This window comes from Rana temporaria, chromosome 1 (assembly GCF_905171775.1).
Source record: "Rana temporaria chromosome 1, aRanTem1.1, whole genome shotgun sequence".
Taxonomy (NCBI): domain Eukaryota; kingdom Metazoa; phylum Chordata; class Amphibia; order Anura; family Ranidae; genus Rana; species Rana temporaria.
This window is the reverse complement of record NC_053489.1, coordinates 433,497,411-433,641,589: the sequence shown is the minus strand read 5'-3', so window position 1 is coordinate 433,641,589 and position 144,179 is coordinate 433,497,411. Positions and strand designations below refer to the sequence as shown.

General features: G+C 44.2%; 1 protein-coding gene across 1 annotated transcript; it reads right to left on the bottom strand.

The window, feature by feature from the left end:
• Nucleotides 1–35,915: 35,915 nt before the first annotated feature.
• Nucleotides 35,916–136,939, bottom strand: MOB1B (MOB kinase activator 1B). Its single transcript, XM_040326033.1, has 6 exons — nucleotides 136,817–136,939; nucleotides 66,408–66,574; nucleotides 54,364–54,457; nucleotides 47,642–47,775; nucleotides 46,407–46,570; nucleotides 35,916–36,800 (listed from the first exon to the last, which is right to left on the bottom strand). The coding sequence occupies exons 1-6, from the start codon at nucleotides 136,828–136,830 to the stop codon at nucleotides 36,723–36,725; spliced, it is 651 nt and encodes a 216-aa protein (XP_040181967.1). The 5' UTR covers nucleotides 136,831–136,939; the 3' UTR covers nucleotides 35,916–36,722.
• Nucleotides 136,940–144,179: the final 7,240 nt, after the last annotated feature.

Here is a 144,179-nt window from a genome sequence, read left to right as displayed (position 1 = left end):
TATTATTAGGAGCCAACAGATGCCCCCCTGGTCAATATATGACATTTTTATCACCAACCATTATTCTATACCAATTGGATTGTGCCAATGCATCAAGATTTTAAATTTATTTACCATTGAGACACGCTCCAATGAATTGGCTTCTGTTTATTGCTTCTAGTATGAACTAACCATGTTATTTTATTTTGATATTATTAATCGTTGTAATTTATGGAATATCCATTTTTTTTATTATCGTACCAGGTATACTATGGAACTATTGTATTTGCTATATTTTACATGATTAAATAACTGATTGTCAATTGTTGTCATGCAATGCTTTCATGTTATGTGTTTAATTCTACTGGATCAGGTACCTGCCACATTCAATTGTCATTGTGTAATTCCCTGGGGTGCATGCATCAATTTAAAGTCCCACCTTTGTCCTTTCTTGTTCAGAATATCGGTGATGGAAGTGCTCGGCTTTATGCTCTGCGCTTCATTTAAAGTCCCAACCTCTTAGTTTGTCATATACAAGCAGTAATAAATACTATATACAGAACCTATTTTACCTGCCAAAGGATTCAGCCAACCTTGTTATTCAGCAACACCTGCCAGACAATTATAATCAATTATAAACACTAACCATACAGGTTCAGATCTACCACACTATCCTGTGCATACCTCTCAACTTTCTGAGATGGGAACCAGGGACACCTATTAGCAAAAGTATGTAGACATAGGACACACCCCCCGCCACGCCCCCTTCAAAGGAGAGTTGTACGAAAAAGAAATGCTTGGTTAAATCCACAAGTTCTTTTATTTTATTTTTTTTTACCACTATTATTCCTTTAGATTGGCTTTTGAAATTTACAAATGCAGCAATTTAGAAATTGGATGAAAGGTTTAGCACTGGGAAGCACTTTTTGATAGATAAATAGTGCATTTTATATACAATTATATAGATCAGGCCAGGGACAAATGAGGAGGAAAGAGGGACAGAGGGACATTGTTCCGAATGAGGGACAGTCCCTCAAAATCAGGGACAGTTGGGAGCTATGGCACCTAGCAGAGTTGCATAAGCTAGACTAAATTTAAAAAACAGGCCTGGTTTGCAATTTGCTAAACAGTGCCATTTAAATGGCAATACCTAAATATGTGTTTACATTTATTTTTATATTAGTCATAGAAAACTGTTTTCCTGTGATTATACGTAAGCTGACAAACGTAAGATGTATACTTTTAGTATTAAAAATGGTTTCTTGCCCAGACATGAACGCTGTTAAACATTACATTTACACTTCTTTATTACTAGGTATAAAGATGGGTTTCCTGTTACTGTAGATTTCAAAATCTAGAAATAGGACCAAGCTTCTTCAATTTTATAATATAAAAATTTTGTGGTAAAACTAAAAGTTTATTGCACTTAGAGCCCTTTCACACTGTGCCGCCCATAGCGTCAGTGGTAAAACGCCGCTATTTTTACCGCCGACGCTATGGGCGGATTTGCGGCGCATTTCGGCCGCTAGCCGGGCGCATTTACCCCCTGCTAGCGGCCGAGAAAGGGTTAAAACCACACTGTCCCATTGATTTCAAAGGGCAGCAGCGGAGGAGGAGTGGTAAACACACCGCTCCTTCTCTGCTCCAAAGATGCTGCTAGCAGGACTTTTTTTACTGTCCTGCTAGCGCACCGCTCCTTGGGCTTTCACACTGAAGTGAATTGGGGCAGATTTTTAAGGGCGTATTGCAGGCGATATTTTTAACGCTATAGCGCCTGCAATATGCTCCAGTGTGAAAGGGGTCTTACAGTGAAGAATTGCAAGATTCCACTAGACCCAAGGACCAAATGTCTGATCCTTTGTGAAATTAGCTCTACCCTGAAACAGGCAGCCACTGGTGTATATCAAATTAAAAACTATCTGTATACTGTCACTGTAAACCTGATCATAGATGATCACCTTCCTGCATACAACTGAACACTACCAGTGCATTTTAGGGTTTGCCTCTAAAGAGCAATATGCTGTACATGTGCAGGCTGATTGCACCTAGTGCATTTGTTACCTGAGGCACAATACTAAACTCATTACCTAAAAACGATTTTTATTAAAAATTCGAATTATTAAAAAAATGAAATGTGACACAAAAACAATAACGGCAGGCAACAAATAAATATTATAAGAACCTTCTACTTACTATATAAATAAATACATGATTCAGAGTCAAAATACAAAAATAGACAAAGTAAGACAATACATTCCTAAATAAGTTTTTTTTTTTTTAAATGTATGCATGGAATTGATTTTTTAATTGTTTTGAGAAAAGTTAGGGAAGCTACAAAGCAATACGTACAATATATTTTAGCTTCAGAAAACAAGAGAAGCGTTATAATAGCAAGGCACCACTAGATGGCCACCAAGTACTCTCTATTGCTATTGGAGAAGTTGAAAAACCTGAGAAAATCAATGAAGATGTACAGCTGGTGTTTCGTCAGATTAGGCAACCGGTCAGATTTTGTAACGGAAGTGATACAGTGAGAAGTCGGCAAGCTGACATGTTGTTTCACCCACCGGAGTCTTTCATTTCACACTTGTTTTTAACCACTTGACCACTGGGCACGAAAACCCCCTTAATCACCAGACCAATTTTCAGCTTTCGGTGCTCTCACAATTTGAATGACAATTACTCAGTCATACAACATTGTACCCATCTGAAATTTTTGTCCTTTTTTTCACACAAATAGAGCTTTCTTTTGGTGGTATTTGATCACCTCTGCGGTTTTTATTTTTTGCGCTATAAAAGAAAAAAGACTGAAAATTCTGTAAAAATAAAAAAAAAATTCTAGTTTCTGTCATATTAGCAGGTTATTTCTCACACACATCATATGCATACTACAAATTACACCCCAAAACACATTCTGCTATTCCTCCCGAGTATGGCGATACCACATGTGTGAGACTTTTACACAGCGTGGCCACATACGGAGGCCCAACATGCAGGGAGCACCATCAGGCGTTCTGGAGCACCCAGGCCAATTTTGACATTTCTCTCCTACATGTAAAAATCATCATTTATTTGCTAAAAAATTACATAGAACCCCAAAACATTATATATGTTTTTTTTTTCAAATACCCTAGAGAATACAATGGCGGTTGTTGCAACTTTTTATCTTGCACGGTATTTTCGCAGCAATTTTTTGAACGCGTGTTTTTTAAAAAAAAAACTGTTTTGTGCTTAAAAAAAAAAAAACAGTAAAGTTAGCCCAATGTTTTTGCATAATATGAAAGATGAAGTTACGCCGAGTAAATAGATACCCAACATGTCACCCTTCAAAATTGCACACGCTCGTGAAATTGCGCCAAACGTTGCTACTTAAAAATCCCCATAGGCGACGTATTGCAAGGTATTGGAGTATTGAGGGTATTGCGGAGTATTGGGGGGGTATTGCAGAGTATGGGGGGGTATTGCAGAGTATGGGGGGGTATTGCAGAGTATGGGGTGGTATTGCAGAGTATGGGGGGGGTGGTATTGCAGAGTATGGGGGGGGGGTATTGCAGAGTATGGGGGGGGTATTGCAGAGTTTGGGGGGGGGTATTGCAGAGTATGGGGGGGTATTGCAGAGTATGGGGGGGTATTGCAGAGTATGGGGGGGTATTGCAGAGTATTGGGGGGGTATTGCAGAGTATGGGGGGGGGGTATTGCAGAGTATGGGGTGGTATTGCAGAGTATGGGGGGGGGTATTGCAGAGTATGGGGGGGGGGGGTATTGCAGAGTATGGGGGGGGTATTGCAGAGTATGGGGGGGGTATTGCAGAGTATGGGGGGGGTATTGCAGAGTATGGGGGGTATTGCAGAGTATTGCACTTTACTTTACTTTAGCGCTTATCATTTTTTTTTTACTGCAGAGTATTGCGCAGGGATGGCTGGATCTGTGACTGCAATTGTCACAGATCCAGCCCACAGTGCGGCGGCTGCTGCTGCCGCCCGATCCCCCCCCCCTCCCTCTCCTCTCACACTGTACCGAACGGTACAGAGAGGAGAGGGAGGAACCGGCGTCATTACATGACGCCGGTTTGTTTACAAGTGATCGCGCCGTCATTGGACGGCGCGATCACGTGGTAAGGAGCCGCTTCCATTGGCTCCTTACCGCGATCCGTGTTGCTGCGGGTCCCGTGGACCCAGCGAGCGCCGGTGATCGTGTGTGCGCGCAATAAGTTTGAAATGCATGACTCCGGTGGGTGTAACAAGATGTCTGCTTGCTGCCTTCTCACTCTATCCTAACTGTGGATGAGTGCGGGGTGTAGCAAGATAGCTGCAATGAAACGTCATTTCCGCCAAAAACACCACGGCCAAAAGTTTTGAGAATGACACAAATATACAATTTTCACAAAGTCTGCTTCTTCAGTGTTTTTGTCAGATGTTACTATGGTATAGTATGGTATAGGTGGCAATAGCTTTTATTGACAATGACATGAAGTTTATGCAAAGAGTCAACGTTTGCATCTTTTTCAAGACCTCTGCAATTCACCCTGGCATGCTGTCAATCAACTTCCGGGCCACATCCTGACTGATGGCAGCCCATTCTTCCATAATCAATGCTTGGAGTTTGTCAGGATTTGTGGGGGGGTTTGGCCACCTTTTGAGGATTGACCACAAGTTATGGGGAGTTAAGATCTGGGGAGTTTCCTGCCCATGGACCCAAAATGTCAATGTTTTGTTCCCCAAGCCACTTAGTTATGACTTTTGCCTTATGGCACGGTGCTCCATCATTCTGTAAAAAACACTGGCCCAGATTCAAGAAGCAATTGCGCCTGTGTAACCATAGGTTACACAGCGCAATTGCTTACTTGCTCCGGCGTTACGAATGCTCCTGATTCAGGAACATTGTAACGCCGACTGCAGCCTAAAATCTGCGTGGCATAAGGCTCTTATGCCACGCATATCTTAGGCTGCATTCTTGCGATGGCCGCTAGGGGGCGCTCCCATTGTGCTCAGTGTATAGCATGCAAATTGCATACTAACACCGATTCACAATGTTGCGCGAGCCCTGCGTACGCAATTTACGTCGTTTCCATACGGCGTGTTTAGCGTAAGGCTGCCCCTTCTAATAGCAGGGGCAGCCAATGCTAAAGTATACCCGTCGTTCCCGCATCGCGACGTTCGAATTTTACGTAATTTGCGTAAGTGATTCGTGAATGGCGCTGGACGCCATTCACGTTCACTTTGAAGCAAATGACGTCCTTGCGACGTCATTTGCCGCAATGCACGTCGGGAAAGTTTCCCGGCGGAGCATGCGCTCTACGCTTGGCGCGGGAGCGCGCCTAATTTAAATGATTCCCGCCCCCTACGGGATCATTTACATTAGGCGCCCTTACGCAGGGCAATTTTACACAGCACACACGCAATTTACGGACCTACTGCTCTGTAAATCGCGGGTAGCGCAGTAAATTTGCGGGGGCGCAGGGCAAAAACTTGCCCTGCGCCTCCGCAAGAAAGGGGCAAATCTACCTGAATCCGGGCCACTGTTCGTCACCAAACTGTTCTTGGATGGTTGGGAGAATCTGCTCTCGGAGGATGTTTTGGTATCATTCTTTATTCATGGCTGTGTTCTTAGGCAAAATTGTGTGAGTCTACTCCCTTGGCTGAGAAGCAACCCCACACATGAATGGTTTTAGGATGTTTTACTGTTGGCTTGACACAGGACCGATAGGAGCGCTCACTTTTTCTTCTCAGGACAAGCTTTTTTCCAGATGCCCCAAACAATCAGAGGATTCATCAGAGAAAATGACTTTACCTCAGTCCTCAGCAGTCCAATCCCTGTACCTTTTAAAGAATATCAGTCCGTCCCTGATGTTTTTCCTGGAGAGAAGTGGCTTCTTTGCTGCCCTTCTTGACACCAGGACATCCTCCAAAAGTCTTCTCCTCACTGTGCATGCAGATGCGCTCACACCTTCCTGAGCAAGCTTTGCACTGGTGGTGCCCCGACCCTGCAGCTGAATCAACTGAAGAAGATGGTGATGGCACTTGATAGACTTTCTTGGGCGCTCTGAAGCCTTCTTCACAAATGCAATGGAAACAACGGCGGATCCAGGGGCGGGCAACGGGGCAATTCCCCCCCCCCCCCCGAGACAATCATGTCACATTGGCTTTAAAAAAAATATATATATATATATATATATATATATTTTTATAATTTTTTTTAAACTGCTTTGCAGTGCCTGCAGCTGCCGCTGCCGAGTCTCTCACTCTCTCTCTTTCATCACCAGGGCCGATCTGGCGCAGCCCGGTAGGCTGCCTGTCCTGAGGCTGCTTTGAGCTGTAGCTGACTGCAGCGCTCCTCCTCTCTCCTGCGTGTATGACACCGGGCATCTCTCGCTGTGTGTGAGAGCTGGGTCTGTGTTCGGCTGTGCTGCCTGTGCTAGACCTGCTCATGTGATAGTAGATGGAGATGGAACACTGATTGAATCAGTGTTTTGTCTATCACACAAGCCCGTCTAGGGGGGGACCTTGCTAGAGCACACTGCCCTGCCGAACACAGACCTACAGCTCCTGTTTGTTCCATGACACACGTCGGGAGAGGAGATACCTGCTGTGTGTGATCGAGGCAATGCCATGGTGAGGCTTCATTCATATACAAAAGTGGGGCTGTATTAATATACAAAGTGGGGCTGCATTAATATACAAAGTGGGGCTGCATTAATATACAAAATGGGGCTGCATTCATATACAAAGTGGGGCTGCATTCATATACAAAGTGGGGCTGCATTAATATACAAAGTGGGACTGCATTCATAGACAAAAGTGGGACTGCATTCATAGACAAAATGGGGCTGCATTCATAGACAAAAGTGGGACTGCATTCATATACAAAAGTGGGGCTGCATTTATATACAAAAGTGGGACTGCATTTATATACAAAAGTGGGACTGCATTTAGATACAAAAGTGGGGCTGCATTTATATACAAAAGTGGGGCTGCATTTATATACAGAAGTGGGGCTTCATTTATATACAAAAGTGGGGCTGCATTTATATACAAAAGTGGGACAGCATTCTTATACAAAAGTGGGGCTGCATTCATATACAAAAGTGGGACTGAATTTATATACAAAAGTGGGACTGCATTTATATACAAAAGTGGGACTGAATTTATATATACAGTGTGACTGAATTTGTATACAAAAGTGGGGCTGCATTTATATACAAAAGTGGGACTGAATTTATATACAAAAGTGGGGCTGCATTCAAATACAAAAGTGGGGCTGCATTTATATACAAAAGTGGGACTGCATTTATATACAACAGTGGGGCTGCATTCATATACAAAAGTGGGACTGAATTTATATACAAAAGTGGGATTGAATTTATATACAAAAGTGGGACTGCATTTATATACAAAAGTGGGGCTGCATTTATATACAAAAGTGGGACTGCATTAATATACAAAAGTGGGGCTGCGTTCATATGTACAGTGAGGCTGCAATGATGGGCACTGATGAGGCTGCATTGATCTCTTGTACCATGTCTTCAGTCTCTGACCATCTCTTGTACCATGTCTCCAGTCTCTGACCATCCCTTGTACCACGTCTGCAGTCTCTGACCCTCCCTTGTACCATGTCTGCAGTCTCTGACGATCCCTTGTACCATGTCTGTTCCATGACACACGTCGGGAGAGGAGATACCTGCTGTGTGTGATCGAGGCAATGCCATGGTGAGTGCCATGCACAGTGAGGCTTCATTCATATACAAAAGTGGGGCTGCATTAATATACAAAATGGGGCTGCATTCATAGACAAAATGGGGCTGCATTCATATACAAAGTGGGGCTGCATTCATATACAAAGTGGGGCTGCATTCATAGACAAAAGTGGGACTGCATTCATAGACAAAATGGGGCTGCATTTATATACAAAAGTGGGGCTGCATTTATATACAAAAGTGGGACTGCATTTATATACAAAAGTGGGACTGCATTTAGATACAAAAGTGGGGCTGCATTTATATACAAAAGTGGGGCTGCATTTATATACAAAAGTGGGGCTGCATTTATATACAAAAGTGGGGCTTCATTTATATACAAAAGTGGGGCTGCATTAATATACAAAAGTGGGACTGAATTTATATACAAAAGTGGGACTGCATTTATATACAAAAGTGGGGCTATATTTATATACAAAAGTGGGACTGCATTTATATACAAAAGTGGGACTGAATTTATTTACAAAAGTGGGACTGAATTTATTTACAAAAGTGGGACTGAATTTATTTACAAAAGTGGGACTGAATTCATATACAAAAGTGGGACAGCATTCTTATACAAAAGTGGGGCTGCATTCATATACAAAAGTGGGACTGAATTTATATACAAAAGTGAACCATTTGAACCATTGATTTTTTTTTACAAATAACCGTATATACTCGAGTATTATGCCGCGTACACACTACCATTTTTAATGGTCTAAAAAAAACTATGCTTGGTTCAAAATTACCACCAGAAGGAAGCTTGATCTTACTATAAAATTATATAAAATTCAATAAAAACGATTTTCAAAAACAATAGTTCTAAAATGAATTTGTATCTAGTGTTGCATGAAAAAATAATTGTGTGTCAAACTATCACAGCACATAAAACTGTATAATGGTCTGGAAATTAAGTATTACAGGCTGTATTGGAGGTTCAGGAGTTTAGAAGTTCGGTCAAACTAACCAGCAGTTCCTCCATCTATGAGACAAATTTCCATTATGCCTCCCCTATATATTTTCTTAGTTTATTGGAACAGTCCTATTGGTTGTGTTTTTGTCTTTGGCAAAGACTCTTTGCCATTGGTTAATTGGTTTCTGAGTTGTGCCTTGCGGCTTCACTTCCTGGTTCCCTACTGCGCAGGCTATAAGCGGGTTTCCTACGTGGGGACATCTGCACTGATAATCACTGCAATGAGTATCAGTGCAGCTGATTCACCATCAGCGATGCCTGTCAGTGCCCACCAGTGATGCCAATCAGTGTCTCCTCATCAGTGCTATCAGTGCTGCCTATGATTGCACATCAGTGCTACCTATCAGTGCTCATCGGTGCTGCATATAAGTGCCGCCTATCAGTGCCCATATTAGTGCCGCCTGTCAGTGCCCATCATCCCTGCTTATCAATGCTATTCAGTGCTGCATATTAGTACCTCTTCACCAGTGCCCATCAGTGCCATCTCTCAGTACCGCCTCATAAGTGCTCATCAGTGCTGCCTCATCATCGCAACCTATCAGTTCAGCCTCATTAGTGCACATCAGTTGAAGGAGAAAAACTACTTATTTACAAAATAAGAAAACTTTTTTTCTTTCCAAATTTTTGTGGTGAGTAAATACCACCAAAAGAAAGCTCTATCTGTCTCAGACAAATGATAAAAATGTCATATGTCCCACTATGCTCGATGTCATCATGTACAAAGCAGGGCTATGGACCCTTTTCTCCAATCATCCACACTTGAAACATGGACATGAGACTCAAAAGGCACTTAAACTTTTATGTATTTTCCATTTGTTTCAATAAGGCGGTGAGTTACTAGTACGCTGTTTTAACCGCTTAAGCCTCGGACCATTTGACTGTGTAAAAACCAGGCCACTTTTTGCGATTCGGCACTGCGTTACTTTACCTGACAATTACGCGGTCGTGCGACGTGGCTCACCAACAAAATGTATGTCCTTTTTTTCCCACAAATAGAGCTTTCTTTTGGTGGTATTTGATCACCTCTGCGGTTTTTATTTTTTTGCGCTATAAACAAAAATAGAGCGAAACAATTTTGAAAAAAAAGCAAGATTTTGTACTTTTTGCTATAATAAATAACCCCAATTAAAAAAAAAATAATAATAATTTCCTCAGTTTAGGCCAATACGTATTCTTCTACATATTTTTAGTAAAAAAAAAATCACAATAAGCATATATTGACTGGTTTACGCAAAAGTTATAGCGTCTACAAAATAGGGGATAGTTTTATGGCATTTTTATTATTATTATTTTTTTACTACTAATGGCGGTGATCTGCGATTTTTATCGTGACTCCGACATTATGGCGGACACATCGGACACTTTTGACAAATTTTTGGGACCATTGTCATTTTTACAGCGATTAGTGCTATAAAAATGCACTATATACTGTAAAAATGACACTGGCAGTGAAGGGGTTAACCACTAGGTGGTGCTAAAGGGGTTAAGTGTGCCCTAGGGAGTGATTATTACTGTTAGGGGGAGGAGCTACCGATCACGGGAAACAGTAGATCATAGACATGTCGCTAGGCAGAACAGGGGAAGTGGTTAACATGCAACAAAAATGCAGCGTGTGGGATGCACCTCCCCACAGCGCCTTGTTGTGAAGAGTTTGACAGGAATAAAGGCCAGTTCATACCATGAATCGCACAGGAAAGCGCCATGCATACCTAAGCGATTCACATGTGATCCGGGTGCAGTGTGATTTCAGCCCATTTATTTGAATGATAAAAAGTCATGCATACAATACTTTAGGGTTAGATGTTAGGGTTAGAGTTGAATGTTAGGGCTAGCCCCTAGCATCTAACCTAACATTTAAACATAGCCCTCCACCCTAACATTTAACCCTAATGCTAGCCCTCAACCCTAGCATGTAACCCTAACCTCTAACCCTAGTCCTTAACTCTAACATTTAACCCTAGCCCCTAATCCTAACTTGTAACCCTAATCCTAGCCCTTAACTCTAACCCTAACATGTAACTTTGAACTGCCTGCTCTACTTTGATGCGACTTCGATGCGACTTGAGTGCCAGACAGTGTAAAGTTACACAAAGTCGCACTACACGAGCAGAACTTTCCTATTAGCCAAAAAAACACTGCAAATGTTTAGGGGTGTGGGGTCATTGAAGCCTATTACACGCAAAGCAATCTATCATGGAAAATAAAAGTCCTTCACCCTTTCCAACAAACGCATTGTTTTAAAATGCATAGATGTGAACTAGATCCATAGGACCCCATGTTAAATGAACTGTGCAAAGCGCACTAAAAAAACGCATTGGTGTGAACCAAGGGTACTGGTCTGTAAAGTTTGTTAATCACTTGCCGACCGCCCCACGCACTTTTACGTCGACAGAATGGCACGGCTAGGTATATATACATCCCCTTTAAATTGCCGTGTGGTTGCGCGCGCCGCCGGTGGCGTGCTCGCGAATCTGTTGCGAGCTCTGTGACCGTGCCCGAGGGACCCGATGTCCACCATTGTCCTGAGATCCTGTCACGGAGCTGAAGAACAGGGAGATGTTAGTGTAAACACAACATCTCCCCGTTCTGCCTAGTGACATGTCACTGATCGAATGATCCCTCTCATCGGGAACAGCGATCAGTGACGTGTCACAGCAGGCCACACCCCCTAACAGTTTGAAGCACTCCCTAGGTCACACTTAACCCCTTCAGCGCCTCCTACAGGTAAACCCCTTCACTGCCAGTGTCATTTTTACAGTAATCAGTGCATTTTTATAGCACTGATCGCTGTAAAAATGACATTGGTCCCAAAATGGTGTCAAAAGTGTCCGCCATAATGTCGCAGTCATGGCGCTGATCGCCGCCATTACTAGTAAAAAAAAAAAGATTAATAAAAATACCATAAAACAACCCCCTACTTTGTAGACGCTATACATTTTGCACAAACCAATAAATATACGCTTATTGCGATTGTTTTTACCAAAAATATGTAGAAGAATACGTATTGGCCTAAAATGAGGAAAACACATTTTTTTTTTATATTTTTGGAGGCTATTGCATTTTTTTCAACATTTTTGGTTATAGCGCAAAAAATAAAGCGCCAAAAATAAAAACCGCAGAGGTGATCAAATACTACCAAAAGAAAGCTCTGCTTGTGGGAAAAAAAGAACATCAATTTTGTTATGGAGACAAGTCGCACGACCGCGCAATTGTCAGTTAAAGCGACGCAGTGTCGAATGGCAAAAAGTAGCCTGGTCTTTGGCCAGCGAAATGGTCCGGGGCTGAAGTGGTTAACTAATGTCAAGAAAAATTACTGGTAGACATTTAATTATTTAAGTTGTAGAAGAGAAAACTAAAACGGGCTTTAAACACATTAATTGGTCACAAGTGGGCATGCGTTCATTTATTTATTATTTAGTTAATTCATTTATTTCGTAGTCTTGGCTTTCCAGGAATTACTTCATTTTTTATTATTTCGCTAGTATTCTCTAGCATAGGTTTAGAGAAGGTTCCTATAACAGGATGGGATGTGGAATTTTGAATGTTGCAAAATGGATGTATATAACAAATATATATTTAAACCTGGTCAAACCCCAAACAAATGGAATATACAAGCACAATTGATTAAGTAAAAAAGATTTATTACAAACACATAGAAAGAATATAGAAACTTTGACATATGTTTTAAATATTCAGACAAGAAAATAGAAAAAGTACTAGTAGTGCAGAAAACTGCACATAGTCTTCTTCGGACCCCACGTAGAGAGGTTCTACTAGTTTCGCCGTTACGGCTTCATCAGGAACCCGTGGAGGGTGATAGTCTATAATAATTAAATGACATATTACAATATAATTGAGGAAAGAAAGAAATAACATCACAAAAATCTGTTGCAAGATAGAATAATCAATAATAAATATACAAACAGAGTGGGTATGCTGTATTGCGTACAGATAGATTAAGATAGCCATATTGGGCTACAATATATCAAACATTAAAAACCATATGATGAAAGTGGACTAAGATGCCGCCCCTACCTGATAAGAATGAGATGAGGTCACAGAAGACAGCAATCGCGACAAACCCTTTAACTGGATGCAGACACCCCCTATTGATGGAAGGTAACCCTGTATCACAGAGATGTACCTGAGAAATACTGCAGAACCATGAATAAACCTATTAAGAGGAAAGGAAGATAGAAATTGTCCAAAGACAAAGTAGGGTAAAGTGCATAAGATTAGCAATTGAAAAGCATAGCAACAAAGTGCGCTAAAAATTGCTACATTGAAGAATACCACATCTGGATAGATAATAGCAAATAACTTACTGCTATAGCCTACTGAATATTTCAGAGGTAGATTAAACAAAGGGAGTTATGGATGTCAGGGGAGTAGATGTTTTAAATGATACGTGGTTCCAAGAAGGTATGCTGGGTGGTCAGTCAAATCTGCAAAGACCCTTACTGTGAAGCAGAAATGAGCCTAGAAGCAGATTAAATCAATTAGTTCATCATAATCATTGGTTCAGAATAAATAAATAAAGAAAAAATAATAATAAAGAAAAGGGATTTTCTAGAGAAGTAAGTTGTAAAAGAGAAATATTCAAGTTCAATCAGAAATACCTCATCGGTGTGGCCACCTTAATTGCTTGAAGGTAACAAAGACCTCAGCGCTGAGTATACTAGAAGCTCACAAGTGTGAATACACCAGATGAGTCTGCAGAGTTAGAGATGGAAATTACAAACAAAAAATAAAAAGGAAAATTTTTTTTTTTTTTAAAAAGAGAAAGAGGTATTCGTATTGCAAAGATATACCAGAAGAAAAAAAGGGGGGAAGGAGAGTGATTGACCAACAGCATACCTGATGGGACTGGAAAGTCACGGATATTTTTTGTTACTATCTTCATAGACACAGCAAGCTCACACTGAAGCTGGTAGCTGTGTGAGCAGCATATGTAGTGTCCTCAATCAGGCTGAAACAGCACCACCTGAGTGTGGGCTGTCAGCCTGATGTGGGTGGGCGGAGAAGGGCGGCTAGCGTCACTGGGAGATTCCCCGGTGAACCCGCCCAACCTGGTCATGCAGGGAAAGCCTGTGACGCCCAAAGGGGGCGGCGCCGAGCGGGGAGCAACGGCGGGCATGGTCAGATATATGAACAGCATGCCGTATCCAATGACACGAGCCGTAAAGCGGACCTGTGCTGACATTCATGCCTCCGCATGAATTCTGCGATATATAAGATAACGCTGGCACAGGCCCCCAACCGCCCACATAGGCAGTCATATAGCACTATCATAGGGGGTGCTGCAAACCGGGAAAAGGGCTGCGATGCGAGTGCTGTATGCGGCAGCCTAATTCCCATCTTTGGGATGAAGAGTATCGAAAGAAAGAAAGTAGAGATGCAAGGGAATAGAGAAAAAAGGCATGGGAAGAAGAGAAACGAGTGTAAAAGAGGGGAAAAATAAATAAATATAAATAAAAATGAATATAAAAATAAAATTAAAAAATTAAAATAATAATAAAAATAAAATAAAATAAAATGAAAAGAGGGGGAAAAGGAAAAGAGAAAAGAGGCAAAGGAGAAGAAAAAAAAAAAGGAAAAGAAGAAGAGAAGAGACAGGAGAAAAGGAGGAAAGAGAAGAAAAAATACACTAAAAATAGGAAACATAGGAAGAATACAGACACGGATGACATAAGAGAAAATATTTTACAATATTTTACAATAGTAAGTCAAATCATAATACTGTCATGCTGAAGGCCTGCTGTCAGGGTATTGCAAGAAAATGGTTTGAGTCCAAATTCTCCCCTAGTGGCAGCACAGCAAACAGACAGGACAGAAACGATACCTAATCTCTAAGCCAAAGGGTATAGAGCACTGGAATAGCTGGGAATAAATTCCCAGCTAATTAAACATTTGGGAAGGGTACATGAAGACAGAGTGTAGGGGTATTGGGCAAAGGGTATCAGGGGCATTCAGGAGAGGGGAAAATATCAGTTAATATACACCAATCTGAAAAGTACACGCAGTGACTTATCCAAGGCCTTGGTCTCCATCGGAGTATGTAGCAAGCGTATCAATTAAAGATATCTTAAATGCTGATGGTGCAATCAAAGCCATAACGGGATCCGATAGTCAGAGCCTCACGGACCCTGCGGTGTGGTCCCTGGCAAGCCTATCCAAAATGTAGGACTAGATGGTACAGTGAGATCATTAAAGAAACGGTTTATAACTGATATTTTCGTTAAGTCCGGGGTGCTGAGTGGCCCGCAACGTGTATATCCATCTGGCTTCAGTCTGTAGCAGACACTTATCAGCATCACCGCCACGTTCATTCAGTGGTATATGTGCTAAAGCATAGAAACCTAGCATTTCACGGTTGTGATTGTGGAATAATCCTATGTGCCGGCTAATGGGTGTTTCCATTAGCTTTTTGGATACTGATAGGACGTGATCTCTAATCCTACAAAAGAAATTGCGTTTCGTCTTTCCCACATAAAAAGACCCACAATTGCACTTCATTAGATATATTATCCCCACTGTTTGACAGGTTGCACGAAATTTTGGTGACCATGTGTCTCCATTCGGAGGGGTAATGCTAGTACCCCTCAGAATGTAGCGACAAAAGTTGCATTTGCCACAGGGGAAAGTGCCCAACTGAGTAGGTTTAGGAATAGTTTAAACCGCATAGTGGCTTGAGACTGCTTTATCTTTAATTGATGACGAACGCTTAAAGGTAATTTGAGGTGTAGAATTGATATACTTGCTAATTTTCTCGTCCGAGGTGAGTAAGTACCAAAATTTGTTATAAATTTTTCGGATTGAGCCATGTTGGCGATTAAAGCGTGTAATCACTCTGGTGGTATTGGTTTTGGGTGTGTCTTTGGATTTATATATGAGGGAGTTTCTCTGTAAGGCACTTGCCTTATTGTAGGCCCTACGTAGGCAAGTTTTACTGTAGCCTCTGGTCTTTAAGCGTGAATACAGTAATGCAGCTTCCCTCTCTTGAGAGCAATTGCGTCTAAGTCGTAGGTATTGACTGTAGGGTATACTGTTGATAAGGGACTTAGGGTGTGAGCTAGTGGCGTGCAGCAAACTATTGCCAGCCGTAGGCTTCCTATATAACGTGGAAAAAGAGGATCCCACCCTCATCTATATACAATTCCACGTCCAGGAAGGTGATGTGTTCCTGGCTGAAATTGTGCGTGAATTTTAAATTGTAATGATTGATTTGAAGACCGTCCAAGAAAGCCACCAACTCCTCTCTAGACCCCACCCACACCATAAACACATCGTCAATATAGCGGTGCCATGTGAGCACGCTATCCGACGAGTTACCGTTATGTTCCTCACTGAACAAGTCACGCTCCCACCCCCCCAGGTACAAGTTAGCATAGGAGGGGGCACAGCCCGCCCCCATAGCCACACCTTGCACCTGGAGGTAGTGGGAGCGCTTGAAAAGAAAAATATTGTTAGTGAGTATGAACTCGAGCATCTCGATTATAAAATTGTTGTACTTGGACGTATTCTTATCGCGTTCATTAAGAAAACTCCTCACCACTTGAGTGCCAAAGGCATGGGGAATAGAGTTGTAAAGTGCCTCAATGTCGATGGCTACTAGCCATGCATTTGGGGGAATGTTAAGTCCATCAACAATTTTGAGGAGCTCTATCGTATCTTTGACATGAGAAAACAGACTTTGCACGTGTGGATACAGGTATTCGTCAATTATTCGACTTATATTCTCAGTCAAGGAACCACAACCCGATACAATCGGACGGCCTGGGGGTGGTAAAGTACCCTTGTGGATTTTGGGTAAGGCGTAAAATGTGGGAGTTGTAGGACTTAGAACGTTCAAGAATTGCAGTGTATTATCGTCGATAATTCCTGCACGGTGAGCCCAGTTCAAAATTGAGCGATATTTGGCGATGCTTTGTGTCAACATTGAGGCTGGTACAGGTCTATACCATTCTCTATTGCTGAGGATCCTATGACACATTTCCTCATAGCCTGCCCCATCCATCACAACGATGTTGCCTCCTTTGTCAGAAGGTTTGATGACCAAGTCATCATTGTTACGGATGGAATTGAGGGCTGTTCTGAGTTTGAAACTTAAATTGGGTGCAGTACCTATTTTCCAGTTGGTAGCCTCCATGGCCTTAGTGACCTGCAGGACAAACGCCCAGATGTTGGGGTTGCCCTGTAGGACAGGAAATTATCTGGACTTGGGCTTGTAGGATTTTGGTGGTACGTAGACAGGTTTATTAAGTCTGGACTGTACCAGACTACCCGGCTGAATACCAGGAAGCTGGTATGTCCATCCTTCCTCTTCAGGGTTGCTTTCGTCCCAGAGGGACATTAAGTCCTGTAGGGCTTGCAACTCTTGGAGAGAGGCATTGTCTAAAATAGAGTTATCATTACTGGAGGTAATTGGTAAAGCATCTGTTTTATCATATAGAACCTTATACATGAGGCGCCGGGCGAAGAGGTGCAAGTCCTTGACAAGTTCGAACTTGTCAGCCTTGCCGTCCGGGCAAAATGATAGACCAAGTTGTAATACGGTCTCTTGATCTGGAGTGAGTGGGTACGAAGAGAGGTTAATGATGTTTTTGTTGTCAATCTCTTTACTAATTTCATCCTTATTTTTCATGGCCGGGACCAGCTCTTTTACCGTCTGCTGAGTATTAGATGCAGAGGCATTAGATTTTCTCTCCATAGAAAAAATCGGTGCGGGTCTCAAATCTGTTATTGGGTTAGGGGCTAAATGATTATGTCCCTGTGGGGTAGGGGTCATGGGGGGTGCAAGGGTTGAGGTTGTCATTACACTCGGAGGAGGCGTTGGGAGCATAAGGGAGGTGTTACTCACTGAGCTGGCATTGCTGGTAGATTGCCTAGCACGTGATCTCTGAGAACGAGAGCGCTTGTCCTGGGAGCGAGAGATCTCCTGTAGACTTCGATCTAAGTCGCTTTTGCGTTTTTTATTGTCTGCAGCATTCCGCCTTTCTATTGGAATATAGGACGTCGAGGATACAGATGATGTATCTGATCCTCTTCTTGGACTAATGGCTTTTGATTGGCCTTTGTTCTCAAAATTTTTTTTTAGAAATATTGCTTTTGCGTTGGAAATTGCTAGGCCATCTATATGCCTGCGCACTGTCATAGGCCCTCTTGTCCCTTTGAAACTTGCTCTCTTTCATTTTAATTAGATTTGTGGCATATTGGGTTAGGTGAGTCTTGAGTTGGTCATCATAGAGAGCGTAACCTGTAAAGGTACGTATATTTTTATTCAAATCTTGCCAATCTTTGATCTCATTATCTATGTTGACCATGTCAAGAGCATATTGTTCACAGAGTATGTGCATCATATATCATAACTCCCTTTGTTTAATCTACCTCTGAAATATTCAGTAGGCTATAGCAGTAAGTTATTTGCTATTATCTATCCAGATGTGGTATTCTTCTATGTAGCAATTTTTAGCGCACTTTGTTGCTATGCTTTTCAATTGCTAATCTTATGCACTTTACCCTACTTTGTCTTTGGACAATTTCGATCTTCCTTTCCTCTTAATAGGTTTATTCATGGTTCTGCAGTATTTCTCAGGTACATCTCTGTGATACAGGGTTACCTTCCATCAATAGGGGGTGTCTGCATCCAGTTAAAGGGTTTGTCGCGATTGCTGTCTTCTGTGACCTCATCTCATTCTTATCAGGTAGGGGCGGCATCTTAGTCCACTTTCATCATATGGTTTTTAATGTTTGATATATTGTAGCCCAATATGGCTATCTTAATCTATCTGTACGCAATACAGCATACCCACTCTGTTTGTATATTTATTATTGATTATTCTATCTTGCAACAGATTTTTGTGATGTTATTTCTTTCTTTCCTCAATTATATTGTAATATGTCATTTAATTATTATAGACTATCACCCTCCACGGGTTCCTGATGAAGCCGTAACGGCGAAACTAGTAGAACCTATCTACGTGGGGTCCGAAGAAGACTATGTGCAGTTTTCTGCACTACTAGTACTATTTTCTTGTCTGAATATTTTAAACATATGTCAAAGTTTCTATATTCTTTCTATGAGTTTGTAATAAATCTTTTTTACTTAATCAATTGTGCTTGTATATTCCATTTGTTTGGGGTTTGACCAGGTTTAAATATATATTTGTTATATACATCCATTTTGCAACATTCAAAATTCCACATCCCATCCTGTTATAGGAACCTTCTCTAAACCATATTCTAAGTGGAATTATGTTGCAGATGGCCTTTCACCTTTAATCAGTGTGCGCTCTATAACCTAATCTATATCTATTCTCTAGCATGCCATCCCCGTTTCAGGCTGTAAGGCCCCCACCACCCCCCCCCCCAGAGGCTGTCCTGTCGCCTGCCTGAGTTTAGTGCTGTTCATGGACACGCAAAAACACTGTCCAGATACAAAAGGTGGATTTGGGATTAAATGAAAGGAAACAAAGAACTTTGTTAATTGTTGGTTTATCTTCCACATACAGAGTTTGAGTTATCAGCCTTGGGCTCAGGCAGGAGACAGGGCAGCCTCAGTGGGGGCCTTACAGCCTGAAAGGTTTACTCTAATATATATGTAAATAACAGCACACATGGTCATCCCTGAGAGGTAAAGATTCTATTATTAGAAGTTAAACAGCTAGTTTTCCTGACACCAAGAGAAAAATGGTGACAGTGAAGAGAACTCCAGCTGATTGACAACATCAGCTCTGTTCCTGTGTGCTGTGTAGAGGGGGTGTATCCTTTCCATCCAGTCAGCTCTCAGAGCTCTCCTCCCTGAGCTCTGCAGAGTTTAAAGCGGAAGTTACACCCAAAAATGGAAGTTCCTCCCCCCTCTGGTGTCACATTTGGCGCCTTTCAGGGGGGAGGGGAGAACAGATACCTGTCTAATCCAGGTATTTGCTCCAACTTCCGGAAAAAGGTCGCTGCAGAATCTTCTGCGTTCTACGCAGTGGGGAACCAGGCTGTAGGGGGGGGACTGAGCAGCCACTGAGTGAACCTGAACTTAGTGACAGTTCTCATAGTGGCTCTCCCTATTTTCCTACATCTGGACAGGGCACTACTGACTCCATGTTTACAGGCCTGACTCATCACATTGCCCCCCCCCCATCTGAGCCAAACCAATCCCCCCATAAACAATCCCCTTCAATGGCGGCATTGTGTGATAAGCTTACCGGCATAGAGAACACCGTCTCTCAGTCAGGAAGGGACCTCCAAACACATAGACAATCTCATCCACGTGATCCGCCTTCACAAAGTCTGGCCGGACTCCATCAAACAGGGACGGCGGTGCTGGTATTCATAGAAATAGACAGGAAGTCTGGAGTCTGTTCAATAAGAGATGGAGAGACAGGCCAACTTCACAAGGACAAGACTTCACAAGACTGAGGAAATGCTTCCTCCTACCTGCAGCAGACTAATCACTGGGGGAGGGGAGACTGAGGATATGCTTCCTCCTACCTGCAGCAGACTGATGACATCATTTCAGCCTAGGCAAAGTCACTGTACCAGTTACTTACATATACATATCTCAGGCCATGGGGTTTTAATTTAATCAAAGTCACCGAGTGCAACCAGGGGTGGACTGACAACCCATGGGGCCCCCCGGGCAATAGAAGATTATGGGGCCCCTGGGCTTACAGATGGCCACCACGCCAGGAGGCAGTGCAGAGGCAGGGCAGCTAAAATCTCAGGATTTTCACATCAAAAGCATGTCGGTTTAAGACATAGCAGGGACAGATGTAAAAAAAAAAAGATTTTTACATACTGTCCCTGGTTTTATTAAACCTGGCAACCCTGATGGGGCCCCCTAGTGGCATGGGGCCCTCGGGCAGTGCCCGAAAGTCCCAATGGTCAGTCCGCCCCTGAGTGTAGCCCATCATAGAAGGTTTTTTGAAGCTGACCCCATCCATGAGATAATGATCTGAATTAGTCTCACCAATCAACATTCCCCCCCTGTCTCTTCCCCGCTGTCAGTAAAAATAGAATCTCTCTGGTAGACCTCTCATTAAAATGGGAACTGTAGAAGATCTTGTAGTGAACCTGCAACACCTCCAGTCCTCGGCCTCTCTTCTCATTATTATCACTACGTTTGGTTCAGATCACACAATCTACAATGGCTCATGTGGTCCGGAACACACCCAGAGACTCCTCTGCTGCTCACTGCCCTTTTGTTACTGCAAACCGGAATGGGATTTGGAATGTTAGCCTTTCTGTCAGATTGCGAAACCAAAAATAAAAATTTGCTGTGCCAATGCTTCAATATGTGTATTTCTTAGCAGCGCTTTACCAGTGTTTTTCAGGCGCTGGCAGCGTGAAAGGGCTCTGAAAGCACTCAGGCTTTCACATTGGGATTGCATATGAGGCTTCTTTCAGGTGCTTTACAGGCTTTTTTTTTACGCCAAAGCGCCTGAAAAATGCCCCAGTGTGAAAGGGGTCTTAGAAATTTTCCATCATGCTCCTTTGATTTTTCTCATCACTGCAGTTGAAAACAAGTGTCAATTTGACCCAACTAATGATTGGAAAAGCAAACTTTCTTAGAACCTTCTTTTCCCAAGAATTTTCATTTAAAATCCCACCCATCTATGGCCAGCTTTATACGGTTCAAGTTTGAAAACTGGCAAGATAAGCTGATGGGTAGTTTTGAATAACAAGAATTTTTACTTTTAGCAAATATTTTACACATCCATCTCAAAGTGAGGCTTGATGGCTCGTGGCTGTGGTTTGTGAAGGGGTTTGCCTTCAAAAAAAGGATTCAGAACTGTCACACGTGTATGGAATACCCATTATCTGCCAGAACACTGGAAATCTATTTTTTAAACTGCCGTGGCTAGAAAAGGTGAAGAACAGTTGGTCATAATTGTTGTCAGGCAAATGGTATTAAAGAGAAGGTCATATTGTATTAGAATGTGTTACGTCATCAGAGGTGCAGCCACATTATCAGGAATTATTATATCTGGAAAAATCTGTAACTAGGGTTGTCCTGATACCGATACCAGTATCGCTATCCGGACCGATACCGAGTATTTGCGGGAGTACTTGTACTCCCGCAAATACCCCCGATGCCTAAATAGAATACTTGAAAAACATAAACCCACCCCCCCCGCCGACGCTGCCGCCGACGCCGCAACGAATGCCGCCGCCAACCCCGTCGCATACCGCAACAATGCTGCCGCCGCATGGGTTATACAGCGTGCGGGGAATATCACAGCTTTCATTTGAATAGCTGTAGTATTCCCTCTGCGCCGTGTATATAGACACTCCCCCTTGCTCGGGATCTGTCCAATCCCGAGCAAGGGGGAGTGTCTATACGCGGTGCAGCGGGAATACTACAGCTATTCAAATGAAAGCTGTGATGTTCCCCGCACGCTGTTTAACCCATGCGGCGGCGGCATCAAGGTATGGGGGGACATGGCTGCATATAGGGGGGACATGGCTGCATATAGGGGGGACATGGCTGCATATAGGGGGGACATGGCTGCATATAGGGGGGGACATGGCTACATATAGGGGGGACATGGCTGGATTTATGGGGGACATTGCTGCATATAGGGGGGACATGGCTGCATATAGGGGGGACATGGCTTCATATGTGGGGGGACATGGCTGCATATGTGGGGGGACATGGGGTGTAGCCAAAATATCTTAACCAAAAGTTTTTAAAGATGTAGCTTGATAGTAACCGGTGTCGTGGAAATTTCAAGATGTGTTTAAAATGTATTGTCATAGTGCCACCCAGTGTTAGTTCTCCTGCAACCCGCTCTAAAGAGCTGACTGGGGCAGACTGACGCTGGTTGAGATAAACGTCCCGATTTGGAGAAGGGTGTTTGCGGAGTGGGGATGTCGGCCGGCGAAAGGGCTCCTGTGTGATTGATGCACAGACGTTCGCCTGGTGGGGATGTTTCCTTTCTGCAAACGCATTATCGGTTTAGCGGATGTGTGCTCTTGTCGTCACTGTATGCCTGATCAACATTGATGTGAGTACAAAGGCATACACCTGCAGATAAGCTCCCCTCATCAGGAACTGTGTTCATTGGTTATTGTATTATTATTATTGTATCGTATCGTTTTTCTTGTTGTATTGTTTTCTATTGGTATTATATTGTATGTATCTAATTATTCCTGTTGGAAGGATTATCATGTATTGTCACATCCTGTGTTGCCAAATCCATATATGCACATTTGCTGTGTGGAGCCCACTCCCTGTGACCTCACTTCCCATGGAGGAGGTCACATGCTGTGACATCACTTCCTATGAAGGAGGTCACATGCTGCAGCCAAATCATCTTCTGTGGGTGAGATCTTTTGATATAATAAAAAGGAGCCATGAGGCTCTGGGCGGCCAGTGTTTGCTGAGCTGAGAACTTACAGGATTGTGATGTCTCTTGACTTGAATGAATGGGAATCGAATGAATGGTGAGTGAATTTTAGCTTAAGAAACATTATTGCATTAAGACAAAATCTGTGTTTATTAGCACACGCAAAATGGCTGTTTGCTCTGCATCCAACCTATTTTGCCATGTCACAGGCCTGCAGAAATGTAAGTCATAGTAATATGATCCTGAAACAAACAGCACTAACTTGATTTTATGCACAAATAGATGCACTAAACTCAGGTAATGCATGGACAAATTGTAAGAAAAGTCCAGTATGTGCTAGAACAAGAAAAATATTGTATACCCACCTAATTACTGAGCAAAGGCTCACTGCAGTGTATTAGCATGCACATGCAAACACATCAGCGTGCATGCTAGGCAGTGATTCATAGGCGCACGTGCACACTCGGCCCTGGTATTGGTGTCAAATTACCTATTTAAGCTGGATGGTGATATGAACAGATTGCTGCGTGGTCTTCCGGTAGTCCCGAATTTACCTGGGACTTTTCTCTACTACATTTGCCTTTCAGTGTAGAACACAGCTTGCCTTTGACCTGTATTTGGATTCCTGCTTCCCTTTTGTGGCCTATGGACAATCTTTTTTATGATTCATGACTTGCTGCCTGGCTGTGAACTCACCTTGGCTTCTATTCTGCATCTGCTATACATTCCCATACTTCGCTCTCTGGTTGTTGAAACCTTTGGCTTGTGTCCTGGCTTTGCTCCTGATCAATATTCCTATGGCACACATTCTTGGCAAATATGGCTCAAAAAATGGTGGGTGTTGCAGCGATTACCAGTTGGGTCTTGGAAACATCAAGCAAGCGTACAAATTGGCCAGCACATCATGACCTCTGGTCCCTGTCTGGTAGTCCACATTCATTTGTGTCCTGCAACAGGTGGCGCTGTCCACTACATCAGCCCTCTTGCCACTCTGTGTCTTCATATCTCCTGTTACCACTACCAGGGGTGTTGGACAAGTGTGCAAGAGAAGCCCCTTCTCCAATTTGATCTCTACCAGGTATGTGACACAAATATTGTAATATTGTATGGGGGTCACATATTGGCAATCATAGCACACAATAAAACAATATAGTGAAGGGCTTTTTCAAATAAAGGTACTGATCCTAATACTACTACAAAATTAACATGCTCTATGCAAACATGAGAATAGTGCACATCATTCCAAAATATGTTCCAAGCGAATCTCATATATATATATATATAAAAAAAAAAAAACTCATGCAAACTTTTTTACATAAAGCCCCATCTCCAAAGAAAAATTTCCCAGTGTAAAACTTCATAAAAATACTCCAGATCTTCACCACTGTACACCTTTTACACTTTCATGTAATCACTTAGACTTGCCCACAGTGTCCTCCACACTCTCCATGCATCGTGTTCTTTAGGTGTGCCCTCACCACCTTAGGTGGACTTCTAAGGCCTCGTACACACGGTCGGTTTTTTCCGCTGAGAATGAACCGAAGTTCAGTTTCATCGGACCAAACCGACCGTGTGTATAGGCTAGCGGTCTGGTTTCCTTCGGTCCAAAATTTCTAAACATGCTTCAAAACCGAACCGCTGGACCATCGGACCAAACCGATGGTTAGTACAGAAAAGCATCGGTTCAAAACCCACGCATGCTCAGAATCAAGTCGACGCATGCTTGGAAGCATTGAACTTCGTTTTATTCAGCACGTCGTGTGTTTTACGTCACCGCGTTCTGACCCGCTCGGATTTTGGACTGATGGTGTGTACACATATCAGGCCACTTCAGAGGTGAACCGCTGAAAACGAACCGACGGACCAGTCTCATCGGTTTGGTCCGACCGTGTGTACAAGGCCTAAGTGTGCATGAGGTCTATGAATGATTTACAGATTTCTGTAGCTTTGGGAGTCCTCCTTTCAGACATTTGATCTTCTCTTCTACTTCCCTGCAGTTTATTTGTGTTATGGATAACTAGTTCTGTCAGGTTGGGAAGTCTGGCAAAAGCATAATTGTAAAAAACAAACACAAGAGGGTGCCTCCATCTAGGTGTAGCGATTTATTAAAAAGAATAAAAATGCACTCACTAGGTAAACTTGGATCAATGATGGTCATAAACTCATATATACCTCCATAGGATCACTGTGAGGCTGCAGAGCTCTGCATGCATTTGGCTTGCTGAAGCAGAGTTCTTGGTGGAAGGATCTAAGGTATTAGGATCTCAAGACCTAATCTGAGATGAGCTGCATCCACTTCATCTGGTGTTCCCTACCACTCACCTGGTCCTCTTTTGTACCCCGGTAAATGATGGTTGGGGTTCTAATCAGTGTAGTAGCTTATTAATTTTCAAAGGCATAAATTGTGAAATCTTTCCTGTGAATCACTTTGATAGAGTGATATGCTTAAGATGTCTTGATGGAATTCTGAAACACTGCTGAAATTACTTTAAAGGAGAAAGAAGACAATGACCTGCACCATGCAGTAGAAATGAAGGTATCACTAGCAGTCCATGCAATATGTGGGTAATGCACTGACAATTGTGACAACAGGTGGCCAAAACTAGCAAACATTACAATATGTGGGTGGAAAACACGACACTACATAAGTAACAAACAGGCAATCCGGACAATAAATTGTCAAGAGACAGTCAATTATGACAAATCACAGGCAACAAATGGGTAATTGTGGTAAGACACTGGCAATAAATATGCAATTCTAATAATATGAGGTAAGCAAACAGGCAGCCGTGACAATGCAGTATGTGTGCAACAGACAACAATGGTGACAACATGTAGAAAATTAAATAGAGGAACAAATATTGAAGCCTAGTGTACTGGTGTGGCATCTCCCCTTATTACCTCTGCAGGCCTCCAAGCTGCATGTAGTAATCCTCCTTTCCTTTGGGCCACAACCTTTTTCTCTGTGGCTATGAGAAGAAACGAATGTAAAAAAAAAAAAAGAGCAACCCCCCCTCCATGCATCTACCCAGCTCTTTCCTCCTTTATCGTGTCAGCTCACTGCTCCAGCCAATGTGTAAGTTGAGTAGTCATGCGGATGTCATGAGTTCCTTCAGTCAGTTGGCATCTGGGGTAAAGGAAAATCCCAAAGGCCCCATAAGCTTATTGGTTAATTAAAACCTGCAGGCCAATTCCATAATGCCGCGTACACATGATCGGTTTGTCTGATGAAAATGGTCTGATGGACCGTTTTCATCAGACGAACCAATCGTGTGTGGGCTCCATCGGTTTTTTATCCATCGATGAAAAAACTAGGAACTTGTTTAAAAATTATCTGATAGTTAAAAAACTGATAGAAAAAAACGATCGTCTGTGGGCACGTCCATCGGTTAAATATCCATGCATGCTCAGAATCAAGTCGACGCATGCTTGGAAGCATTGAACTTCATTTTTCTCAGCACGTCGTTGTGTTTTACGTCACCGCGTTCTGACATGATCAGTTTAACTGATGGTGTGTAGGCAAGACTGATGAAAGTCAGCTTCATCGGATATCTGATGAAAAAATCCATCAGACCGTTTTCATCGGATGAACCGATCGTGTGTACAGGGCATAAGAGTACCCAAGCATGAACATTACATCTCACCTAAACTTGATCCCAGGCAGACTTCATGGTTACCAAAGACCATCACACAGTCCAAAAGCCAAATATTTTTCAGAAATGACAACACCAGTTCTGTCATTGTGTAATTTTCCAAAAATATGATTGTATCGCGTTTTATTCTGCTGGTCTGAAGTTTATTATGAATATGCAATTTTAGTTGCCAGCTAAGGGTTTTCTTTCATACTTGTTTTTACCAACATCGGACAATTAATACCAGGTTTCCTTTTAAGAACTGCATGCTACAACTGTAGCTATACACAAAGTTGTATTGTGTGCTTAGAAGCCATTTATCTTACCAGAATTATTTTGGTTTGTAAAAAATAATTGGGCTATCCAGAAGAGGGACTGATCACTAAATTTGGGGACAGCATTTTACTGAGGCTGAGCAGTGCAAAACTATACACACTATGGTGGATGCACTAATGGTTCTGCGGCAGGATGGAGCATTTGAACTAGATCCTCTGGTGGGGGGTAACCCCCCCCCCCCATTTATGCCCCAGGCCTTAGGTGACATCTGTCATAAGATTGCTCCTGCTTGTGAGTGGTCTTATGATATTTAGAGAGGACAATTTTAAGTCTTAATTCATTTCTAAAAGTGAATTTCATAACCAGGTCAACACAAGAGTTGGTCAAACAAGATATTTATTTAATTTTCATAAAAACAGCAGTTTTCACTAAAGAAAAGAGGTTTAAATACTTTAAGCCATCAAGTACAATTTGTACACATTATGTACATCAGTCTACATTTTGTAGAGTTTAAACATTCTATTTCAGTCTTTAAAATGTTGCATTAGACTTACATTTAGGTCAAGTTAAAGACTAATACCAACTATAGTTTTCAGTGGAATTAAGTGTGGTAAATTTTAAATATTAGTGTTTCTTGCCCATTATCCTTGGATTTGGCAATTTGGTGCTTGGATCAATGTTGTCAAAGACCCTCCTCTATGATGTTCATAAGAATAAAAGGTTCACAGAGAAAGGACATGCCAAGTTTAAAGAAGACCAGATCTATTGTCCATTGTGAGTGTGTATACCTCAAGTCAGCGTGGAAAACTGGAGGGCATGTTGGTCTTATAACTTAATTCCTACCAAAGTTTAGTTTAATGGAACTAGCCTTTAAGTACCTGAAACACTATTGGCACACACACACACACACACACAGCTTATTTGATACATCACTATTTGAGTTCTACCAGCTTTCAGCAAACCAAGGAAACACGTATCGTTATTGGACATAAAAAAAGAATAAAATCTGTATGGGTCAACCTATTTGCAGGACAAAAAAAATATTCAGAAGTTGATGTAGTTAAATTCGAAGCAGAGATTCTCTGATTATTTCATTGCAATGCTATCAAATACATTTGAACACGAGCATATCTATGCAACGTAATGAGCTAAGTACAGAACTGTAAAAATGTGGAAAATACATTTTAGGATAATTTGTGCCCATAAATTGTCATTACACGTTTCATAGTAAACTAGGTGTGTTGCTTGTCACTTTTCTGTGTGTATCTATTTTAAATAAACTTTTATCTCCTAGTTGTAGTGGAGCTGGATTGGTATAATCCAAAAATAATAACCAAGAAATAAACAACAAACGATTAAAAATAGTATTTGTATTCACTAAAATCCTTTTCTCCAGTAGTTCTTTGGAGGACATAGCATTCTAGTCCTTAGCATGTGAGTATACAGTCTACAGGAGGTTTGGACACTATGCAAAACTGCAGGACCTTAAAGCCTAAAATTCACACTTGAAGTGTGGCCCCTCCCTGCACTGCAAGGGTTAAAAGCTTGTCGTGTCCAGGGGTGCACACAGAGGCGTATCTAGTAAAAATAGTGCCTATGGCAAGCACTGAAACTGCGCCCCTGTCTAAACATTTAAAACCCATCTTTCAGATAACCTTAACAAAAAAAAAAACAGCTAACAAAACTAGTGATATTTATCATCCCTTGTGATATTTATCATCTTCTTTATGGAGAAATCTGGGGTTTATTAGACCCCTGATCCATCATCTGCCCTCCAAGGCCAGGTAAATGCAGAACCAATACTGGAAGTGATGAAATCTTCATCACTTAAGGCCTCAGTTTTCACAGAGGAGAGCGAGAAACTGATGTTCCTCCTTCTTTGTGCGCTGCCAATCCGACCAGATGAAATGGGAGAGCCTGGGAGAACAGGGGAGGGCTGTGGCTGAACGCAGCAGGGATAGCGCTGCCATTGTCCATTAGCAAAGGTGCTGAAAAGGAGATCCTGCCTATGCTCAGGAGGAGGGAAGAAGAGACCCTCAGACCCTGGTAAGTGCCTTGCTGCCCAGCCACTCAACAGCGCCCCCTTCATATGGCACTCGCCATGGCTGCCATACCCTAGATACGCCACTGCTATACAAACACATTAAAGAGAAGAGGGCTGCATCCTCCAATAATACTAGAGTAAAAGTGTTTATAACCTTTCCACGGTAGTGCATTTATGATTAGGATACAGAACATGTCTATTCATGCAACAAGTCTGCTCTAAAGTTATTAAGGTGTAACAGTGACCCACAACAGTATAGGAAGTGTTGCTTCTTTGTTATGTAGGAATACTTCACCTGTCAAGGCACTAAAATAAGACTTCAATAACAGAAGCTTTCCCAAGTGGCAGGGAGACATTCTGTATAGTATTAGCATGTGAAAGTTACATACATTCTACTAATAATATGGCTTATAAAGCATTAACGTGTGCCATGACCTGTAAGGGTCCTCTCTGTGTAGCTGCCTTAGCCTTAGAGAATAAGTAATGATGCCATTAGATAAAATAACAGTTACAGCTTTGGGATTCACACTTTTTATAACAGTACAATAATAATGTGTAGGAAAGTGTGCAAACGGTGTCTAATTGGACACATAATAAAATACCTAAAGCTTTAAAGATTAAGATATGTTGCCAGACACAGTATAAAAATACTGGGGTTAAGGCAGCCCTAGAATTCATAGGTCTTCAGCTTTGGGCATAAACTTTTATATTTGTGTCTTCCATGTTTATACTCAAGGTCCAAAAAAAAAAAGTTAACACCCCTGGCGTGATCATTTCATGTATAAGGCCCACCTGAGCACATCTTGTCCTAAATCATATTTGCTAAGTGCTGATGCTTTAGGTACATAGATATCACATATGCACATGACATATCTTGCATCTTTAAAGAACTGTTGATTTATAAAAGGGGAATATGCATTTGCATTGCCTTGTTGGAAATATGTGCAAATATACTATGCAAAAATATTTTTTTAATCTGTCTAAAGTACATATGGAAGTTTCCCAGTCACACCCAACAAACCAATTTGACAAATCATGACTAATGAACTGTCTCACAGCCATGCATTGCAAACAAGGGAGCAGAACTAAGTGAACTATGGCATTCCAGGACCTCGTCAATGTGTCCACCTCCTGTTTGTGCCAATTAGTTGATGCACAACCACATGCTATGTTCCTATGTTCAATGAAGGTTCACACACAGCAGATTCACACTGGAGAGGAGGTAGAGGATGCTGTACTTCATATCATTTTTGGCTAACGAAAAATTGACCAGCTATGCCATGCAGCAGATGAGGAATCGCACAATAATGCTTATTATTTGCTTATTATTTTAACTCTGCTCTATATGAAGAGGAACATTGAGGACCCCAAAATCAGTAAATATTTTCTCACTGCTATGTATCTATTTTAAATAAACTTTATTTCCTAGTTGTAGTGGAGCTGGATTCCTAAATTTTTATTGCAGTTATGTTATACTGTGTCAGTTCAGTTTTAAATTGTACTACCTTCTTTTAATTTTCACTAGCTTAAGGGTCCTTTCACACAAGTGTTCCGTGCAAAAACAGATCAGTTTATGGACACTTTTACACTGGCTGTCAAAATAAGGTCCACCTGTCAGTCTTTGAGGCAGACCTGATCGAACATCTATTCTCTCCTATAAAGGGGTACTGTAGATGTCATTCGATCCTGCCTGCAAAAAACATGGATGGTGGTCCTATTTTCCATCCATACGGCGGACAGGATGGAAATGGACCTGTCATCTGCCTGCTCAGGCGAATCGATCCCTGGCTGAGCAAGCAGAATCCACTACATGGAGGCGCCCGCGTGAAAGAGGCATACATCCGTATTTCATCAGTTTCAGGTTCTTATAAGTTTTACATCCGTTTTTTACATCCAGTACCAATGCAAAAACAGATCCATTTGTCAGTTTTTAGTCCGTTCCATTTTAAAAAAAAATGTACAGAAGAAAAATAGGGCTTTCACTTATTTAAAAAAAAAAAAAAAAAAAAAAAAGAAGTTGATGGAAGCGAATGTAGATCCACAGAGATGCATTGATGTTCATTTTTAATCCGTCAACAGATGGATGAGAAATGGACAAAACAGAATGCCCATGTAAAAGGGGTCTAAAGTGGAACTAAATCCATCGATATAACGGTTTAAAAAAACGGTTACATTCCCGGAATGTCAAAAATGCTAACTGTCACATTTGCTTGCGTCTCCAACCAAACTGTCAAACCATCAAATGACTGGTGTCATGACTGATCACATGTGCAGTGACATGGCAGTTGTAGATCAAACAGAAGTTAAGATTCCTTGGCTGAAAAGCATTGGAGGGTTTAGTTCCACGTTAAGTTCTTCAACCTTTTCCAGAGGTTGATGTGAACACACAGCATTAGCACTATGATGGATGTTGCCAGACATAGGGATATTTTAGTTTAGTTTGTGCCCCCTGAAGTGTATTACAGCACTCTGGTGTTGAAGAGAGGTTCTTCTGCATCCATGTATGTTTGACACCTGTATATACATCATTATGATGAGAATAGTGGCTGCCTAGCTTCCAGCCTCAGGTTGCTTCCTGTGGAGTACAGTAAATTATTGGACTGATCATGCTTTCCTAATGTTTTTTATTTTAATGCCCAACTCCAGGCAAGAATGAAAAATTTTCCTATTTCGCTTTCCCACCCACCTTTAATTTATCGTGTAAGGCTATTTTTTGTAGTACCTGGTGAACAAAGATATACTCACCTAAGTTTGCTGTCTGGGTCTATTGCCAGCACCACTTACTGCTGCAGGGATGACTGATCCAGATGCAAGGTTATCCCTTCGCTTTCCCAGTTCTCTAGCAATGACAGCACCCCTCTTCTGAATCGTGAGAAACCTGCTGTTGGATAGCCAATACGAAGTGTCCTCATCTTGCAGACATTGATGTTTACACCCCGAAGAACAACCACGCCGAAAGAAAATAGAGCAGTAAAGGATCAGCACCCAAAAGTCTTTGGGTTTAGGTAAATATAATAGGCATTTCGTTTTTCATTGCAGCACTCCGCTATAGGGTAGTGGGAAGGAGAGCTGGGAGGGGGTAGTTTTTATTTGCCTGAGCTTGGGCTTAAATGTAAACCTCTATAACTACTTATTAAGCTTGGTGTCCACAATGAGATTGGAAAGTGGGATATAAAGCGAGATTTTAAAAAAATATCAAAGAAATAAAGATTTAGAAATAGCCCATGTTGTAATAATAGTTTGGCACAGAGGATTGTTGGCTTCTTTATTTTTTCTGTTATGCTTTTATTTAAAAGCTGGTTGAGAAATATGGCAAAAGTGAAGGCATAGTCTGTTTGACAGTATACTGCTTGCACACATGGGACATGGCCACCAAGAAAATAAAAATAGCAGCGAAAGGACAAATCTGGTTCCTATATTTCATACCTTGATGATGTATTCTTTTTTTTAACAGACTATGGTTTGCCTTTTTTGAGTACATAAGTGTGTCCTTTGTAAATATCCTCACAACAGGGCCAGGTTGATGCAGTTGTGTCCTCCCTGTGCAATACAAGACTGATAGGTCAGTCTTGCAGGTTACACAGGAAGATTGGGGTTTTCCCTGTGTAACCAGCAACACTTTGCTCAGCTGTCATTGTGGAATCTGTCCACTACGTGTCAGGAGCCTAGTAAACAAAGCACAGCACCAGATGCCACAAAGATCTGACGATCACACAGGGAGTGCCATGTTTTCCTTGTGTAATCTCCATGACTGAGTTTTGACTGACTGCTTGGGTCTTGATCTGCATTTATTTATGAATTCAAGCTACTGTTTTACTTGGGAATCCTTGCCATAGGTGCCAGTGGACCTTGTGCCTCACCTGAACTCTATTCTTAATCAGCTTTGTAAAATAGGTCTCCACATAGTACCAATCAATTTTTTTTTTCAACTCATTTCAGAAGCAATGTATTAAGCTATACCTAAAAGGTAATTTTTTTTCTAGTTTTGGACAAAGTGGAGAGGCATTAGAACACCTGTCAGATTTTATTGCAGTCTGTGTCCCCATTAAGGAGATTGACCCTCTCTATTTGTTCTGTTTTCCATTATCATTGAAAGTGAAAGTAAAAGAAAATCACACATTTTGGGTTGTCCCCAGAAAGTAATAGAGGGGAAATCTTCCAATAGAAACACTAGTAGGAATTTCCTCTCACTTCCTGTTTGGCTATGGGACAGAAAGTGAAGGGAAATCTCCCAAATCGGACACAGATGGTGAAAAAGAATCGCTCCCCTGCCCTATCCAAAAAAAATTTAAATTTTAAAAAGTTTTTCCTATAGTTCTACTTAAAGGTATTTGGAGCATGAAGCAGATTAAAAATATTACCCATTCATACTGTTCATTTTCTCTCTTTTGCTTGTTTTGGCAATACGGGTTTTTGTTGTATTTTGTTCCCCCCTTTGTAAAGCTTTACAGTCCTCATTTACATCTTTTATGATCACCTTCCATATATTAAGGTTTGTATGCAGCAAAACTCAAATCTGAAAGGATGTAACCTTCAATACTTATAAAATCATTTTGGAAACATTTGTACGCCCGGTAATCCATTTTTGCTTTATCAGCTAAGAGGAAATTAAATAATTCAGATTTCTTATTTTTTTTAAACACTTTACATCTGGGCCCGATTTAAATGGCAGCGTACTCATGAAAATATATCTTTGTAACATTTTTAATATTTCCAATACATTTTAGTAGCAGCATCTACACCAGTGGTTCTCAACCTTTCTATTACCGTGACCCCTTGATAAAATTTCCCAAGTTGTGGGGACCCCTAACAGTAAAAAAAAAAAATCGTAGCATGGGCGGTCAGCACCTAAGCCAAGACTTTGTAGTGTCCCTCAGCATTGACACCTATGCCGAAATCCGTAGATAGGGTCTCATCCGGCCCCTCCAAATTCACATTCCTCACCAGTCAGCTTCTAAGTGGGCGGCCTCGGGCTCCAGGAACAGCCTAGCTGGGCAGCCGCAAAAAGGCTAGGGAGAGCAGAGCGGGCTTCAAGAACAGCCCAGGATTCGGGGACCCCTGGCAAATCGTCATTCGACCCCCAGGTTGAGAACCACTGATCTACACAGTTAAATAGTTTGAATTCAGTTCAAAAGTGTTTAGTGGTCACAGGGCTTCCCGTACTATATTATATATCTCATCATATACGCTGTAACCATAGAATTGAGTCTCCCCTGACCTGTGGCTGTGTATCTTTCTTTTCTACAATTCCCTTTACTGTTCTGTATCTGTTATATTCTTGTCTTTATTAAAAACAACATTAAATTAAGTATTTTTTTTAAATGGTCATGGTCTGTTCTTCTCCTGCCAAATATAAACCCCTTTTTTAAACTAGATAAGCACTGTATTAGTCATACGTTTACTGCATGTTTTTTGGAATCTGATACCATACCCATACCTATTATTCTACAATATTAAGAGTTTGGGGTCCTGCCTTAGTATTTCAAGTTTCCTTCAGTGACCTCTCCATTGATAAGCCACTTTAACAGGCTTTAAGAGACAGCTTGATGAGCCTTGGCGTTGGAGTAAAATGCAGACTATCATGTTCATGCACATTTCTAAAGTAAAACAAGAATTGTAACAATATCCAACAATGGTTGGCTGTAGTGGTTAATAATAAGCAGGAAACAACATATTGCCTGTGTAGTGGATTCAGCTGCACAAGGATTCCAAAGATCAATTGGTCCAAATAAGGCTGTCACTCAGGCCTTGTACACACGATCAGTCCAAACTGATGAAAATGGACTGAAGGCTGAAGTCTGATGGTCTGATGTGCCTACACACCATCAGTTCAAAATCCGATCGAGTCCAACGTGGTGACGTAAAACACGACGACGTGCTAAAAAAAACAAAGTTCAATGCTTCCAGCGCATTCTGAGCATGCGCTGGTTTTGAACCGATGCTTTTGCATACTAACCATCGGTTTTGACAGATCGGTCATTAGTCCATCAGTCCGATTTTAAAGCAAGTTTTAAAACTTTGGTCTGAAGGACAAAAGTCTGATGGGCCATACACACGGTAGGTTTGGACGGATGAAACTGAACTTCAGTCCGTTTTCATCAGTTTGGACTGATTGTGTGTACAGGGCCTAAGAGGTACATGTAGAAGAAGCGGGGAACACTATAGTTAGACAAGACCTTTTCTATGGCATTTAAATTCAAGTGGTACAGGAGAGGGTCTGTTGGCACTAAAAGTGGCATGGTGGGAACTGTAGGGGCATTATTGGCACATGTGGAGAGGTGGCTGGCAGAGGAAGCATAAGTAAGGTTATGAAATACACCACGCAGTACTTCAATTAAAAGGAAATACTCTGATGAAGTGTTTCTGCAAAGCCACATGGTGGAGTGTTGACGAAGGGCCACACAGCTGTTAGCAAAAGGTCCCTAAACAGTCCATGTCTGCTGCTAATCTCATTACTTTCGATGGACAGATACTATTTCCATTTCTTTGAGAATGTTACAGGATAGTTGTTAGGTTTCATGGACCTTTTATACACATGTATATTTCTGCTTGACCTTCATTTGCCATCTGAAAACAATATGCTAAGGGTATATGCACAGTCATTCACTAAAAACAATGTTTTTTTTTTTTCCCTTCCAAAAAAGATCTTTGATCTCTGTAATAAATTATAGACATTAACCAATATTAATATGTTAGAGACAGCAATGCACAAAGTAAGCATAGGGTGTAAAAGTGCATGCCATGCTCCATTCCGTGCACAAGAGAAAATGGTTTCAGTCCTTGACTATTAAAGTGTCTTATTGGTTCCTGACAAATAACCAAGTAGTGGATAGACTCATTCTTTATGCTATATTCCTAAATTCCAAATACACATGGCAGATATCTAAACTAAGTAATCGCTTATTTTTCTATACAAAATCATCCAACATATTGCTTTTTTCCATTGGTATATGTGCAATCTTTAGATTTTATTATGTTCCTATCATAGGATTTCTCCTAACAGCTACAAAGTCAATTCACAAATTATTTCAGCAGCTCATATTTAAGCTGCTCTCTAATCTGTATTAGCTAAAATACCATAAGGCAAACTATTATTAACAGCTGCTCAAGCTCTAATGTTCTTACAGAACACCGACATTCCAAGCTCTGCCTTAGTTCTGACATAAGGGTAAATGATTTCCTTTGAGCACAATTCAGAAAAATACTGAAAGCGACACAATTTTGGATCTTAAAAATATGACCTAAGTAGAGCCAATTAAAATGCTTTTGGCTTTGGAAACTTATGACCACGTTTGCTTATTATTAAACCTACTTGGCCACCACGCTCTACCCATCAGAGGTCTGTTCTCAAAGCTCATGCTCTGTTCCCTTGTTCTCTGCACCACTACATAGATAGTAAATTATCAAGAATTAAAATGTACAATAGGTTTAGTGGTTGAGTAAAAATTGAGGCATATTTAAATTAGGCACATTATACTCTTCAGTGCAGTAAAGGGTGTGCAAATTATTACAGGGGATTCACATTTCTCTTCCTTTTGCAAACAGGTTATGTAAAAATACAATCAACTGCAATCACTAGAAGGTAAGAAAATAGATACATCACGTTCCCTCTGTAAGCGCACACACACACACACACACAAAAAGAAAATCATACAGGTTTTGGCTGTTATATGAATGGGCCAGAAACGATAAAACAAAGCTTGCTTGAATGAAAGGCAACTGTGCTCATATCATTGGGATCTTATCTGTCCTTTGAGGTCAGCTTTTCAATTAGTTCCTGCAGGGGAGCTTGTTCTCTTCTGTCAATTAAGTTAAATTCCTAAAAAAAAAAAAAAAAAAAAAGAGAATAAATAAAATAGAGTGTAAAAAAAAAAAAGTGCGACATTCTTACATTCTGCATATTGTTTTGTTATCCCAATTACTGGTACACACAGTATACCTCAATTATCACATATTTCTCACACATTTTAATGTATTTATTTAGTACAATTTTTTAATAAACACCCTGTTCGGGTGAATTTCTATAACCTGTCAAATATAAAAATAAAAAATAAATAAAAAAGAGATTTTTAATACAGCTTACCTGTAAAATCTTTTTCTTGGAGTACATCACGGGACACAGAGCGGCATTCATTACTATATGGGTTATATGGAGTACCTTCAGGTGTAGACACTGGCAATCTCAAACAGGAAATGCCCCTCCCTATATAACCCCCTCCCATAGGAGGAGTACCTCAGTTTTGTAGCAAGCAGTATGCCTCCCAAAATGGTCCTCAAAAAAGAGGGGTGGGAGCTCTGTGTCCCGTGATGTACTCCAAGAAAAAGATTTTACAGGTAAGCTGTATTAAAAATCTCTTTTTCTTTATCGTACATCACGGGACACAGAGCGGCATTCATTACTATATGGGATGTCCCAAAGCAATGCTTACAATGAGGGGAGGGAGAACATCTCCAAGACAAAAGGATTTAATTTAGAGATATACTCAAATCATAATAAATCCAACTTAGTTGAGAAAAATAATTTTAAATTTTAAATTTAACTCAAACAAGAGGAGCCCCCGGAATCCGAGGGTCTCAAACTGCAGCCTGCAGCACTGCCTGCCCGAAGGCAGTATCAGTATTCCTTCTTACGTCCAACTTGTAGAATTTTGTAAACGTGTGGACAGAAGACCAGGTTGCCGCCTTGCAAACTTGAGCCATAGAGATCTGGTGGTGTGCTGCCCAGGAGGCGCCCATGGCTCTAGTAGAATGAGCCTTTAATGATACTGGAGGAGGCAACCCTTTCAAGCCGTAGGCCTGAGTGATTAATTGCTTAATCCACCTAGAAATGGTGGACTTTGCAGCTGCCTGCCCCTTCTTGGGCCCATCCGGTAGAATGAACAGCACATCTGTTTTCCGGATCTTCTTTGTAGCTTTAAGATAGGCCTTCATGGCCCTGACAATATCCAAGGTATGCAGCAACCCTTCCTTTCTGGAAGTAGGTTTAGGGAAGAAGGATGGTAATACCAAATCCTGGTTCAAATGAAAACTGGATATGACCTTCGGTAGGAAGGAAGGATGAGGGCGGAGAACGACCCTGTCCTTATGAAAAACAAGATATGGTTCCTTACAGGATAAGGCCGCTAGCTCCGAAACTCTTCTTGCGGAAACTATGGCAACCAAAAATACTAACTTCCTTGTCAGTAGAACCAAAGGAATTTCAGCCAACGGCTCAAACGGTTGTTTCTGTAAACTTGACAGAACAAGATTTAAATCCCACGGACAAAGCGGGGATTTAACTGGAGGTCTAATACGTAAGACCCCTTGAAGGAAGGTCTTAACCAGCGAGTGGGTGGCCAGCGGCCGCTGAAACCACACTGACAGAGCAGAAATCTGTCCTTTGATTGTGCTTAATGCCAATCCTTTATCCACTCCTAGCTGGAGAAAACTTAATACTCTATCGATGGTAAATTTGCGAGAAAAGCCATCGCTTGGACTCACACCAGCCTACATAGGCCTTCCAGACCCTGTAATAAATCACCCTAGAGACCGGTTTCCTGGCTCTGATTAGGGTAGAGACTACTTTCTGAGACAGACCTCTACCCCTGAGAATCAGGGATTCAGCTTCCAGGCCGTCAAATTTAGATGCCGTAAGGCAGGGTGGAGGATCGGACCTTGCGATAGCAGGTCTGGCCGTAGAGGAAGAGTCCAAGGGTCTCCCACTACCATCTTTAGGATGAGTGAGTACCATGCCCTTCTGGGCCATGCTGGAGCTACCAGGATGACTGGTATGTGTTCCACCCGGATCCTGCGCAGCAGGCGGGGTAGTAACTGGAGCGGGGGAAACGCATAAAGAAGTTTGAACTGATGCCAAGGGCAAACCAACGCATCGGTTCCGCAGGCCATCGGATCCCTTGAGCGGGATATGAACCTGTCTAGTTTCTTGTTGAGTCTCGATGCCATGATATCCACGTCCGGCACTCCCCATCTTTGGCAGAGTGCTTGAAAGACTTGTGGATGCAGAGACCATTCCCCCGGCCATAGAGTCTGGCGGCTTAAGAAGTCCGCCTGAAAGTTGTCCACTCCTGGAATGAATATTGCCGATATGCAGGGCACATGCGCCTCTGCCCATAGGAGAATCAAGCTCACCTCTCTCTGAGCGGCTTGACTCCTGGTTCCCCCTTGGTGATTTATGTATGCCACGGCCGTGGCATTGTCTGATTGAATTCTCACCGGGAACCCCTGCAATTTTGACGTCCAAGCCCTGAGGGCTAGTCGAGCAGCTCTGAGCTCCAAGATGTTGATGGGCAACTGCTTCTCTGGCTTTGCCCAAGTACCTTGGCGAGTGCAACCATCCAAAATTGCTCCCCAGCCCGTCAGGCTGGCGTCTGTGGTCACTATCTTCCAAGCCACTGGGCTGAAAGACTTCCCCTTCAGTAGATTCTGAGGGTCTAACCACCAACACAGACTTTGTCGGACTCTTGATAAGAGCGGCAACGGGATATCCAAGGCCTGTGGCCTTCTGCTCCATGCTGACAGGATGGCTGCCTGTAGGATGCGAGTGTGGCTCTGGGCGTATGGTACCGCCTCGAACGTGGCCACCATCTTGCCTAGTAACCTCATACATAGGCGAATAGTCGGTTCTTTCTTGCTTAGAACCAGTAGGATTAATTCCTTGATGGCTTTTACCTTCCTCAGAGGTAGGAACACTCCTTGTTGTTCTGTGTCTAATCTCATGCCGAGATATTCCAACTGCCTTGTGGGCTGGAAAGCTGACTTTTCTCGATTTAGGACCCAGCCGAACCTCTCGAGGTATTGGACCGTGAGGGCCACTGCTCGCTCCAAGCCGGGAGACGAGTGGTCTATGACTAGGAGGTCGTCCAGGTATGCTAGGATCGTGACCCCTTGGATCCTTAGCTTGGCTAGGATCGGAGCTAGGACCTTCGTGAACACCCGGGGGGCCGTAGCCAACCCGAAGGGAAGCGCCACGAATTGGAAGTGACGCGAAGCCACCATGAAGCGTAGATATCTTTGATGTGGCTGATAAATTGGAACATGAAGGTAGGCATCCTTTATGTCTATGGACGCCATGAAGTCGTCCTTCTGGAGTGTGGCAGCTGCTGACCGCACGGATTCCATCCGAAATGAGCGGATCTTTAGATATGCATTTACCATCTTTAGGTCCAAAATTGGCCTGACATCTCCATTGGGGATGATGAATAGGTTGGAGTAGAAACCCAGCCCCTGTTCCAGGACTGGCCGGAATCCGAGGCGGATCGTTTGGAATCCTCGACTCCTGGAAATGAGGAGGAGGAAACCTTAGGAAATCTAATTTGTAGCCTGTGGCCACGGAAGACCGTACCCACTCGTCGGGAATGCTGGCTTCCCAAATCTCTGAAAAGAGTCGCAGCCTTCCCCCCACCTTCGTGGGTGGGGGCGCCCCTTCATAAGGTTGGCTTGGGGGCTGGTTTTGCTGGTTTGCGAAACCACTGCCTTTTGCCTCTAACAGCCTGTCCTTGTGATTTGCTGTTGAAGCCGAAGTTTGCTTTTGCAGGAGGCCGTCGATACTGCTTGGCATTAGAGGGCCCCTGCCCAGGGGAATACTGTCGTTTAAACGCAGGCCCCTGAACCTTCTTCTTAGTTGGCAAGAGAGTACTCTTGCCGTTTGAAATGGTCTGAATGTATTTATCTAGGTCTTCTCCGAAGAGTCGTCCTCCATGGAAGGGGAACCCTACCAGGAGCTTCTTGCATGGGGGCTCAGCCTCCCAGCTTTTTAACCATAAGAGTCTTCTCATATGGATAAGGGATAACGATAAACGTGACGCTTGCTGGATAGAATCCTTGATTGCGTCTACCGTAAAACATATGGCCTTAGGGACATCCGAAAATTCTTCTGCCTGCTGGGCAGGAATAAGTTTAAGCATCTGCTTAAATTGATCCGATAATGCTTGAGCGACCCCAATCGCAGCCACAGCTGGCTGTACTACTGCCCCTGCAGTAGTGAAGGAGTTCTTAAGTAGTGCTTCCAAGCGCTTATCAACTGGATCCTTGAACACCTGTATGTTTTCTACAGGGCATGTTAACGATTTGTTAACACATGAGATGGCTGCGTCCACTGCAGGAGTAGCCCATCTTTTGGAAAATTTTTCTTCCATAGGATATAGGACAGAGAACTTCTTAGGTGGTAAGAAGATCTTATCTGGCTTGTTCCAATCTTGGAACAAAACTCCCTCTAGTAGAGGGTGGATCGGAAACACAGCATTGCTTTGAGGCGCCCTCAGTGAGCCCAAAGCTGAAACCGTCGATACCTGGAGATCTGGTACTGGCAAGTTGAATGCCCTATGGACCAAGTCCGACAATCCTTGAATCCACCAGCTCTCCCTCAGGGAGACTGCCCCAGACTCCTCTGTATCCGGATCTTCGATCCCTGAACCTACTTGGTCCTTGTCCAAGAGGTCGTCCAATTCCCCTGAGGAAAGGACCTCCTCTTCTGAGGGTCCGCGCTCGGGCGACGGAGATCTATTCCGCTTACTGCCCCGCATAGCTGCGGCTATCATTTTACCCATGCTTTTCTGCATCTCTTTTAAAGAGGTGAGTAATACCTCCTCCGTGACCATCTTAGGGTTGGACTGACCCGCGTCAGCTCCAGCCCCAGATCCCGATGGCCCCAAGGCTCCCTGTGGGGAAAGCAGCGGCATAGCATTGTCCGAGACCTCAGACTCTCTGGGGGAATCCCCACCTCTTGTACCCTTGTTTTTTGATGCCATGGTACAATACCGAGGTACACCTGCTACTTATTGGTACCTGGGACTTATAAATAGTTAAATGCCCAAACACCTGTTTGGGGGATAAAAAATGCTTCCTCTCCCCTAGATGACACTTTTTTTTTTTTTTTTTTTTTTTTTCAAAAAAAAAATCTTTTTTTTTTTTTTTTTTTTTTTCAAATCTAGGAAAGAAAAAACATTCTGTCCCCCTGAGTAGTATTGCAAGAAAAACTATGAGATGGAAAAGAAACAGCCTATTTCTAGGCTTGAAAACAGTCTTTCTGAAGACTGCAATATTCTTTCTGGCCACTGTGTGTCCTCGGCGCCCCGTGCTTGCCGTTCTGGTCTTTCCTCCTCAGTTCCAAAGTATTAAATGAGCTATATGGAACAAACAAGGAAGGGCCGCCCCTTCCTTAAGCCACTGACCCGCCCTTCCCCCCCAGCAATCTCAAACAGGAAATGCCCCTCCCGACAGGGGGGGGGTGGGGTTGGGAGGAAGGGACCTCTCTGCTCCAGAGGTCGGCGTTTTGCCTGCTTTGCAGGCCGTGAGGAGGAAGACTGAATGGAGCATCGCCTGGAGGCTTGCAGGTAAGCACAGCTCTCTGACACACACATATACTTTTATATCACACAGGCCCCACTCAATGCTTTTCCAACACTACAAGGGAGGTCACATCTTATGGGGAATAATACATATAGAGCCATCCTATCTTTATGATATGTGACTAGTTTGCCAGATGCAGTGCATAACTTTAGGCATGTCCCCTGTGACCCCCCAGAAAAAACCTGCTAAGAACCAAGTTCCGCAAGTTTTCCCCTCACTTACCTGCTCCATGCCGCAGGACTTTGCCAAGCAAGAGGCCCAATCTTCCCCCATCTCGGTGGGGATGTCTAGACCTTCAGGCCCTGGGTTCCTATGAAGGATCCACTGTCCTGGGCCCATATAGCACTCTGGCAACAGAAACATTAGGCACCCAAAGGTTTCTAAGTTCTGGGCCCAGGTCCAGCTCTCTAAAAAGAAAAGCATTATGGGCTATACCCCAAGGGTTTGGGGTCCGGTTACTGACCACTTTAGCGCTGAGGCTTTTTTGGACAGAACCGGTTAGCTCACCTAATCCCAAGGATGTGGAGGCAAGCTAAACCATGACTAACACCTAAGACACTGGCGGAAAAACTGAGGTACTCCTCCTATGGGAGGGGGTTATATAGGGAGGGGCATTTCCTGTTTGAGATTGCCAGTGTCTACACCTGAAGGTACTCCATATAACCCATATAGTAATGAATGCCGCTCTGTGTCCCGTGATGTACGATAAAGAAAAAAAGCTTTTTTTCTATGGGTTTGTTTACTAACAAAGCTCATGTCATAGCCAACATGTTCATGTTCTCCTCAATATATCGGACGCACAAAGAGACCTAAGGGAACATGTAAAAATTATTGAAAAAGGCTTCCCCAAACATAATGTGTCGCGACACTTTGCCCTATGTCATCAAAAAACCCCCAAAGAATTGAAGTTTTGGGATATTGCTAAATATACACCCCACTGGAGGGGTAGTCACAAAGTGCGGGAATTGAGTAAAAATGAATCGAGATGGATACATGAAATGAGATCTTTATCGCCCAATGACTTGAATATTGAATTTGATCTCAATTGCTTCATCTCATATTATTGACCATGGGTTTCCTTTTTTATATTTATTTTTACTTATTTAATAACTGATATATTTATGCTTAACATGATTTAAGCGAATATAAGCCATATTCATATATATATATGCACAAGTGTTCTATATATCGTATTGGTTTTGTCCTGTTATACCAATAACGGCCACTGGGGGCTGCTATGCAGTCTGCATATCCTCAAAAGTGTCCGTTTTAAAATGATGTTCTTATATGATTGTTTTTAATGTTCTAAGTTTATTTTACCCCATTGTATTAAAAGTAAGTGATTATTATGGTTCTTATAAAATTATATTTATATACATTCTCATTAGCCAGCAATGATGTCAGATGTCAAAACTCCTTCTGTTGTATTCCCTGTTGGTCTGGCCATCCCACTGACTATAAATAAGATCAGCTGAGATCCGACCTGCAGTTACCCATGACTAAGTCACGTGTCTAGTGACGTAACACGTGGGGGAGGAGCTATGAACGGGAATGACGGATTGTACATCCGAATGAGAACATCTAACCTGAGCGGCTAAAGGAGGATTGTTGGTGCTTGTTTTGTCCAGGGGATTTGTGAGTGCGCCTTTTTCACAAGCCTGTCATTTGTCTCCTATTGATGTTTACATGATTGCGCTATGAGGATTTCTTTCTCTCCTTGTCTTGCATCCTTGTCTTGCATGAGCTGTGCTAGTGTGGAGGATCTTACACCTGGATGTGAGGCAGCTATCTGAGACTGGGGAGGCTGATCCCACCCAACACTGTTCAAGTCATTACACCAGTATTGTGGTTTTCTTGCTACACAGAGGGTGTAGTGAATTAGCACACACCCAGCCACTGTTTGGGACTATTGTTATGATTTTGTTACATGTTTGTTTAAGCACAATTGCACTACTATTTATACTGATGCATTAAGTTTCACACCACTTGAGTTAATTTTCAGCGCATACTATTTTACTCTCATAGCCAACATGTTGATTGCATCAATGAGGGTCTAAAACATTGTCTTTGCACAGGCCCCTCTCCAGGCTATGTCTGCCACTTTCTAAGTGGTGTGTTATCCATTAGAATTATCTTGAGCCCTTTCTAGCCCTGGTTTTCGTTCCCCCACAGGAACCTTGATCCAACATAACCACCCATAGAAATTGCTCCCCCCAAATAGAATGCAGCAACAGGTTTGTTTCTGTTTAGTATTGCCTCATTTCTTTCTATGTACAATAACAGGAACTCTAATTTTCCAATCACCTTCATAAAGGTTAATGCCATTTCAAGGTTCTTAACACAAAATGATTACGCATGTATAAACACACTCATGAGCAAAATGCGTATATACCCATATTATCCCTTAGGATATTGTGCATATTTCAATTCTGTATACAGGCATACCCCACTTTTACGTACACAACGGGACCAGAGCATTGATGTAAAACGAAAATGTACTTAAAGTGAAGCAATGCCTTTTTCACTTCTAGGCTGTAGTGGGGGTGCCAGGGGCTTTAGTGGGGGCATCAGGGGAACACTCACATGTAAATAAGCTCATCTGATGCAAGCAATCCATCCCCCGGACATCACGCTGTGCACAAAGGACATTGCTATTGAGAGGCTGGATGGCATTCTGTGGCTGACAGGGAAGCCTGAGGGGATGTGATGTCACCGGAGGTGGGGAGGCAGCCAGGATACAGAAAGAGCACACTGGAACTGAGCAGGCTAAGTGCTCAGAACTTCAGTTCCGTGTAATGCGGGTGCACGGCGCGGGAATATTTGTACTTGTGAGACACTTTACGTACACTCGCGGGCATGTCCGTACTCGCGAGTGTACGTAAAGTGAGTGTCCGTAAAGCGGGGTATGCCTGTACATTATTTTTTTTATATAACTTTATATATATATATATATATATATATATATATATATATATATATATATATATATATATATATATACACACACACACACACACACCTTCATACATATACACACACACACACATACAGTATATATCAGTGGTGGCCCGTCCATTAGGGGAGCATGGGCACTGCCCCCCTATCCATGTGTCCGGGTCCCTAATCTACATGCAACCTTCCTTTTCCCCCCACGTGAATACCCACTCAGAACTAGTGACCAATCCAGTCAGTCCAGCACAGTCTCAAACACATGCTAAAGCTGAACTCCAGAAAACTAAGTGGGGCCACGCTCGCACTTCAAGGATTAACTGCTTGTTTGGTCTAGGGCAGTGGTCTTCAAACTGTGGCCTGCAGGCCATATGTGGCCCTTTGCCTTTATCTGGCCCTTGGGTCACTATTCCTCTCACTGATACAAGGCTATATTCATTCCACTATCGACAAGGTTTAGGCACCATTCCTTTCACTGAAACCAACAATGGGGCACTTATCCTCCCACTGACACCAACAACGGGGCACTATTTTTTTCCATTGACACCAGTTATTGGGCTCTATTCTTCTCAACAATACCAATGATGATGCATTATCCCTCCTCCTACTAACCACATACACTTTGTAACTTTTTTACTCCTACTGACCACCAAGCCTGAGAAATTGTTTACTCCCACTGACCCTGGTTCATTTGTACTTCCACTGACCACAGTGCAGCCCCTCTCAAGTCTGAAAGACAATAAAAGGGCTCTTTGCTTAGAAAGTTTGGAGACCCCTAGTCTAGGGGTTGGTAAGCAGTGGACTGTCCCTACGAGTCCTCACATCCAGTGCAGGGCTATCATTCCTGCATTGGTCTTGATGTCAAAGGACCTTAGACTCCCTGAGTTCAGGGGAGAAGAGGCTGGAGAGTTTGGTCTAGCACTACTAGAGAGTGTGAGTGGAATGGAGGATCAGGCAAGTAAAAACTGCTTTTTATGGTCTCCGAGGCATAAACGCCCAACTGCAAGGGAGGACTTTTTAGTTTCCTGAAGTTCAGCTTTAATGTCATAGCATATTATTTTGGCAGTTCCAACAAACTATAGGATAATTAGGCCTTTCAGATGTCAGCATAAACAGAATATACAGTTACCTGGACAAAAAATATAAAGTGCTTGAAAGATGTGTTGAGATGTGCCTCTTCCTGCAGCTGGATCACTGAGTCAAAGTGCTGGTGATAGATGTGGGCATAAACCCGGAAAAGTCGCTTTAATATGATTTTAGCTACAGACATAAAGTTCTTTGGAAACGGAACCCCTAGAAAAAATAACCAAATTAAAAGAATGCCATTACATCTCTAAAATTGACAATTTTTTAAATAAACATACAAACAGGTTTACAGCGATGGCGCAGCATTTTTTTCTACACCTTAAGGAACGGGAACATTCTTTTGAGGATAGTGAAGTGCATATTTAGGACAGAGAAGACACACAGATTAAAACAACAGTGAGAGGCAATCTACATCAGATTAGAAAACCCATCATTAAACAGGGGTGGGAGTCTTGAACACCATCCATCTTCCACATTTCATCTTCTCTACCACAGCCTTTGGAAAACAAAAATCACACTTTCAACCATGAAAATCGAAGCATTTACATTTAAAAAGCCACCCTGACAGCAAGGATGGGATTATGTAACTAGTACAGTGTAATTCCGCAATTTTCTCACCTTTCATACTGCCCTTATCTAGTTTGGATATAAATGCTTACGTATTTTCTTTCTTCTTTAGAATGAAGAAGCCACACAACATCTTCAACGTTCCAGGACAAGTCCAGTTGAATATGGTAAGTGCCGGTTCACACAGGGGCAACTCGACTTACAGCGGCTTTGCAAGGCGATTTGGAGGCAAATTCAGAGCGACTTCAGCGTGACTTTGAGCAACTTACAACGCAACTTAAAGTTGCCTCCAGGACAGGCGACTTTGGCTGTGGCCAATCACAGAATAATCAGCTCTGTGGGAGGGAGAGGTTTGCCGGGGGAAACTTTTTTTCTTTTCCTGTAAAGTTGCTTCAGTCATGATGGAGATCCGACTTGGAGGCAACTTCAAATCTATGGGTACAAGTTGCCTAGAAGTCGCCTTGAAGTAGCACAGGAACCTTTTCTGAAGACTGAGCGACTTCAGTAGTGTACATTAAGACGGCTCCCATTCACTTCCATGGAATTTATTATGTCCAGCGACTTGGGGCAACTTGAGGTCTGACAAGTCGAATCCCAAGTCGCTGCAGCGTGAACTGGCACTTAGTGAGCTAGGAAATTTTGTTCGTTTTTGATGAATGTGACCAACTACTACTAAATTACAAGATACCTTTTCCATGAGTGAGTGCTTACCGATTTTTGAAGGGAAGAGAGTTTCATCGTCAAGCTGGTCTTGCACCCAAGTCATTAGATAATCAATATATTTGGGAGCAGAACACTTAATTGGCTTCTTTATGTTGGTCCCATCAGCCCAGTGATATTCATATCTAAAAAAAAAAAACACAATGATCTTTGGACACATCAGTGTTCTTAAAAATAAAATATAAAACCTGTGCTGAGATCTAAATTCGCACCAGCACCTGTAAAAGACTACCCTGCTTAGACAATGCAATTAAGAAAGGCGTTCTCTCCCACTAAATCAACCATATAAATAAATAAAAATCAAGAAATGGCATCAACATGATATAAACATGACTCAAAAAAGTGCAACAAAATGTCCTATAAAAAAGAGCAGAAAGTGTGTAACACAATCACAAAAAAAAATCAATAAAAAATAAATAAACCTAAATGTAACATATAAAATATAACACACAAATAAAGTGCAAAAAAGTCCCAATAATTATCCAATGAAATACAGTGATGAAAAGTGTTCACAGTGCCAAAAAAATATTCCAACAAAGGGCTCCAGTGCTTGAGTGAAACCAAACATGCAAAGCTGCTTACCAAATATAATAGATCTCAGCACTGGAGATATAAATGTGCTCATGAAAAATGTAAGATTCTGTGTTCTTGCCCACTTATCTCCTCACTGTACATCTAATCTAACACAACCTTGTGCCAACATTATACCTCTTCTCCACAGCTATGGTTCTTAAAGCCAAATATGGTTTGTATTTCATATTTACATGGTCCAGCTGGTATTTGCTACTACAGCGATCACCGCTGTTTTCAAGGTCTTTTGACGAGCGGCTTCACCGATTAATAGTAACCACTGGGGGGCATGGGCGCCAGTCACAGAACATCTTGTATTTATCATTTATCTCAATGAATGAATGAATAAATGCAGGGTGTTCTCCAACTGGACGAGGTGGAGAGGTGAGTGGGGGGGGGGGGGGCGGGGGGGCTGGGGGAATGGTTGTTTAACATTACAATCTCCAACTAGTCCAATCAAAATCCATTAATTGAGAAAAAATGCAAGGCGTTCTATGTACGGTGCCCAAGCCAAAGAAATGAGCAACCCCCTGTGTTTAACATGCAGCAGCATGGCACAGTACCCAGAAGACAGCGGCAACTTGTTCTCCGATTGGACTGGGTAAAGATTGCGATGTATGTCACCCGCCTCCCCAGCTTGTCCAATCAGAAATCACCCTGCATTCTTCGACAAAAAGGCAATGTTCTGTGAATGGTGCCCGTCTTAGACAAGCAACCACCTGTATTCACTATGCAGCAGGGCAGTTGCTTGGCACAGTACCCAGAGGACAGTGGCAACCACTGTAGTAGCACATACTACTACAGTGATTTACAGTTTCCACAGGGATTCCATAGGTGTGGCACATGCATAATTACATTGCCCAAGCTAAACCAATGTTAATATGCAATACAATCCATAGTTATAGTTCAGCTTGATTAACAGAGAAGCTTGTAGCAGCATGAGATTCTCACATAAACTCACAGTATTGCTATGGTTACATAATACTGTAGAAGAAAATGAATTGTGAAGAATGATGTAGGAGAAAATAACAAGAACACTAGACAATGCACAGGCAGTGCTGTGGGCACAGGGAGCTCGTTGCTTCCCCTGGTTGCATAATATTTCAACAACTTTGCTGTGCCACTTGACTGATATATGTACACAAATACATCAACATTTATGCAAGAAAATGCATCTTATAAGCACCCACACACACAATCATCAGATTCCAGCATGGTTTGTGATTTTCAGGTCATATAGAGGTTGACTAGGGAGCGGCTTTTACAGTTTGAGGTTGATTTACTAAAACTAAGGAGTGCAAAATCTGGTGCAACTTTGCATAGAAACCAATCAGCTTCCAGGTTTTTTGTCTAAGCTTAATTGAACAAGCTGAAGTTAGAAGCCGATTGGCTACCATGCACCAGATTTTGCACGCTCCAGTTTTAGTTCCTTTTCTGCATGCTGGATAACCTTATTTTTGTACAATAAAGTTGGTAAATACCTCTGTACCTGTATTTCTGCTCCTGTGTAGACAAAAAAAAAAAAGAGAAAAATAAGAAAATCCTATGCTACATTTGTGTATTGATTGAGCTGGCTAGTAGTAATAATAGTGTACTGCCTGGAGCAGGTCTCTCACCATCCATTTTTCTCTCCCTTGGATGGGAGTAGCAGAGAAAAGGAGGCATTTCCTTAGGTGCTCTTTCACACTGGTGATAATCTTTACCACATTCTGAAGAGCTTTTCAGAGGGCAGTATAGAAGCAGATTAAGGGCATTCAGAAGGCGTTACTTCTGTTTAGGCTACGCCGCCATAAGTTAGATAGGCAAGTACATGATTCACAATGTACTTGCCTGCTAAGTTACAGCGGCGTAGCCTAAAGCGGGCGGGCGTAAGGGCGCCGAATTTAAATGTGTGTAAGGGGGGCGTGTTTTATGTTAATAAGGCTTGACCTTACGTTTTTATTCTTACTGCGCATGCGCCGGGCACCTACATTTCCCAGTGTGCATTGCGGCTAAGTACGCCGCACGGGCCTATTGATTTCGACGTGGACGTAAACGACGTAAAACGCTATTCGTGGACGACTTATGCAAACGACGTAAAAATTACGAAAATCTCGAAGCGGGAACGGCGGCCATACTTTAACATTACTATTCCATCTAATAGATGGAATAACTTTAGGCCTGATAATGGCTTACGAAAACGGCGTAAATGTACTGCTGCGGCCGGGCGTATGTTCATGAATCGGCGTATCTACTAATTTACATATTCTACGCCGACCGCAATGGAAGCGCCACCTAGCGGCCACCTGAAATATTGCAACCTAAGATAGGACGGTGTATACACTTAAACATACGGCGTATACACTTAAACATAAGTCGGTGTAGATTCGGAGTTAGGTCGGCTTATCTACTGATAAGCCGGCCTAACTCTTACTGAATCTACCTAAGTATGTTTTTGTTTAGTTTTTTTGGGCCTGAAAAAATGAAAACTGAGGAGCTTGCAAGGAGGTCTCTGTACTATTTGATGTTAGTACAACGATCTCCCTGCTGTGCTATTGTGTTCTGACAGGCGGACTGCCCCCCTGCCAGCCAGAACGTACCTGTTAGCGCCCGCAGCCATTGGCTGAGAGCCCTGATCCTATGCCGATCGCTAGCTGGTTTTCCAGCATACTTGTTTAACAGAAGCCAGTCATGAGATCGGAGGAACTTGTACACATGGGCTGAATGTTGGCTGGTTTCTATTATACCGGCTGATTTTGTCTGACATTTGGCCCGTGTGTATGGGGCTTAAAGCTGGGTATACAATAAACCTGAAGCCTGCTGTCAACTAACTTCATACAGCTGGTCCAGGCTCTTGAAAGATCCTGACCATATGGTCTGGATCCACCCAGAAGCTTGCCTGTTTTTGCCTCTTGGCAATCTTCTGACAGTCTGAGCCAGCCCCTCCGCCCCCTCCACAGCCTAGCACTTTAGTGAGTGCTGGAAGGGAGAGCAGAGAGCTGCTGACTGAGTCATGGCTCTCTGCTTAGAGCGGTGGGGGGGAACTGAGCAATTTGCGGTGTTTGATCACTAATTTCTCACTACAGAGCTAGGCGGGGACAGATGCAGCATTGAATTGATGCTGCATGCACCTAGGGGACTAATTTATTTTCCCAAAGCAATACTTCTCTTTTAATATTCTAAGGACACAGTTACCTTGGTGATGAAACAATGAGTAGAAAAATGTTCACAATATGTAGATGTTTGCATGAAACTCAACCCTTTGAATCTGAAAGGCTCTCACTTCTCCATTCCCTTCAATATTAAATCAGGTAACTGCAAATCCTTCATGGGGCCCAATGTATAGTTCTTAGTTGTGTGTATGCACCCTCTACTAATCAATATGTAGTATGTAGCACAGGTATATGGTTCAATGCTTGAGCAAAGGTTCCTCATGGTCCTTGTCATTGCAACATATCCCTATTCTGTGAATCCTTCTCTAAGGTTCCTGACTGTAGATTGGTAAGGATCCTGTATAAATCAGATATAGTATGTGTATGTTTGAATGTAAGTTAGGAATCTAAGATTGTATCTTAGATTGCACTGTATTATTTGGATTGTTGTCCATTATAATATGCTCTAAACGTTACAGGATGTAACGACGACAGAGACTAAACAAGACCATCTATTTTGAATCCTGTTTCTTTTCAGTTACATTCTGCCGAAGGAACCTTGGCAGATTTTCCAGCAATAATACTATTAGAGAGTAGAAAACCAAGTAATAATAGCCTAATTCACTTTACATCATGGCCATTTTCTAACAACATTAAGAATAATGGTTTTGGACCCTTTGTTAATGTAGTGAACATCGTATAGAGTCAGATCTTATCAGGAAAATATTTTTTGCCCAGCAGGCAAGGCAAATCATTTATAACTGGATGTGGTGCTAATCTGCAGATTTTCTTAGCCATGGTCATTAGCACTCCATACAAAACGGAATTATATTCCTTTCAGATTACTGATTAGGGGCCAAAACAGTATTCAACACATTAACAAGAAAATGGTGACAAGAGAGACACTGTGGATTCCTATACATAAGGAAGAACCCTGATAAGTACTATTTACCTCTAAACGTTATACAGCAAATCCAAAGCAATTTTTCATAAAAACAACCACCCCCTAATCTGATCACAAAAAAGATAGGTCCTCTATGCCAGATTCAATAAAACGTATGTTAAAAAGTTCCCCCCATCTCAGTATTCTGAATGATAGATTTTAGTTCCGTTTAAAAAGGCGATGATGGTTTATACATTTTACAAATAAAAATGTAATACACAGTGTGCCAATCACAGATGTTGCAGAGTATTATGTATTTTCTAAAATTGGGACACAGCAGACAATATTTGCTTTTAGACTCTTTCATCCTAATTTAATCTCTGTAGGACCAGTCATGATAGGCAGAGAAGGAGGTAGGATAAATCACTGCTCTAGCTCATTTAATGGTTGTGTGTTTATTTCAGTTTTTGCTATTGAGCACTATAGTTCAAGAACATCAGTTCATATTCTCGACCAGTTCACTAGGTAGGCAAAATGTCTTTATTGTTATTTTTAGAATAAGACAAAGACAATCAAGAAAAGTTAAACTGGTTAACAGTATGGGCTACAGACAAAAAGCCCAGCAATTGTCAGGAGTATAACCGCACAAAAGGGAGGGTTATAATAAAAAAGGTAATTTTACAAGGATGAATGGTCTATGTCAGGGGTCTGCGAACTACGGCCTGCTGGGACGTCTTTTCCGGCCCGCAGCTTGAGTCCTCACACTCAGTGCAGGGATTGGTCTCTTTAAACTTTGTCGGTTGCAGGACTTTTGCTGCATACTCCACTCCCGCCGCACTGTACAGAGCAGGTCCTGCAACCCGACACAGCCTGCCCCTCCCGGCGCTGTACTGTGCTATTGGTCGATAGGACCGTCTAGCAACCAATGAAGTACTTCATTAGAGTCCTCCTGTTACAATGTCTTTTACACAAGGTGCCCATGTAACAGCAGGACCGGAGCTGGGAGGTGCAGCAGATCTACACTGAAGCCTGTGATACATAGGGATTTCTGATGGGGAGGCAAATGTGCTAGGGGGGTTCTGAGGGGGATATAAATAAGGGCTAAATAAGGGGTAGGGGGCTGTCATGGGGACATAAATGTGCCACCCTAGATATAGGATTGCATAGAAGTGCAATAGACCTTCATCCATCCCAGTATATTATTCCTAAGAGAGATACCAGAAAGCTGCTGAAGAAGGTAGGGTAGTAGAAAAAGAAACACATGAGAACTAAGAGAGAGAGAGGAAAGTGACCTCTATGTGGATAGAACTTAGAAGGAATAGATCAGAGAGAGAAAAAATAGGAGCAGTTCCACCACCTCTGGCTCAGACCCTTTGGTGCCTGCTCACCAAAATCACTTGTAAACACAGAAGTCTGGTTTCTGTGTTTACAAGTGACAGCTTTGTAACCCCCTGAAATCTGCACCCTGTATGTAATGCAATTCTGGTATTTAATGCCCCTTTAAGACCCTTCTACTGTTTGTGAAATCTGAATGGGTCGTGGTTGAGTTCCTGCACCTATTTTCTGAGAAAAAAAAGCTCTAAATAGGAGGAGTATAGCAGTGGGCAGTCCATAAGGGGTGTGGCTTTCTATGTGGGGTGCCGGACTTATAGGTGTCTAGGATTTTTTGTTTTTGGAAACACAGGATTAGAGCCTGAGGGTCCAATTGTCTTTGAAAACCCACCAACTTGTGACATTAGCAAATCAATATTCGCTATGGTCTTCTGCCTTCTCCTCCTGGCCAATGAGGACAGGAGGTGAATCTTAAGACCGGATTAGCCGGTAGAAGCCTAGGAAGCTCCGACCATGGATGGGATGAGTGCGGACCTGGCAGGGGGTTTGTTTGCCGTCCCCCCAAAAATTGAGCACCAGCTGCCACTAAGTGAGTCCTGAGGGATCCAAATGGCAAAACAAGGAAGCTACCCACAATGGATGTCATGCTTCTGTGGTAGATTTTATGATAAAGCACTTCCAGGTTAAATAAGTTATTGCCACTATACCAATGGGATTTCCGAATGATGTGAGAATCCAAACTAATAATGTGGACATAAACAGGCATGACACGTATATAAAAAGAAAAAAAATCTTACTTGGGTCCAGCAGACATTACTGGACAACTCTCTTCTGTGCAGAAATCTGTAATGGTTCCATACAACATATTGATCTGGTTGAAAAAATCCACAGCTAGAAGTGAAAACAACAAACTTTTAGATGCATAAATAAGAGCAGATGGAAAATTACTAGGCATTAATTCTGCACTTTGTTAAGATATAGTCGCTTCAAATACTGCAAAATTTGTAAAGATAGAAACTATATTTAAATATTTTTTTTTGTGCAACTTCCCAAAAGTACCATTTTGTATTCTGTATTTTTCATGACAACAGACTGGAGACATGCGAACAGAATATTTTGTTCTCACAATAAAACTGAGCTGACACAGAGGTACAAAGTGCATATACAGTGTGGAAAATAAAGTTGCAAGAAAAAGTATGTGAACCCTTTTGGAGTTATATGGATTTCTACACAAATTGGTCATAAAATGTGATCTGATCACATTTTAGACAATCACAGTCTGCTTAAACTAACACACAAAGAATTACATGTTACCATGTTTTTATTGAACACACCATGTAAACATTCACAGTGCAGGTGGAAAAAGTATGCGAATCCCTAGACTAATGACATCTCCAAGAGCTAATTGGAGTGAGATGTCAGCCAACTGGAGTCCAATCAATGAGATGAGATTAGAGGTGTTGGTTACAGCTGCCCTGCCCTATAAAAAAAGACACCAGATCTGGGTCTGCTTTTCACAAGAAGCATTGCCTGATGTGAATGATGCCTCGCACAAAAGAGCTCTCAGAAGACCAACGATTAAGAATTGTTGACTTGCATAAAGCTGGAAAGGGTTATAAAAATAGGATTTTTATAACAGCTTACCTGTAAAATCCTTTTCTTGGAGTACATCATGGGACACAGAGAAGCATAGTAATTACTATGTGGGTTATAGAGTCTACCTTCAGGTGATGGACACTGGCACGCACTTAAGGAAGGAAGTTCCCTCCCCTATATAACCCCTCCCATACCGGGAGTACCTCAGTTTTGTAGCAAAGCAATAAGTGTCCCAATATCCCCATAAAGAGGGGCGGGAGCTCTGTGTCCCATGATGTACTCCAAGAAAAGGATTTTACAGGTAAGCTGTTATAAAAATCCTATTTTCTTTCTCGTACATCACGGTACACAGAAAAGCATAGTAATTACTATGTGGGACGTAAGGAGTGCCAGGGTGCCATCAGACGTGAGGAATCACACTGCGCCCAAAGGCGACTTCCTCGTTTTTCCTTATGTCCAATTGGTAAAATTTTGTGAAAGTATGGACTGACGACCAAGTCGCGGCCTTGCAGACCTGAGCCATGGAGGCTTGATGATGCACTGCCCAGGAAGTACCCACCACTCTAGTGGAATGTGCTTTAACCTTAACTGGAGGAACTTTTCCCTTCAAGCCATAGGCTTGAGTAATGACTTGTCGAATCAATTTGGAGATAGAGGACTTAGACGCTGCCTGTCCACATCTGGGACCTTCTGGCAGAATAAACAAAATATCTGTTTTCCGAACCTGAGCAGTAGCCCTAAGATGGATCTTAACTGCTCTTAGTACGTTCAGAGTATGAAAATACTTTTCTTTTGCAGAACTAGGCTCTGGAAAAAAATAAAGGAGAGCCAGATCTTGGTTCAAATGAAAGTTTGAAACAACCTTAGGAAGGAAGGCCGGATGAGGCCGTAGGACCACTCTGTCCTTGTGAAGAATTAAGTATGGCTCCTTACATAAGGCCACCAACTCCGATACCCCTTCTAGCAGAGGTTATGGCCACCAAGAAAACCACCTTCCTGGTCAGGAGGACCAATGGAATGTGAGCCAGGGGCTCAAAGGGTTGCCTCTGCAAGGCAGAAAGGACCAGATTCAGATCCCACGGACGCAAGGGGGTCTTGATTGGAGGATTAACACGGATCACCCCTTGTAGGAGGGTCTAAACAAGAGAATGTGTAGCCAGTGGCCTTTGAAAAAATATTGATAAGGCCGAGATCTGGCCTTTGATGGAGCTTAAGGCCAACTTCATGTCTGCCCCCAACTGCAGAAAATCTAGAATTCTGCCAATGACATACCTTCGGGGATGCCACCCCTTGGCTTCGCACCAGGCCACATAAGATTTCCAAACTCTGTAATAAATAAGCCTGGACGCTGGCTTTCTGGCATTAATCAAAGTAGATACTACTGAATTAGAGAGACCCCTCCTCTTTAGGATATGGGATTCAACAGCCAGACCGTCAAATTTAGAGACCGTAAGGAAGGGTGGAATTTTGGCCCCTGAGAAAGTAGGTCTGGACGAAGCGGAAGGGTCCATGGATGTCCCACTGACATCCTTACAATTTCTGCGTACCAGGCCCTTCTGGGCCAAGCTGGAGCGACCAGAATCACTGGTTTCCCTTCCGACCTTATCCGGTGAAGGAGGCGGGGGAATAATTGCAGCGGAGGAAACGCATAGATTATGGAAAATTGATCCCACGGAAACACCAGGGCATCTGTTCCACAAGCAAGTGGATCCCTCGTCCGGGACAGAAAGTTGCCCACCTTTGCGTTGAACCTTGATGCAAAGAGATCGACATCTGGCATTCCCCACCTCCGACAAATGCCCTGGAAGATGTCGGGGTGAAGCGTCCACTCTCCTGGGAGCAACTGTTGGTGACTTAGAAAGTCTGCCTGCCAATTGTCTATCCCCGGGATAAAAACCGCAGATATGCACGGGACATGCTTTTCCGCCCAGATCAGAATTTGATCAACTTCTCTTTAGGCTGCACGACTCCTTGTGCCCCCCTGGTGATTTATGTATACCACAGCTGTGGAATTGTCGGACTGAATCCTGACTGGATGACACCGCAATTTTTACGTCCAAACTGATAGGGCTAGACGAGCTGCCCGAATTGATGGGGAGAGATTTTTCGGCGATCAACCACTTTCCCTGGAAAAACAGCCCTTCCAGAACTGCACCCCAGCCCAGAAGACTGGCATCTGTGGTCACAACCCGCCAAGATATGGGAACAAAGGACTTCCCTCTTAGTAAATTCTGGGGAACTAGCCACCAGCAAAGGCTCTGTCTGACTGTTTGGGAGAGGGACATAGGGAGGTCTAAGGCTTGGGTTTTCTTGTTCCAAGCGGATAGAATGGCATGTTGTAGTCTCCTTGAGTGAAACTGAGCAAATGGGACGGCCTTGAAAGAGGCTACCATTTTCCCCCCAACAGCCGCATACAAAGGCGAATGGAGGGCTGACGTTTTGCCTTGACCAACCAAACTAGCTCCCTTAAAGAATCGATCTTTATCTGGGGCAGAAAGATCTCTTTCTCTGATCTGTGTCTATGAGTAGACCTAGGTACTCGAGTCTTTTCACAGGCACCAAGGCTGACTTGTCAGGTTGAGAACCCAACCCATGGACTCCAAGTATCTCACGGTTCTGTGTACCACTGAGTTTAGATCGGCAACTGAATGATCTACCAACAACAAATCATCCAGATAGGCGACTACAGATATGCCTTGAGATCTTAGATTGGCTAGCAGGGGGGCCAGTACCTTTGTGAATACACGAGTTGCGGTGGCCAGACCGAAAGGTAAGGCCACGAACTGAAAGTGGCGTTGATTTATTGTGAAGCGTAACAGCTTCTGATGGTTGAGGAAGATAGGCATGTGTAAGTATGCGTCCTTTATATCGATGGAACGCTAAAAGTTCCCCTCCTTGCAAGGAGGCGACTACCGACCGGATTGATTCCATCCGGAAAGATCGGACCTTTAGTAACTGGTTTAAGGCCTTGAGATCCAGAATGGGTCTTGCGTCTCCGTTTGGCTTGGGAACGGTGAAAAGATTTGAAGAACCCAAACCTTGTTCTTCCAGCGGCAGTTCCCTGATCACCCCTTGGGATAATAGATGATCCAAGGCCAAAGCTAAAGATTTTCTTTGTCCCGGGTCTTTCGGGAGGCTTGAGGCCAAGAAGCGGGATGGAGGAAATTCGCGCAACTCCAGCCTGTAGCCCTTGGAGACCGTAGAGAGGACCAAATTGTCTTGGATCCTCCCTTGCCAAGCCTCTGCAAACAGCTGAAGTCTTCCCCCCACCTTCATAAGGCCGACTTAGATGCCGGCTTGGCCGGCTTACGGTTCCAAGGTTTTTTGGAGGCCTGTGGCTGGCCTTGTGGTTTTCCACCCGCATTAAACAGTCCGGGAGGCATTCGGAACTGCCTGGCAGTGGAAGTGCTAGGAATAGGAGAGGAATACTTTTTAAAGGAGGGGGTACCCCTAAACCTTTTCTTTACTGGTAACAGTGTGCTTTTGCCACTGGAAATTTTCTGAATATATCTATCCAGATCTTCCCCAAATAAAAAAACGCTCTCCGTGGAAAGGAAACACTGCCAGTAGTTTTTTGCAAGGGGTTTCAGCTGACCAGTTCTTCAACCAGAGTAGTCTGCGCATATGGACTAAAAAAAGCGTGAGACGGAAGGACTGTTGTATGGAGTGCTTGATAGCATCTACCGCAAAGCATAATGCCTTGAGAAAGTCAGCCAATTCCCGAGCCGGAATATCCTTCAAGACCACTTTCAACTGGTCTTTTAAGGCTTGGCAAATACCAATAGCCGCTACTGCAGGTTGGGCTACCCCTCTGGCTGTAGCGAACAAGGTTTTCAACAGAGTCTCTAATCTCTTGACCGTCGGGTCTTTGAACATTTGAACGTTGTCCACCGGACAGGTTAAAGTCTTGTTTACGCAAGATATAGCTGCGTTCACCGTGGGGACACCCCACTTAGTGAACTTCTCCTCCATGAGGTATAAAACCGAAAACCTTTTAGGAGGAAGAAAAAAAATCTATCTGGATGTTCCCAATCCTTAGAGATAAGACCTTCCAGTAGAGGATGAACTGGGAAGGAATAGTTAGCTTGAGGAGCTTTTAAAGAGCCCAAGGAAGAGACTGAACTCGATGCTGGCTCTAAAAGATGCAACTTGAAGGCCGAACGGACCATTTCAGTGCACCAACAAACTTTTGGACTGAGAAGCCAAAAATGGTTCCCCCAGGGTAGAATCCTCAGAGTCCGAGACCTCCGACTGATCCTGATCCCCTGAGGGTAAATCAACCTCTTCTGAGGATAGTTGTTTCGCCAAGAGGAAATCTGCAGAGGGAGAGGGGGACCTCGTGCAGAAGATGCAATCAAGGTCACTAATCTCTGCTCCAGTCCACCCATAGCTGAGGCCAGAGCCTCCTGTGTTACAAAAACTGGAGCAGGCAGGACAAGGGCAGATGAGGCACCTGGCAGCCCTGATGGTTCACCCTGGGCCTCCTCTAATTTATCAGGAGAGGAAATAGCCACAGGAGCATGCCCGAGATCCTCCGAGCCTGATGGCGATCTCTTTGATTTTTTTTGTACTTCTAGTCCCTGAGCCTTTAGCCATAATAAAGCCGAGGTACTCACAAAAATTTGCATCCACTTGCGAACCTATAGACCAGCACTGACGCTGCTATTTGGTGGTCAGCAAGATGCAGAGCCCACTAAGAGCCTTAATCAAATGTCACTGTCCACCATCCAGTAGTAATAATACTGAAAACTTGTGCACAAATACTCCCTGTGTCTACCGTCAGCCAGGATGGGTGAGGTGGACTGAGCTTTTATGGACTAGGTGCAAGTCACCTGACCTGCTCTGTCCTGCCATCTCTAGCCTCATAGAGAACAGCTGAGATAGACCTCTTGCGTGCATGCGCGGGGCTGTGCAAGCTCACGTGTTGCCGCGCGCGCATCTGAGGCGCCGCGCATATGCGTACGCACTAGACGAGGTGCATAAATTACCATAATTGCACGCGCGTGCGCCTATGACATGTACTATGTACCATGTACTATGCTGACGCGCCCGTGCACGAGGTCTGGAGCTACCGCAGCTACCATGTGAGGACCAGGTAAGACAACTTGTAGCCAAAACTCTTGGACAACTTTACCTTGCCATTACCTGCACAGGAGGGGGCTAAATGACAGAGCATATACACCCCTCCTCCCCACTGTATTACCAGGACAAGTGATAGGAGAGGCACAGACAGGCAACTTAGGCAAAGCATAATGGCTCAAAAAGAAGGAAACTTTCAGAACCAAGTTTTGAAAGCACCTTCACCTACCTGATCCAATGCCGCAGGACTCTGCACACACAGACAGCCCAATTTTCGCCCATCACGGAGAGCAAAGTCTGCAGACCTTCAGGGACCGGGGTCCATGGACAGGAACACCACACCCCTGGACCTGTACTGCACCCTGTCAGTAAGCTTTTGGTATTGGGAAATTGACCAAAGTACTGAAAACCCAGGATCCAGCCCTCAAAAGAGGAGCATTACAGGCAAAACCCTGTTCTTCTCAACCGAGGCCCGGGTACCGTCCACGTTGGCTAAGAAGCACTTTGGACGGATCCGTAAGTAGGCTTGCTAAAAGCGAAGCTTTCTAAGATGTTTATCGCGTGACCACCACCTTAGACACTGGCGAAAAAACTGAGGTACTCCCGGTATGGGAGGGGTTATATAGGGGAGGGAACTTCCTGCCTTAAGGGCGTGCCAATAGCAATGAGAAGAGGAAAATGGACACATGGCTTGACTAAGCACTAGTTAAGTGCGAAACGCGTCGGCTGTCCTGTTTTGTGGTTGCGGTGACTGTACATGTTCCAGCTTGAAAATAAAGACAACTTTCTTTTAAAAGTTTTTCCGGAGTGCGGCTGTCCATTTTCCTCTTCTCATTGCTACTTGCATCGCCAGCACCTTGGTAATCCGACCGTCCCTGATCATCTACAAGGCTCACCTGGAGCGGTGAAAATCTTTTTAAGGGCGTGCCAGTGTCCATCACCTGAAGGTAGACTCTATAACCCACATAGTAATTACTATGCTTCTCTGTGTCCCGTGATGTACAAGAAAGAAAGCATCTTCAAAAGCCTTGTGTTCATCAGTCCATGGTAAGACAAATTGTCTATAAATGGAGAAAGTTCAGCACTGCTGCTACTCTCCCTAGGAGTGGCCGTCCTGTAAAGATGACTGCAAGAGCACAGCACAGACTGCTCAATGAGGTGAAGAAGAATCCTAGAGTGTCAGCTAAAGACTTACAAAAGTCTCTGGCATATGCCAACATCCCGGTTAGAGAATCTACGATATGCAATACACTAAACAAGAATGGATTTCATGGGAGGATACCACAGAGGAAGCCACTGCTGTCCAAAGAAAAACATTGCTGCATGTTTACAGTTTGCACAAGAGCACCTGGATGTTCCACAGCAGTACTGGCAAAATATTCTGTGGACAGATGAAACCAAAGTTGAGTTGTTTGGAAGAAAAACACACAACACTATGTGTGGGTTCACATACTTTTTCTTGCAACTGTAATTACTTGATCCTCCTGCAGATGTTGTAAGTTTGCCCACTTGCAAAGAAATGAAGGGTCTATCATTTTTTATCATAGGTGTATTTTTCATGATAGAGACAGAATATCAACCAAAAATCCAAAAAAAACACAATACAAACTTTATAAATTGAGTTACAGTTCAGTGAGTAAAATAAGGATTTGATCCCCAAGCAAAACATGACTTGGTACTTGGTGGAGAAACCCTTGTTGGCAAGCACAGAGGTAAGACGTTTCTGTAGTTGGTGACCAGGTTTGCACACATCTCTGGAGGGATTTTGGTCCACTCTTATTTACAGATCTTCTCTAAATCCTTAAGGTTTCTTGGCTGTCGTTTGGCACCTCGAAGTTTCAGCTTCCTTCATAAATTTTCTATAGGTTTAACTGCTTGCTGACCACCTCCTGTACATATACATCGGCAGAATGGCACGGCTGTGCAAAGCAATGTACCTGTACGTTGCTTTGTGTGCACGCCCCTGCCGCAAGCTCCATGGCCGGACCCGCGGACTCGATGTCTGCCGGTGTCCTGTGATTGCGTCACAAAGCTGCAGAACAGGGAGATGCCTATGTAAACAAGGTATTTCCCTGTTCTGCCTAGTGACAGGACAGAGATCTACTTTTTCCTGTCATCGGAAGCAATGATCAGTGTCGTGTCACTGTTAGCCCAGCCCCCCCTCCGTTAGAATTACTCCCTAGGACACACTTAACTCCTTCCCTGCCAGTGTCATTTACACGTCATCAGTGCATTTTTATAGCACTGATCACTGTATAAATGACAATAGTCCCAAAATAGCATCAAGTGTGTCCAATGTGTCCGCCATAATGTTGCAGTCACGATAAAAATCGCAGATCGCCACCATTACTAGTAAAAAAAAAAAAAAAATTAAAAATGCCATATATCTATCCCCTATTTTGTAGATGCTATAACTTTTGCGCAAACCAATCAATATACGCTTATTGCGATTTTTTTTACCAAAAATATGTAGAAGAATACATATCGGCCTAAACTGAGAAAGAAGTTTGTTTTTTTATATATTTTTGAGGGATATTTGTTATAGGAAAAAGTAAAAAATATGGCTTTTTTTTTCAAAATTGTCGCTCTATTTTTGTTTATAAAATAAAAACTGGTGATCAAAAACCACCAAAAGAAAGCTCTATTTGTGAGGAAAAAAAAGGCTTTCATTTTGTTTGGGTAAAACGTCGAAAGACCATGCATCTGTCAGTTAAAGTGACGCAGTGCCAAATCACAAAAAATGGCCCGGTCTTGACTGTAGGGATGGTGTTCTTAGGGTCATAGTCAGCATTTTTCTTTTCCCAAACATGGCGAGTCCCCCTCTTCAATAAGGCACATGTACAGTCATACCAATGAACATCTAAATGATTCAGAAAAGGATTGGGACAGAGTGTCGTTGTCAGATGAGACCAAATTGTTTGGAGGAAGAAAAATGCTGGCTTTGTGTGTGGGCTTCACATCATTTTTCGGGCTCTGAAAAACTAAATTTTTTTCGAACATGTTGCATTTTTTAACGACGTTTTAAACTATGTCGTTTTTCGGGTTGTAAAAAATGATCGTGTGTGGGCTAAAATGACGTTAAAAACCCGCGCATGCTCAGAAGCAAGTTATGAGACGGGAGCGCTCGTTCTGGTAAAACTACCATTCGTAATGGAGTAAGCACATTCATCACGCTGTAACAGACAGAAAAGCGCAAATTGTCTTTTACTAACACGGAATCAGCTAAAGCAGCTCCAAGGGTGGCGTCATCCGCATGGAACTTCCCCTTATAGTGCCATCGTACGTGTTGTACATCACCGCGCTTTGCTAGAGCATTTTTTTCAAACGATGGTGTGTGGACAACGTCGTTTTAATGATGAGGTTGGAAAAACGTAGTTTTTTCTAAATGCCGAAAAACGTCTTTTTTTTCATGCCGAAAAATTATCGTGTGTACGCGGCATAAGAACGCCATCCCTACAGTCAAGCACAAAGTTGGAAACATTATGCTTTGGGGCCGTTTCTCTGCTAAAGGTACAGGCCGACTTTGCTGCATTGAGGGGCTAATGGACGTGGCCATGCATTGTAAAATCTTGGGATGAGAACCTTCTTCAGCTTCCTGCAGCCAAAACACTGAAGATGGGTCTCCCAGAATGACAATGACCCAAAGCATACCGCCAAGGCAACAAAGGAGTGGCTCAAGAAGAAGCACATTAATGTCGTGGAGTGGCCCAGCCAGTTTCCAGACCTTAATGGATGGAGGGAGCTGAAGTTGGCAATAGACAGCCAAGGATTTAGAGAAGATCTGTAAAGAAGAGTGGACCAAAATCCCTCCTGAGATGTGTGCAAACCTGGTAACCAATTACAAGAAACGTCTTGCCTCTGTGCTTGCCAACAAGGGTTTCTTCACCAAGTACTAAGCCATGTTTTGCTTGGGGATCAAATACTTATTTTACTCACTGAACTGCAACGCAATTTATAACATTTGTATCATGTTGTTTTATAGACCCTTTATTTCTTTGTAAGTGGGCAAACTTACATCTGCAGGGGATCAAATAATTATCTTCCCCCACTGTATACCGATTTAACCTAAACTATGATACATAGGCATCTGAGTATTTGGATAAGATAGTTACTATGAGCAATACCCCTATTTCACATGCTATGATCCAAAAATCCAGCCCCTCCTTAGCATGGAACCTGCACAGGATTTGACATTTCACGCGATTTGCGCATTCCTTAGTAAACTCAGATGCTGACAGGGGAAGTCTTCCTCTACTCACTTTCTCTGTTGTTCTGACTGATGACATGTATTGATTGCAGAGTTTGGCAGAGAAAGCAGTGTATGCCTTCCTCTGCCGGATACTGTGTTTACAAATGACAGCGGGTGAGCTGTCAAATCCTGTGTGGGTCCTGCTTTGATGAAGGTCTGGAGATGGGGTTGAGTGGCCCAGTGTCACTGGCAGAGCAGGAGATCTTCCACCCAATACTTTACCCCTCCTCAACTCACCGATAGAGATCTAGAGGTGAGCAGCAACAGCAGAGGCAATTTTTAAAGCGATTTGTAACTAACTGTTCATCACTGTCCAACTCTGAATTTCATTCCCTTCTCGTGATGCCTTATTTCCTATGCCATGATGTATGTTCTCTCTTTCACACCCCCTAAATCCATATCCCAGTGCTGTACATCAGGGCTCGACAAATCCCGGTTGCCAGGTCACCATGGCGACTAGAAATAGCGTCCTGGCGAGTGGGGTCTTGGCTTGGAAGGTGAGTGCAAAAAAAAAAAAAAATGTGTTCCATAGGACCGGCGCTCCGCGGACTAGGCCGAAGCCGCGGGCAGGATGTTTTAGGCGAGGCCGCGGCTTCGGCCTAGTCCGCGAAGCGCCTTTTACCCAGGATCGCGGCGGACTAAGCCCCCACCTTCCCCGCCGCTCGATCGCGGGTGGCCGTGATGTCCGGTAATTGAGGCCGCGGCTTTGCGGCCTTGTGAAGTCCTCAGCTCTTCCTTCTGTGAGCTGGCGCCATCTGGTGGTGGCCGTTGGTATTACAAGTTAAGCATTACAAGTTAAACAGCAATTCTAATGTCATTTTTCACTATTTTCACTGCCATCTTCTTCCCTCTAATTAGAACCCCCAAACATTATATATTTTTTTTATTCTTACACCCTAGAGAATAAAATGGCGATCGTTGCAATACTTTCTGTCACGCCATATTTGCGCAGCGGTCTTACAAGCGCACTTTTTTGGGAAAAAATTACACTTTTTTTAATTAAAAAAATAAGACAACAGTAAAGTTATCCCCATTTTTTTTAATATTGTGAAAGATAATGTTATGCCGAGTAAATTCATACCTAAATACATACCCAATATGTCACGCTTCAAAATTGCGTCCGCTCGTGGAATGTCGACAAACTTTTACCATTTAAAATCTTCATAGGCGACGTTTAAAAAAATCTACAGGTTGCATGTTTTGAGTTACAGAGGAGGTCTAGGGCTAGAATTATTGCTCTCGCTCTACCAATCGCGGCAATACCTCACATGTGTGGTTTGAACACCGTTTACATATGCGGGCGCTACTCACGTATGTGTTCGCTTCTGTGCACAAGCTCGTCGGGACGGGGTGCGTTTTCTGGCTCCTAACTTTTTTAGCTGGCTCCTAGATTCCAAGCAAATTTGTCAAACCCTGCTGTACATTACCTATTGTGCATCCTCTCATTCCATATGTAATGCTGTACATTTCCTATTAAAGTCTATATATTATACATATGCACAAACATAGTATTTCCCTTGGATATTATGCTGTTTGAATGGAGATAACCATTAAAGGCCAAAACATACTTTTTGCAACTGAAGCATTAAGTCACAAGCCTTCTAACACACCAACTGCTCAACCTAACATAATTTGATTTACCATATTTATCGGCGTATAACACGCACCCTAACTTTAAGAGGGAAGTTTCAGGAAACAAACTTTCCACAGCCCCCGGTGTATAACACGCAGGCACAGTTGACCCTCTATGTTCAGGGTAAAAAAGTGAGTTATACGCCAATAAATATAGTAATTTGTTTTGGCAATGGGCCTTAAATATACAGTAGGTGCTGTGTTCAAATACAGCTCCTGCACACTTTATAAAAATCTTGTAGGAAGAAAAATCGGATTTAGATTTTAGAATATATCCGCACTTACTATTTACAGCCACCCATTCATTGAGGTCCTCCCCTTCTGGTAACATGACAGCCATGCGGAGGTTACCACTGCCCAGAGTGGCTTCTGCATGTTTGAGAAGCTCATACTGGTGGGAGCCTTCAGGAATACTCTTCTTTGGTTTGAAGGTCTTCGAAGAGCGATTGCCACTGCATATGATATTAACACAAAAAAGGCCAAGAGTAAGTTAGTGTTTTAGGTTACCACTGCATGGTGACAAAACTGATGTGAAAATATGTATAAAAAAAAGCTACAGAATATGAACATAACATTAAAACTTTCAACATGTAAATGTACAGCAGATTTTTATATACAATGCTGGCTCCTTAAGGGCATAGCAACTAAACCGGATACATATACTGAAAAACATGAAAAAGAATCTGTAACTTTAGGTGATCAAAATGTTTTGGATATCATTCAAGGTACACCCCAGTCAAAATGGAATATTATGCCTTTAATTGTATTTAAACCCTAATGCCCCGTACACCCGATCGGAATTTCCGATGGCCTAAAATCCAATTGAATTTTTCGTTGGAATTCCCTTTAAGCTGTCTTGCATACACACTGTCAGACCAAATTCCGACTGTTCAAAACACGGTGACGTAAAACACTACGATAAGCCGAGAAAAATAAAGTTCAGTGCTTCCGAGCATGCGTCGACTTGATTCTGAGCATGCATGGGTTTTTTCTCCGCCGAGTTGCACACAGACAATAGGAATTTCCCATAGTTTTTTTTTCCATCGGAAAAAAATAAAACATGTTCTATTTCTAAACAAAGACGGAAAAAAGTCCGATGGGGCCCACACACGATCTCTACTTTGCAGATAGAGAAAGGAGCTGTGTGTTAGTGGGCGTTATGACACTCCTGCTCGCCCCCTCCCCCCTCAAGAGGCTTTCTCCACACCAGGGAGAAAGCCTTGCATTACTGTGTGTAGTTACAGACATAAGAACAGGAAGTGAGGATTTCTCAGAAGAAATAAGGACATTTAAAAGCAAAATGAAAGGATGAGGTAAGTGAAGGAGGACTGCACTAAGGTAAAGGAAGCTATTTAGGGATTTTTTTTTACCTTTACAACCCCTTTAAGGCCTTAAAAGAGATGTGTGGAGAATTTTTTCTTGAATCATACTTGCCAAGTAGGGTGCAGCAGCGGTCCGATGCTGCATCTGTCGCCCACTGGCTTTAACACAGAGTACCGAGTGAGCCAACACCACAGATCACTTGGTTCTCACAGCTCCCCTGTAAGTCAGCAGTTCTCTGCTCTGCCCCCCGCGTTCAGGCTCTCAGCAGCTCACGAGAGCCTGAGCCTGGCGCTGGTCCAGGCATGTAGGCAGATCCCGACTCCATTGTTGCGATCTTGCCCCAGCCTGGACCAGCTCTATGATGTCAGCAGTCGCTGTCTGATGAAAATGAGTCACAGGAACAAACTGCACTCCTGTGATCCACAGGCATACAATAGGCATTTTTCTCCCAAAAACTTTTATTATTTCACTTTATATAGTTAAAATGAAAAATTCTAGTTGTTAATAAATACTACAAAACAATAGCTCTATGTGTCTCAATTTTTTTTTATTAAAATATGTATTTGTATACACTATTGCCAGTCAAACTATCACAGCACTGAAAACAAAAAAGATGGGCTGGTAATGAGGGGGGTCAACACAGACTAATACTCAAACAGTTAAGATAAATACACACATTTTACCACTGTTCACCTGTTCTTATAAATAAATTTAAAAAAATGGTGAGACACCTGAAAGTGATTCTAAACCCATAATGTTTATTGTTTTAAAATAACAAACATGTTATACTTACCTGCTCTGTGTAATGGTTTTGCACAGAGCAGCCCCGATCCTCCTCTCTCCGGGTCTCCTGCTGGCGCTCCTGCTCCCCCCCACCTCCCCCACTGAGTGCTCACCATAACAAGTTGCTTGCTATAGGGGTACACGCGCAGGCTTGCTCTAGAGCCGACTCTGTGTCCATAGACACAGAGTGTAGCTTGGCCCCGCCCATGAGGAGGGGTAGAGCCGCTGCTCTCATACACATCGTTGGATCAAGATCAGGCTCAGGCCAGTATATGGGCGGAGGGGGTTGCTGCACTAAGGTTTTTTTTTTACCTTAATGCAGAGAATGCATTGGGTAAAAAGAAAAAAAGGGATTTTTAATACAGCTTACCTGTAAAATCCTTTTCTTGGAGTACATCACGGGACACAGAGCGGCATATTCATTACTAGTGGGTTATATGGAGTACCTTCAGGTGATGGACACTGGCAATCTCAAACAGGAAGTGCCCCTCCCTATATAACCCCCTCCCATAGGAGGAGTACCTCAGTTTTGTAGCAAGCAGTATGCCTCCCAAAATGGTCCCCATAAGAGGGGTGGGAGCTCTGTGTCCCGTGATGTACTCCAAGAAAAGGATTTTACAGGTAAGCTGTATTAAAAATCCCTTTTTCTTTCTCGTACATCACGGGACACAGAGCGGCATATTCATTACTAGTGGGATGTCCCAAAGCAATGCTTACAATGAGGGGAGGGAGACATCTTCCCAAGACAAAAGGATTTAATTTAGAGATATACTCAAATCATAATAAATCCAACTTAGTTGAGAAAAATAAATTTAAATTTTAAATTTTACTCAAAAGGGAGCCCCCGGACTCCGAGGGTCTCAAACTGCAGCCCGCAGCACTGCCTGCCCAAAGGCTGCATCAGTATTCCTTCTTACGTCCAACTGGTAGAATTTTGTAAACGTGTGGACAGAAGACCAGGTTGCCGCCTTGCAAACTTGAGCCATAGAGATCTGGTGGTGTGCTGCCCAGGAGGCGCCCATGGCCCTAGTAGAATGAGCCTTTAATGATAACGGAGGAGGCAACCCCTTCAAGCCGTAGGCCTGAGTGATTAACTGTTTAATCCACCTCGAGATGGTGGATTTTGCAGTTGCCTGCCCCTTCTTGGGCCCATCCGGTAAAATGAACAACACATCTGTTTTCCGGATCTTCTCTGTAGCTTTAAGATAGGCCTTCATGGCCCTGACAATATCCAAGGTATGCAGCAACCCTTCCTTTCTGGAAGTAGGTTTAGGAAAGAAGGATGGTAATACCAAATCCTGGTTTAGATGAAAACTGGATATAACCTTTGGTAGGAAGGAAGGATGAGGGCGGAGAACGACCTTGTCCTTATGTAAAATAAGATATGGTTCCTTACAGGATAAGGATGCCAGTTCCGATACTCTTCTGGCGGAAACTATGGCGACCAAAAATACTAACTTCCTTGTCAGTAAAACCAAAGGAATTTCAGCCAACGGCTCAAACGGTTGTTTCTGTAAACTTGACAGAACAAGATTTAAATCCCACGGACAAAGCGGGGATTTAACTGGAGGATTAATACGTAAGACCCCTTGAATGAAGGTCTTAACCAGCGAGTGGGTGGCCAGCGGCCGCTGAAACCATACTGACAAAGCTGAAATCTGTCCTTTGATTGTGCTTAATGCCAGTCCTCTACCCACTCCTAGCTGGAGAAAACTTAATACTCTATCGATGGTAAACTTACGAGAAAGCCATAACTTGGACTCACACCAGCCTACATAGGCCTTCCAGACCCTGTAATAAGTCACCCTAGAGACCGGTTTCCTGGCTCTGATTAGGGTAGAGATTACCTTCTGAGACAGACCTCTACCCCTGAGAATCAGGGATTCAGCTTCCAGGCCGTCAAATTTAGATGCCGTAAGGCAGGGTGGAGGATCGGACCTTGCGATAGCAGTACTGGCCGTAGAGGAAGAGTCCAAGGGTCTCCCACTACCATCCTTAGGATTAGTGAATACCATGCCCTTCTGGGCCATGCTGGAGCTACCAGGAAGACTGGCATGTGCTCCACCCTGATCCTGCGCAGCAGGCGGGGTAGTAACTGGAGCGGAGAAAATGCATAAAGAAGTTTGAACTGATGCCAAGGGCAAACTAACGCATCGGTTCCGCAGGCCCTGGGATCCCTTGTGCGGGACATGAACCTGTCTAGCTTCTTGTTCAGTCTCGATGCCATGATATCCACGTCCGGCACTCCCCATTACTGGCAGAGTGTCTGAAAGACCTGTGGATGCCGAGACCACTCCCCCGGCAACAGAGTCTGGCGACTTAAGAAGTCCGCCTGTAGGTTGTCGACTCCGGGAATGAATATAGCCGATATGCAGGGCACAAATCAAGCTCACTTCTTTCTGAGCGGCTTGACTCTTGGTTCCCCCTTGGTGATTTATATATATGCCACCGCCGTGGCATTGTCCGATTGTATTTTCACTGGGAACCCTTGTAGTTTGGACGTCCAAGCCCTGAGGGCTAGTCGAGCAGCTCTGAGCTCCAAGATATTGATGGGCAACTGCTTCTCTGCCGCTGCCCAAGAGCCCTGGCGAGTGCAACCATCCAAAATTGCTCCCCAGCCCATCAGGCTGGCGTCTGTGGTTACTATCTTCCAGGTCACAGGACTGAAAGTCTTTCCCTTCAGGAGATTCTGAGGGTTTAACCACCAAGCTAGACTTTGCCGAACTCTTGGTGAGAGTGGCCAAGGAATTTCTAAGGCCTGAGGCCTCTTGCTCCAGGCTGACAGGATGGCTGCCTGCAGGATGCGAGTGTGGCTCTGAGCGTACGGAACCGCCTCGAATGTGGCCACCATCTTGCCTAGTAGCCGCATACATAGGCGAACAGTTGGCCTTCTCTTGCTTAGAACCATTTGTATTAGCTCTTTGATGGCCTTTAATAGGGGTAGAAACACTCTCTGTTGTTCTGTATCCAATCTCATGCCGAGACAATCCAGCTGCCTTGTGGGCAGGAATGCTGACTTGTCTCGATTTAGGACCCAGCCGAACCTCTCGAGGTACTGAACCGTGAGGGCCACTGCTCTTTCCAGGCCAGGAGACGAATGGTCTACGACCAAGAGGTCGTCCAGGTAAGCCAGGACCGTGACCCCCTGGATCCTTAGATTGGCTAGGATTGGGGCTAGGACCTTCGTGAATACCCGGGGGGCCGTAGCCAACCCGAAGGGGAGCGCCACAAATTGGAAATGATGCTGAGCCACCGAGAAGCATAGAAATACTTGATGTGGCTGAAAAATTGGCACATGAAGGTAAGCATCCTTTATGTCCATGGACGCCCTGAAGTCGTCCTTCTGGAGCACGGCGACAGCTGACCGAATAGTTTCCATCCGGAATGAGCGGACCTTTAGATACGCATTTACTCCCTTTAAGTCCAAAATTGGCCTGACATCGCCGTTGGGCTTTGGGATGATAAACAGGTTGGAGTAGAACCCCAATCCCTGTTCCCGGACTGGTACTTCTACTATCACCTTCTGGCATAGCAGATGATTCAATGCCGCCATCAATGCGGCTCCTTTCACAGGGTCGCCTGGTACTCTTGACTCCTGGTAATGAGGAGGAGGGAATTTTAGAAATTCTAGCTTGTAGCCCGTGGTCACGGAAGACCGTACCCAGCAGTCGGGAATGGTGGCCTCCCAAACCTCTGCAAAGAGACGCAGCCTTCCCCCCACCATCGTGGGTGGGGGCGCCCCTTCATAGGGCCGACTTGGGGGCTGGCTTCGCAGGCTTGCGGTACCACTGCTTCTTGCCCCCAGTGGCTTGGCCCTGCGGCTTATTGTTAATGCCTGATCTTGCAGGAGGCCGTCGATACTGTTTGGTATTAGAGGGCCCCTGCCCCGGGGAGGGCTGGCGCCTAAATGCGGGCCCTCGGGCCTTCTTCTTGACTGGCAAGAGAGTGCTTTTGCCGCTTGATATAGTCTGAATATATCTATCCAAGTCTTCTCCGAAGAGACGTCCTCCATGGAAGGGAACCCTACCAGGAGTTTTTTGCACGGGGGCTCAGCCTCCCAATTCTTCAACCATAAGAGCCTTCTCATATGGATTAGAAATAAGGATAAACGTGACGCCTGCTGGATGGAGTCCTTGATCGCATCCACCGTAAAGCGTATAGCCCTGGGTATATCCAAAATTCCTCTGCCTGCTGGGCAGGGATAAGTTTAAGCATTTGCTTAGTCTTATCTGATAATGCTTGGGCCACTCCAATAGCAGCCACAGCGGGCTGAACTATCGCCCCTGCTGAAGTAAAGGAGGCCTTAAGTAATGTTTCCAAGCGTTTATCAACCAGATCCCTAAACACCTGCAAGTTTTCTACAGGACAAGTTAAAGATCTGTTCACACATGAGATGGCTGCGTCCACAGTAGGGACAGCCCATCTCTTTGAAACTCTTCCTCTAAGGGTTACCTGTCTGGCTTAGCCCAGTCCTGAAAAATCAGGTCCTTTAACAAAGGATGTACCTGGAATACCAAATTGGCTTGGGGCGCTTTCAGGGAGCCCAATGAGGATACCGCGGAGGCCAGAGGCTGAGGCACAGGTATCTTAAAAGCCAACCGCACCATATCCGTTAGGGACTGAACCCACAGTCTTTCTGCGTGAGAAGCTGAAAAAGGTTCCTCTATTGTAGAATCCTCAGAACCTAAATGGTCAAGGTGATCCTGACCTCCCTCTGTCTGGTCTCCTTGATCCTCCAATTCGTCAGTCGGAGAGGATATCCTCCTCCAGAGACTCAGACCTGGAAGACGGGGATCTAACCCGCTTCTTCCCTGCCAAAGATGCCGTAATTAGAGCGGCCATCCTCCTTTCCAATCCACCCAAGGTGGAGGCTAACATCTCTTCCGTTACATAGGAAGGAGCTGGTTGAGTAGGGCCAGCCATAGCACCTAGCAACCCTGATGGCTCACCTAGGACAACAACTTCCGGGCATTCCGGAGTAGTAGGGGCCACTAGATTTTGGATATCCTCAGAGCCCGATGGAGAACCTTTTGGTTTAACCGTTTTAGCGTTCTTAGCGCTACCTGCACCCTTAGGAGCCATAATATACAAATTCTGAGGCACTCCGCTAGTATACAACTGACTGTAATAGCTGGAGAAAATACACATATAATCAAATAAATGTGAAACAATAGGATAGGGTAATGTTAGAGGGACTCCAAACCTCCCATAACCTATAAAAAGGGAAAATCAATACTGAGCCCCAAGGGCTTCAACCAGAAAAAAACTTTTTTTTTTTTTTTGTCTGGTATTGACCCCCTAATGCTGGGCTAGGTGAGCACCCTAAGTGTTCAAAGGCGCTGCTTAGTACACAGGCTTGAATGCAAACTTTTAAGCCAGAGGCTCCTTAGTAAGGTGTACTTCCCACAACTGCCACCGGGTGTCACTGTGCCAGAAAGCTCTGTCAAACCTTCCTATGCTGTAGCCAGCATCGCTGCTCCGTGTCCCCTCACAGCCTTTACAGACTGAACAGCCCTCCAGGATTTATCCTCCCTGTGTGCAGGGGGGAGGAGCCGTCCGGCGTCAACCGCCCCCTCCCCGCGGCGTCGCCGCGCGCAAGCACGCGCACAGATAAGTAAAAGCGCGCACACGCGCGCGCGTCAAACGCCGCTAGGGGAAGCAGGAAGCCATGTGGAGAGGAGACACCAGGACCCTAGACGCTGGAGCAGCAGACACAGGTAAAAGGGAAGCTTTAAACTGTCTCCCTAATGGTATGGTTCCTTCTCTGTGGAACACCCTGCCCAAAAAAAGGCCCTCCTTGTGACAGAAGCAGCAGCAGCCTACTAGCCCAGCCAGGGGAAACGATACCTGGGTGTGTTGAGCCATCCCGTTTGAAAACTTTGTGGTTCTCCTTTGCCCATGCACAGAGGCATAAATAGGCTGCCCAAGAATCCCCTGTAGGAAGCCTACTGACAAACCAAGTTCCGTAGGCCCCCTGCTTACCTTTCCACGCCGCAGGGTATTGCTCTGCAAGAGGCCCAATCTTCACCCTTCACCGTGGGTATGGTCATAGACCTTCAGGGACTGGGGTCTTAAAAGAACACCACAACCTGGACCTATACAGCACCACTGGCAACAGGTATTCTCTAGGTTAGAAACCAGACCTGGAACCCAGGGTCCAGCCCTCCAAGGAGAGGCATTATAGGCAAAACCCCATCCACGAATTGGGGCCCGGGTACCCTCCACTTTGGCTATGAAGCACCTTGGACGGATCCGGTCAGCTGGCCCTGGTCCCAAGGACTACTACAGGCACAGCCTCAACGTGCACCAACACCTAAGACACTGGCGAAAAAACTGAGGTACTCCTCCTATGGGAGGGGGTTATATAGGGAGGGGCACTTCCTGTTTGAGATTGCCAGTGTCCATCACCTGAAGGTACTCCATATAACCCACTAGTAATGAATATGCCGCTCTGTGTCCCGTGATGTACGAGAAAGAAAAAATGATTTTAGAACCACTTCAGAGATTGATCCAAAGTGACGAATCCGTCTTAAAAGTTTAATGGATTAGTGCAGATTGGTTGATTTTTTAATTACTGTATTTATCGGCGTATACCGCACACTTTTTTGCCCTGAAAATCAGGGCAAAATCATGGGTGCGCGGTATAAGCCGATACCCGCGCCGAGTTTGAATACTGCGCTGACATATACCGAGCGCAGTACACTCGTGTATTGTCGGGCAGTCTCGGGTCCTCCCGCGCTGACGTCCTGGATGTACAGGACGTCAGCGCGAGAGTAGCCGAGCCTGCCCGACAATACACGAGTGTACTGCGCTCTGTATATGTCGGCGCAGTATTCAAACTCGGCGCGGGAAACGAGCGGGGAGGACGCCGCAGAAGGACGCCGGAACCGACGAAGAGGACACCCGAAGCCGCAGACGGACGCCGGACCCGACGAGGCCGCCGATGGACGCCGCGCAAGACACCAAAACTAAGTATAAAAAAACTTTTTTCCACAGGAATTCGGGGCAACTTTGGGGGTGCGCGCTATACCCCGATAAATACGGTAAATGAGAAACTTTAAAAAAACTTACATACTCCCCTGTATCAGTGTGATACTGCAAATGTCATACCAGCTCTAAAACGGAGAACTGAGCGATCACATAACTGCTGAGCTTGCAGAGGAGAACATTGATTGTCAGTCACTGCTTACCACTCTGCTCCTTCAGTACTCACTGGAGCACTAGGCTTGGGAGGTGGCAGGCACAAATGGCCTGTGGATCTGAAAGGTGTTGGTATCTTGGTCCCACCAAATGTGTTTGAGTGGGCCTCTCTCTTTGCATCCCCTAAAGATCTGGGAGAAGTGACTGGGGCGAATTTATGAAGCTTATAGATAAATCATAAAATGTAATTGTGCTAGAGGGTATACAAATGTACATTTTGATTTTTTTTTGGTGGATATCCTTAAGAGTACATTGGCTACTTAATGACAATTATTAGTTTGTCCTTGTTCATCCTCTACCTGTTACCATCTGTGGTCACACTTAGTTAATTAAGCGTGTAAGATTCTATTTCTGTATTGAACTTTTCTTGTTTTTCCTGTTGTTGTTTGGATTCTGTTTTAATTATATGATTTCACATTGTAATTTGTTTAAATGAGAGTAGTCTTTTTAAAACTATTTTTTACTTCATTGGATACACCTGAACTATCACATGATCAACCTTACATAATAGAGTGTATTGTGCTTGCAGATTTGTGGTTTTGAAAAAGCACATAAATCGTGTGAAACGCGTCAACCGCCTTCATTCTCATCCCCCGCTTGTACCCACCCTGCACATTTATGGTATTCTAATAAAGAATTTGATATATTTAGTTGTGTGGGAGTTCAGCTTATCCGAAATGTTCTATTCACAGGGTATACAAATGTGTTGCAGCTAGCACCCCAATAGATATAAAAATATTACTGACATTTTTTTTGAAAAATAAGAAAAGGTGCAGCACTTTTTAAATGTTAACATATAACATCCAACAAACAAAAATAAAAAAAGTCATAATAAGTAATGATATGCATGACATGAATTTCAGTGGATAGTCTTAAAAAAATGAGTTCACAATATAAGTCCAGCATCCAATAAGTGATGTTTAAAGTCTTACAAGAACATTGCCGTGAAGTGCAACAAGCAAAAATGCGGTTTTGTTCTTTTCTTGCACGCGATTGAGTGCAAAGTGAAACCTTACCTCATTTACCAAGCTCTGGAGTAACTGCCCTTGCAAAGGGCAACTACACTTTGCAAAGTACACAGGGCCAGATTCATGTACAATTCCGGCGGCGTAACGTATCCCATTTACGTTACACCACTGCAAGTTTTCAGCGCAAGTGCTTGATTTACAAAGCACTTGCCTGTAAACTTGCGGCGGCATAGCGTAAATCCGTCCGGCGCAAGCCCGCCTAATTCAAATGGGGCGTGTATCATTTAAATTAGGTGCGTTCCCGCGCCGAACGTAATGCGCATGCTCCGTTTTGTAATTTCCCGCCGTGCTTTGCGCGAAATGACGTCAGACCGACGTAATTTTTTGAACGGCGACGTGCGTTACGTCCTTTCCTATTTCCGGACGAAAAAAAAAAAATTCAGAATTCGTCGTGGGAACGACGGCCATACTTTAACATGGCTAGTCTAAATATAAGCCATTGAAATATAATCCGTAACTTTACGACGGGAAAAGCCGACGTAAGAGAATGCGACGAGCGCGCGTAGCTTCGTCGATCGCCGTAAACAGCTAATTAGCATACCCGCCGCGTAAAACTACGCAAACTCCACCCAGCGGGCGCCGAAGTATTGCATCCTAAGATCCGAAGGCGTACGAAGCCGTACGCCTGTCGGATCTTACCCAAATGCCGTCGTATCTTGGTTTGAGGATTCAAAATAAAGATACGACGCGGGAAATTTCATCTGTGAATCTGGCCCACAGTCTATTTGCCTTTAGTAAATAACCCCCTAAATGCAAGTCCAATTTTGTTGCTTAGTTGCCTGATAAATATCCCCAAAAAATGCAAACTTGCAGCACCACATTTCTCAGTAAATACATAAAAATTCTATGTTGCTTTCCTCAGAAGCTAAAGATCACAGTGATTCAGAAACCTGGCAACTAGATGTGGGCATGAAGCAACACAACACCAGAATAGCTAGAATTGCGCAGTTCTCCTACTCTGACAATCTAGTATTAAGCTCTGCATTTTGGCACACTAATTCCTGAATATATTCAGCTTTGTGAACACACAAATCACTATTATTATTCGATGAACTGGTAATAGATGTGTCTCTCTTTATAGAACCTAGCACTGTGCAGAGGGCAGCATTTGGTCTCAGAGATATTATTCTTTCTCGTGTAATTGATTCCTATAAATCTATATATAAAATCAGATTGCTACATGTTTCCTCTTCAATTTATTAAAGTGGTTGTAAACCTCAGACATGAAATATGGGCAAAGCATATCCATCTATAGTGTGTACTTGTCTCAGCCCAGAGCACAAAGTGTCATTTCTGTCTACCATCTCATTACTCTGTTATTAGCATGAATCACTTCTGACAAGATTTCCTGACATCAAGAGAAAAATTGTGTCAGGGGAGGGACCTCCAGCTGATTGACAGCCTTAGCTCTGTTCCTGTGTAAAGGGGGGTGTGCCCCTTCCCTCCAATCAGCTGTCAGAGCTCTCCAGAGCATACCTTCAGCTTGCCTTCCCTTTTTTTCTGACAGCCAAGACAAGCTTTATAAATTCTGCACTTTGAATAAATGCTGAGAAGACTGGAGATAAACAGTTATGTAGGAGGATTTGTTTCCACACACATTTTTTACATTCATGCATAGGATTTGCTTTCACACGTTCTATGCATGAAGGTAAAAAATCCTCTGTGTGAAGCAGTCCCCGCAGCTCCCCCTCATAATTACCTGAGCCCCCTCTCGATCCAGCAATGTCCACGACAGCCTTTGCCTCTCGCAGGAGTCACACTCCCGATATGCTTTTAGCAACAGCAGGAGCCATTGGCTCCCACTGCTGTCAATCATGGCCAGTGAGCCAATCAGGAGACGAAAAAGGGTGAATGAACACACGGAACCGATGATTGGGAGCGCGCCTGCTTGGGTGCCCCCATTACAAGCTGCTTTCTGTGAGGGGAACCCAGCAGGTGGGAGGACCCAGGAGCGCGGGCAAGGAACCCGAGAAGTGGAGGATCTGAGCTGCTCTGTGCTACACAGAGCAGGCAAGTATGACATGTTTGTTATTTATTTTTTATGAGACTTTACAATCACTTTAAGCTGAATCTCTCACTGCCTGCAGAACATAAAGACTATCTCTAGTGTACCAATCGTAATCTAAGGGCCCCAATGTTAGCCGGCAGAGGATCCATCTTAGAGACTGTCCCTTTTACTAAATGTAATAGTGCCCTCCTTTTTTTTCCTTTAGATTGTTTATGCTGTTTAACGCTGAACTTGTTCCTCCATACAGTTTAGGCCTAGCACAGCCATCATTAGGAGACGTGAGCAGTATAGTTCCGTTGTTGTTAAATAATGTCCGTTTACTGCCTCTTAGGTGGTCTGCGCAGCATTGCCACGGTTTATGCTGATCTGGGGCCATTACACCATTTATGCCCCACCCTCTCTCTCTTCAGTTAACTATTCAGTGTGGTGGATTGTGTAATTATGATCGTTGTTGGTTTATATTTACCTTATCAACCCCTTTCTAAATAATAATATACAAGTCTACTTCTAACCATAGTCTTGGTGCCTTACTCTAGATGGCCTTAGTACTGAGTGATAAGGAATGTTTTTGTATACGGTTTCAGAATTAAGGAACAGTACAGAAAGGGAATGGAGAAATTCTTCCTAATGTACAGTATGTTGCATTTGCAGCTGCATCATCTTAAAGAAGAAGTTTAATTTTAGGCTCTTTTGAATACTGTGGTTCAGTTACACTGAATATAGCAGAATAGCAAGGGTCTTTGCATTTCCAGCTGCCACATTTGTTCAGGATTAAGTCGCATAAGCTTCTCCCAGCAATCACTGCATCCCAAGAGCTTCTGTATGTTATAGTTTCTTAAAGCAAACCTGTACCTGAAATATTAGTGCACAACTAATCCAACAGTACTAGGTGTCAAGATTGCCATACAACAAATTTAAGTCCTAAAAGTCTATCTTCAACCAGGACATTATATTAAATGTAAATTCTTACTGAATGATATTTAAATTTGCTATAGTGCTGTGTATCATAAATCATTGCCTTTTAAATAAAGTACTTGTTTAGACCTTTTTTTATCCTTTTGTTTAATCTCATTGCTGCTGATCTCCTGCTAGTGATGGCTGACTAGATGACATTTTTCTGATGGAATCCAATCAGTGGTTTCCTGATGGTGACAACCGTGGACCGTGCCTTTGTGAAAGTAGTTTTCAGACAGCCCCTTGGCCATCCGAAGCTTGCATCATATGCAGAAGCATAACTGGGAGACAGGAACAGAGAATGCCACCGAATAAAGCCGGCCATAGACAGAGCGAATTTTCCTTCCTGCAACCACTGTGTTTTTATTTGGGGAATCCCACCCGCAGAGTCACTGTGTTCTCCAACCAGAGGGGGGTGGGGAGCTGTCCCTGCCGGGAAAATACAGTGATTACTACTGGCGGCTATAATAGCGGTTAACAATAATCTCATGTAAAATCCAACAGGCTGGTTGTACCCAAGTTGATCTATCAACTTTTTTAAATCAGCCTACCCATACATAGTTCGAATCCCAGCCGGTCCTTGCTAAACCGGCCAAGAGTCTAACTATCTATGACAGGCTTAACACAAAAGGCCTGAACAATCCTCCTCCCTTTCACGCAGACAGAAAGGATGGTAAGGACTGGCTGTTAATCAAAGCCAGAGTTTACACTTGTGATCGCTGTGACTGGTTCACAGCGATCACAAAGCACAGATCCGTTCTGATTGGCGCTTTTTAGTTTGACTGTGGTTTGAGATGTCTAGCATGCCACTAGGGATCTCCCCTTTAAAAAAAGATGTTACTCGCAGCAGTAGACAAGACCACTGCTATACTGCGTGCACTAGGGAAGCTCAGTGAAGCACCGATTTGACCCCTGTATTAGGTCTCAGTGGCCATCTTTGGGAAGCTAGTGTCCCGTAAGAAGAAGCCATTCTGCCATGGCCATGATATACTGTTTATATATCATGTGCCATACCATGTGAGTGGAGTCCTGAATTGGAGAGAGAAGGGATGACATCGTTTGAAGGATTTTTAGTGGAAGAAGCCGAGGTCAGGTTTCCTGGCAGAAGAAGAAAATCCAGTGAGAAGGATCGCGATTGTAGGCCACTTCTGGGGGCCCTGTTCAGCCGTAGTCTTGAACAGCATGAAACTCAAAACATGAGCACCCCAGGACCCCCTCTTGCTTAAAGGGGTTGTAAAGGTTTGTTTTTTATTTTCTAAATAGGTTCCTTTTAGCTAGAGCATTGTTGGTTCACTTACCTTTTCCTTCCATTTCCCTTCTAATAGATTGAGTCGAGACGCCAGGAGATCTATGTCTATGTCTATGTCTATCTATGTCTATGTCTATCTATGTCATCCGGGTGCAGAGACCATTCTCCTTGGTCCAGCATCTGGCGACTCAGCAGTCCGCCTGCCAGTTTTCCACGCCCAGAATGTATACGGCCGACAGGGCCAGTACGCTCCTTTCTGCCCACCTTAGGGTGTGAGCGACCTGACGCTGCAGCCAAGCTTCTTGTTCCTCCTTGATGGTTGACATATGCCACAGCAGTGGCGCTGTCCGACTGGATACTGACTGGACGCCCCTGTAGCCTTTGAGACCATGTGAAGAGGTACAGCCTGATCACCCGAAGTTCCAGGACATTGATCGGCAAGTGGGGATCCTCCGGGGAAGAGCGACCCTGGGTCGACTGAACCCCCCAGACTCCACCCAACCGGTAAGGCTGGCGTCTGTCGTGATGAATATCCAGTGAAAGGGAAGGAACGACTTCCCGGACAGAAGTGCCGGTGAGGTCAGCCACCAAACAAGGGAGGTCCTGACCAGGTGGCTCATCCGGATTTGATCATCTAGGGATGATGGGCGCTTGTCCAATGTGGACAGAATTTTCTTCTGTAGCACTCGCGTGTGAGATTGAGCATATGGTACCACCTCGAAGGAGGTCACCATGAGGCCCAGGACTCGCATGCAAAAGCGGAGTGACGACAATTTCTGGGATGTCAACTGCCGCACCGCAGCCCGAAGGGTCTGCAACTTTTCCACAGGGAAACAAATCTTTGCCTCTGAGGAGTCCCTCATCAACCCCAGATATACTAGGCGTTGAGTTGGTATCATTAATGACTTTTGAATGTTCAGTACCCAACCAAAGTGTCGGAGGGTTTGACAGGTTATAGACATGCTCACCTCTAATTCTGAGGCTGAAGCGGCCCTCGGAAGCAGGTCGTCCAAGTAGCCCACGATAGCGATGCCACGTTATCTTAGTAGCAAGAGAATTGGAGCAAGCACCTTGGTGAACACCCTTGGTGCCGATGCCAGGTCAAAGGGTAGAGCCACAAATTGATAGTGGTCTTCCCCGACTGCAAAGCGAAGAAGTCTGATGCTTTGTGCATATGGGAACATGTAAATAGGCATCCCTGATGTCCAAGGATGCCAGAAAGTCCCCTGGCTGGAAGGCAGTGACGACAGAGCGAACCGATTCCATCTGGAATCTTTGTACCTTCACAAAGCAATTGAGGGCCCTGAGGTCCAGAATTGGGCGAACGCCCTCCTTCTTTGGTACTATGAACAGATTGGTGTAAAACCCCTGAAACCGATCCTGTACTGGGACAGGAATAACCACCCCACGTTTCAGCAGGTCTTCCCGACGAGTCGGTTGTCCAAAAAGTCTGTCGCCCTTAAAGGGCAAGTCCATCATCAGGGATTTCTTGGAAGATTGGTCGGCGGACAAAATCTTTAACCAAAGTAGACGGCGTAACCCCACTGCCTGACCTGAAGCTCTGGCCAGCAGAGGAATAGTGTCCAAGGCTGATTCACAAATGAATTTTAGGCCTTGTACTAGTTGGTCAGCTAGGGATACCTCGTTCGAGGAAGCCTAACGTGCTTGTAACCCAGTGAGCAGCATCTTTGCCCATTCAGTGAGTGTCTGAGACACCAGGGCCCCAACTATGGTCGGGCGTACCGCCGAACCCACTACTGTGCACAGGTTGCGGGTGATCGCCTCAGCCTTCTTGTCCGCAGGATCTTCGAAGGCGGGAGCCCCCTCCACTGGTATGGTGGTTAGCTTGTTTAATCTGGACACAGGAGGGGTGAGGTCCATCTTTTCAAGAAACTCTTCAAAAGGGTAACGCACCGCTAGATTTTTAGGGACTGAAAAAACCTTCTGTGGTTTATCCCACTCCTTGTATAAAAGTTTGTCTAAATAAGACACACAAGGAGACACTTTAGCCTTACGGAAACCAAAAGGGACCGGTGTGTCTGCTGCTTCTGCAGACCCCTCTATTTTTGGAGTATCTCGCACTGCGGTGATAAGGTCTGGGCGATCTTGGTCCGCATCCTTAGATACCTCAGAGCCAGGGTCATGAGAGCTAGCTGGACCTGGCTCTGCATCCGAGTTGTCCCCAGAAGATGGCAGGGGAGGGGGGCGCTTTCTAGCCCCCATTCTCCCACGCGCTGCTTCCACCTTGGCCACAAAGGCATCTAGGATTGCCGACATAGCGTCCACACCGATACATCGGGTGCAGGGGCATCAATTTCCAGCTCAGGTGTCTCGGGGGGGAAAAGCGTCTGCTTCTGACGCCATGCTGTCCACACACCTGACACAGGCACTCCCAAACAAGTAACCCACCACTCCTGGCTGCAGCAGAGACGATGGGTTCCCCCCCCCCCCCAGAGGACTCACCACCCAGGAACTGTAGTAGATGGTTTAGATAGCAGAACTGCTTCCTGCAGAGTGTGTCTGTCAATCTGTGCTCTCCAAAGCTGGGATCGAAGGCCGTTTGTGGGGCTGCTATTTTTGTCAATCTTTCAGACTGCTCAGTCAGCAGCGTGTATCTGTTCATCTGCCATCTTTAAATGGTCTGACCCATGGTACAATGGCCACCGATCGGACACTAGAAGCCAACAGGGCAGAAAACCACAGTGCGGCAGAGTAATGCAGCAGTCAGTACACATCAGCAGAAATCACCAGGAAAATGGCCGCGAAGCGTCGCTAGAGGCCAATACAGATGCGGCTACAAGAATATGGCCGCCAGTGCAAGTAAAGAAATACAGCCTGGACACACCAAACATGGCCGCCGACAGCATGGAGCAGGGCACACAGGTAAGCAGAATCTCTTATGCAGCTTTATACATTGTGCAAGTAAAGAAATACAGCATGGACACACCAAACATGGCCACCGACAGCATGGAGCAGAACACACACAGGTAAGCAGAATATCTTATGCAGCTTTATACACTGATTTAGTGACTTATGGTTCCCCAAGTGAAGCTCCCCAGAGGAACCCCTGCCCAGCAGCTAGCTCAGAGTGACTAAGGAGGAGGGAAGGGAGGGAGGGGAGAAGGGGGATAAGACTCTTTACTCACCTCTCCAGGGATGCCCAGCTCTGTCTTCCTGCCGAAGCAGGGGATTACTACTTACCCTTCCTGAGGGTTGTGCTGGAAGCATCCTAGACAGACCATCTCCCGCATGGTAATGGAGGTGACTGTCGGCCCGGCTGCTGCAACTCAGCCCTATAGACCGGTCATATGCATGCCCTGGAGCGTCTAGCTCACCGGCCACCCGTAGAGCGACGGGCATGACGTGGACGACCCAATACGTAGCTATGGTCGGCACACACTCGATGGCCAAAACTGGGGGGACTACAAGGATCTGGAATCCAGCCTGTCACCCAGTCGGCAGTTAATCGAAGATCACAGGAAAAAATGTATTAAAAATAAAACCAAAATCCAAAGTAGATTTGAAATAAAGCCTTCAGGCCTATGGGCCCGAAGGGAGCCATGTCTTCTCCTTAAAGCGGGGGTTCACCCTATAAACCCAAAATGTTTTTTTTTTTTTCTCTTCTCCCATAAAATCAGGCATTGTAGCGCGAGCTACAGTATGCCTGTCCCGATTTTTTTATCCCCGTACTCACCTTGTACTCGTACATCGAAGATACCGACTCCCCTCGGGGAATGGGCGTGCCTATGGAGACGGAGGATGATTGACGGCCGGCTCTGGCGCATCACGCTTCTCCGGAAATAGCCGAAATAGGCTTGGCTCTTCACGGCGCCTGCGCATAGCCTGTGCGCAGGCGCCGTGAAGAGCCGAGACCTACTCCCGCTGTCTTCGGGGAGAGTGACGTGCCAGGGCCGGCCGTCAATCATCCTCCCTCTCCATAGGCACGCCCATTCCCCGCGGGAGCCGAAATCTTTAATGTACGAGTACACAGTGAGTACGGGGGTAAAAAAATCGGGACAGGCATACTGTAGCTCGCGCTACAATGCCTGTCTCGATGGAAAAATCATGTCAGTGAGGGTGAACTACCGCTTTAACTAGGCAAAAAAAAACTGAACTGCTTGGTGCAGGCTGAGGGGATATAGTCAGTAGGACCGCACCCTGGGCAGGGCTGTTCAGCTTTGAAGTTGTTAACACTTTCTGCCTAGTCACTCCTAAAGGAAGGCCATTTCCCACATTGTCAAGATTAAGGCTGTGTCCGTCCATGAATGAAAGAGAAAAGGCTTTTAGGGCTCACTCAGACAAGTTTAGAGAGCTATACACTGTGAAAAACAGAAGTGACAGGTGTTTGCATACAGCCGCCTGTGCAAATTAACAGGCTGCAACTGTACAATGGTTACCACATACTCAAAAGTTTACTTTCGTACAGGGATGGATCTGAAACCACTGCCATACAGCGATACATCAGAGAAGAAGCAGAGTTTCAACACATGGGTTATTATATTAACGAGGGCTCTAGTCACATCTATGTATATTTTTTTTTTACAAATTGAACACCCATTCACTTTCAATGGGACCAACAAACATCAATGCATAGAAAAATCTGAGCTTCTTTTAGTAAAAGCAGGTCCCTGCAAAGCACAGTACATACACATCAGTGTGTTGTGGTGCGTTGATGGGCCTGTGCATTGCTTTACACTGAATAAAGGGGTTTTCCACCTTTTTTTAAGTTTATTAAAAGTCAGCAGCTACAAAAAGTGTAGCTGCTGGCTTTTAATAAACAGACACTTACCTGCTCTACGGCTCCAGCGACGCACCGGCTGGGGCTCCGCTCCTCGCCGATTGGCGTCTTCATTCTTAGTGTGGGCACCCGGCAGTGACCGCTTTCAGCTTCACGGCCGGGCACCCACTGCGCATGCGCGAGCGGCAGTGCGCATGCTCGAGCGGCGCGGTCCGATTGGACAGGCGCTCGCCTACAGGGAGGGGCTGGAAAGGCGATTTAGCTTAATCGCCTTTTCACAGCCCCTTGGCGGAAGGAGAAAGTGGGACAGGAAGTCCCCTTCTCCTGAAGCCCCCACTCCCCCCCCCCCCAAAAAAATGACATGCCAAATGTGGCATGTAAGGGGGCGAGGAGTGGGTTAAGCGGAAGTTCCATTTTTAGGTGGAACTCCGCTTTAAGGTGCCATTTAGATTAAATTACAATGCACATATACTGCACATTATCATGCTTATTACCACACAGATGAACACACACACATTATGTGAGAAAGGGGCCTGTATCAGTCTATACTTTAGAACTACACAACACACACACGTGGAGGTCGGGATTTTTGTGAAAGCAGGAAATCTAGCCCTGAATACATGAACGCTCCGGAAACCTGTTGATAATACAAGATGAGCGTTTGCTTTAGCTTAAGTTGTCAGACAAGAATTCTAGCCTGCTATTAATATGCATATATATATTCTCTCTCTCTCCATAGGCACGCCCATTCCCCGCGGGAGCCGAAATCTTTAATGTACGAGTACACAGTGAGTACGGGGGTAAAAAAATCGGGACAGGCATACTGTAGCTCGCGCTACAATGCCTGTCTCGATGGAAAAATCATGTCAGTGAGGGTGAACTACCGCTTTAACTAGGCAAAAAAAAACTGAACTGCTTGGTGCAGGCTGAGGGGATATAGTCAGTAGGACCGCACCCTGGGCAGGGCTGTTCAGCTTTGAAGTTGTTAACACTTTCTGCCTAGTCACTCCTAAAGGAAGGCCATTTCCCACATTGTCAAGATTAAGGCTGTGTCCGTCCATGAATGAAAGAGAAAAGGCTTTTAGGGCTCACTCAGACAAGTTTAGAGAGCTATACACTGTGAAAAACAGAAGTGACAGGTGTTTGCATACAGCCGCCTGTGCAAATTAACAGGCTGCAACTGTACAATGGTTACCACATACTCAAAAGTTTACTTTCGTACAGGGATGGATCTGAAACCACTGCCATACAGCGATACATCAGAGAAGAAGCAGAGTTTCAACACATGGGTTATTATATTAACGAGGGCTCTAGTCACATCTATGTATATTTTTTTTTTACAAATTGAACACCCATTCACTTTCAATGGGACCAACAAACATCAATGCATAGAAAAATCTGAGCTTCTTTTAGTAAAAGCAGGTCCCTGCAAAGCACAGTACATACACATCAGTGTGTTGTGGTGCGTTGATGGGCCTGTGCATTGCTTTACACTGAATAAAGGGGTTTTCCACCTTTTTTTAAGTTTATTAAAAGTCAGCAGCTACAAAAAGTGTAGCTGCTGGCTTTTAATAAACAGACACTTACCTGCTCTACGGCTCCAGCGACGCACCGGCTGGGGCTCCGCTCCTCGCCGATTGGCGTCTTCATTCTTAGTGTGGGCACCCGGCAGTGACCGCTTTCAGCTTCACGGCCGGGCACCCACTGCGCATGCGCGAGCGGCAGTGCGCATGCTCGAGCGGCGCGGTCCGATTGGACAGGCGCTCGCCTACAGGGAGGGGCTGTGAAAAGGCGATTAAGCTAAATCGCCTTTCCAGCCCCTTGGCGGAAGGAGAAAGTGGGACAGGAAGTCCCCTTCTCCTGAAGCCCCCACTCCCCCCCCCCCCCAAAAAAATGACATGCCAAATGTGGCATGTAAGGGGGCGAGGAGTGGGTTAAGCGGAAGTTCCATTTTTAGGTGGAACTCCGCTTTAAGGTGCCATTTAGATTAAATTACAATGCACATATACTGCACATTATCATGCTTATTACCACACAGATGAACACACACACATTATGTGAGAAAGGGGCCTGTATCAGTCTATACTTTAGAACTACACAACACACACACGTGGAGGTCGGGATTTTTGTGAAAGCAGGAAATCTAGCCCTGAATACATGAACGCTCCGGAAACCTGTTGATAATACAAGATGAGCGTTTGCTTTAGCTTAAGTTGTCAGACAAGAATTCTAGCCTGCTATTAATATGCATATATATATTCTCTCTCTCTCACACACACACACACACACACAAACACACACACACACACACACACACACACACACACACACACACACACACACACACACACATATATGAATCACTGATACCACTAAGCCAATTTCTCCTCTAAGATAACTTTACTTTGCAGTAATAATATAAAGCAAAAATTGCAAACATCATGGATTAACTGTACCACTTTCTTGGTTAAAGGGTAACTCCAATTTTGTGGGGGGAGGGGTAAATAAAAAAATAATAATAATATAGCATATACAATTGCGAAACAAGTCATATTGTAATTGGATGTTATTAAAAATGACCTTTCCTTTTCAATCTGCAACGCTGTAATTTTCTGTAAAATGCAATGCAATATGGCTACATGGAGGTGTACTGTACACAGAGTGTGTACTGACCATCCTCCAGAAACATCATTGTGTGATTGGCTCACTGATTTTCCCAGAAGTCTACAGTAGGATACAAGTCAGATTTTTGTCATCCCCTGCAAAAAACAAACAAACGTAATTTTGGTGAGATACTGCCAATAGGAAATTTGTCTAAATGGGATGCAGGCCCAGAGATGTTCCCCATTAGAGCCCTGCAGGTGCAGCAGCTTGTTGACGATTATGAAATCACTCCCATTAGACTCACTCAGCACAGAGGAACAAACAGGGATTTCTTCAGAATAACAAAAAAGGTAGGACTCTGCAACAAAGTTTGTTAAAATTCTTGCAATGTACATACAGTAGATCACCCAGAGGGAAATGTTTTTTTATCAACAAAAGTGGAGTTACTCTTTAAAGCCTAAATTTGTCACATATGAAAAAAAACAAAAAAAAACAAAAACTCAGAACAAGGGACATTACTTACACTCAGTAGGATGTGTCCCTTGTGCTGCCGACTCCTCTTTTAGCTGAAATTCTCCTTCATTGATTCCCTTTTACCCCTGCCGGTGCAGTGAGGGGTAGGACGGCCGACAGGACTGTGAAAGACACTCACCAAGAGTGCCCGATTATGCCCTTTCCACCCCCTTCCTCCATTTTCCTTGAATGAAACAAAATCTATAAATGGAGAAGATCCTGATGAGCCATCAGCACAAGGGACATTACTTACACTCAGTAGGATGTGTCCCTTGTGCTGCCGACTCCTCTTTTAGCTGAAATTCTCCTTCATCGATTCCCTTTTATCCCTGCTGGTGCAGTGAGGGGTAGGACGGCCGACTGAACTGTGAAAGACACTCACCAAGAGTGCCCGATTATGCCCGCCCTTTCCACCCCCTTCCTCCATTTTCCTTGAATGAAACAAAATCTATAAATGGAGAAGATCCTGATGAGCCATCAGCACAAGGGACTCCTAGTGATTGTAAGTAGGAGTGCACGTTGTTGCTGTCGCAAAAAAAGCATAGTCCTATACATATCTGAGTAAAATCACATACAGCCATTTACTTTTTATGGTCAGCTGTACATGCTACCTGCAGTTCCCCAGAAACTAAAAAATGCTGGTATGTTACGCTAGTGCATTTTTTCAGCCTCAAACTGCCGGTGTGCATGAATTCAAAAAAATGTAGTTAGCCTAATGTTGCTCCATATTACTCACAAGGCCAGCATTTTCTAGTACAATAATATCACCAAGTTGACTCCTTTTCAAAATGCATGGACAACCCTAGAACCCTACATTTTAAGTGTAAGTTTTAAAAAAAATAACCATAAAAACATATTCGGACTATCTTCACAATAAATAAAATTTCTTCATGTTTATACCCTTTAAAAATAATACCTGTTGATATACCCGACTTCCTGTTTGAGTTGACAACAAAGTGCCTCTGCTACCTTGAAATCCCAAGCCACGTTGTCAGTCCTTCCCAGTTCTCCCTTCTGGATACCAGAATATGTCCCCTTTTCCAACTCTCCATACCATAATGGGGAGGTGTTCTGTAGTCCATGGACACAGCAGCTGGGCTCAGAAGTGGGCCCGCACAGGTGTCCCCAGGGAAAGCCGCACCCAATGATGAGGGGGCCTTGAGCACCGGTGGGGGACCACAGAAAAGGAGGTTTGGAGCATAAAATGTTACCGGTAGTTATTTTTTTAATTTTAAATAAAACATTTTAAACAAGGGTTTACTAGCACTTTTACACTGCTTGAGATTTCAGTGCAGCTCAACGTTAACAGTTTATTGGTCTTCTGTCAGATTATCAATTTTTCTTTCTGCACTTGAATCATTTTTAAAGGATTAACAAACAGGAAATAGTATTGCAGAGCTGTACTGAAAGTGAGTTTTTTTTATTATTATTAATTTATTTATTTTGCGCAGGCATAGATATAAAGTCTATTTTTTTAAGATTTTCTCCCCTAGTCATACTAGTTGCGAGTTCCTTGCCACGATTCCTAAATACTATGACGCAAGAAGGGAAACAACAACAATCAAGATGATGTTATAAAGGAAATACTATTTGGCTTCTCAAAGCAGACACACATTGTTCAAAATCAATAAAGGAAATGAAAGATAACGGTGACAAAAACAGGAAAATGTGACCCAGCGTGTACTGTCCCAGCTGCATAACTCTCTGCATTCTATAAACTGTCATGTTACATTACCATAAGGGGCCCCTTTATACCCAAGGCTGGGTTCACACTGGTGCGATCACAGACATTGCATGTGATTCGCACCGAATTGCTGTGCAGATCACATGTCTGTGCAATGTGAATTCAGTCTACACAGAACAAAAAAAGTACACTACAATGCAGAGGAGCACAATTACAGTTCAAAGTTCCCTGCCAGTGAAATTTCTACTGGCGAAAGCATAGAACAATGTAGGGGAGAAGTCCATCTTGGAGGGAATCTCTCTGCACCCATCAGTACATATCAGGAGGGGTTTGAGACCAGAATTTAAGGAGGGTACACACTATAAGAAAAATCGGTGAACGATTGTCTGGTTTTCCTTGATTGTTCACAGCTAGTTGAAACAGAGAATGGAAATAATGTATGAAAATTCTATTACGAAAAAAGGTTTTTTTTTTGTTGTTTATTGTTTTTGATCATACGCAGACTTTTGTATCCAATTTTTCTTTTAAGAAAAAACAATACACATTGAGTGCCGGTGATCTGACGATATAGTTCCGGCTATCGAGATGGTTACGGACTGCGCAGGCGCAATCCCTGCCGACGGAAATCTCCCAACCTCGGCCGGCATCCAGGGCGACGTGGAATTTGAGGAAAGTGGCCAGTCAGCCTCACGTCCTCGCTTCGCTCGGACGGTTTGCTCCGCTCGCTCGGCCTCCTGGCTCTTTTTTTAACATCCTTTAATCCACGGGGATGTTAAGGAATGAGCCTGGTTCCCGGCCGAGGTTCGGAGATTTTCGTCGGCAAGGACTGCGCCTGCGCAGTCCATACAGGAACCATCTCGATAGGGGAACCTTAACGACAAGTCACCGGTTCATACTACAGCGACTTGGGATCCGACTTGTGTCGCGTGACATGAGAAATTCTATTGAAGTGAATGGGAGCCATCTTAATACACACTACTGAAGTCGCTCCGACTTCAGGAAAGGTTCCTGTACTACTTCAATCCGACTTCTAGACAACTTGCACCCATTGATTTCAATAGAAGTTGCCTCCAAGGTCGGATCACTGTCTTAACTGAAGCAACTTTACAGGAAGAGAAAATTGTTTTCTTAGGCAAACCCCTCCCTCCCCCAGAGCTGATTATTCTGTGATTGGCCACAGTCAAAGTCGCCTGTCCTGCAGGCAACTTTAAGTCACGTTGCAAGTGGCTCCAAGTCGCGCTGAAGTCGCATTGCAAAGTCACGCTGTAAGTCGGGTTGCCCCTGTGTGAACCGGGACGTAGAAAGAAGAAGAAAATTGTTAGGTCTGTCCGCATAGGAGAAAAATTTGGGAATTTGTTCCTTCGGAAGTTTTAGTATGGAAAGTCTGAATCGAATGTCGAAAGTTGTGTACACACTATACGAAAATTGAACGTTCGTGCCTCGTATGGAATTTTTCTTTTGGATTTTCTTATAGTGTGTACCCAGCTTTACAGCCTTGATTAGACATCAACCCCTCATCGCAGAGGGTCCATGATCTGAGGGCCTTTTATATTGGTCGACCATATTTTTTCCAGAGTTTTGTACTTTGAGGAGATCTACTCTTGTGAATTATTCTAAGTTTTTGAAGACAACTATTGATATTAATAACTTGAGCAATGTAGGGAGAGGAAGGTTCTTTCCAATGCAGAAGGATAACCTTCCTAGTGAATAAGAGCAGCATGTTAAACATTGTTTTTTGGGCACTGAAAGATACAAAAGCATCAAGTAGCCCCAGCAGACAAACCTCTGGGGTCTTAAGGTCTGGAAATCCAAAACTGGTAACCATAAAATCATGGAGGTGGGTCCACTAGGAAGCGATTTGTTGGCCGGTCCAGAATGTGTGGAACATATCAGCAGGAGAGTTGGAGCAGCGGTTATAGGAATGAGTCAAGACTATAGAGAATTCCAAAGTGATAAAGCGTTGCTGGAGTATTAAGCTTCGTACACACAATTGGATTTTCTGCAGACAAAGCGTAGAACTTTTGTTCGAAGTGAGTTGGCCATGAACTTGTCTTGCATACAAAACGGCAAAGATTTTTCAGCCAACAAACACAAAACTACATGTTTTTCAGCCCTTTAGCGCCACCCTTTGGGCAACTTCTGATAATGTTGGGTTATGGTTAGCATTGCTTCTGAGCACGTGTTTTTGTACTTTGTAGGGATAATGATGGCCACACACACTTTGATCTTTTTATCTGATCCATGTAAGATTCCATCAAAATGATTGAATCCATGAACAAGTGAATAGCCATAATTATTATTATTATACAGAATTTATATAGCGCCAACAGTTTATGTAGCACTTTACAATATAACGGGGGACAGTACAATTACCATACAGTTCACTACAGAAGGAATAGGAGGGCCCTGTTCATGGAGCTTACAATCTAATTTCCCTTTTGGTCGATTAAGACTCAGTTTAGATCATATTGGATCAAACTGAGTTGATTGGCCAGGGCGGAAAATTTCCAATCACGTTGCATTGATCGGTAACTCTAAAAAAATACTTTGTTCAGGATTAAAGTCGTATTTCAATTATAAGATTACATGGTGGAAACGGAGATGCATTCGATAACGTACAATTGTACGTTTCGATCATATCCTAACTATTAATTGAAATCCACTTCCGTGTGTGTGTGGCATATTGATCAAATGGGTTGTTGACCATAGATTGAGTATTCCTATTGAAGAAAATAGTTGAAAATTGTTTGGTCGTTTATCAAAGGGTGTATGGGCACTGTTAGTCTTTTGCATGTGTTTTAACATATAATTACTGTGTGTCCTTTCCACGGAAGAGCATTTTTTGCTATACATGTGTATCATTTATTCTAATGATGGTTAGCATTGAATAAATGGTGATAAGCGCTCCAGGTATGTGATGGAACACAATACAGTATATGAGCAAATGAATAAAACACAATCAAATAAAAAGGGGGTGAGTGACCAAACTGAGTTTGGTCACTCACCCCCTTTTTATTTGATTGTGTTTTATTCATTTGCTCATATACTGTATTGTGTTCCATCACATACCTGGAGCGCTTATCACCATTTATTCAGTTTGTTTTCTCTTATTGTGTTATGTGAACACCTTTTAGATATAGCTGCCTCAGGTATTATTTACACATCACTTTTTCATTACTCTGTTTACTCACAGTAGCGCAGTGGAATTTATTATTTATTACTCGATGGTTAGCATTGATTCGAGCCAATATACCACAAACGTTTTTTGATAGAAACTGGTGCTTTCAGGTCAGCTCAATTCTTTAAGTGGTTGAGTGTAGTACAAAATTGCCATGTATATGTCTGACATTAGAGATTATTCAGATGCAATAGCAGTGTGCTTATGTACTTTATCAGACATTCAGCATTTAAATTAAATGCAGTTTTGTATCTACGATATGATGCACAGGCATGTTGTTACCATGGATATCCAAGGGCAACGTTCACAGCAAAAGCTCTTATTCAAATGCATTGATGTGCTTTTTCACAAATTTCTGTCTTCACCACCACAGTAAAAAGCAGGCATTAGTAAAAAAAACAAAAACAAAAAAAAACTGCTGAATGGACCAGCACAAATAGCTGAGCAAATGTAAAAATACAAAAAACACAGTCACTTCCAGTGCGAATAGGTCTTCCAAGGTGTGATGTGACAGATATCAGATAAAATGGTGGTGTAAAAGGTATATATGGCATCCCAAAGCTAGGTGGATGCTGCCTTCCTCAGATGGGGTAATCCGAAAGAAACTACAAGAAAAATGGAAATGGAAGGCGCGCACACCTAGTGCATTACCAGAGATAATTTGATAAGAATAATAATAATAAAAAAAAAAAATTGTATAAAAGTGGGTACTTACAAAAAGCAACAGACAAAAGGCCATAAACACAGTGCATGGACATGTACAGAACATGGGGTACTTCTGACGCGTTTCTGAGGAAGGTGGTGCGCCCCTGAAACGCGTTAGTGTACCCCATGTTCTGTGCATGTCCATGCACTGTGTTTATGGCCTTTTGTCAGTTGCTTTTTGTGAGTACCCACTTTTATACAAAAAAAAAATTATTAAATTATCTCTGGTAATGCACTAGGTGTGCGCACCTTCCATTTCTGTTTTACCTGAGCAAATGTGATTGGGTCTATATAAAGGAAAAATAGAGGTTAAAAAAAAAAAAAAAAAAAAAAATGCATTTTTGTGGGTTAGCCAATCGTTTTCTGCATATTGGATATTTGTGGTCCTTGTAACCGGCTCTATGGCAGGGATGTGTCCTTTGCCTACTTACTGTGTGCTAAAAGGTGCCCTTTATCATTTCAGAAGGTTGAGAGGTATGGTTATAGGCAAGATTTATGTCCAGATTTTTTATTATACCCGGCAGGACCACCTAGGTGTGCCATATACAGTGGCGAAAAGAATTATGACTGACTATGCCCCTAAAAACACCATCCCTACAGTCAAGCACAGAGTTGGAAATATTATGCTTTCTCTGCTAAAAAAGTACAGGACGACTTTGTCGCATTGAGGGGCCAAAGGTCGGAGCCATGTATTGTAAAATATTGGATGAGAACCTTCTGCCCTCAGCCAGAAGACTGAAGATGGGTCATGGATGGGTCTTCCAGCATGAGAATGACCCAAAACATACCGCCAAGGCAACAAAGGAGTGGCTCAAGAAGAAGCACATTAAGGTCATGGAGTGGCCTAACCAATTTCCAGACCTTAATCCTATAGAAAATGAATAGAGGGAGCTGAAACTACGGGTTGCCAAGCGACAGCCAAGAAAACTTAAGAATTTAGAGAAGATCTGTAAAGAAGAGTGGACCAAAATCCCTCCTAAGATGTGTGCAAACCTGGTCACCAACTACAAGAAATGTCTTACTTCCATGCTTGTGCTCCAGCAAGGGTTTCTCCACCAAGTACCAATTCAAGTTTTGCTTGGGGATCAAATACTTATTTTACTCACTGAACTGTAACTCCAATTTATAACATTTGTTTTATGTGTTTTTTGTGGATTTTTGATTAATATTCTGTCTCTATCAATTAAAATACACCTATGGTATAACTTATAGACCCTTCCTTTCTTTGCAAGTGTGCAAGCTTACAAAATTTGCAGGGATCAAATAATTATTTTCGCCATTGTATTACTAGATCCTGTGCAACCCAAAACGCAATATAGGGGAGCTGTTGAGCAATGGTTTGTATGTTCTAGATCTAGAACAGTGGTTGCCAACCTTTCAGACCCCACGGACCACTAAACTCATCATTTTTAATCCCAGGGACCACTGACCATGGATTTTACATGCCTTATACACAGTGCTCTGGCTCTCTGACCGCCTCACACTACTGCCTTGCACAGGCTCATAATTGGCTCTCACCTCCTTTTCCAGCCATGTGCTCGAGCTCAGTGCTTCTTCCCACAGTCTGTGATCAGTGCTGCCATCGGAAGTCCCTTCTTCACCTCCCGCTCTCTGCACTACTCCCGGTGCCTCCATCTGAGTTCACAGGAGCCAGAACTACAGAGGAGGCACCAGGTATCAGTATTGACTGTCAGCACGCAGTGAGAACAACATTGGAAACATTGGGCGGTATACATCAACCACAATGTTAATTTGCGGCAGAACCCCTGGGAGCCACCAATATTTTCTTGTGGACCTCTGGTGGGTGACCGCTCTTCTAGAAGGAACTAGGTAAGGGCATGTAGTAAAATAAGCCAACTTTATAGCCGTTTATACACCTATAGATTTCCCTATCCTCACTAAACAGTGTGGCTGAATAGATCTTCCGCTGTATACCGAAAGCCGCTGTTATATCACCCTGCATTACGTAGTCTGTGGTAGTGAATGTTCAAGTGGAGAACCAAACTTTATAGCAGGGATATGCAATTGGTGGACCCCCAGCTGTTGCAAAACTACACGTCCCATCATGCCTCTGCCTCTGGATGTCATGTTTGTGGCTGTCAGAGTCTTGCTATGCCTCATGGGACTTGTAGTTCTGCAACATCTGGAGATCCGCTAATTGCATATCCCTGCTTTATAGTATAGGTCTGCTTTAAAGTTTCACCCTCTTTAGCTGTATGAACCCTAAGGCCCCATGCACACGAGACGCTGGTAAACTCGAGTTCAGAGGCATTTGGGCATTTTTTTTAACTGCCCCTGAACACATTTAATGTTATCCTATGTGTCCATGCACACATTCATGTTTTTTTTGCGTTTTAAAGCAGTTGGGTTTAGGCTCCTTTTTTCAGAAGCAAAATTTTGGGTTCACACGCAAAAGTTTTTGTGTTTCAAAGCTTTGGGAGGGTCTACAATGTCTTTGTTATAAACGCTGATAGCCGTGAACGCGGTAAAACGCCGCTAAACGTGACAAAACGCTGCGAAATTCGCGGCAAAAACAGGCGTTTTAAACGCCGGTTTTTGCCTTTGAAAACTTGAGTTTACATGTGTTTGCATTTGCTTCTCGTGTGCATGGGGCCTAACAAGGTGCATTTTCTAGCTCCCGACTGTCCCCGATTTCTAGGGACTGTCCCTGATTTGGAACAAAGTCCCTCTGTCCTCCTCATTTGTGCCTCATTTTGGTCTGATCTATATAATTGTATATAAAATGCACTTTTTGTCTTTTTCAAAAAGTGTTTCCCAGCGCTAAACTTTTCATCCAATTTCTAAATTGCTGCATTTGTAAGTTTCAAAAGCCAATATAAAGGAATAGTAGTGGTTAAAAAAAAAAAAAAAAGCACTCGTGGGTTTTAATAGTATATGTTTTTTATAATTCTCATTAAGGGGGGTGTGGCAAGGGGTGTGTCCTATGCCGACATACTTTTGCTAATAGGTGTCCCTTGTTCCCATGTCAGGAAAATGGGAGGTGTGTATAGTATAGTTCTATAATACTGTGTAATATATATATATATATATATATATATATATATATATATATATATATATATATATATATATATATATATATATATATATATTAGTATAAAACACTAACCCACTTTACCCTTCAATTTACTCCTTTTCCAGGGATCTGTTTGCTTGACTCTTTTCTTCTTTTGCTGAGATTTATAACACAGACCGTAAAACTTTCACTTAAGCTTTAAAAAAATATACAAATGACTTGAGATTAAATTCTGTCAGCATGAGCCAGGTAATGCTTCTTTTACATACACAGAAACCTAATAATAGCGTGTGTATGGTAATTCCATTTGCATATATTCTCTGCTATGGAAAAATGTGAGTGATTCTTTGGCACGTTGACTGTTGAATGAGAAGAAATGGGTGAAAAGACAGCTAGCAGTTATTGTAGAGCACGTTATACACATTAACCCTTGCTACATTGCCAGTAGGGTGAACCTTATATCTGGGCATTTGAATGACATAATACACAATGCATACATGTGGATTGTTTCTAAGGTAAGTGTACTGTAGTTCTTACATGGGATCACTGTTAACTCCCATATGAGGTCCCCAGTTAAATATATACACAATAATTCAAGTGAACATGTTTTATTTTTTATTTTTTTCTTCACTGATTTCTTTTTTTCTTTTTTTTTTTTTTTTTCTTTCTTCTTCTTCTCCCTTCTCTTTTAATTATGCTCCCCACGCCAGAACATCCAGGCTATTTTGTCACAAAGCGCTTTGGCACCACCGACCGGTGGTATATGCGCGCTTCCCAAATAAATATAAAAAAAAAAAAATTCTAATTAGAGGATTGTCCGTTATTGATAAAATGTAGTTACTAGGCAAGAAAACTCTTAAAAAAACATGTGATACATGCTTTTTATGCGCTCCCATTTATGTATATTGTGGTAAAAATACATGACTGTCACAAAAGAAGCTCTTGTGCTTTTGTAAATGGTGAGTTTCAAGCGACACTGCACTCACGAGTGAAAGGCAGTTGCGGGTGGTGCTATAGTTTTTTTTGGGGGGGCGGCAAGCAAACCCCCCCAGGTTGGCACTCAGACCTCCAAAGCCCACCCCCCCTGCACTCACCCTTCCGCGGTCCCCAACCCGCACTCGGCCCTCCACGGTCCACCCACACTCGGCCCTCCACGGTCCCCAACCCGCACTCGGCCCTCCACGGTCCACCCACACTCGGCCCTCCACGGTCCCCAACCCGCACTCGGTCCACCCACACTCGGCCCTCCACGGTTCCCAACCCACACTGGGCCCTCCACGGTCGTCAAACCGCACTCAGCCCCCCACGGTCATCAAACCGCACTCAGCCCCCCACGGTCATCAAACCGCACTCAGCCCCCCACGGTCGTCAAACCGCACTCAGCCCCCCACGGTCGTCAAACCGCACTCAGCCCCCCACGGTCTGGTTTGGCGACTGTATCATCTCCAAGCTGCGTGCAGTCCTAAAAAAGTGGATGCAGATGCAGCGGCTGCATGGGCACAGACCCATGTCCACATTTAACAGCCATGCAGAAGTGGTTGCACGACCTAGAAAGCAGACTATGTGCATTTGGGGCTGTACAGCCAATCCTGCCTGGACGTCAAATTTTGACATGCGGCTGTGTCCACGTAGTTGCTGCGCCTGCATCAACTTCTATAGGCCTGAACACAGCTTGAGCTCATGCAGACACCAAAACAAAGGCAGCCTGCATGCACAGATGCCAGGGCCTAACTGATCTCTCCAGCTGCACCATTGTATTCTGTCAGGGGGCATTCCCTCACGCTGCAGCCATTTGCGGAAATCGCTGATCAAATGCTGGTTTTCCAGCATGGACTGTAAGACCAGCTTCTGTTGAACACTTAGTGGTACACATGGATCGAAAGTCGTTAAGAATACCCGGTTTTAAAGCAGTATAGAAATGTCAGGTCACCAGGCTGGCTGTGCCCTGTGGCAAGTGGCATGACTGTGTAAACCTCCAGTCTGAATGGACACAAATATCTTTTCAGGCAAATCAGCTCGAATATACTGTATGAATGAGACCTTGCACTGAATTGACATGGATTCCACTATTTAATACATACTCATTTGTCTTCAGGTTACCCCCTGTAGATCATATGTTTTTTTATCATCACCAGAACAATACCGTCCCATACTGTTTCCTTACATAAACATTCTGATGTATTTTTTGCCTGGACAGTAGACAAAGCAGTAAACACAAGAGGTCAGGAAATCCTTTCTACTGTATTAAGACAAAAATACTTTTCCTTTCAAGTGCTTACATGCAGTAATGTTGACATCCCTGCCGCAGGCAACAGTGCTTAGCAGACATCACCCATTCAGCACATACCACCACCCGTTATGAAAATTCAACATACAACCTGTATGACCTGGCTGTAATTTAGACCCACAACACAATTGTAAGGCCTCATGTCCACGGACGTTTTTACAGCCACTTTTCTGAGCATTTTTTGCAGCTTAACCACTTGACCACTGGGCACGTAAACCCACTTAATAACCAGACCAATTTTCATACAACACTGTACCCAAATTAAATTTTCGTCCTTTTTTTCACACAAATAGGGCTTTCTTTTGGTGGTATTTAATCACCGTTGGGTTTTTTATTTTTTGCGCTATAAGAGAAAAAAGACTGAAAATTCTGTAAAAAAAAATGAATTTTCTTTGTTTCTGTTATAAAATTTAGCAAATTTAGTATTTTTTCTTCATTCTTTTGCATAAATGTGAAAGATGAAGTTACGCCGAGTAAATAGATACCCAACATGTTACCCTTCAAAATTGCACACGCTCGTGGAATGGCGCCAAACTTCGCTACATAAAAATCCCCATAGGCGACTTTGCAGAGTATTGTGGGGTATTTCAGAGTATTGTGGGGTATTTCAGAGTATTGTGGGGTATTGCAGAGTATTGTGGGGTATTGCAGAGTATGGGGGTATTGCAGAGTATGGGGGTATTGCAGAGTATGGGGGTATTGCAGAGTATGGGGGGTATTGCAGAGTATTGCACAGGGAGGGATGGATGGCTGCATCTGTGACTGCATTTGTCACAGATCCAGCCCGCAGCAGCTGCTGCTGCTTCTGCTCTTCCCCCTCTCCTCTCTCACACTGTACCGTTCGGTACAGAGAGGGGAGGGAGGAGGTTTACTAGTGATCGCTTCGTCATTGGACGGAGCGATCAAGTGGTAAACCGCCGCTATCAGCGGCGATTTACCGTGCTCCGTGATCCGCCGGGTCCGGAGGACCCGGCGATCACGGACATTCCCGTGTGCGCGCCCCAGAGGGCGCGCGGGAGCGCGATTCTGGGAGGACGTCCATGGACGTCCTCCCAGAGTTAAGCAATCGCCTTGTAGACGTATTTCGTCTATAGGGCGGTTGTTAACTGGTTAAAAACAGCTCTCCATGTTAGTCTATGGCCTCATGCCCACCATGCCGTTTTTAAGCTGCAAAAAAAAAAAAAACAAGGACCAGTGCGTTCTGAAGCTCCAGCGTTAGAGCTGTAAAGACGTCAGATGCCAGAAAACGTGATTTAACGAGGCTTAACGCTGTGTTAAGCCTCGTCCAGCATTTCTTTCTCTATTCAAAATCAATGGTAAAAATGACAATGGTCCCAAAAATGTGTCAAAAGTGTCCGATGTGTCCGCCATAATGTCGCAGTCATGATAAAGAAAAAAATAAAATCGCTGATCGCCGCCATTACTAGTAAAAAAAATAAAAAAATAAAATTATTAATAAAAATGCCATAAAACTAGCCCCTATTTTGTAGACGCTATAGCTTTTGCGCAAATCGATCAATAAACGCTTATTGCGGTTTTTTTTTACCAAAAATATGTAGAAGAATACGTATCGGCCTAAACTGAGGAAAAAATATGTTTTTTTATATATTTTTTGGGGGATATTTACTATAGCAAAAAATTTAAAATATTGAATTTTTTTCAAAACTGTCGCTCTATTTTGGTTTATAGCGCAAAAAAAATAATAAAAAAAAAAAAAAAAACTGCAGAGGTGATCAAATACCAACAAAAGAAAGCTATATTTGCGGGGGAAAAAAAAAGGACGTCAATTTTGTTTGGGAGCCACGTCGCATGACCGCGCAATTGTCAGTTAAAGCAACGCAGTGCTGAAGCGCAAAAAGTGGCCCGTTCTTTAACCAGACAAATGGTCCGGGGGCTTAAGTGGTTAAGGGTGTAAAATATTAACCAACAAAGCAAACAAAAAAGCTTTAAAATTATTCACAGTTTATAAAATAGAAGTGAACAAATACAAATCAGCAGGAAAATAATAATTAAAGCGGAGTTTTCCACCCAAAAGTGGAACTTCCGCTTAATCCACTCCTTGCCCCCTTACATGCCACATTTGGCATGTCATTTTTTTTGGGGGGGGGGGTGGGGGCTTCAGGAGGAGTGGGACATCCTGTCCCACTTCCTCCTTCCGCCCAGGGGCCGCTAAGGCGATACGTCATATCGCCTTTTGGCGGCGCCTCCCTGTAGGCGATCGCCTGGGACACGTGACAGGTCCCAGGCGATCGCCTGTCCAATCAGATAGCACAGCGCCGTTTGCGCATGCGCAGTGAGTTGCCGGCTGTGAAGCCGAAAGCTGTCACGGCCGGGTGCCCACAGTAACAATGAGGACGCCGGTCGGAGAGGGGGGGGAGAGGAGCGGAGCTCCGACCGGCGCTGGACCGTGGAGCAGGTGAGTGCTTTATTAAAAGCCAGCAAATACACTTTTTGTAGCTGCCGACTTTTAATAAACATTAAAAATACCTGGAACTCCCCTTTAAAAGGAGAATAAACAGTTTTATAAGGCTGATTAGCGTAAATAAATGGTTAATAAGGGGTTAAACAGAGGAAGCTGCTGCCTGTTAACTTCCTGGATTTACAGACACACACCTCCAGCTCTGCAGCTCTCATTGGCTCTCTTATGACTCATTCCCTCTGCCTTTCTGGCAATCTCTCACAAGAGTGAGAGAGAGAGCGCTGTGCATGATGCCATAAGCCTAGGCCTTTTACCAGACAAGAAACAGGAAGTAGAAGGCATGCAAGAGGTGGGAGGGGAGTGTCATTTACCGCTGTGTAACTATACACCCACATGTGTGACTCTACAATCATGTGGGCTGCACAGATAAGAAAAAAAAGTGGAAATGAAAGGAACTGAAAACTGTGCATGCTCCGTAGAGGAAACCAGCTGGTCTATAAAATCTCAACCTGTAGTGGAGACACAGAGAATAGTGGAGGGACAGCTAAAGACCGGATAAACCAGATATATTTCATTATACACAAAACAAATCCTTTAGTGGTTTAAGTGAGTATGCACATGCTATTATATAGCATATAATCAGAGTTTTTCATAGTCTGGGTTTAATGACCATTTAAGTACGCCTGTGTGAATGAGGCCTAAAAGTGGACGTATCAGAATTTTTTTTTTATGGAGAGTATTCAGAAAATGAATGTAAGCATTTATATTCTTGTAAACACCGTGGCCCGGATTCTCAGAGGACTTACGACGGCGCAGCGCCATGTACGCCGTCATAAGTCCTAATCCGAGCTGTCGTATCTATGCGCCTGATTCTTAGAATCAGTTACGCATAGATATCCATTAGATCCGACAGGCGTAAGGCTCTTACGCCGTCGGATCTTAACTGCATTTTTTTTTTTGACCGCTAGGTGTCGCTTCCGTTGAATTCCGCGTTGAGTATGCAAATTAGCTAGATACGCGAATTCCCGAACGTACGCGTGGTCGACAGTAAAGTTACGACGTTTACGCTAGGCTTTTCCCGGCGTATAGTTGCCCCTGCTATATGAGGCGCAGCCAATGTTAAGTATAGCCGTCGTTCCCGCGTCGAAATTTGAAAAAGTTACGTCGTTTGCGCAAGTCGTCCGTGAATGGGGCTGGACGTCATTTACGTTCACGTCGAAACCAATGACATCCTTGTGGCGCACTTTGGAGCAATGCACACTGGAAAATTCAACGGACGGCGCATGCGCAAAAACGTCAATCACGTCGGGTCACAGTAGTTTAGCATAAAACACGCCCCCCCTTCCACATTTGAATTAGGCGGGCTTACGCCGGTCGATTTACGATATGCCGCCGCAACTTACGGAGCAAGTGCTTTGAGAATACAGCACTTGCCCGTGTAAGTTGCGGTGGCGTAACGTAAATCAGATATGTTACGCCCGCACAATTTTGCGTGGCTGTACGTGAATCTGCCCCTGTGTTTTCTTTATTCTTACCTGTAGGACAAATGTTCCTGGAGAAAAGGACTGGGAGATGAATGGGAATCGGAGGTGGTGCGGGCTCCTGGAAGCTGCCCCTGGCCCCCCTCGCTCACACTAGCCCCCCCTTACCTTAAAGAGTTGGTGCTGGTAATCCGGGCTAGGGCTCCTGAAAGATGCCCCTCCACCTGCTGCAGCTTGCCATGACACTGGGCTGTTGCTTCTCCTCCCGGCCGACTTGAAAGTGGGTCCTGAGACCCGACCCGAATAGGAAGTGAGTCCTAAGACTCCCTGGCCAATCGGGTCTTGCTTAACGATTGGCCAGGAGGAGAATCAGGAAGACAATGGCAAATATTAATTCGCTATTGTCCCACAACTGGGTGGGCTCAGGGCGCAGCACTCTGCGCCCCAAGCCCACCCATTCTTCAAGCCAATTAGAGCCTCAAGCTCTAATCATGTGCTTCAAAAGAAAACCCCCCATTGAAATCTATGTGTCCGGCGACCTGCATGTAGATTAGGGGTCGGGTGCATAAATTAGGGGGGCGATTTACTAAGGTAAAATTCTAGGGAGGAAGCAAGCCGATAGCATGCATTAAAAAGGGTAATTTACTCCAGAGATAAAACTATAATCCTGCCACTTTACAAAACGCTGGTTCTGCCACATGTGGAGTATTCCGTCCAGTTCAGGTCACTAGTCCTCAGGAAGGATGTGCTGGAACTGGAGAGAGTCCAGAGAAGGGCAACTAAATTAATATAGGGACAGGAGGAACTTAATTATGAGGGAAACGACTACAAGCACTTAACTTATTCTCCCTGGAGAGACGCTTAAAAGGAGATATGAGAGTGATACACAAATATCTTAATGGCGACTCAAGCACAGGGAGCCTCACCAGTCTCGGGAGTGCAAGAAGACATGGGGCCACACAATGAGATTGGAGGCGAAGCGGTTTAACCTTAAAGTGGAGCGCCGGCCGAAATTACACTTTTTAAATAAAAATACCCCTATAATACACAAGCTTAATGTATTCTAGTAAAGTTAGTCTGTAAACTAAGGTCCGTTTTGTTAGGTTATTACAGCATTTTGAAAGTTTATAAACTAGCATTAGACCGTGGCCATCTTAAGTGTGGGCATATGAAGCCAGACTGTATTACTTCCTGGATTTCAGCTTTGCAGATCTCGCACATGATCAGTGCTGCACAAGCAGTGTAATAAGATTCAGGTCAGGTTTCCACAGCAACGGCAGTGTCAAACTGGAAAGTTGAAAAAACTACTGAAGGTCCGCTTTAATTTTAAAAAGAATACCCAATCAAATGCAAGACATTTTTTTTGAAAAAAAAATTAAAAACAGCATGCTTGCACATGATTAGATGATGGAAGTCAATATAACTTCCCCTCATATACTAAGCTATAGAGCAGGGGTGTCCAAACTTTTTTAAAAGACGGCCAGATTTGATGAAGTGAACATGCATGAGGTCTGACCATTTTGCCTGACATTCTTTGAACCATTAAAATTAAATGCAAATGAACGAATACACTGCCCAACAATAATTCCCTTGCCTTTGTGGCTATGTGTGGTGAAGAGTCTAAGGATGAGCTTAGGTGTGTTATTTGTATATACCGTATTTATCGGCGTATTACACGCACCGGTGTATAACACACACCTTCACTTTAAGAGGGAAGTTTCAGTAAAAAAAAGAAAGAACTGTGAAGCAAAATAAGGGTCAGTGCCCATCAATGCAGCCTAATCAGTGCCCATCTGCAGCCTCACCAGTGCCCTAAATGCAGTGCCCCGCCATTGACATGAATGCAGCCCCGCCATTGACATGAATTTAGCCTCTGAATGCAGCCTCGCCAGTGCCCTGAATGCAGCCTCGCCAGTGCCCTGAATGCAGCCTCGCCAGTGCCCTGAATGCAGCCTCGCCAGTGCCCTGAATGCAGCCTCACCAGTGCCCTGAATGCAGCCTCGCCAGTGCCAAGAATGCAGCTTCGCCAGTGCCAAGAACGCAGCCTCACCAGTGCCAAGAACGCAGCCTCACCATTGACAAGAACGCAGCCTCACCATTGACAAGAACGCAGCCTCACCATTGACAAGAACGCAGCCTCACCATTGACAAGAACGCAGCCTCACCATTGACAAGAACGCAGCCTCACCATTGACAAGAACGCAGCCTCACCATTGACAAGAACGCAGCCTCACCATTGACAAGAACGCAGCTTCTGAATGCAGCCTTACCATTGCTATCAGTGCAGCCTGATCCATGCCAATCTGCAGCCTTGGAGGGGACAGGGAGGGTTGCGGGACAAGTGACGACAGATTACATACAGGAGAATCTCCTATTTACTCAGTGGCCTCTTTCATACAAAGTCCCGCCTCCTATGATGGACAAAACAGTTGTCCAATGCCAGCCCAGGAGACGGTACTTCCTATTACAGAGGCCGCCAAGTAAACAAGAGATTCTCCTGTATGTAATCTGATGGCACTCGTCCCGTCTCCTCCTTGTCCCCTACGAGGCTGCCAGAGCTGAACGATAAATACAGTATATATCTTTTGAATCCCTGAGCGCCGCGCCAAAAAATATATGTATATATCCAAATTACCAGTGGGGCCGTATTAAACCGGAACACAGGTCGCAATCGGCCCACGGGCTGGACTTTGGACATATCTGCTATAGAGCAACTGAACATGCAGAGTGCACAGTCTATTTGCCTTATATCAACCCCAATGACTACGAAGAAACTGCTGTCCTAACAGGAGGCGTTTTAAAAGTCCTGCTTTATCTGACAGTTTCTAAATTCTATGAAATGTAAACCAAGATAAAGACTTAAAGATAAAGATAAAGTGAAACGACTTTTTGAATTTAGCACAATTTATTGGATACCATTAGCAGCTGAATGACTTTCCGTATTCCCCAGAGCTGCTTTAAATAATTCCAAAATGGCGCCTTTAAGATACTGAAAAAGTATTCATCATTGTGTCAGAATTGGATTGTAGTGTGCTGGTGTGTGACAGTTCAATCTAGCTGAGATATATTACTTTGGGAACAACGTATCCTTGGAAAGAATTCTAAAACGTTCGCACAAAATGCACAGCCAACCGGATATAGAACTAAAATTGCGGGAGGACGAAAATGGCAACTCATTGCACTTGAAATATTAATCAGCTACCATTATGAAACTAAGCCATACCCCTGGAGGGCATATGTTAAATAAAAAGCTGGGAACAGCATAATGATATAATACCTGGGTGTAATTAATATTATGCTCCTTCTTTCACAGGCCCGACTTTATGTTAGCGCCTCTTCAATGACGTACTCTTTATGATTGCTTAGATTTTAGATAACATGAGCAGCAGAGGGTGTTCTATAAAGATTGAATACACAGCACACACCAAATGAAAACGCACATTAAAAAGAAGAATGACCCTGACGTCTGCATACTATAAATACTGCTTTTAGACATCAGGGCGATTTCATCGAGCATTACCAAGGTGGCGCACACATGAGTGTGTGCCTATGGGGATTTAAATGACCCTCGCTGGTCAGGCCATCTACATATCCCCCCCACTGACTAATTCACAAATGCATTTGGTCTGAGTAGATATATGTCACAACGAGCCTGCTTTTGTAGCGTGCATGACAAGCATGAATAATGGAAACACATGGCCTTTGCCGAGCACACATACAATGCACGTGGGAAGGAAAATAAAAGAAAGCCAGGGGCCCAGCTGTTCTCGCCTACAGCACAGATCCCAGTATTCATGAGCAACAACGCATGTCATAAAGTCAAGGCACCAAGACCCTAGGCATATGTAGCTGGAGGTAAAGGGGCAGATCCACAAAAGAATTACGCCGGCGTATCTATTGATACGCCGGCGTAATTTTAAATTTCCGGCGTCGTATCTTTGTTTTGTATCTTCAAAACAAGATACGACGGCATCTCGGGTCGATCCGACAGGCGTACGTCTTAGTACGCCGTCGGATCTAAGATGCAATTTTTCGGCGGCCGCTAGGTGGCGTTTCCGTCGAATTCTGCGTCGAGTATGCAAATTAGCTAGTTACGACGATCCACGAACGTATGTCCGGCCGGCGCATTTTTTTTACGTCGTTTGCGTTCGGCTTTTTCCGGCATATATATATATTTTTTTTAACAAAAGAGTTGTTTATTGATGTAAAACCACAGAGCAAATATACAGTTGCCAGACATTATATAAACCTAATTCACCATAGAATACAGCAGTGAAAGACAAATACAGCAAGTAAATAAGGCACATTAAGGTAACACCAAAGGTAACTGGTCGTGCATGGAAACATTCTCCCTGAGGTAGAGTCAATACCTAAGTACATACCGAATCCGGCTTATAAACAGCAGGCCATACCACCCCAGCCCCCCCCCCCCCCACTCAAGGAGTACACCCCCTGGAAACCATACCAGTGACGGGAACAGGATCCCCCCGCAACGCAAAGTGTAAGGACTCCACAAGTCCATCCCAAAATATATAAGTAAGAAAGGGGAGAATCAGGGGGGGGAGGGGGGAGGCCTCATACCATCAAACCCTCAGACAATTGTAACCCGTGCTATCAATCCGATGAGATCCCACGTGGCCCCCAGTGCAACGAAAAAGAACACCCAAAAAAGAGCAACCAGGCATTCCCGGCCCACCGCCCCCCTAATCCAGGTCTAAGTGTTCCGCTTTCACCCAGGCCGCCCACACCTTATCAAACTTCCCGGGGCAGTTGCGACCCATATATGTCAGTTTGTATAGAGGGAAAGCCGCATTAATCAGCGCTCTCCATTGTGGCACCGTGGGAGGAGAAGCCTCCCTCCATCTCTTTCCGGCATATATTTAAAGCTGCTGTTATGAGGCGTACTCAATGTTAAGTATGGCCGTCGTTCCCACGTAGAAATTTGAAATTTTTACGTCGTTTGCGTAAGTCGTTCGCGAATAGGGATTTGCATAGAATGATGTCACCGTCGGAAGCACTGGCTTGTTCCGGGTTAATTTCGAGCATGCGCACTGGGATACTCCCACGGACGGCGCATGCGCAGTTAAAAAAAAAAACGTTGTTTACGTCGGGTAACGACGTATTTAAATAAAACACGCCCCCCCCATCACAGAGATTTGAATGCCGCGCCATTACGCCAACGTAATTTACGGCGCAGATTCTTTGTGGATTTGAAAAAAAAAAAGTAAGTTACGGCGGCGTAGTGTATCTTAGATACGCTACACACGACGCAAAATTACGCCGATGTACGTGGATCTGCCCCAAAATGTATGGCTCTTTGTGATCCATGCCAAATCCTAAGCTCAAGGGAGTAAATGTCGCCCAGTCACCGGTGACACTGATCCCATCGTCCAATGTCATAGATACAATGCAGCATTATATACAAGCAGAAATTCCACATATACATATTTTGTTTGATCAATATCGTGTTCATTCACTGTTGGATAGAATTGTACTGTATGCAATGGCTAGTTTGGGCAATTAAAGTGACACTATACTCTGGTTTAACAAAAACTTTAATTATGGATTCTTAGCACAAAAAAAATCCCTTCTATTGCGCTCAGCCTCCTTCAAATCTTCCAATTCTTTTATTTTTTTGTGCTGCTGTGACCTGACTTCCTGATAGAGCAGTGGTCTCCAAACTGCAGCCCTTTGCTAGCCTTTATCTGGCCCTAGGGACCCTATTCCTCCTACTGACACCAACAGTGGGGCACCGTTTCTGCCACTGATAACAATGATGGGGTAATATTCCTACACTAATACCAATGATAGGGCAGCACTACTTGTACTAATCATCAAGGCTGAGGCCATGTTTATTTTCACTGATGCTCGGCCTGAGGATTTTTTTGCCCCCACTGGCCACAATACGCCCCCCCCCCCAAATATCTGAAGGGCAGTGAACTGGCCCCTTTACCTTTTCTCATCAGCAGTTAGAGCAGTCTGGTTATTTTCATCAGCATTTTGTTAAAGCTTGTAGGAGGAATTTTCATTCTCCCTTGATTGTCCTATGAGGCTGCAGGACCCCTGACCCTACGTCTGGACAGTGCTGATCACACTCTCCCAAGAAAAACAAAAAAGCAATACACACCAAACTGAGCATGTGCAGCTTGTCCCCAAGGCTCTGTTCAATCAGCAGATAGATTGGGGACAGTGGAAGAAGGGGAGGTTAAAAAGTGTTACTAAACCTAGAACCTGCATTCATTATATCTGGTCTCCCACAGTACACAAAACATGGAAATGCAATTATTTTAGTAAATATAAACTGCTAAATACTAGTATTGGTATCAGTGCTGATATCAAGCATTTACACTATTACCTGTACTCGTGCAAATGCTCCCAATGCCTAATCCGATACCTCAGTGGACGGAGCGGAGAGCGAGTCCTCAACAGGCTGGCAGCGGAAGGTAAGCTGGCCAGGGTACAGCCGCATGTTCCGTCAGAATCGGTGACTCAGACTCTCACATTCAGTAACGGAAGTGACGTTCCGTCTCTGCATCAGAGGTTGAACACCACGATGCCCATCTTGGTACACCCTGCACTCGGCCTGCAGTGGACATCTTGCTACACCCAGCCCATATAGTTCACTAACTATATGGGCTGGGTGTAACAAGATGTCTGCTACTGCCTTCTGACTGTAGGCTTTCTGCGGCTGAGAGCAGGGTGTACCAAGATGGGCGTCGCAGCATTTGTACTAGCATTGCGAAATCCTTTCAAGTTTGAATTGTTATGATCTCACTCTCATCTCATCATTGATTATGCCAGCAATTGTCAATCAGTGCTGCATTTCAGTGCCCATCAGTGCCACCTATCATTGCCCATAAGTGCTGCCTATCAGTGCCACCCATCAGTGCTGCATATTAGTGCCCATCAGTCAGTAACACCTATCAGTGCTGCATAATTAGTGGCACCTATCAGTGCACTGCTCATCAGTGCTACATATCAGTTCCCATCAGTCAGTGCCACCTATCAGTGCTGCTTATCCGTGCATATCAGTGCCACCTATTAGTTCAGTGCTACATATTGGTGCCACCTCATCAGTGCTCATCAGTGCCACCCATCAGTTCAGTGCTACATATTGGTTCCACCTCATCAGTGCCTCCTCATCGGTGCCCATCAGTGCAGCCTATCAGTGCAGCCTCATCACCGCACATCAGTGAAGGAGAAAAATTAATCAATTTACAATTTATTTTTTGGAGACAGCAGAAGAAGAGGAGAATCAGAGGGATGGGATCAAACAGCCTTCATACACAATGCAGAGGATTAAACCCTTAGGTTCCACAGTGAGTACAGGCAGTCCCCGAGTTACGAACACAATAAGGACTGTAGGTTTGTTCGTAAGTTGAAGTTGTTCCTAAGTCGCAACACTGCCTTCCTAAGTGCAACTTCTGCCTGTGCATGGATGTGGGGTGTTCCGGGCGCTTGTTATGTTATCTGGGGCTCCTCTGGCCATGCAGTACATGTTGTACTGCAGTATGGGATGTGCTCGGAGGTATCCAGGACCAGCGTGGAGCACAAGTGGCCGGCATTTGAGGCCGTTCGCAAGTAGGAGTCTTTTTCGTAAATGGAGGACTGCCTGTATAACAAACATACTTTCCTGCATATACAGACTGATTAAACTGTTGTGGGTTTAGTAACACCAAGAGAAGACAGGCTCAAGCAGCCTTTTTACACAATGCCACAGTAAGTATAACAAGCATGCTTAACTGCATATACAGACTGATTTTACTGTTGTGGGTTTAGTAACACTTTAAATACACTAACAAACTGAAACCAAATTCCAGCTCACACTTTATAATCAGTTACAGCAAACAGCTTTTTACATGAATAAATAAATGCTGATCATTGTAAGCATCTCCGTCAGTGTTAAATGGTTTGTCTCATCCCTGTAAACTGATACATCTGGAAGAGAGCTTGTTCTTTTGAACAACCACCAACATAATTGCTGGATCACCAGATGAAAATAGAAGAAAGCCTAAAAAAGAAAACAAATGCAGCCATCACATCTAGGAATTGGTAAGCTGCAATATAATAAATGTTTGCTTTTGGGTTTAATACCACTTTAACTCTAGGGCCTCATTCACAGTGTTGTGACTAGGGGTGCAACGGATCATGCCCGATCCGCGATCGGAACGGGCCGACCTGTTCGGATCGCACAGGCTGCGATCCGCGGAGCACCCCGCCGCCTTAGGAAAGGCCGCGGCTTCGGCCTAGCTCCGGAGCGGTCGGCCATCTTGGTACACCCGGCGACGGTGCGCGCTGACGTCATCACCTCTGCACGTGGATCTTCTGCAAGAGCGCGCAGTACTGTCTGCATGCATGCGAGTACAGTGAAGTGAGACTGAGTAGTACAAGAACAGTGAGTGGATTCATCATATTATAGTGGGGGAAAAAGGCTATTATTTCAGTGTGTTACTGTTTACCAATGTGGGGGCAATGTTGGCTATACTATTATTATTGAGAAAAATGGCTATTATACAGTGTTACTGTTAGGCCGGGTACACACGGGCAAACATGTACGATGAAACCGGTCCGTCGGACCGTTTTCACCGTACATGTCTGCCCGGGGACTTCTGTACGATGGCTGTACTAACCATCGTACAGAAGTCCGCGCGTAAACAATACGCGGGGCGTGTCCGCGCCGTCGCCGCGGCGATGACGCGGCCACGTGGGCGGGCCTGCCTTTTAAATGCTTCCACGCATGCGTCGAAGTCATTCGACGCATGCGAGGGACGGCGGGCGCTCGGACATGTACGGTAGGTCTGTACTGACGACCATACATGTCCGAGCGGGCAGGATTCCAGCGGACGGTTTTAAAACAAGTCCAGGAATATTTGCCCGCTGGGAAAAGGCCCGGCGGGCAAATGTTTGCTGGAATTCTGCCCGCTCGCGCCTACACACGACCGAACATGTCTGCTGAAACTGGTCCGCGGACCAGTTTCAGCATACATGTTTGGTCGTGTGTACGGGGCCTTAGTGTGGGGGCAATGTTGGCTATACTATTATTAGTGGGGGAAAATGGCTATTATTACAGTGTTACTGTTTACTAGTGTGGGGGCAATGTTGACTGGAACAGTGATGGTGATAATGACGAGTTGGGGACAATGGTGGACATTACAGTGACGAGTGGGGGGCAATGGTGAACATTACCATATAGAGCCATTGGCCCAGCTAGAGCCCAGACTTGAATCCGACTTTTTTTAATCATTTTTTTTTTTTTTGTTGATCCGAAAATGATCCGATCCGTGACTCCTGATCCGAGGATCGATCCGATCCATGAGTTTTTTGATCCGTTGCACCCCTAGTTGTGACCTTGTAAAGAATAAACTGCGCTGTGTACAATACAAATATAAGCCGCCACACAACTTTGGAGAAAAGCTAAATTAGGAATAAATTGAAAAAATATAGCGCTAGTACCTGTGTAAGGATATGGAAATAAACCACATCTAATAACAAAACAGAACTGCATATAATGATATATGATTAAATGTTTAAAGTGTCACCACGTGACCGTGCTATACACATTGATGTACCAACATGATGTAAAAAATAATAATTGTCACAATAATAGTGAATGAAGAAGAAAACGTGCATGAAGTGACTAAAGTCCAAACAAATGGAGATAAAGATGACTTCACCACAGGAAAATCTTGAAGATGGAACAACAGCTTGACAGAAGTACCACCACCAATGGTAGAAAAAGGGGCTTACCAAATGCAAATGACTGGGGAAGGTATACACCGCCCAAGTCACCAAAAGCTTAAAATCGATCAACTTGATCAAAACAGCTGGTCCTGGATCCAATCGGCTAATCGACAATAAGGATCCCAAATCACAATTTAAATCATAAGTTCTTAGAGGCTCAGTATCCACATGCCATACGAGAATAATAAAAGAAAGTCACATAGCGCGATACCGTATGAACAGTGTTGTTTATTAAAAGTAGGGTCCCCAGATGACGTCATTTTTAGTCGAAACGCGTCAGGTGGAGTCATCCACAACATCGCTTTTGGTACCTGTAATATGATAAGCCCATGATGACCTTCTAACATGCAAGTTTTATCCTACTTTTAATAAACAACACTGTTCATACGGTATCACGCTAGGCAAGTTTATTTTATTATTCTCGTATAGCATGTGGATATTGAGCCTCTAAGAACTTATGATTTACTGTATTTATTGGCGTATAACACTCACTTTTTTACCCTGAAAATAGAGGGTAACTGTGCCTGCGTGTTATACACCGGGGGCTGTGGAAAGTTTTTTTCCTGAAACTTCCATCTTAAAGTTAGGGTGCGTGTTATACGCCTGTGCTTGTTATACGCCGATAAATACGGTACAACGTGAGTTGGGATCTTCATTGTCGATTAGCCAATTGGATCCAGGACCAGCCGTTTTGATCAAGTTGATCGATTTTAAGCTTTTTGTGACTTTGGCGGTGTATACCTTCCCCAGTCATTTGCATTTGGTAAGCGCCTTTTTCTACCATTGGGGTGGTACTTCTGTCAAGCTGTTGTTCCATCTTCAAGATTTTCCCGTGGTGAAGTCATCGTTATCTCCATTTGTTTGGACTTTAGTCACTTCATGCACTTTTTCTTCTTCATTCACTATTATTGTGACAATTATTATTTTTTACATCATGTTGGTACATCAATGTGTATAGCACGGTCACGTGGTGACACTTTTAACATTTGGTCATATATCATTATATGCAGTTCTGTTTTGTTATTATTAGATGTGGTTTCTTTCCATATCCTTACAAAGGTACTAGCGCTACATTTTTCCAATTTATTCCTAATGCTGCGTACACACGGTTGTTTTTTGTGATGAAAAAAAAACGACATTTTTAAAAACGTCATTTAAAATGACCGTGTGTGGGGAAAACGTTGTTTTATGTCTTCTGAAAAACGAAAAAAAAAAATTTGAGCGTGCTTCAATTTTTTATGTCGTTTTTCAAAATGTTGTTTTTTGTGTCATAAAAAAAGACCGTGTGTAGGCTAAAACAACGTTTTTAAACCCGCGCATGCTCAGAAGCAAGTTATGACGTGAGCTTGAATGGAACAGAGTGCCGCCGTACGTGCTGAACGTAACCACGCTTTGCTAGAGCATTTTGAAAAAACGATGGTGTGTAGGCAACGTCGTTTTTTAAAATGAAGTTTGAAAAACATCTTTTTTTTTTCCCCCATGAGAAAAAATGACGTTTTTTTTCATCACAAAAAAAGGGATTTTTAATACAGCTTACCTGTAAAATCCTTTTCTTGGAGTACATCACGGGACACAGAGCGGCATATTCATTACTATATGGGTTATATGGAGTACCTTCAGGTGTTGACACTGGCAATCTCAAACAGGAAATGCCCCTCCCTATATAACCCCCTCCCATAGGAGGAGTACCTCAGTTTTGTAGCAAGCAGTATGCCTCCCAAAATGGTCCCCAAAAAGAGGGGTGGGAGCTCTGTGTCCCGTGATGTACTCCAAGAAAAGGATTTTACAGGTAAGCTGTATTAAAAATCCCTTTTTCTTTATCGTACATCACGGGACACAGAGCGGCATATTCATTACTATATGGGATGTCCCAAAGCAATGCTCACAATGAGGGGAGGGAGAACATCTCCAAGACAAAAGGATTTAATTTAGAGAAATACTCAAATCATAATAAATCCAACTTAGTTGAGAAAAATAATCTTAAATTTTAAATTTAACTCAAAAAAGAGGAGCCCCCGGATCCGAGGGTCTCAAACTGCAGCCTGCAGCACTGCCTGCCCAAAGGCTGTATCAGACTTCCTTCTTACGTCCAACTGGTAGAATTTTGTAAACGTGTGGACAGAAGACCAGGTTGCCGCCTTGCAAACCTGAGCCATAGAGATCTGGTGGTGTGCTGCCCAGGAGGCGCCCATGGCCCTAGTAGAATGAGCCTTTAATGATACTGGAGGAGGCAACCCTTTCAAGCCGTAGGCCTGAGTGATTAATTGCTTAATCCACCTAGAAATGGTGGACTTTGCAGCTGCCTGCCCCTTCTTGGGCCCATCCGGTAATATGAACAGCACATCTGTTTTCCCGATCTTCTTTGTAGCTTTAAGATAGGCCATCATGGCCCTGACGATATCCAAGGTATGCAGCAACCCTTCCTTTCTGGAAGTAGGTTTAGGGAAGAAGGATGGTAATACCAAATCCTGGTTCAAATGAAAACTGGATACAACCTTCGGTAGGAAGGAAGGATGAGGGCGGAGAACGACCCTGTCCTTATGAAAAATAAGATATGGTTCCTTACAGGATAAGGCCGCCAGTTCCGATACTCTTCTTGCGGAAACTATGGCGACCAAAAATACTAACTTTCTTGTCAGTAAAACCAAAGGAATTTCAGCCAACGGCTCAAACGGTTGTTTCTGTAAACTTGACAGAACAAGGTTTAAATCCCACGGGCAAAGCGGGGATTTAACTGGAGGTTTAATACGTAAGACCCCTTGAAGGAAGGTCTTAACCAGCGAGTGGGTGGCCAGCGGCCGCTGAAACCACACTGACAGAGCAGAAATCTGTCCTTTGATTGTGCTTAATGCCAATCCTTTATCCACTCCTAGCTGGAGAAAACGTAATACTCTATCGATGGTAAATTTGCGAGAAAGCCATCGCTTGGACTCACACCAGCCTACATAGGCCTTCCAGACCCTGTAATAAATCACCCTAGAGACCGGTTTCCTGGCTCTGATTAGGGTAGAGATTACTTTCTGAGACAGACCTCTACCCCTGAGAATCAGGGATTCAGCTTCCAGGCCGTCAAATTTAGATGCCGTAAGGCAGGGTGGAGGATCGGACCTTGCGATAGCAGGTCTGGCCGTAGAGGAAGAGTCCAAGGGTCTTCCACTACCATCCTTAAGATTAGTGAGTACCATGCCCTTCTGGGCCATGCTGGAGCTACCAGGATGACTGGTATGTGCTCCACCCGGATCCTGCGCAGCAGGCGGGGTAGTAACTGGAGCGGGGGAAACGCATAAAGAAGTTTGAACTGATGCCAAGGGCAAACCAACGCATCGGTTCCGCAGGCCATCGGATCCCTTGAGCGGGACATGAACCTGTCTAGCTTCTTGTTGAGTCTCGATGCCATGATATCCACGTCCGGCACTCCCCATCTTTGGCAGAGTGCTTGAAAGATTTGTGGATGCAGAGACCATTCCCCCGGCAAAAGAGTCTGGCGGCTTAAGAAGTCCGCCTGAAAGTTGTCTACTCCTGGAATGAATATTGCCGATATGCAGGGCACATGAGCCTCTGCCCATAGGAGAATCAAGCTCACCTCTCTCTGAGCGGCTTGACTCCTGGTTCCCCCTTGGTGATTTATGTATGCCACGGCCGTGGCATTGTCTGATTGAATTCTCACCGGGAACCCCTGCAATTTTGACGTCCAAGCCCTGAGGGCTAGTCGAGCAGCTCTGAGCTCCAAGATGTTGATGGGCAACTGCTTCTCTGGCGTTGCCCAAGTACCTTGGCGAGTGCAACCATCCAAAATTGCTCCCCAGCCCGTCAGGCTGGCGTCTGTGGTCACTATCTTCCAAGCCACTGGGCTGAAAGACTTCCCCTTCAGTAGATTCTGAGGGTCTAACCACCAACACAGACTTTGTCGGACTCTTGATGAGAGCGGCAACGGGATATCCAAGGCCTGTGGCCTTCTGCTCCATGCTGACAGGATGGCTGCCTGCAGGATGCGAGTGTGGCTCTGGGCGTATGGTACCGCCTCGAATGTGGCCACCATCTTGCCTAGTAACCTCATACATAGGCGAATAGTCGGTTCCTTCTTGCTTAGAACCAGTAGGATTAATTCCTTGATGGCTTTGACCTTCCTCAGAGGTAGAAACACTCTTTGTTGTTCTGTGTCTAATCTCATGCCGAGATATTCCAACTGCCTTGTGGGCAGGAAAGCTGACTTTTCTCGATTTAGGACCCAGCCGAACTTCTCGAGGTATTGGACCGTGAGGGCCACTGCTCGCTCCAAGCCGGGAGACGAGTGATCTATGACTAGGAGGTCGTCCAGGTATGCTAGGATCGTGACCCCTTGGATCCTTAGTTTGGCTAGGATTGGAGCTAGGACCTTCGTGAACACCCGGGGGGCCGTAGCCAACCCGAAGGGAAGCGCCACGAATTGGAAGTGACGCGAAGCCACCATGAAGCGTAGATATCTTTGATGTGGCTGATAAATTGGAAGATGAAGGTAGGCATCCTTTATGTCTATGGACGCCATGAAGTCGTCCTTTTGGAGTGTGGTAGCTGCTGACCGCACGGATTCCATCCGAAATGAGCGGATCTTTAGGTATGTATTTACCATCTTTAGGTCCAAAATTGGCCTGACATCTCCATTGGACTTCGGGATGATGAATAGGTTGGAGTAGAAACCTAGCCCCTGTTCCAGGACTGGTACCTCTACTATTACTTCCTGGGAAAGTAGATGATTTAATGCCGACATTAATGCGGCTCCTTTCTCCGGATCGTTTGGAATCCTCGACTCCTGGAAATGAAGAGGAGGAAACCTTAGGAAATCTAATTTGTAGCCCGTGGCCACGGAAGACCGTACCCACTCGTCGGGAATGCTGGCTTCCCAAACCTCTGAAAAGAGTCGCAGCCTTCCCCCCACCTTCGTGGGTGGGGGCGTCCCTTCATAAGGTCGGCTTGGGGGCTGGTTTTGCTGGTTTGCGAACCCACTGCTTTCTGCCTCTAGCAGCCTGTCCTTGTGATTTGCTGTTGAAGCCGAAGTTTGCTTTCGCAGGAGGCCGTCGATACTGTTTGGCATTAGAGGGCCCCTGCCCAGGGGAGTACTGTCGTTTAAACGCAGGCCCCTGAAACTTCCTCTTAGTTGGCAAGAGAGTACTTTTGCCATTTGAAATGGTTTGAATGTATTTATCTAGGTCTTCTCCGAAGAGTCGTCCTCCATGGAAGGGGAACCCTACCAGGAGCTTCTTGCATGGGGGCTCGGCCTCCCAGCTTTTTAACCATAAGAGTCTTCTCATATGGATAAGGGATAACGATAAACGTGACGCTTGCTGGATAGAATCCTTAATTGCGTCTACTGTAAAACATATGGCCCTAGGGACATCCGAAAATTCTTCTGCCTGCTGGGCAGGAATAAGTTTAAGCATCTGCTTAACTTGATCCGATAATGCTTGAGCAACCCCAATCGCAGCCACGGCTGGCTGTACTACTGCCCCTGCAGTAGTGAAGGAGTTCTTAAGTAGTGCTTCCAAGCGTTTATCAACTGGATCCTTGAATACCTGTATGTTTTCTACAGGGCATGTTAATGATTTGTTAATACATGAGATGGCTGCGTCCACTGTAGGAGTAGCCCATCTCTTGGAAAATTTATCTTCCATAGGATATAGGGCAGAGAATCTTTTAGGTGGTAAGAAGATTTTATCTGGCTTGTTCCAATCTTGGAACAAAACTCCCTCTAGTAGAGGGTGGATCGGAAATACTGCATTGCTTTGAGGCGCCCTCAGTGAGCCCAAAGCTGAAACCGTAGATACCTGGAGATCTGGTACTGGCAAGTTGAATGCATTATGGACCAAGTCCGTTAAGGCTTGAATCCACCAGCTCTCCCCTTGGGAGACTGCTCCAGACTCCTCTGTATCCGGATCTTCGATCCCTGAACCTACTTGGTCCTTGTCCAAGAGGTCGTCCAATTCCCATGAGGAAAGGACCTCCTCTTCTGAGGGTCCGCGCTCGGGCGACGGAGATCTAATCCGTTTACTGCCCCGCATAGCTGTGGCTATCATTTTTCCCATTCTTTTCTCCATCTCTCTTAAAGAGGTGAGTAATACCTTGTCCGTGACCATCTTAGGGTTGGACTGACCTGCGCCAGCTCCAGCCCCAGATCCCGATGGCCCCAAGGCTCCCTGTGGGGAAAGCAGCGGCATAACTTTGTCCGAGACCTCAGACTCTCTGGGGGAATCCCCACCTCTTGTACCCTCTGACCCGGATGCCATGGTACAATACCGAGGTACACCTGCTACCTATTGGTATTTGGAACTATAAAAGTTAATTGCCCAAACACCTGTTTGGGGGATAAAAAATGCTTCCTCTCCCCTAGATGACTTTTTTTTTTTTTTTTTTTTTCGTTTTTGTTTCAAATCCAGGAAAGAAAAAACATTCTGTCCCCCTGAGTAGTATTGCAAAGAAAAACGATGAGATGGAAAAGAAACAGCCTATTTCTAGGCTTGAAAAAACAGTCTTCTGAAGACTGCAATATCCTTTCTGGCCACTGTGTGTCCTCGGCGCCCCGTGCTGCCGCTCTGGTCTTTCTTCCCCAGTTCCAAAGTATTGAATGGAACAAACAAGGAAGGGCCGCCCCTTCCTTAAGCCACTGACCCGCCCTTCCCCCCCCAGCAATCTCAAACAGGAAATGCCCCTCCCGACAGGGGGGGGGGGGGGTTTGGGAGGAAGGGACCTCTCTGCTCAGGCTCTGAGGAGGAAGACTGAATGGAGCATCGCCTGGAGGCTTGCAGGTAAGCACAGCTCTCTGACACACACATATACTTTTATATCACACAGGCCCCACTCAATGCTTTTCCAACACTACAAGGGAGGTCACATCTTATGGGGAATAATACATATAGAGCCATCCTATCTTTATGATATGTGACTAGTTTGCCAGATGCAGTGCATAACTTTAGGCATGTCCCCTGTGACCCCCCAGAAAAAAACCTGCTAAGAACCAAGTTCCGCAAGTTTTCCCCTCACTTACCTGCTCCATGCCGCAGGACTTTGCCAAGCAAGAGGCCCAATCTTCCCCCATCTCCGTGGGGATGTCTAGACCTTCAGGCCCTGGGTTCCTATGAAGGATCCACTGTCCTGGGCCCATATAGCACCCTGGCAACAGAAAACATTAGGCACCCAAAGGTTTCTAAGTTCTGGGCCCAGGGTCCAGCTCTCTAAAAAGAAAAGCATTATGGGCTATACCCCAAGGGTTTGGGGTCCGGTTACTGACCACTTTAGCGCTGAGGCTTTTTTGGACAGAACCGGTAGCTCACCTAATCCCAAGGATGCGGAGGCAAGCTAAACCATGACTAACACCTAAGACACTGGCGTAAAAACTGAGGTACTCCTCCTATGGGAGGGGGTTATATAGGGAGGGGCATTTCCTGTTTGAGATTGCCAGTGTCAACACCTGAAGGTACTCCATATAACCCATATAGTAATGAATATGCCGCTCTGTGTCCCGTGATGTACGATAAAGAAAAGGACCGTGTGTACGCGGCATAACAGTGCTGTGACCTGTATAGCGTGAATCGCCCATTTGTTTATATGGCTGGAGCTGCGTGGTATGCAGGGATAGGTCAGCAGACAGTACGCATTTGAGGCCACTCACCTGCCCGTGCATTTCTGTCAAATTAGAAAAAACGGCTGTACAGGCCACAGCACCCATGTAAAATAAGACCTAAGAAAGTGCCCCCCCAAACACAAGGGTCTCCCTAAATCACATTAGGAATAATAATAAAAAAAGTTTCAGTAACATGTATTATGTACATGTGCTTATATGTAGAAATATGAATGAAATGGATTGTTGTTTTGCTAAATTTAAACATGAATCAGCACACACCTTCTAGGTAGGCCCACAATGCACCTGTGCATTCTATTATCCTTTTAGATAAACACAAAAGCATGTTAATGCACGTCATGAGTGAACTGACATGAATGGAAGTCCAGACAGGAACGTGTACTTGTGTACAGGTCGCCGCAAACACTGGTGTCACTGCATACCTGCCCCAGTGCTGCAAAAAAGGCTCCGAAATCTTAACCACTTGCCTACCGGCACTTTCACCCCTTCCTGCCCAGGCCAATTTTTAGCTTTCAGCGCTATCACTCTTTGAATGACAATTACGCGGTCATGCAACACTGTACCCATATGAAATTGTTATAATTTTTTTCACAAACATAGAGGGCCAGATTCAGGTAGAAGATACGATGGCGTATCTCCAGATACGCCGTCGTATCTCTGAGTCTGAGGCGTCGTATCTTGGCACCTGATTCAAAGAATCAGATACCCCAGAATTTCTCTAAGATACGACCAGCGTAAGTCTCCTACGCCGTCGTATCTTAACTGCATATTTACGCTGGCCGCTAGGGGCGTGTACGCTGATTTACGCCTAGAATATGTAAATCAGCTAGATACGCCTATTCACGAACGTACGCCCAGCCGTCGCAGTACAGATACGCCATTTACGTAACGCTTTTTCCGGCGTAATGTTACCCCTGCTATATGAGGCTGTATCGACGTTGGGACAGCGTAAAATTTTTCGTTGATTACGTCCTTTGCGCAAGTCGTTCGCGAATAGGGCTGTGCGTCATTTACGTTCACGTCGAAAGCATTGGCTTTTTGCGGGTTAATTTGGAGCATGCGCACTGGGATACTTTCACGGACGGCGCATGCGCCGTTCGGAAAAAGCGTCATTTACGTGGGGTCACAATAAATTAACATAAAACACGCCCACATCTTCCAGATTTGAATTAGGCGGGCTTACGCCGGCCTATTTACGCTACGCCACCGCAACTTTGCTTTGTGAATACTGCACTTGCCTGTCAAAGTTGCGGAGGCGTAGAGTAAATAGGATACGTTACGCCCGCACACAAATACGCGCTCCCTACGTGAATCTGGCCCAGAGTTTTCTTTTGGTGGTATTTAAAGTGGTTGTATACCCCCTTTGCACATTTTTACCCACAGGTAAGCCTATAATAAGGCGTACTTGTAGGTAAAATGAATATCTCCTAAATCTATACGGTTTAGGAGAAATATTTACCTTACATGCAGCCGCTGACGTCGCTGAAGGTCTGGCAGATGCTGCCGGACATTCCCAGGAACAACGTTCATCACGGCTACGGCCACTCACAGCGCCGGAGCCGTAAACCCAGAAGAAACGCAGAGGGAACATGTCAGGTCCCTCAGCGGTCATCGTGTGGCGGTGCAGACGCTTCATTTTAAGGCATTTCATAATTATATCATAATGAGCTAGTATGCATTTGCCTTACAGCTTTTTTTTTATTTTCTTATTCAGGGCATACAACCACTGTAATCACCACTATGTTTTTTATTCTTTGCTAAACAAACAAAAAAATACATTAAAAAAAAATGCGCGCTGATGAGGCTGCACTGATGGGAACTAATAGCACTGATGAGCTCTGAGGAGGCTGCACCGATAGGCGGTACTGATGGGCGACATTGATAAGCAGCACTGGTGGGCACTGATGGGACTGCCCCGATTATCAGTGTAGATGTCCCTTTAGCACAAGCCTGTTACCAGCTCTCTTCTCCCCTCCTCACGCTGTCAGTGTGAGGAAAGGAATGCCGATAACCTTGTGTTTACATCATGATCAGCTGTCTTTTGACACAGCTGATAATGTGGTAAAGGACCGCTGTGATTGGCTCTTTACCCAGATCTGTGTCTGATCACGGGAGGATGTTATATGACGCCCTACCAGGAAAGTGTTTCGGCTAAAGTGCGGGCGAGAAGTGGTTAAAGGGACACTTTAAAAAAAAAATATTCTATTTAAGTATGTGTTCCTAACTCAAAACATTACTTTCTATTGCTTTTAGCCTCCTGCAAATCTACAAATCTCTTATTTTTTTATTTATTTTTTGTGATCTGCTTTCCTGTTGAGGGTGGATAAGCTTGTTCTCTATAGTCCCACTGTATGTAGGAGCGTAGTTACCCTCTCTTGTTCACTCCTAAAATAGACTATGGACTAGGGTCTATGGGATTTGTAGTGTGCATAAAGCAGTGCACTGCTTAATCCAAACAGACGGGAGGGGGAAAAGGAGATGTTCTGGAGCTCATGAAGGTCATTACAAGGAGGTGGAAAAACACAGTACGAAATGATTTAATATAAAAAAGATTACATGGCCAATAAGTATTGGATGTGTATTGTAAGGGGGGTTAGCTCGGTAGCGGGGTGTGTGACCCCTTGGATGGGTTCACTACACACTGAATTTATACAGACAGGCAGTCGAAGACGGTTGAAAACAAAGATTTTGGTTTATTCGTCCATTTTACTGGAAACAAGTGCAAGCATCCAAACAGCATAAACAAAATCAAACATAAAATAAACCCTGGCCACATGGGGCGTCTACCTTCACCACACAGGAACCTATCTGGGGAGTCTGGCACAGCCTAGTGCTGGGCAGACACTGCTGGTCATAGCAGAAAAACAATAGTCTTTTGATTTTTATCACACAGAAAAATCAATCACCTTCTCACCTCCTCAGAAGACTTTCAGCTACTGCTCTCCTTCACTCAGAAAGCCTCAGGATGCAGCAATTCAGTGGTAATCCTCTGGATTACTTATAGAGGCCTTAATTGCCTCATTCTGAACAGCTGAAGTTTTCCAACGCCCTTAGACCTTTTCTGGCTACTTTTGCAGCCGACGCCTAATAACAATTGGTGTATTGTCTAAACAAGGCAGAAATGTATGTCCCGTCTGTGACAACACCCACAGATTTACCTGACTTCCTGTCACAGTATGGATTATTTTTAGAGAAGAAGGATATTGTTTGAGTTTCACTTTTTATAAAAACAGGAGGAATGATAAGTGTCCTGTGATCACAGTGACCAGTTATTAGCATAACTTCGCAACATGAACATGAAAATGGAACTTCTCCTTTGTCCAGTTTCAATTAACCAACCTAAGTACACACAAAACACAGAGAGACAAGCAGGCATTATACGTAGATTTTTGGTCCTCCTTTCAGGCCCATTCTGTCTGCTTGCATAAAGGACGGACAGAGGCTGCATGCTCCAACAGCAATGTAGTGTCCAATAAATTATGTTTTATTAGCCCGGCCGTTAATATGTGCTCAAGAGTCTGCTTTGTTAGCTGAAATCTGCTTCTTCACCAATCACAAGAATCAATAGGATGTCATTGAGGAAAAGGACAAAACATGTTGAAGGGAAACTCCTGACACAGCTCATTTTACGAAGTCTTACTTACAGGGGGAAAAAAATGATATATATATATATATATATATATATATATATATATATATATATATATATATATATATATATATATATATATATATATATATACATACATACATACATACATACACATACTTGTTTAATTTATTTAATACAATCAAGAATTGTTTTTTGCTAAATATTGCATATTTAAGAACAGTAATACCTCAGAATGCGAGTAACGCGGTTTACGAGCGTTTCGCAATACAAGCTATTAAAAATAAATTCTGACTCGGTTTGCAAGCGGTGTCTCGTAAACTAGCAGGATTCAAGCCTCTGGGGTGTGCAGTACCGCATTAAGGCAGAGGTGCCGGTGACACTCAGAGCAGTTTAGAGCCATTCAGAGCCACTCTGTTCCCGAGTGTCTCAGAGCCTCTCTAAGTGCATCCGAGCGGCTTTGAGGGCTCCGAGTGTCTCTGGTGCCCCCCCCACTTCTGGTTACATGCGGTACTGCATACACTAGCAGTGCCACTGGAACAGATTAACAGAGTTTCCATTATTTCCTATGGGGAAACTCACTTTGATATACAAGCACTTTGAATTACAAGCATTCTTCTGGAATGTACCACTGTATTAATAAAGCCTAATTTTTTCCATTCTAATAGATCATTATTATTACAGGTACTTATATATTAACCAATATTCCAAAAATCCCCATTTATTTGATGATTTTTTGAAAGCACAAAATATAAGTGATCATAGTTGTTGGATCCAGGTTGCTTAGTAGCGCTTTCCTGAATTTGCGGTCGGGAAGTAAATACTAAGCACGTCACATGATCACCTTTTTGGGATTATAAATTATTATAAATTCCATCACCCTATGCCCCATCCTTCTACACCTAGCTTCAGTCATACATTGGAGGAGGAGCAAGGGTAGTAGGACGAGCACAAGTAGGGCAGAAGCACACATGCAAGGGTGGCTCTGTACGGCCCTGCAAGGGAAAGAAGGCGCCCTAAAAATGGAATGCAGGCAGAAGAAAAGGGACCATCAAAAGAGAGAAAAGGAGGACATAGGAGAAAGAAAAAATAGGAGAAAGCATAGGAGAAAGCAAGATCTTCAAGATCAGAAAAGCAGCATATAGCGTAAACACTCACATAAGCAATATATATATATATATATATATATATATATATATATATATATATAGTGACAGGAAGTCAGGTAAATCTGTGGGTGTTGTCACAGACGGGACATACATTTCTGCCTTGTTTAGACAATACACCAATTGTTATTAGGCGTCAGCCTCAAATGTAGCCAGAAAAGGCTAAAGGCCGTTGGAAGACTCCAGCTGTTCAGAATGAGGCAATTAAGGCCTCTATACATAGTCCAGAGGATTACCACTGAATTGATGCATCCCAAGGCTTTGTGATTAAGGAGAAGCAGTGTACTGAAAGTCTTCTGAGGTGAGGAGAGGATTGATTTTTCTGTGTGATAAAAATCAAAAGACTATTGTTTTTCTGCTGTATGATCAGCAGTGTCTACCCAGCAGTACACTGTGCTAGACTCCTAGATAGGTTCCTGTGTGGTGAAGGTAGACGCCCCAAGTGGCCAGGGTTTATTTTATGTTTGATTTTGTTTATGCTGTTTGGATGCTTATATATATATATATATATATATATATATATATATATATATATATATATATATATATATATATATTAAAAAAAAAAAATGTACTTAAAGTGTCACTAAATCCACATCATAAAAAAAAAAAAAAAAAAATGGAATTAAATGGTGTATAATACATGCTGTTCATACTCACCCAGTCACTAATGCCTTGTACACATGGCCAGACTTTCCGAGAAAAAAAGACAGATAGGCTTTTTTTTCTTGAAAAGTCCGGCCGTGTGTAGCCTCCATCGGACTTTTTATGTTGGAAGTCCGACGGACCTTAGATAGAGAACACAGCTCTTTCTTTCCGTCGCACTGACGGCGGACTTTTGCACGGGCAAAAATGCCGACCGTGTGTACAAGGCATCAGAGTGAGTATAAACAGTATTCTGTACTGTAGTGTTTTTTTCAGCCAGCAGGTGGCGCTCTGGTCTCTTTCTCAGAAGTGAAGCATTGTATCACCTTTACCTACCCTGAAAGAAGTCCCTAGTTTAGATAACGCAATGTGTCATCGCAGCAGTAATTTCAAATGCCTGCATGCATTGTAAGCCTTGTGGGACATTTAAAGTAGCTCAGTAGTGCTATTAGGATAAGTCACTATTACTTGCCATAGTAGTGACTAGGGCTGGGAAAAATAAATAATCGATTCGATTTAAAAATCGAGTTGGTAGGTCAAATCGATTCATATTTTCAAAACAAAAATCCCCAGGACCGGTGCTAAGAATCCTCCTATTACCTGGTGCAGACCCTCACAAATGACCCTCATGTGTCCCTCCTGTCTTGATAGCCTCTCCCAGGACCGGCGCTAAGAATCCTCCTATTACCTGGTGCAGACCCTCACAAATGACCCTCATGTGTCCCTCCTGTCTTAATAGCCTCTCCCAGGACCGGCACTAAGAATCCTCCTATTACCTGGTGCAGACCCTCACAAACGACCCTCCTGTCTTGATAGCCTCTCCCAGGACCGTCGATAAGAATCCTCCTATTACCTGGTGCAGACCCTCACAAACGACCCTCCAGTGTCCCTCCTGTCTTGATAGCCTCTCCCAGGACCGTCGCTAATAATCCTCCTATTACCTGGTGCAGACCCTCACAAACGACCCTCCAGTGTCCCTCCTGTCTTGATAGCCTCTCCCAGGACCGTCACTAATAATCCTCCTATTACCTGGTGCAGACCCTCACAAACGACCCTCCAGTGTCCCTCCTGTCTTGATAGCCTCTCCCAGGACCAGCGCTAAGAATCCTCCTATTACCTGGTGCAGACCCTCACAAACGACCCTCATGTGTCCCTCCTGTCTTGATAGCCTCTCCCAGGATCGTCGCTAAGAATCCTCCTATTACCTGGTGCAGACCCTCACAAACGACCCTCCTGTGTCCCTCCTGTCTTGATAGCCTCTCCCAGGACCGGCGCTAAGAATCCTCCTATTACCTGGTGCAGACCCTCACAAACGACCCTCATGTGTCCCTCCTGTCTTGATAGCCTCTCCCAGGACCAGCGCTAAGAATCCTCCTATTACCTGGTGCAGACCCTCACAAACGACCCTCATGTGTCCCTCCTGTCTTGATAGCCTCTCCCAGGACCGTCGCTAATAATCCTCCTATTACCTGGTGCAGACCCTCACAAACGACCCTCATGTGTCCCTCCTGTCTTGATAGCCTCTCCCAGGAACGGCGCTAATAATCCTCCTTTTACCTGGTGCAGACCCTCACAAACGACCCTCATGTGTCCCTCCTGTCTTGATAGCCTCTCCCAGGACCGGCGCTAAGAATCCTCCTATTACCTGGTGCAGACCCTCACAAACGACCCTCATGTGTCCCTCCTGTCTTGATAGCCTCTCCGGGGTGTGCAGAGGAGAAGACAATCCACCGTGATCCTGGGAAAAGGCCCCAAGGCTGGACGCCGTGGACTAGGCAAAAGCCGCGGCCTCGCCTAAAAACTCCTGACCGTAGCTCCTCAGGACTGGCGCAGTGTCCATCAAAAAAAAAATAAAAAATAATCGATCCGAATCGTAAATCAAGTTTTTTATTTAAAAAAAATAAAAAAAATTTAAGGGGGAAAAAAAAAAATCGTCCAGCTCTAGTAGTGGCCAGTCACTATGATGTATATCAGAATGTAGCAGAGATTAGTTGCACACAATTGGAGCACCATACTGGAATAATCACTACTATATGGTACTTGTGTAGCTTACAACATAGGTAGCCATTTGTCACACCTGACTAGTACTCACTGTGATTAATCACTACAGGCTTTAGTGGAGCGATTGCGCTAAAGCTGTGTGGACAGCCTATAAATGCATGATGTTTGAAGATCTGTTTTCAATGCAAACAAATCTTTCTTTCCTTGACCTCCAACAACCTTTCTGCAGGTTTGAATACATTACAGTGGAACTTTCCATTCACTAAACATGCAAACATAGTAGTAACTTAATAATATGCACTTGCACTTCTTTTTACTTAAAAACATACAGCTTTAGCAGATGGAACAGCGTTGTTGCTATGCAAATGTTGACTTTGTAAAAAGTCAACGCCTTAGATCTTATCTAAACACTCCCTCTGGCTGCTGATATACACTGACTTGAAAAAGTATTCATACCCCTTGAAATTTTCCAAATTTTGTCATGCTACAACCAAAAACGTAAATGTTATTTTATGTGATAGACCAACACAATGTGGCACATAATTGTGAAGTGGAAGGAAAATGATAAATGTTTTTCAATTTTTTACAAATAAATATGTGAAAAGTGTGGTATTCTTCAGCCCCCCTGAGTCAATACTTTGTAGAACCCCCTTTCACTGCAATTACAGCTGCAAGTCTTTTTGGGGATGTCTCTACCAACTTTGCACATCTAGAGAGTGACATTTTTGCAAAATAACTCAAGCTCTGTCATATTGGATGGAGAGCGTCTGTGAACAGCAATTTTCAAGTCTTGCCACAGATTCTCAATTGGATTTAGGTCTGGGCTTTGACTCTAACACATGAATATGCTTTGATCTAAACCATTTGATTGTAGCTCTGACTGTATGTTTAGGGTCATTGTCCTGCTGGAAGGTGAACCTCCTTCCCAGTCTCAAGTCTTTTGCAGACTCTAAGGCCTCGTACACACGACAGAGATTCTCGGCAGAATTCGCCGAGAAACTCGGTCAAAACCCGGATTCTGCCGAGAATCTCTGTCGTCTGTACAGTTTTGGCTCGATGGAGCCGCCGAGGAACTCGACGAGAAAATAGAGAACATGTTCTCTATTTTCTCGTTGTCCTCGCTCTTCTATGGGAGAAGCCGGCCCGCCGAGCTCCTCGGCGGCTTCATCCCAAAACTCGACGAGGAACTCGACGTGCCAAGCACGTCGAGTTCCTCTGTCGTGTGTACGGGGCCTCACAGGTTTTCTTCTGAGATTGCCCTGTATTTGGCTCCATCTATCTTCCCATCAACTCTGACCAGCTTCCCTTTCCCCACTAAAGAAAAGCATCCCCACAACATGATTCTGCCCCCACCATGTTTCACAGTGTGGATGGTGTGTTCAGGGTGATGTGCAGTGTTAGTTTTCCGTCACACATAACATTTTGCTTTTAGGCCAAAAAGTTAAAATTTTGGTCTCATCTGACCAGAGCACCTTCTTCCACGTGTTTGCTGTGTCCCCCACATGGCATCTCTCAAACTGCAAATGGTACTTCTCATAGCCTTCTTTCAACAATGGCTTTCTTTTTGCCGCTTCTCCATAATGGGCAGATTTGTGGAATGCACAACTAATACTTGTCCTGTGGACAGATTCTCCCACCTGAGGTGTGGATCTCTGCAGCTCCTCCAGAGTTGCAATGGACATCTTGGCTGCTTCTCCGATTATTTGCTCTCCTTGCCCGGCCTGTCAGTTTAGGTGATATAGCAAAGAGACATTCCCATCCAGCAGAGACAGTCCCCGTCCAGCAAAGAGACATCCCCAATTCACCCCCCTGCCCCACTCCAGGACTTTGTTTGTAACACACACTGGATCAGCTTAGGGATATAGAGATATAGAAAAATATGAAGATAAAAAATGAATCCGCGCAACAGAAAAAATTCTAAAGAATGACAGGAAAAGGGGCAGTTCTTGCCCCCCTTTTCCTCATGGGAGAGCGACGGGGGACAGTGTTAGGTCTCCCCTGGGGTTTTTTCTTGGCTCCCTGTGAGGAAATTAGAGCATTTGGCCTTTGGGCCTGAATAGAAAGCCCAGGAAAGGTCAGTTTAAACTGGCTCATTTGTCCCCCAGGTGACCTTTCCTGGGGGATTTTTTGGCGGGCTCTTTGTACTTTGGGTGACCTTTCCTGGGCTTCTGGACAGAAAGCCCGGGAAAGGTCAGTTCAAACCGGTCAGAACCAGTGGGTTTTCAGCCCGTTTTGGGCTATTTAAAGCGGGTTCCGTTCAGCCCAGGCTCATTCGCCTCAGAAGACATTGGAGCTGTGGTGTTCTTTCCCTCCCTACCCCCCCTCCCTCTTTCAGAATATATCTTGTCGCGGTTGTTTTCTTATGTGGTAGTGTCACCTTTGTTTTTAACAGCAAAGGGGGACTAGCTATGCTCACATAATTTGATTATATATTTATGTTAAAAATATCTTTTTATTAAGTATGGTACAAGTGTGCTAGCTGGGTAATTGTGTTGGCAGCCTGAGCCGTAGTGGCTAGGTTAGCTTTAATGCTTATTTATTTATATTTTGTTGATAATATTTATCACAAGATTTTGAAACCAATATTAAACAACTGCGGCCTTTAACATCCAACAGTGGTCTGCTGTCTTTTATTTATTTAAAGTGTTAAGGGTTAATTCCTGTCTGCTATCCCATATATGCTGCAAGAAAAAACCTAGTACTTATACCAACATATGGTGTGAAAAAAATGATATCTGAGGTGGCTGCCCCTACGTATTTATCCCACCAAGGTGGGATATGAAATGGAATAGGAAAATTAGTATGGAGAGATGCCAGGTCAATAAGACCCCACATCTCTCCTCCAGGCTGGAAAGCATGAGATCAGGAAAAAATGATCACGATATCATGCTTTTAGCCGCGATTGCAGCTTTGTCTACTTCCGGGTACCCGGGCGTGATGTCACAACGTCGGGCCCAGGCCTCTGACGGTCATAGAGATAGTCACCGGTCATCTCTATGCTCTTCATTCGGCGGCAGACGATTCGTTTTCCGGGCCTCCGATGGCACGGGAGAGCCCGGGGAAGCCTCGGCGAGAGGGGGGGATGTCTATAAGAACGATCAAGCGGCGGAACGATCATTCTTATAGTGTGCAGAATCACAGCCTGAAATGAAGGATATCTGAATGATGCCTGTAGCTGCACCCATCATTCAGATATCCCCCACTGAAGTCCAGGACGTCATCCGATACGGAAGTGGTTAAAGGAAAATTGTATAATGTATGGCCTGCTTTTTAGTGGAAGGCAACAGACGGATTAGAAAGTCTAGTACACACTCATGTCATGTGGGCTAAGCCAAGTTCATTTTATTAATTCAGCAGAAGCTCTAAACTTGAGAAAGACCCAGCTGTGCAATCGCAATGTTGCCATGTGAGATCCATTTCCAAATATAAATCTATTTCTATTGCCGAAACAAAAAAAAATGATTTTTGCATCAAATCCCTCAAAATGAACTCAAGTCCCAACTACTTCTATCAGGGGAAAAGGAGCAAAATAACATAGCCCACCCTACACAATTTAGTCTCTTATATATTTCCAATGGATGATATCCTTTAGGGCCCTTTCACACGAGGCGGATCAGTAATGATCCGCCTCCGTGTGTCCGTAAGCTCAGCGGGGATCGCTCCGTATATCCCCGCTGAGCCGGCGGCTGACAGGGCGGTCTCCGTACACTGTGCAGGGACCGCCCTGTCTTTTCTCCGCTCTCCCCTATGGGGGATCAGATGAACACGGACCGTGTGTCCGTAAGCTCAGCGGGGATCGCTCCGTAGATCCCCGCTGAGCCGGCGGCTGACAGGGCGGTCTCCGTACACTGTGCAGGGGCCGCCCTGTCTTTTCTCTGCTCTCCCCTATGGGGGGGGGAAATCGGATGAACATGGACCGTTTGTCCGTGTTCATCCGATCCGATCCGTAGATGGAAGAAAAAATAGGGTTTTCTTCCGTCCGCAAAATCGGATCTTTGCGGAGGCGGGCGATTACGGGTGTTAGCGGATGTTTATCCGCTGACACCCTCAATCACATAGGGACCAATGTATGTCCCTTTTCCATCCGCAAACGGATGGATGAAAAAGCGGACATATGGTCTGCATGTGTGAAAGGGGCCTTATTCTCTTTCATCCTCCTTCCTATTCCCTTCCCAAGCGGCCATGTTCACATCTGTGAGGGCAGACAGTACAGGTACAATACAATACAGGAGGAATCAGAGAGCCCTACTCCTTAGAGCTTATATATTTTAACATGTACTTGATACATGTATTCAAACTTTTTTTCCCCTTTCTTAATGAAAATGTATTACAGTACACACACTATATTACCAAAAGTATTAGGACCCCTGACTTTACACACATGGGGCCGGATTCAGCAAGAATTTACGCCAGGGTGTCTATAGATACGCCGCGTAAATTCAAAGCTGCGCCGGCGTATCTTCTTTCTGTATTCAGAAAGCAAGATACGCCAAAATTAGGCTAAGATCCGACTGGCGTAAGTCTCTTACGCCGTCGGTTCTTAGGGTGCATATTTACGCTGGACGCTAGGTGGCACTTCCGTCGTTTTCGGCGCAGAATATGCAAATGACCTAGATACGCCGATTCACAAACGTACGTGCGCCCGGCGGAATTTTTTTTTACGTCGTTTGCGTAAGGCTTTTCCGGCGTAACGTTGCTCCTGCTTCTATGAGGCGTATGCAATGTAAAGTATGGAGGTCGTTCCCGTGTCGAATTTTTAATTTTTTATGTTGTTTGCGTAAGTCGTTCGCGAATAGGGCTGGACGTAATTTACGTTCACGTCGAAAACAATACGTCCTTGCGGTGTACTTTGGAGCAATGCACACTGGGATATGTACACGGACGGCGCATGCACCGTTCGTAAAAAACATCAATCACGTCGGGTCACCACCCATTTACATAAAACACGCCCCCTCATCCTCATTTGAATTAGGCACGATTACGCCGGCCCCATTTACGATACGCCGCCGTAACTTATGAGGCAAGTGCTTTGTGAACACAGCACTTGCCTCTCTGATTTACGGCGGCGTAGCATAAATACGATACACTACGCCGCCGTAACAATGCGCCCGGCTACCTGAATCGGCCCATGAACTTTATTGGCATCCCAGTCTTAGTCTGTAGGATTCAATATTAAGTTGGCCCAACCTTTGCAGCTTCAACTCTTCTGGGAAGGCTGTCCACAAGGTTTAGGAGTGTGTCTATGGGAATGTTTGACCGTTCTTCCAGAAGCACATTTGTGAGGTCAGGCACTGGTGTGCACGAGAAGGCCTTGCTTGCAGTCTCTGCTCTACCAGGTTGAGGTCAGGACTCTGTGCAGGTGAGTTAAAGGGGTTGTAAAGGTTCATTTTTTATTTTCTTAAATCGGTTCCTTTAAGCTAGTGCATTGTTGGTTCACTTACCTTTTCCTTCAATTTCCATTCTAAATGTTTTTTTTTCTTTGTTTGAATTTCTCACTTCCTGTTCCTCCTTAGTAAGATGTTCAGTAAGCTGTTCTAAATGAGTTTCCACCGCTCGGATGATAGTGGAAAGCTTACTGATGAGAAACCGGAAGTGAGAAATTCAAACAAAGTGAAAAAACCTTTAGAAGGGAAATAGAAGGAAAATAAAGGAAATATTTAGAAAAAAAAAGACAAACCTTTATAACCCCTTTAAGTTCCTCCACCCCAAACTCACTTATCCATGTCTTTATGGACCTTGCTTTGTGTCCTGCTCTGGGTCCTGATCCGTTCCGTCCCCCTCTGTGTCATTCCCTGGGTCCTCCTGCATCCTCCCTAGCTTGTGTGTTTCTCTGGGTCCCCCTCTGTCCTGGATATTTCATTATGAATAGCAGAGGAAGGAGGAGGTAAATCTGTTATTTACCGGCTCCTTCCTTTTCTGAATGGACAGTCAACCTGTGTTTACAATGTTTCAGTTTATGAATGGAGAGGAGCCACTATCTCCTGTCCATTCATCTTCAGTGCAGCTAAGGCTGCAGAGAAAGGGACTGGGGAATCCCTGTCCTCAGGTCCCTTTCCTTGTCTCAATGGGGAGATATCATAGCGACTTCAGCCTGGGTTCACACAGGAGCGGTACAGGAAACCGCAATGCGATTCGTACAAGAATCGCACCTCAATCCTGTTCAAATTGCATGCATATCTTTGCAGTGAGATTAGAGCCTGTTAATTTTGTATGGGCTCAAATGGCACCGCAAAGATATCGGTGAGGAATTGAGCACAAGTATCGGAACTGCATAAAAAAAACGGTATCGCTGCAACTCTAATATTTAACTGTTTATATTGTATTGATAGAATTGGGCAGCACAGTAATGTAGTGGGTAGCGCTTTCACCTAGCAGTAAAAAGAATCGCTAGTTCGAATCCCAACAACGGCACCACCTGCCTGGAGCTTGCATGTTCTCCTTGTGCCTGCGTGGGTGTCCTCCGGGTACTCCGGTTTCCTCCCACAATCCAAAAGACATGCTGGTAGGTTAAAGGGGTTGTAAAGGTAATTTTTTTTTTTTCCTAAATAGCTTCCTTTACCTTAGTGCAGTCCTCCTTCACTTACCTCATCCTTCCATTTTGCTTTTAAATGTCCTTATTTCTTCTGAGAAATCCTCACTTCCTGTTCTTCTGTCTGTAACTCCACACAGTAATGCAAGGCTTTCTTCCTGGTGTGGAGTGTCGTGCTCGCCCCCTCTCTTGGAATACAGGAGAGTCAGGACGCTCTCTATGTTGCAGATAGAGAAAGGAGCTGTGTGTTAGCGGGCGTCCTGACTCTCCTGTAAGGATGAGCTCTGGCGTGTTCGCATAGAACACGTGCAGAGCCCGCCAGGAAGTGTGCACGGCGCTGTGCTAATAACAGCTAGGGAGATATTGTCCCGATGCTCGGCTGCAGGGATTGTGAAATGTCTCCCTGGCTGTTATTAGCGCAGCGCCGTGCACGTGTTCTATGCGAACACGCCAGAGCTCATCCTTACTCTCTTGTAGTCCAAGGGAAGGGGCGAGCACGACACTCCACACCAGGGAGAAAGCCTCACATTACTGTGTGGAGTTACAGACAGAAGAACAGGGAGTGAGGATTTCTCAGAAGAAATAAGGTGCCCGGATTCAGGTAGATTTGCCCCTTTCTTGCGGAGGCGCAGGGCATCGTTTTTGCCCTGCGCCCCCGCAAATTTACTGCGCTACCCGCGATTCACGGAGCAGTAGCTCCGGAAATTGCGTGTGCGCTATGTAAATTTGCCCTGCGTAAGGGCGCCTAATGTAAATGATCCCGTAGGGGGCGGGAATCATTTAAATTAGGCGCGCTCCCGCGCAGAGCGTAGAGCGCATGCTCCGTCGGGAAACTTTCCCGACGTGCATTGCGGCAAATGACGTCATTTGCTTCAAAGTGAACGTGAATGGCGTCCAGCGCCATTCACAAATCACTTACGCAAATTACGTAAAAATCGAACGTCGCGACGCGGGAACGTCGGGTATACTTTAGCATTGGCTGCCCCTGCTATTAGAAGGGGCAGCCTTACGCTAAACACGCCGTACGGAAACGACGTAAATTGCGTACGCAGGGCTCGCACAACATTGTGAATCGGTGTTAGTATGCAATTTGCATACTATACACTGAGCACAGTGGGAGCGCCCCCTAGCGGCCATCGCAAGAATGCAGCCTAAGATATGCGTGGCATAAGAGCCTTATGCCACGCAGATTTTAGGCTGCAGTCGGCGTTACGATGTTCCTGAATCAGGAGCATTCGTAACGCCGGGGCAAGTAAGCAATTGCACTGTGTAACCTATGGTTACGCAGGCGCAATTGCTTCTTGAATCCAGGCCAAGGACATTTAAAAGCAAAATGGAAGGGTGAGGTAAGTGACGGAGGACTGCACTGAGGTAAAGGAAGCTTTTTAGGGGGAAAAAAATGTTTTACCTTTACAACCCTTGGCTTGTGTCTAAAATTGGCCCTAGTTAATGAATGCGAGTTAGGGACCTTAGATTGTAAGCTCCTTGAGGTTAGGGACCGACGTGAATGTATTTATATAGCGCCGTCAATTTACGCAGAGATTCACATATACATTGTACAAAATGTATATGTATGTGACGGCGCTATATAAATCCCTGAAATAATAATAGAATAAAAAGCAACATATTTGGCCGTTTACATCGATTGATAAAATAAAATAAAAAACACACAACATATTTAGCAAACGACACAGTATTGCTATAGGATCCCTAATCTATGACATCACTTGACTTTTTCGACAACTGTTTTTTTTTTTTTTCCCTATCACTCCTAAATTCTCAAGGGCATCTATGAAGAATTTGCATGAAGTGGGCAATGGTAGAATACAATAGGCGTGGGAATGGTTGTCAAGGTAGGCCATGAAAAGTTTACCAGGAACACCTCTATGATCCTTCTACATAAGACAGCTGCAGCCAGGCAAACAAAACACAGTGGGTTATGCTGAGCAGTAGGGATCATGTAGGGATCAGTGTACGGAGACTGCGGTCACAGGAGGGGGGGGGCTTTATGTCCAGGCACACAAAGGACGTAAACGTTGCTAAGTCACTAAAGTCTGGGGTGACAGGGGACAGATCACCCTGCGACAATAGAGAAAATGATAGATTGTAGGAGAAAGGAAGGCAGTATAAAAGAGAAGACTATAAGGTGAGGATTAAAGGGACAATATAAAAGGCAATGACAGCCCCAGTGACACTCACAACAAGAAGCTCATCTCCTCGCTGAGCTGACAGCAGCAGCAGAGACAGCAGCCAGGCGCAGGAGGTGACAGTCCACTCCACACAGCAGATGAGATCCTTCTGCCAGGGAGATGGGGGTGTGAACCACACGCTGCAGACTGCCTTTTTTTCCTCAATAACTTTATTTACACACTACAACTGCAACAGAACACATCGCTTCTCGTGCAGTGCTTTACCTTTTTAGATGCTCGAAATTTTCTACGTTTCGCCTTTGACATTTCCTTTAATCATCAATATGTTTTCTAATTCTCCTCGGAGAGGAACGAATAAAGAGATTGTACTGTGATAAGTTCTTTTGAATGTATTTGGATTTATTTACTTACATTTGTTAAAGACGATTGCTATTTTCCATGTTTTGTATAAATGAAGAGGAAAATTTATTGAAAATAAAGAAATTGAAAAAAAAAAAATATGTTTTCTAACATAAATCTATCTTTTTTACATGAATCAGCATAGAACATACTGGGCCAGATTCATGTAGATTTACGGCGGGGTATCGTATCCCGTTTACGTTACGCCGCCGCAAGTTTCCAGCGTAAGTGCTTGATTCACAAAGCACTTGCGTGTAAACTTTCGGCGGCGTAGCGTAAAGCCGTCCGGCGCAAGCCCGCCTAATTCAAATGGGGCGTGTACCATTTAAATTAGGCGCGTTCCCGCGCCGAACGTTCTGCGCATGCTCCGTTTGTAAATTTCCCGCCGTGCTTTGCGCAAAATTACGGCGCCCCGACGTGTTTTTTGAACGGCGACGTGCGTAACATACTTTCGTATTCCCGGACGTCTTACGCAAAAAAAAAAATTCAAATTTGACGCGGGAACGACGGCCATACTTTAACATGGATGGTGTAATTTTACACCATCTAAATAGCACTCTTAACTTTACGACGGGAAAAGCCGACGTAAGAGAATGCGACGAACGCGCGTACCTTTGTGGATCGCCGTAAACAGCTAATTTGCATACCCGACGCTGGAAAACGACGCGAACTCCACCCAGCGGGCGCCGGAGAATTACACCTACGATCCGAAGGCGTACGAAGCCGTACGCCTGTCGGATCTATGCCAAAAGCCGTCGTATCTTGGTTTGAGGATTCCAAATCAAGATACGACGCGGCAAATTTGAAAATACGCCGGCGTATCAGTAGATACGCCAGGGTATTTCTGCTGTGAATCTGGCCAACTATACCTAAAAATGATAATCACGGAAATGTCAAATTGGGAAAAACGATAAGAAAGTGGCCTGGGCTGCAACAAAAAAAAAAACGATGCGGCTAATGCCTAGTACACGCGATCAGAAAATCAGACGAAAAATATATACGGATTTCCGAACGATCGTAAGAGAATCGGATCGTTAATACGCAGCTTTCGAGAGCCAATCACAACCGTTCATGCGAAATTATCCGAAGGGACAAACACGACAATTTTTCTTGTACGTTGCCAGAAAAAAAAAAAATCTCATTTCATCAGTACAGTATTCATCTAAAAATAATAAAAATAAAAAATAGGAAGAGAAAGACCGCGCATGCTCAGAAATGAAAGAAGACATTACGAACAATGCAACACATCCAATGTTGTATTCTGTCGTACGAGAATTTTTGTAACCTTAGTAACCTCTTCATTTTCCATTAGAGACTAGCATGCAAAAAAATAATATATATTTACCATATATGCTTGCACCAACGTCATCAGCGCATGCGCATTTAAAGGATCAGTAAAGATAATTTCTTATTTAAAAAAAAAATAACAAACATGTTATACTTACCTCCACTGTGCAGCTCGTTCTGCACAGAGTGGCCCCGAACCTGGTCTTCTGGCGTCACTCGGCTGCTGTCTCGGCTCCCCCCCGCAAGAACTTTCCACCTTCATGCGAGCTCGCATGGTGGAAAGTCCTTGCGGGCACACTCCTGTGATACAGCGGCGGCCATAGCCACCGACTGTATCACTCGGCCCCGCCCCCCGGCGCGGTGTGTCATCGGATGTGATTGACACCAGCGCCAGCAAATGGCTGCTCTGCTTTCAATCCACCCAGTGTAGCCAATCAACGGCCAGGCTGAGAACCGAGGAGGATGACGGGGGCCTTTCGAGGGCTCGGGTAAGTAAAACGGGGGCTCGGGGAGGGGGGGGGGGCTGGTACTGTCAGATGTTTTTTCACCTTAATGCATAGGATGCATTAACCACTTGCTTACTGGGCACATAAACCCCCTTCGTGCCCAGGCGAAAATTCAGCTTCCGGCACTGCGTCGCTTTAACTGACATTTGCGTGGTCGTGCAAGGTGGCTCCCAAACAAAATTGACGTCCTTTTCCCCACAAATAGAGCTTTATTTTGGTGGTATTTGATCATCTCTGCAGTTTTTATTTTTTGCGCTATAAACAAAAAAAGAGCGACAATTTTAAAAATATATATATATTTTTTACTTGTTGCTATAATAAATATCCCAATTTTTTTTTAAAAAACTATTTTTTTTCTCAGTTAAGGCCGATACGTATTTTTCGACGTATTTTTGTATAAAAAAAAAAAATCGCAATAAGCGACTGGTTTGCGCAAAAGTTATAGCGCCTACAAAATGGGGAACAGAATTATGATTTTTTTTTATTTTTTTTTTTTTTTACTAGTAATGGCGGTGATCTGCGATTTTTATTGGGACTGCGATATTGCGGCGGACGTATCGGACACTTTTGACACAAATTTGGGACCATTCACATTTATACAGCGATCAGTGCTATAAAAATGCACTAATTACTGTATAAATGTGACTGGCAGGGAAGGGGTTAACACTAGGAGGTGAGGAAGGGGTTAAATGTGTATCCTAGGTGTGTTCTTACTGTGTGGGGGGAGGGGGGTGACTGGGGGAGGTGACCGATGCTGTGTCCCTATGTACAAGGGACACAGATCCGTCTCCTCTCCTCTGACAGAACGTGGAGCTCTGTGTTTACACACAGAGCTCCACGTCCCTGCTGTGTTACCGACGATCGCGTGTACCCGGCGGACATCGCGGCCGGCAGGTACACGCATCACCTCCCCAGCGATGCGCCGGGACAGTGTTTACCCGCTGCGCGCCCCCCAGAGGCGTGCGCGGGTATTGCTTTTAAAAAGACATCCAAAGACGTCCACTTGGCACTTGAGAGCCGCGCTGTTGACGTCTTTTGTCAATAGCGCGGGTCTCAAGTGGTTAAGGTGAAAAAACATTTACCTTTACAACCCTTGAAGAAACGGCTCGCCCGTGATGTTTCATCAGCAGCCGTGCCGTGACGTCATCGTGGCTCTGGCCAATAACAGCGTGAGAGCCCGCGAACCGAGAAATATCTCCGAGAGACATCTCACCGGTCACAGCGGTGTGCGGAAACCGCTGCAACAGCTTTGATCTAAGGTGAGTATTTCATAATGAGCTAATATGCTAAGCATTCTAGCTCATTATGCCTTTGTCTTACAGGGTTTGTTTGTTTTGTTTTTTAGGGGTTTACAACCACTTTAACCAGTTCAGTCCTAGGAAGATTTGCCCCCCTAATGACCAGAGCATTTTTTGCGATACGGCACTGGGTCGCTTTAACTGCGTCATGTGATGCTGTACCCAAACAAAAACAACGTCATTTTTTTCCCACACGTAGAACTTTATTTTGGTGGTATTTGATCACCTCTGCGGTTTTTATTTTTTGCGCTATAAAAATAAAAAAAAAAGACCAACAATTTCGAAACAAAACTATTTCTTGTACTTTCTGCTATAATACTATCTAAAAAAAATATATTCAAAAAATAATTTCTTCTTTAGTTTAGGCCAATATATATTCTTCTACATATTTTTGGTAAATTAAAAAAATCGCAATTAGCAATTAGCGTATATTGGTTGGTTTGCGCAAAAGTTATCGCGTCTACAAACTACGGGATAGATTTAGGGAATGTAGCAGGACTGCGACATTGCGGCGGACAAATCTGACCTCAAATTACTCTTTTTGGGGACCAGTGACCTTATTACATTGATCATAGCTATAAAAATGCACTAATCAATGTAAAAATTACACTGGCAGGGAAAGGGTTAACACTAGGGGGTGATCAAAGGGTAAGTGTGTTCCCTCCTCGTGTTCTAACTGTAGGGGGGATGGGCTCACTGGGACATGACAGAGATCACTGTTCCCGATCACTGGGAACAATAGATCTCTGTCATGTCATAAGGCAGAACGGGGAAATGCTTTGTTATATATTATTATTATTTTTTTTAAACTCGCAGTTTTATTCGTTAATTAGATCTCCTCCAGCACGTCATCTCCGTCCGCAATGCCTCCTGGGAGTTGTTTGGCATGAATCCCAGAAGGCAGTAGTTTGCTAGGCACAGATTTCCCTAAGCCACGCCCTCCCGTTGTTCTTATTGGCCAGTCATGCCTAGAGTGGCGGCTGATGTCCTCCCTGTTACCATGGAGCAGGACGCCTATGAAGAGGGAGAAAGAAAGAACTGGTAGGAAACCAACAGCTTGCCACCTCCCATTATCTCAGATCGGCATATTTGACTGTATATTTTTACTGTCCCGGCCACCCTTCTCAGTATATTTTTCTTCTTTCTTCTATGATGGCCGATCGGCAGCACCCCGCCCTGCCCCGCTTCTCAGTGTCTTCCATTCTTCTATGATGGGCGATTGGCAGCACCCCCCCTTTCCAGTGTCTTCTATGATGGCCGATCGGCGGAAAACAACCCCCTTCCCCCCTTTTCAGTGACTTCTATGATGGCTGATTGGCGGTTCCCCCCCCCCCTGCTTTCTCAGTGTCTTCTATTCCTCTATGATGACTGACCGGTGGCACTCCCCCAATTCCCCCCCCCCCCCCCGCTTCTCAGTCTTCTATTCCTCTACAATGGGCGATCGACAGCACCCCCCCCTTCTCAGTGTCTTCTATGATGATTGATCGGCAGAACCCCCCCGCTCCGCAGTTCTTAATGGCAGTGTATGTTGGACGATTCGGCGGCACCCATCATGTCTTTTATGTTGGGCGATCGCCCCCCCGCTTCTCAAGTTATAGTGTGCGATGGCAGTGTATGTTGGATGATCCGCGGCACCCCCCCCCCTTCATGTGCGATGGCAGTGTGCGGTGGCTTTGTTTTTTTTATGTTGGGCGATCGGCGGCACCCCCCCGCCTCTCATTGTATTTTATGTTGGGCGATCAGCGGCACTTTATATTGATTTTCATTTACTTTCAGCGATCAGCGGCACCCCCCCTCCCTCCCTTTAGCAACTTTTAATGTGCGATGTCAGTGTCATTTATATTCGGTGATCGGCGGCAAGCCCACCCTTATCGCCTTTGACCGGGCAATGTCATTGAATGTAATTTACTTTTAGCGATCGGCGGCATGAAGTTTTATAAGTTGTCATTGCGATGTCATTGTCATATATATGCGATCAACGGCACCCCCCTCCCCCTGCTTGTGAACCTTTTAATGGGAAATGGGCGATGTCATTGATTGTCATTTACTTTCAGCAATCGGTGGCAGAACCTCCCATCCCCCCCCCCCCCCGCTTATCAACTTTTAATGTGCGATGTCAGTGTCCTTTATATACGGTGATCGGCGGTTGATTGTCATTTCTCTCCATTTACTTTTAGCGATCGGCAACCCCTCCCTCACCGAATTATCAACTTCGTCGATCGGCAATACCCCCCCCCCCATGCCTGCTTATCAACTTTTAGTGGGCGATGTCATTGTTTTTTATTATCAACTTTTAATGTCATTTACTTTCAGCGATCGGCAATCCCTATCCCCCCGCATATCAACTTTTAATGGGATATTTCAGGAGAGGTTTGCATAAGGGGCAGCAGCTTCGTCTGACACTACCCTTGCTGTGGAAACCTGACCTGAAACCTATTACACTGCTTGTGCAGCACTGAGCATGTGCGAGATCTGCAAAGCTGAAATCCAGGAAGTAATACAGTCTGGCTTCATATGCCCACACTTAAGATGGCCACGGTCTAATGCTAGTTTATAAACTTTCAAAATGCTGTAATAACCTAACAAAACGGATCTTAGTTTACAGACTAACTTTACTAGAATACATTAAAGTGGAGGTTCACCCTAAAACAATTATCTAACATTACATCCAGCATACTAACGACATGTACAGTATGCAGTTATTTATTTAATTTTGTTGCCAAACATCCAAACATACCATTATATTGTTATTTTTCCCCCGGCTTCCGGGTTCTGATTCCCGCGGGACTGGGCGTTCCTATCCCTGGGTTAGATGATTGACGTCTGGTGAAAAACTTCCCATGGCGCGCAAGGCGCGTCATCAGTTTTCCGTAAATAGTCGACCTGCGAGTCGGCTCTATATGGCGCCTGCGCAGTCAGCTCTACACGGCGGGCGCAGGCGCCGTATAGTGCCGACTCGCAGGTCGGCTATTTACGGAAAACTGGTGACGTGCCTTATGCGCCATGGGAAGTTTTTCACCAGACGTCAATCATCTAACCCAGGGATAGGAACACCCAGTCCCGCGGGAATCAGAACCTGGAAGCCGGGGGGGAAAATAACAATATAACGGTATGTACGGCGAAAAATACCTGCATACTGTACATGTCGTTAGTATGCTGATGTAATGTTAGATAATTGTTTTAGGATGAACCTCCACTTTAAGCTTGTGTATTATAGGGGTATTTTTATTTAAAAAGTGTAATTTCGGCCGGACCTCCACTTTAAGGAGCAGACATCATTGGACCGGGGTCGTCGATCGCTGGTCTGTCGTCCCACCACCCCCTGTGAGTGGCCCTTCTGGCCGGGGGTGCGTGTTCCTGGCTCCTGGACCATGTTGGTCAGGAGTTGAGATCTACCAGGTAGGCCCGGTAGTCAGACTGGGTCTACGGTTACAGAGTGGTCCTGTGCTGTCCGTCCTGAGGGAGGAAGCCACTCGATGAAGAACCTGTCTTGGAGAGCACCGAGCATGAGGCTGGTATCTCAGGAGAGGCCTTGAACTTGAACTATCACAACTCCCAGTGGATGGTTGTAGAATCCCAGGTTGATAGAGGGAAGTGATAGAGGGAAGTGTAACAGCCCTTGCGTGTGGCAGATAGTAAGGTCCCGCCGGCATGCAGATATGAAGGCACAGCAAAGGAGCCCTTCAGATGGACACGGCAAGCCCCGCTGGTGTCCGTGACGTCACCTGATCTCCGACGGAACTCCCTGAAGCCAGCAGAGAGGTGAGTACCGATCAAAAGAATTTTGATCGATCAAAAAAATTAACGATTAATCGATGAATTAATAGTTAATTTCCACAGCCCTAATTTTATATACAGCTATATAGATTAGACCAAGATAAGGGACAAATGAGGAGGAAAGAGGGACAGATGGACATTGCTC

Excerpts from the sequence above, each read along its gene's own strand:
- MOB1B (XM_040326033.1), bottom strand. Across the intron at positions 47,776-54,363 it reads GTAATGTCTGCTGGACCCAA|ATATGAATATCACTGGGCTG; the intron begins GTAAGATTTTTT and ends TTTTTTTTTTAG. Across the intron at positions 36,801-46,406 it reads ACTTTATATTTTTTGTCCAG|GAATTTAACTTAATTGACAG; the intron begins GTAACTGTATAT and ends TTTTTTTTTTAG.